Here is a 144,179-nt window from a genome sequence, read left to right as displayed (position 1 = left end):
GTTTTTAATCATTTAAAGGTTTTTTCAAAGTATCATTGTTTTTATTATTAAGCATCTCTTAATCATTTCTTTTTTTAAAAATTCTTTATAGATTTTTAATATTTCTGTGTCAAAGAGATACTTAGAAACCTATAGCGTTTTTGGCAGCTGTCGAAATCTTCCAAAGGACTTTCATGGGTAGGGCTTGTCCTGCACCCTCTCTCCCATCTCCTTATCCAACGTCACTCCATTCTTTGGCCCGAGGCAGCAAGTAAGATTGTCCTTCCATATTTGGCTGAGCAACAATCACAAGTGGTGAGTACAGGCAGTAACCTGCTGCAGTAAAATCCAGGCCTCTTATTCCATATCTTTCAATGACCTCCCAAAATTACATTGAAAGCCATATAAAGTAATTACAATGCTTTTATTGCTGATTAGGATCATCACCACAGGAGGGTGTACCAAATAAATTATTTTCCAGTGTAAATGGAATCAAGAGTCCAAAGTATCTTCTGCTTGTATATTTAAAGAATTGCCCAGCAATCAAATAATACTACTTCAGGTACTGATGCTCTTTGGTTACTGGCCAGCTCTACGTTTGTCAGGTATTTTACTTGTTATACAAGAAGGATCAAATAAATATGTGGGATTAACTTTAAAATCAAAAACATCTTGAAACTTCTCATGCAATTGAAACCCTGCCTACCGCCTGTCAGTAAACACAGCAATGTGATTAAAAGTCTTACATCTGATCTACATCTGGAGCATTGCACTTTAGTGCTCCAATATAATTCTGGTCCAACTAGTTGATCTCTCATGTGGTGATCAGTGTTTACTCAGTCATTATGAGCCAATCAAAAGTTACTTCAGTTTAGCAGACTACCAAACAAAACTCATTTCCATTCAATAACCTATTAATCAACAGCCAGAAAACATGTACGTAATTTTTAATTTAATCTTAACCATAAAACTTTTCATGCACTGTTGGAAAGCTAGCCAGTGAACTTTGAAAGTAAAAAAAAATGCAGGTGCTAAAATCTGAAATAAAAATGGAAAATGCTGGAAACACACTGTAGTTCAGACAGCATCTGTGGAAAGAGAAACAGAGTTAACATTTCAGATCAAAGAGCCTTAATTAGAATGTTTCCAGGTAACTACCTCTAAGAGTTTCTAGCACCAGTTATCAGGGCGTATCATACATTTAATGACCTGGATGTATAATAATGATGTATCAGGGCATTTCTGAAAATGAAATTGGTTGGGGCAGTGGGTGGGGGTTGGGGGAGGGAGGGGTGGAAAACTTTAAAGCTGGTTAAGGTTTTGCCTTGAAACATCAGACTGGATTATATGTTTGGATTTCGGGAGTGGGATGTAAATGAACAACTTTCTAAAGCTAAAAGCATCTTTTGTCATGAACTATTGAGAACCTCAGGCCAAATTTTCATCAGTTTGCCAAAAAGGAAGAATGACTTGCATTTATTTAGCAACTTTTATAACTTCAGGATGTCCCAGAGCATATTACAGCTGATGAATAACTTCCAAAGCATAGTTGCTATTGCAGTGTGAGAAAGTCAGCAAGCTAGCTGTGCACAGCAAATCTCACAACTAGTTATTAAATAAACAATGGCATCACCTGCTTTAGCAGTATTGGCCAGGACATCTGGGAGAATCCTGGTATTCCTTTTAAGAATTGTTCCATGGGATCCATCGCAACTACCCGAGAGGGAAGAAGTTGTTTCATTTTAACATCTCATCTGAACAACTGCACCTACAACAATGCAGCACTGCCTGGGTTGTGCACCAAACTGTCAGGCTGGATTATATGTTTGGGTTTCCAGAGAAGAATGTGAACTAACAATTTTCTGAGAGGCAAGAACCACAACAAACACCTAAAGCTACAAGTATCTTTTGTCATAAGTTGTTGAGAACCTCAGGCTAAACTTTTTATCATCCTTCTCTACCTTCTATTTTCTTGACAGCTCTGCTTCCTGCTGAGTGAAATTTCTTTGCTCCAATCTCTTAATAATAAATTCCAAATTTTCTTGGTTCTTTCTCCATGTTCTGAATGAGTCACAGATAGCTGCGTTGCAAAATCAGGAACATTGCTGCAGTCTTCTCTTGTGATTTCTGTTGAAAGAGCCTAACTTAAGAAGCACAATTAAGTTCCCAATTCTCATTACTGGGCTTCTATTTTTTTTACTTTTTAGATATCCTGTAGAGTTTTGCCTGTTTCAGGTGTACCTCTTACTTCATGGCTGATCACTGAACTCAGTCCAAAATTCCACTTTTACCTCATTTTCCTTTCAGTGGTCCTGGATTTACTTTTCTCTTTTTCTACTTCTTTTGCATTTATTCCACACAACAATCATTCCAAACTTATTATATGATCTAACAGATTTTATGTTTTCCTTATATTTGCTTTAAACTCCCTGATCAACCATTTCAAGCTTCATCCTCACATGCTTTGCTCAGCATCCAGCATTGCAACTTAAAACTGGAGCAGAGGGATGTTAATGCCCAGATTTTAGTCATACCTGGCAGATGCTCAAAATCAGTGTTAAATCCCTTGTATATTCAAATTTGGAACCCTGCAGAAATTAGTGATGAGTGGGGAAATCCCCCAGCTAGCTTGCCAATCAAAGGCATTTTAAAAATATTGTTTTCCTAAAATAATGAAAACCTCCTACGGAGCCAAGAGAAAGAAACGCTTGTAGGAATTGCGATTTGATTCTGTCTCTCCCCCCACCCCCTTGATACACCCTAGGATATGCACTCACAACCAATTCCACTTTATTTTTTATTTATTCAATCACAGGATGTGGACATTGCTGAGACAAAGCTAGCCTTCACTGTCCATACCTAATTGTCCCCAATTAAGAGCCCACCACACTATTTGCTCTGGAGTTACAGTGGCCAGATCAGGTTAGAATGACTGATTTCTCTTCCTGAAGGACATTGGTAAACCAAATGGGTTTTTATGAATATTCAATAATTTCCGGGTTAACATTACTGAAGCTGACATTTTTTTATAAAAGAAAGGAAATCCAAGCTTACTTAATTATTTGAAATTAAATCCTCCAGTGTGGGATTCAAACTCATGCCTCTCAACTAAGGCTTCAGAACTTGAAGCACTAGTCCAGCAACTATTGTACACACCTTTATTTACTTTGGGAGAATTAATACCAATACTGGACATAAACCAGCCTGTTTTTGATACTGGGAATGACAACCTTTCCCTTATAATCTGAATACAGTTCTTATAGGCTTACACATGAAAAAAGTTAATCTACAATTATTTTAATAATTATGATTATAGCTGATCATTTATACACCCTACTACAGGTCCAATTATAAAATATAACCCTTGCTTAACAATGTATATGGCATTTTCTAACTGTCCAGAATCTTCTATTAAGAAGAAAATCCTAAAAGACTTTGGGAAAATCAATAAATTATTTCCTAAATGCTTTATTGCACTTATTTATTCTTTTTAAGTGAGAACTTAGTCCATTCCTTGGTTCCCTTGTTTAGTCCTGCCTTTTCCTCCTAACTCCCTTTCAATTATAAAAGCTTGAACCTCTCACAGCTCTTTCTCCTCTCTGGGTGCTGCTGCAGCTACATGATGAGCTGTGAGGAGATGTCTGCCCTTAGTGTTCATGGCCAAGAGTACATAGTCCTCCCATAACTCTGCCACCATCCCTGCTCCCACTAAACTTGCCATCTCTTAGTCTCTTTTTCTGTAGATGGATATTCAACAAGTACAGTTACACAGCCTGGTCAGGTAGTAACTGTAGTTTCAAGCAGTTAATATTGTAAACAAGGACCCAAGGCCACAAGAATGTCAGGAAAAGGAGATGACCATATGACCCAATTAATGCCAAATTCATTTCATCATCCAGCACATCCATTAATCCTTTCTTCTACAGATTGACATCCAACAAATACACTGCTGAATCACATTTTTAACAACCAGATTAAGAAAAGATTTGTCCAACTTCTCTTACGTTTTTAACTTGTTTCCCTTGATATTTGACAGATATTTCTGGGTCGTCTGATAGGATCCACAGCCAAGATCCCATCCTTGAGACGCTGAAAAAGAGCCTTTTGATCTCTGAAAGAGAAAGGTGATGCATTTGTTTTGCCTGTTCTGATGACATGACCTGCTGAATGAGTTCTCGAAAAGTGTATGAAGGTATTCTTAAGGAATGTGCTGAGGTTAGTTCCCTCCTGATTCTGTTGTTGCAATGAACAAACTGATCAATGACTTTAGAGATTGCACACTTATACCTGTATAGCTCAGGTTCCACACCAATGTTTGCGCAATGGATACACAACTGAGCAGACTGATACCCAAGTACAATTCCTACTACAAGCCACTGGCAAAAATCATTTTATAAGGTTCAAGAGCTTTAGGGGACAAGAGAAAGGAAGTGGAAATAACTTAAGTAACTCCATTATTAGCCAGCATGGTCCTTATCAGAATCAGAATCAGGTTTATTATCACTGTCTTATATAACATAAAATTTGTTGTTTTGCAGCAGCAGTACAGTGCAAAGATATAAAATTACTAGAAATTACAAAATAAATAAATAGTGCAAAAAAAAGGAACAATGAGGTAGTGTTCATGGGTTCATGGACCGTTCAAAAATCTGATGGCGGAGGGGAAGAAGTTGTTACTGAATCGTTGAGTGTGGCTCTTCAGGACCCTGTACCTCCTCCCTGATGGTAGTAATGAGAAGAGGGTATGTCCCAGATGGTGAGGGTCCTAAATGATGGATGCTGCCTTCTTGAGGCACTGCCTCTTGAAGATGTCCTCGATGGTGGGAAGGGTTGCCCCATGGTGAAGCTGGCTGAGTCTACAAACTTCTGCAGCCTCTTGTGATCCTGTGCATTGGAATCTCCATACCAAGCTGTGATGCAACCAGTCAGAATGCTCTCCACAGTACATCTATAGAAATTTGCAAGCATCTTTGGTGACATACCAGATCTCCTTAAACTCCTAACAAAGTAGAGCCGCTGGAGTGCCTACTTTGTAATTGCATCACTGTGTTGGGCCCAGGACAGATCCTGGGAGATGTTGACACCCAGAAACTTAAAGCTGCTCACCCTTTCCACCACTGACCCCTCAATGAGGACTGGAGTGAGTTCTCCCGACTTCCCCTTCCTGAAGTCCACAATCAATTCCTTGGTCCTGCTGATGTTGAGTGAAAGGTTGTTGTTGTGACACCACTCAACCAGCCAATCTATCTCACTCCTGCTCGCCTCCTCATCGCCATCTGAGATTTTACCAACAACTGTGGTGTCATCTGCGAATTTATAAATGGCATTTGAGCTGTGCCTAGCCACACAGTCATGAGTGTAGAGAGAGTAGAGCAGTGGGCTAAGTATGCATCCTTAAGGTCCTTATGGCTTCCTGTGCCCTAAATTTCTGATTCTATATTTCTAACAGTGGTATAACTCACTTTAACAACATTGTTTCCCTTCCAATTTGACGTAATATCAGCTGTGGCCAGCACAGTGGCACAGCTAGCAGAACTGCTGCCTCACAACTCCAGTAACCTGGGTTCAATCCTGACCTCCAGTGCTATCAGTGTGGAGTTTGCACGTTCCCTCTTTGACTGCATGGGTTTCCCCAGGTGCTTCAGTTTCCTCCCACATGTGCCAGTTGGTAGGTTAATTGGCTGCCGTAAATTGTCAAGAGTGTGTTATTGAGTGGTAGAATCTGGGGGAGCTGATGGGAATGTTGGAGAAAAGGTAAAAGGTAAAATCAGAAAGAAAAGTGACTGGTCTGTGAGCCAAGATAGATTTGATGGGCCAAAATGGCTTCCTTGTATGTCATAAGGAAATATGGAAATCTCCGGAGGTTTATCTTCATAAAGTGTCACACTTGATGACAGCTCAGCATTAATTGTGTTCAGTTGCCACTAAGTCAGTCACAGCCAATACTTCAATTAATTCACAACTGTTGATTAGTTGAGTCATCCACAGGGAAGTAAATTGCAAATGTTCAAATTCACTGAGGAAATGGAAAAGAGGACGACATTTTGCAAATGAATGTGGCTTAAATAGTTTGCCAGTGAAAGGTAAAAGTTGGTAAGTGAAGCAGAGGTGGCACCAGTTATTATACCTGAATGACACAGATATAATTATTGGTGTAGAAGCACACAGGTGTGGAATTGGTCTTAGGATGTAATGCATCCGAACAATTCCTGGCCAGCAGCCTACTCTACAACCTGAGACTTTTTTTTACACAACATTGCATCTCTCTTTAAATGAGACTAAAATTAGACTGCTATTCAAAGTAATGTTAAGTAGGAATCCTCTGCAGAAGCTATGAGGACACAGTTCAAAGTGTTGTGTGGTAATTTTGCAGAATAGAACTGACAGTTCAAAGTTGGGCATCTCATAGGCAATGTGGACAGTCACCAGCAGCAGAGAAGTTACAGACTGAGGTAACCTCAGTGCTCAACATATGCCTCACTCTACCATTATTATCAAGCCAGGGGATTCACTCTGGTTCCAAAAGGAGTGCAGAAGGGTTTGCCAGGGGCAGAACCAGGCGTTACAATAACTTAGGTGCTCACTTATTGAAGTAGCAACACAGGAATACTACATGCTAAACAGCAAAAATGACATGCAATAGACAATGTTAAACAATCCCTCAGCCAACCAATCAGATCGAAGCTTTGCTGCCCTATCACATCTAGTTGTGAATGATGGACAATTACACAGCTAAGAGGAGGAGGGTGCTCCAAGAACATCCACATTCTCGGTGATGGTGGGGCCCAGCATATGAGCGCTAAAGGCAAGGCTGAAACATTTGCAACTATGTTCAGCCAGAAGTGCTGAGAGGATGATCCATCCTGGCTTCCTTCTGACATCCCATCATCATAGAAGCCAGTCTATAGCCAAATTGGTTCACCCTACAACGAAATGACTGAGAACACTGTTTATGGGACCAGCACAACATCCTAGCTGTAGGACTGATGACCTGAACTCCAGAGCAGGATGCACCTCTAGTTCCAGTGGAGGTACAACATTATAATCTACCTGACAATGTGGAGAATAGCCCAGCTATGTTCTGTTCACAAAAAGCAGAACATATCCAATCTAACCAATTGCAATCCAATTAGTATACTCTCAATCATTAGCAAAGTGATGGAAGCCGACATTGACTGTGCTATCAAGTTGCATTTACCAATAATCTGCTCACTGATGCCCAGCTCTGGTTTTGCCAGAATCATTCAGCTCCAGTTGGTTTAAATATGGACCAGAGAGTTGAATTGCAAAGCTGAGTTGTGAATGACTACCCATGACAATGGCAGCATTTAACCAAGTATAGCATCAAGGACCACTGATAAAACTGAAGTAAATGGGCAACTGAGGAAAAACACTCCAGTGGTTGTGGTTCTTGAAGATCAATCATGCTAGCCCCAGGGCATTACTACAGGAGTTCCTTAAGACAAAACTGGGCCCAGCCATATTCAGTTGCTTCATCTAAAACCATCCTTCCATCATGTGGTCAGAAACAGGGATAATTGCATAATGTTCACTTTCATTTGCAAATCCTCAGCAAATGAAGCCTTCCATGCCTGCATATAGCAAGACCTAAACAACATTCAGGAATGGACAGGTAAATTGCAAGCCACATCTGTGTCACAAATGTGCAAGGCAGTGACCATCTACAAAATGCACTGGAATTGCTTGCCTAGTCTACTTCAACAGCACCTCCCAAATGCATGACGTCTGTCATCAAGAGAGACATGGGCAGCAGGTTCATGGAAATAGCACCACCTGCAGATTCTCCTCCAAGTTGCACAGCACCCTGACTTGGAAATATATTGTAGTTCTTTCATTTTCACTGGGTCTGATTCCTGCAACTCCCCACTCAACAATAATCTGGAGTACCTGCACCAGAAGGTCTGTGGTGACCAAGGAAATAGCTCACTATCATCTTCTCAAGAGCACTTAGGGAGGGCAATAAATATTGGCTTGCCAATAGTGACTAGATCCTGAAAGATAAATATATTTTTATAAAAGTAGGGAGTTTGGTTTTGTAATCCTTTGGATCAGTGCTGAGTATGAATGACGCCTTGTGAGCTTTCATTATGAGGACATGTTAGTTAGTTCAATAACTGTGAATTAATGAACAACATTTATTAATTTATTAATTACTAAACAACATTAGAGCACATGATTGGGGTACTACAATGGCATGGATTGATGATTGGTTAACAAACAAAAAGAATGAGTAGGAAAAACAGGTTGGGGGGGCTGTGAGCATAGGCAACTGCATATAGATTGTGATGAGTATGCAGAGAGGCTTTGGAGTATATAGTCTAATTGAATGGCAAAATCATGGAAATAGAATATAATGCAGAAAAATTGGAAATCATCCACTCTGGTGGAAAGAAATAGAGAGACAGGGTACTTTTTTTAAGTGGTGAGAGATTAAGAGGTGTTGATGCTCAGAGGGACCTGCGTCTTGTATATGCAGGGCCAGTAGGCAATTAGGAAGGCAAATGGTATGTTGGTTTTTATTGCAAAAGCAACTGAGTTCAAGAGTAAAGATATCTTACTGCAGTTCTGTAGTGCCCTAGTAACACCACTCCTGGAACATTGTGTGCAGGTTGGATCTCCCTACCCGAGGAAGAAACCACCTATGATGGAGGAAGTGCAATGAAGGTCATCAGATTGATTCTTGGGAAAGGGAATTGTCCTTTGAGAAGAGATTAAGCAGACTGGCTCATACTCAGAAGCATGAGAGGTGACCTTATTGAAATATGCAACATTTTCAGGGTGTTTGACAGGGTAGGAGTATGAATGATGTTTCCCTTGGCTGTTGTGTTTAGAACTGGAGATGATAATTTCAAGATAAGGGGTGAGCCATTCAGGGCATCTTAAGAGAAGAAATTTCTTCCCTTGGAGAGTAAGGAATATTTGGACTTCTCTACCCAGGAGGGCAGTTGATGTTCAGTCACTGAGCATATTCACAAGAGAGATTGATGGACTTCAGAATGTTAAAGGAATCAAGGCGTCTGGGGTGTTAGTGCAGAAAAGGAGCACTATAGTAAAAGATAAGACATGATCTTATCAAATGGGGGAGAATGCAAAGGGTTCAAAAAGCTTCCTCTGCATCCATTTCTTATGAAAGGAACAGATTTGGTTAGCAAAGAATCTTTGTCTTTATTCTGAGTCGATTTGTGCCCTGATGTTCTCAAAGATAGGAACATGTTACTTACGTGACCAGGATGCTAACATGCTGCGGTCGATAGTCCACAGGTATTGTGATGTTTTTTTTGAACTTAGAAGTTTGCTACTGAACCACATGTTCAGTAGCAAAATCCACTCCCCGTAAATGAATACTTGGCTGTTACAGGCCTACATTAATATATCATTTCTATAGGTGCTTGAAGGAAACTCAAGAGATGAAGAAAAATCCATCGCTCTGCTTCTGGTTTACGTGATACATCAAATAGTCACCGAGAGTGCAATGATCAACACTCTGGCAGATGATAACTTAGATAAGCACAGATTAAACACATCAGCTATAAATAGGTAAGTAAATAGTGAAAGTGATGAATATCCAATTTACAGCAATGTACAGAACCCAACTATTCATTTTGGGATTATTTATTGCAATTCTTGCATGAGAACATTCCCCTAATTGGATTTGAAATAAGGCCCTTGACTCTATTCTTAGATTGTGGTTTGACTACCAGATGTCACAAAGTATCTTGCCTCAGTCCTTATGTGGGTATTATAAAGACTGTTGAATAATTTGTTTAAGATTAACTTTCTAAATATAAGTCCAATTAGATATAAAGAAAATATAAATACTTTTTTGATTGCTTTGGAATATTAAAATCCATTTGACACCAGAGAAAAATCTCAGGTTTTGAGAAATTGTAATTCACAAGCTACTATATTTAATTCTTCAGAGCATGAAAATATGGTCCAGAAGGGAAATGCCCAGTGAGTAGGAGCATCAGAGCAATTAGACAGAAAAAGACTGAAGCATATCTAGTTTACCTTCCACCTTTCTGGCAGGGGTGTGATACAATGGTTGCGCAGTTCTTTGTCAGCTGTTATTCAGTTGGTGTCACACTCACTTCTATACAACAATGGTGTGGATTCAGGTTCAAAGGATTTAGTATGAACATTTTGGCTGGAGATGGAGTGCTGCACTGGTTGAGGTGGTGACTTTCAGATGTTAAACTGATGCCCCCATTGCTCTCTCAAGGATGTTGAAAAATCTAAAAGCACCATTTTGAACATGAGGTGGGGAATTATCCCAGTGTCTTGGCCAAGATTTATCCCTCACTTATTGCTAAAATTGAATAGTAGGTCATTATCACATTGCTGTTGTGAGATCTTAAAGTGCACAAATTGGCTGTACATTTTGTTCATTACAACTGTACTTCATTGTTATGGAGTCATAGAGTTGTACAGCATAGAAACAGACCTTTTGGCCCATCATACCTATGCTGACCATCACACCTAAAAATACTAGTCCTACTTGTCTGCTTTAATTCCATATCCTTCTATGTCCTGCTCTTTCAAGTACCTGTCCAGTTATCTCTTAAATGATGATACTGCTCCTGCCTCCACCACCTCCTCTGGCAGCTCATTCCAGATAACAACTATTATGTGTGTGAAAAATTTACTGTTTAGATTCCCTTTAAACCTCCTCTCTCTCATCTTAAGCAAATGCCCTCTAGTTTTAGACACCTCTACCCTGGAAAACAGACTCGGGGCTATCTACCCTATCTATGCCTTTTATAATTTAATATACCTCTATCATGTCACCTCTCGGCTTTCTTTGATCCAGGGAAAACAGACCCAGCCTATCCAATCTCTCCTAATGACTCAAGCCCTCCAATTCATAGGCTGTCAAGAGTTTTAGAGCACAATAAAAGGTATTGCATGAATACAAGCATTTACTTATACTCAACCGCTATGAATTAGTCCATAATGGACCTGGACATATCATAAGCAAAAAATATACCCTTGGAGCAACACACAAAATGCTGGAGGAACTCAGTAGGTCAGACAGCATCTATGGAGGGAAATGGACAGTCGACATTTTGGCCCAAAATATTGACTGTACATTTCCTTCCATAGATGCTGCCTGACCCGCTGACTTCCTCCAGCATTTTGTGTGTTGTTCCAGATTTCCAGCATCTGCAGTCTCTCTTGTGTCTCCAAACATACCCTTGGAGAGCTTTCGAAATACAGGTTCAAAATCTCTCTATTCTCTCAAGGATACTAAACACACCTCTCATGCTGTGTCTCACATACTCACATACAAAATCTGAACAAGTTATTGTCTGTAAAATAAGTCAACCTCACCAGGAATGATTAAAAAACAATTGATTACTTTGCATATTATTTATTTCATTTCAGTTGTTGAAAACCATGAATACTTGAATCTATTTTCTTTTTAAATTGGGTTGAGACAGTAATAGTCTTCTTAACAGATTACATAGGTGCTATGATTAGCTGTTCCATTATTTTCCACATAGAAATGGCACTATTATGTAATCTAAGTCAGTATAACTTGTGGTTCCTAGAGAGTAATTAGTCTTGAACAGGAAGAAAGCAATGAAGTGCAAAATACCAGAATCCTTTGTAGTTACCCCCAGGGGAATGATTAAATCAACACAGTCCGATGAGCCTAAATTATTCAGTCAAGTTATTATTATTGCAACATCAACATATGACAAGGAATTCATTAATTGCATTGTAAATATATTATTAACAGCTTTGTAAATTCATTATAAATAAAAGTCTCCTGTCACATTTTGAATCATATTTAAATAGTTGTGAGTTATCTATCCTTTACGTTTTAAGGTGAAGATATGAAGTAACTAAACTTGATAAAATGCAATAAATTAACTAGAAAAGGCTTGAAATTTGGTCACTTACTCTATGTTTATCACACATTTTGCAATTGAATCATGCTGTGAAATTGATTGCAAAACACATTCACCACTTCCTAATGCATGTAGTACATGGTGTGATTTTGAATTGTATGTAAGTGTGATGGACCTGTGCATAAATGATGCTTGACAGGCAGCAGTGATGTCAATTGGACTGCAACTCGTTTGATGCCATTTCTGTAACATTGAAGCCTGAATATGTGATTACAAAAAGCATGAGCCATAGACAGGAAAACAGATGAAATCATAAGAGTCACTCCCTTGCAACCTGGAATGAATGTGGTACAGGTCCCCATGTAGCTCTGTTTTACAATGCATTTTAATGCACGGTATAATTCTCAATCAGGCCTGAAAAACCTTCATTTTTCAACTGAATACTGTGGAAGAATCTTGACTAGAAAAACTGCAGTGGTTCAAGAAGATAGCTCACTGCCACTTTCTCGAGTGTAACTGAGAATGGGCAGTAAATGCTGGCCTTACCAGCGATACCCAAATCCCAAAAATAGATTAAAAAATGCAGAAAAAAAGACTGGACATATTTTGTTTTAAAATCATAGGCAAACAGAATGACTGGAAATGTGTACACAGAAGCAGATCTTCTGAGTTCAGTTCAAATACTGAGAAAAGAAAGGGCATTGATCTCCAAGAAATAAAGATATTTAGAGCAAGTGCCCTGAAATGGAGGGGAACCAAGTAGCACCTCATCAATAAGTACTGAAGAGGTCCTTAATGAATGAAAAGCCAAATGATGTGAAAAGCCAGGCACAGTCCTTAGGCAGCAAATCCATAGCAGGATTGTTGTATCCTTACAGGCAGACATGGTAGTGTAGCAGTTAGCGTAGAGCTATTACAGCGCCAGTGACCCGGATTCAATTCCCACCATTGTCTGTAAGGAGTTTGTACGTTTTCCTTGTGTCTGCGTGGGTTTCCTCCAGGTGCTCCAGTTTCCTCCCACATTCCAAAGACGTACGGGTTAGGAAGTTGTGGGCATGCTATGTTGGCGCTGGAAGAGTGGCGACACTTGCTAGCTGCACCCAGAACACTCCACGCAAAAGATGCATTTCACTGTGAGTTTTGATATACATGTGACTAATAAAGATATCTTATCATATCTTAAATTGAACTAAGATAAGATATTTAAGATATTTATTTATTTGTCACGTACATCAAAACACACAATGAAATACGTCTTTTTGCATTACTGAGAATGTGCTGGGGGCAGCCCGCAAGTGTTGTCATGCTTCCGGCGCCAACATAGCATGCCCACAACTTCCTAACCCATACATCTTTGGAATGTGGGAGGAAACTAGAGCACCCGGAGGAAACCCACACAGACACAGAGAGAACGTACAAACTCCTTACAGACAGCGGAGGGAATTGAACCCGGGTCGCTGGCGCTGTAATAGCATTATGCTAACTGCTAAATGATAAATTGTGCCAGAGACCCAGGTTCAATCCTGACCTTGGGTTCTGCCAGTGTGGAGTTTGCATGTTCTCCCTGTGACTGCATGGGTTTCCTCTGGATGCTCTGGTTTCCTCCCATATTCCAAAGATGTGGGGGTTGGTAGGTTAATTCGCCACTGTAAATTGCCCCTAGTCTGTAGATTAGTGATGGAATCTGAGGGAAGTTGATGAGAATCTGGGGAAAATAAAAAAAATGGGATTAATGTAGGATTGGTGTTAATGGGCAGTTGATGGTCAGCATGGACTCAGCGAGCCGAAAGGTCTGTTTCCGTGCGTGTGTGACTCTCTGACTCTTCTGTGAAAAACGCCATTGCAAACCATACCAAGTTTGCAGGTGACACTAAAATAGGTGGTGTCATAGACAGTGAAGAGGAGATTCAAGTATTGCAGTGGGATCTTGATTGGCTGGGTAGGTGAGCTGAGGAATGGCAAAGGGAATTTAATTCAGATAAGTGCGAAGTGTTAAATTTTGGAAGGACAAATCAAGGTAGAACTTTTATGTTGAACGGAAGGGTCCTAGGTACTGTTGTAGAATAGAGGGACCTTGGAATACAGGTGCATAATTCCCTTAAGGTGGAGTTACAGGAAGGTAGGGCAGTGAAGGAGGCTTTTGGCATGCTGGCCTTCATCAGTCAGGGCATTGAATATAGAAGTTGGGAGGTTATGTTGTGACAGTACAAGACATTGCTGAGGCCATATTTGGAGTATTGTGTTCAGTTTTGGTTACCCTGTTTTGGGAAGGATGTGATTAAACTGGAAAGAGTGCAAAAAAGATTTACAAGGATGGTTCCAGGATTCGAGGGACTGAGTAATAGGGAGAGGTCTTTACTCCTTGGAGCATAGGAGACTAAAGGGTGATCTCATAGAGATATGTAAAATCATGAGGGGCATCGATAGGGTGAGCGGTCTTTTTTCCAGGGTTGGGGAATCAAAAACTAGGGGGCATAGTTTTAAAGTCAGAGGTGAAAGGTTTCATAAGAACCTGAGGGACAACATTTTTCCACAGCGAGTGGTAGATATATGGAACCAGCTGCCAGAAGAAGTGGATGAGGCAATTACATTAGATACATTTAAGAAGTATGTGGACAGGTACATCGATGATAAGAGTTGAATGTACATCTTGGTTGGCACGGACAAGTATGGGCCGAAGATCCTTTCTCCGTGCTGTATAACTCTATTACTCCAGCCAATAACAAAGTGCAAAAGGCTCAGAGTCGACATTCTTCTCTAAAAGGAGTAACATGCAGCTTATGGGTGAAATTGAAATGTGCAGAGACATTGAAGGCCTCAATTTACAAGTTTATTTTACTCTACATGATGGCATCTTGTCCCTCATCCCCTGACTCCTGCCTCTCTATTTCTCATTGGAACAATCCTAGAAAGACCAACAGTGATAAGTCATTAACTACTCAAACAAAAGGCTTGTCCCTGGCGTTATGTTTGTTCTTCATCAAGAGACAAACTTTGCGTGGGTTTAACATCTGAGCATTTTATTAACCAACAACAGACTGCTTGCTTTCCCTCTCTTTTTACAACCACTTCCTGTACCCCCATGCGACCCCTTGCATTGCCTACTGGGAACTGTAATTCTTTATTATAACTACATAATAACACATAATAACACATCTTACTCCTTTAAAGAAAAACAAACACAATACTTTGTCCTATAAACCTGCCAAGAACCCTTGTCCACTCAGCAGCTTTCTATCAATCTCTGAGGTGGTTTAATGGTCCTTTTTGGTCTGGTACTTGTTTTCGCAGGTGTGTTGCTTTTGTTTGCTGCATTACTATTGGTGTTTTCCTGGGAACTCTGGTCCACATGTTCATTTTCTCCATATGCTGGTCCCTTTGGTGTACTGACAGGGGACGTGACACAGCCATGGGTTGGAGCTTGTGGTCGTAGATCCACGCGGTTCCTCCTCAGAGGTATCCCTCACTCCGTCTGGATCTGGTATGACTGTGGATTTACTTCCTCCTGCACAACTCCTTGTATGGATCATGTGCCAGAATCATGATCTCGGATTTGCACTTGATCCCCAGGCTTCAGGACTGGTAGGCTTTTCACTGTCTTGTGATTCTGTTTCTGTTTTCCTTTCCCTTTCTCTTTAGACTGTTTGACTTTGTGTTCTCCTTCAGGTGTCAACAGGTTTTCATGTATTGGAAGGTTAGTGTGTATGCGTCGACCCATCAGCATTTGGGCTGGTGAGAGGCCGTTCTGCAGTGGCACACTTCTGTAAATCATTAGACTTCTATGGAAATCCTCTTGTCCATCTTGCGCTTTCTTTATGAGGCCCTTCACCATCTTAACTGAACTCTCTGCTAGGCCATTAGATTTTGGGTGATGTGGCCTTGAGGTTATATGTCAAAACCCCCAAACATTGGCAAAGGATTCAAATTAACAGCTCAAAAATTGTGGACCATTGTCTGATACTACGTCACATGGAACTCCATGCCTTGCAAACAAAGCTTTCAGGAATGTGATAACTGCTTTGCTGGACGTTGATTGCAGTGTCGCAACCTCTGGGTAATTGGAAAAGTAGTCTGTTGCAACAATATGGCTCTTCCCATTACAGTCAAACAAATCCACTCCAACTTTGAAATATGGTCTGTCTGGTACAGGATGTGGTGTAAGTGGTTCTGCTTGCTGCTTTGGTCTGTAAGTAAGGCATATTTCACATGAAGCAGTGGTCCATCTGATGTCTTGGTTCATTCTTGGCCAGTACATCACTTCATGTGCTCTATGTTTACATTTTTCCTCCCCAGGATGCCCTTCGTGTATCTTCTGGAGCATCTCCTTGTGTAGTGACACTGGAATCACAAACCTGTTCCCTTTGAAGACCATATCTTTCACTACTGACAGTTCAGCTCTGCATGCCCAATAATCCCGAATACACATTGGACAGTCATCCTTTGCTGCTGGCCATTCTTTCTGTATTGTATCATTGAGTACTTTCATTGTTTCATCTGCCTCTGTAGCTTTCCTACTCTGCTCTGTTCTATCTGGAGGTACTGGAAGAGAGGTGACAATCATGTCAACATGGGCCTGTATATCTGCATTAACCTGTTGGTCACTCTTTTCTGTCTTGTCAACTGTTCAAGACAGCGCATCAGCAGCAAACATATATTTTCCCGGTGTGTAGATCATCTTCACATCATACTTCTGCAGCCTTATTAACATGCGCTGTATCCTCATGGGACAGTCATTCAGTGGTTTGGACATAATTGAGACCAATGGTTTATGGTCTGTCTCCACTTCAATAGCTTGCCCATAGATGTACTGATGGAACCTTTCACATGCATATGTACTGGTGAGAAGCTCTTTCTCTATCTGTGCATAGTTGGCTTCCACACTTGTTAAACCCTTGATGCATAGGCCACAGGTTGCCATGTGCCATCATGCTGCTGCAGTAGAACTGATCCAAGGCCGTGCTGGGACGCATCAGCTGATAACCTGATACACCTTTCCGGATCATAAAACTTCAGCACGGGCTCTTCAGTTAAGACCCTCTTCAACGTCTGGAAACACTCTTCTTGCTCATGAGACCAAATCCATTCATTTTGTTGCTCAAGGAGTGACCTAAGTAGTGCTGACACTGTTGACAGTCAAGGGATGAATTTAGCCAGGTAAGTCACCATCCCTAAGAAATGCCTCACCTCTTCTTTGTTTTGGGGCCTCTCTATGTTTTCAATGGCTGACGTCTTTCTTGGGTCAGGCTTCACTCCCTCTTCAGATATGACATCTCCTATGAAGATCAGTGTCTTAACACCAAACTCACATTTCTCTTTATTTAATTTCAAATTGACGTTCCTTGTCACGTCAAGCACTTGTCTCAGTCGAGTATCATGTTCCTCCTTGGTGGACCCCCAGACAATGATGTCATCCATCATGGTCTCGACACCAGGTATGCCCTCAAGTATCATGTAGATGGTTTTATGGTAGACTTCTGGTGCGGACAGGGTTCCATATGGCAGCTGAAAATAGCAATATCTTCCCTGTGGTGTGTTAAAAGTACACAGTCTCGAACTTGCCTCATCAAGCTTCATCTGCCAAAACCCAGACGATGCGTTGAGCTGGCTAGACCATTTGGCACTTGAAAACCGGGACATGATCTCCTCCCATGTTGGCAACTTAAAATGCCTTCTCTTGATGGCTTTACTGAGATCTCTTGGGTCTAGACATATCTGCTATGCTCCATTTTTCTTTTGCACAATGACCAGTGAACTCACCCAATCTGTTGGTTCTTCAATTTTCTGTATGACATTCATCCATTTCATGAGTGCTAGTTCTTGTTTAAGTTTATCTGCAAGTTGAAACAGAACTTTCCTGCATACATGGACAACAGGAGCCACTGCCTCATCTATGTGAATTTTGTGTACACCAGGTAAGCATCCAAGCCCCTCAAGGACATCTGCATACTCTTCCATGAGTGTTGTGTGGTCATCTTTGGTATGTTAAGCAACTATGAAAACTCTTTTCACTAGGTTGAGCTTTTCACATGCACTCAGACCTAATATTGGCTGTACTCTCTTTTCTACAATCAGTAGCTGTGATTTTAAGTGCTGCACCTTGTGCTTAAAGGTCACCATACAGCCCCCTTTCACTGGAACTTTTTCTCCAGTGTAGCCTGTCACTTTTAACTTCACAGGGTAAATATTACTCTTTACTGTGAGAGTCTTATAATCATCCATGGATAACAGATTCACCTGAGCTCCGATGTAAAGCTTGAATGGAATTACTGTCTCAGTCACAGTTACTGGAACAATCCATTCTGTTTTACCAGCAGTCACAGTCTGTACAGAATCCACAAAGAATTCCTTCATTTCCTCATCAACTGTGTGCACCTTTCTCTTGTTAGCCCCAGCTTTGCAGCACCTTGCAAAGTGATTCTTCTTCCCACAGCTGTTTCAGGACTTCCCATAAGCAGGACACATCTTTGGAATGTGTCTACCTCCACATCTGCTGCATTTGCTGTTTGAGCCTTCCTCTTTGCTTTGCTGGTGCTTTCGGAAATGCCTTGTGTACTGCTTCTCTGTTTTCACAGCATGCACTGTTGTGTCTGCCCTGTGCACCTCCTTAGCTTGTGCTCGTGTGGTTTCTGCTGACCTACACATATTCACCGCCTTTTCCAGAGTCAAGTCTTTTTCATGGAACAGTCTTTCTCTGAGTCCATTATCTGGAATTCCACAAACTATTCTGTCTTTAACTAGTGAGTTTCTAAAATCTCCAAATTCACAAGACTTACTCAGTGTGTGAAGCTCAGCTAAGTATTGGTCGAAGCTAACACCTTGTTTCTGGTCACAGGAAAAAAAATGTATATCTCTCAAATGTGATGTTTTTACTTGGGATAAAATACTCCTCAAATTTTTTCATCAAAGTGCCCAGCTCAAAAGCTGTCTCATCAATTTGAAAGCTGTTATAGATGTCCAAAGCATCTTCGCCAATCACATGCAGAAAAATAGACGCTTTCAATTTTTCATCATTCCCTCCCACTCCACTAGCATCTAAATATATGTTGAATCACTGTTTGAAGCATTTCCAATTATGGGTTAGATTGCCAGTAAACTGCATAGGCGTGGGAGGACTTAGCTTATCCATAATGGGAACTCTTGGCCTCTCACCTGAATCTCTCTTGGCAAATCCGGTGACTGCTGAACTTCAGGAACAACGTGCTCCCTCGCCATGCCGGCCAGCATTTTCTCCGTCTTATTACAGCTTTTCTTTCGTACTCACTGAGTCTCTTTCTCAACTGCACGCAGTATTCATATACTCTCCCTGTTCAGACCTCACACCAACTTCTGACACCACGTTATGTTTGTTCTTTGTCAAGAGACAAACTTCATGTGGGTTTAACATCTGAACATTTTATTAACCAACAACAGACTGCTTGCTTTCTCTCTCTTTTTACAGCCACTTCCTGTTCCCCCATGTGACCCCTTGCATTGCCTACTGGGAACTGTAGTTCTTTATTATAACTATATAATAACACATAATAACACACCTGGGATGTGCCGTGATATATAGTGAGGTCTATTTTTATTGTCTCTATATTAGTTTTCTTCCGTGTGCTCTGTCAGTTTTTGTGCAGCCTCTTTCCAGTACCTGCCTATTAAGAATGAAACCTGACTTATATGTGCCCTGTCTTACACAGCAATGTAAATTTTGCAGATACAAAAAAAGCTTCTACCAAATAAAAAACTGGGACAGTAAGATTTACCAGGTGGGCTTGGCATAACTGGGCCATCTCTCAGCAAAACAGGACAATTTTGAAATGAGGTAATGGTGATGAAGGGAACAAGGCTGAAAATAAGCTCCACAAAGTATCAAAGGATCACTGGCTAGTAAAAATAAAAACAAAATAAGAATGAAACTAAAACAACAAAAAAATGACCTTCAAAATTTGTGAGTGTTTCTATATTTTGACAATTTTTCTACTGCCTTCTGGAAGGTGACCTGCCTGCTTGCTTAGTCTCCTTTGCAATAAGCAGCAGCAGTTTATTCAGTCATGGGCCAGTCACATTAAGATATTGCAATCAATTTCCACAGAAGGATTTGTAGAAAGACTTTATATTTAATAGCTGTATTTTGAAGCAAAATGTAGCAATATATGTTTAAGAAAGTACAGAAATGAAAGATGCTTAAAATGTTAATGAAAGTAGCTTTGATGTGTTCTTCCCAAAGACCATGTGTGATGAATAATTAATCAATGTGTCTCTGTGATTAATGAATGCTTGGTCCCCAGGAGATAGGGTGATCACTGGTTGCAAATGCTGTGAAGGCATTGTTTTCTCCAGACACATTTCTGAGCCCTTTCAGGACAATGGAAGATGTACATAATGGCCACCAGGTAAGAAATTGCAGAGAGTATTAGTTTATTTCTTCAGTCAGAGATGAAGTTGGTAGCAGGCTCACTGCTCAGAAGGATGCTTAGCAAAAATTTAAGCTTTCACTCCAGTGAGTACTGAACAAGTGCTGCAGTGTTGGATGTGCTGCTGTTCAAATGAGATGTTAAACAGAGGGTCTCTGAAGTCCAATAGTCAATATTTATCCCTCAACCAACAAAATAAAAACACACTATCCGGTTATAATTACTTTTCTTCCTGCAGGAGTTTGTTGTAACAAATATACATTGGTCTATATTTTCATTTATTGATATAATTTGATTACTTTTTTAACCTGAACTCTGAGAGGACACTCACCCAGCAACAGTTCTGATGTTCACTTCCTAACACTACTTCATTCACCTTTTGCCCATATTGGGGAAATTTTATATTGTTGATCTACACCTTTTGAGCCTTATTCCTCGATCTAGAAGAGCTTGTGATTATCCACCATCAATTAATTAAAAGCCAAGAATCATGCTGGCTTGTGATAAATAAACAAATGCTGAGGCCAGTATTACTATTTCAATATTTCTGTCTGCATGATGTGAATCTAGGATCAGCCATACTTGATGAAATCATTAAAAAAAGAGGGCATATTGCCTTAGAGGTTGCATTAAGAATTTTCAGAGGTGAGGTGACAGTGAGGCCCTTGAGAGCAAGCCAGCATTTGACCAAGTGTGGCATTAGGGAACCGTAGCAAGATTGAAATAAATGGGAATTAAGGGGGAAAAGAAGTTCTTCCGAGCAATGTCCTAAACCCAACCATATACAACTGCTTCATCAATGACTTTCCTTCCATCATAAGGTCAGAAATACAGATGTTTGCTGATGACTACATAACATTCAATTCTGTTCACAACTCCTCACCCCTGCCTGAATCTTGTCTATCACATGGGGCAGACATCGATAATGAAACTCACCATTGCCTTCACCACTGCCTGTGGTCAACTGAGGAAAAGTCTCTTGGAGATCAAGTCCACTGGCCTGGCACAATACATTGTCTGCTGAAATCTCTACCCTCTTATATGCTTCTGAGACCCGGATAACCTACTGCAGGCAGCTCAAGGCACTGGAAAGACACCTTGGCTGCTAATTAAGCTAGAAGTGAATATCACCACTGGCATCAAGATTCAGCAAACCCTGAGGATGACACCAAAATGCTGTCTCTGCAAAATCCTCCAGATTCACTGAAGGATAAGTGAACCAATGTCAGTGTCCTCTCCCAGCCCGAGATCCCCAGCACTGATGCTCTCTTTACACTCAGTCAACTCCATTGAGCCACCCTCAGGATTGGAATGCCTGACACCCATCTCTCGAAACAGCCACTCTATTGTCCAATAAAATTACCCGGCAGACAGAGTAAAAATAAACTATGGATGTGCTCATAGTTTCCTTAAAAATTGCAACGTTCCCGCTGATCCTTGGGAATTGTCAGCCCATGATTGCTCAAAGTGGAGGAGGAGCATTTGGGGTGTTATTGAGAACCTTGAGTCCATGCATCAGGCGCACACAGAAGCTCTGTGTAAACAGTGGAAGGAGCCTCACCGATTACCCACCCACCCTCTCTATCAGGTACTAACTGCTCCACTCTGATGAAGAGTCTGTGGTCCCCACATTGGCCCCATCAGGCACCTCAGAATCCACAGAACCAGAATGAAGCAAGTCACCCTCGATCCAAGGGACTGCCTAAGGAAAAGAAGACATGGTGCCTACATGTATCAGGTACTAGACAACACCCTCCATGGACTAAAACATGACTAATAACATCTGAACCATACAAGTGACAGGCAATGACCATCTCCAAGACAGAGTCTAACAACTTACCCTTGACACGACTCAACTATATCAATGTACTAGTGTGTGTCCAGCTCAAGAGCTCTCTCACTGTTTGTAGCCAGCTGTCAGCATCAAAACAGCAAGTGCCACTGACTGCGCTGCCCGATTAATTTGATTGGAACTGAGACAAACTGGTCTGCAATCATACTAAACCAGCATATGCAAGTAATTACAATGCAGGCAGCAGGTGCATCAGTGACATTGAATTAAAAAGGACATACTAACAGATCAGTTAAAATGCACAGCAGTAAATGGTTATGCATTAGAATCACATGCATTCAGGAGATGCATTTGAATGCAGCAACCTGTATGATTACTTGAGCATCAGTACTGAAGGAGAATGGGAATGTCTCACTGCAGTCAATAGAGCAGTCACTAAAATCTGCTATGTACAAAACTACAGAACAATTATCTATTCAATCTGATTTTTAAAAGTGCGTGTGTAGAGATAAGAATCACAGGCTAAATTTCAATAAATATCACAAATGCTGATGCTGAAAGGCAAACATTGAATCACAATTCTTTATCTACTGTTTCAATAGAGGCATGAACAAGTTTATTTTAACTGGATTCACATCTTTTAAGCCAGAAAGCAGAGGAATGTTAAGTCAATATGTTAAATGTTTGCTGATTACTATTGCTAAGATATCCTCCAGTTTTAAATGTGTGAAGTTGGCAATTCGGCATATGAGTTGACACCCAACATTTTTCTATCTAATTAACAATCTGTACCATTCTAGAGTTCCGCTGGCACGCAGTTTATATGCTAGCACATTATTTGCTTATATAAACATAAAGCATCAGAACCTGTAAAATGACTCAGGCGAGAATGACCCAGATTCCCTGCATGCGAAAAATGGTAAAAACAAAGATATGTTCTTTGAGTTTAAATGTGACTTTCAAAATGGAAATGCTGCCATAACCACATTGAAAAAATAGAATCATTCATCGTAATTTCAGATCACCCTGATTTGTATTGAATGAGGGTAGGGCTGCTTTGGAGGTGTGGGCTCCTGAAATTGTGGCCACATTGTGAAATATTAAAAGGACTATATTTGGCCAAAGTGTGGGAAAAAGGCAGCTGGCCATCAATTTTGAAAATCTCAGGTGCATAGCACTGCTGAGGAGAACACGCTAAAATTGCATGTGTCTGAGTTGCATTGATCTATGTAATGACTCTGAATAGGTTACCTCAACAATAACAGTCCAGTGGATTTGCAACACTCCCGGATGTCAGCCCTGATACCTGTGGATAGCTCAAACTCTAAATACATTTGTTTCTTTTGTATGTACCTGCCAGAAATCTGAATGGGTTAGCTGCTAGTTAATGATGTATGCCAACATGTCTGTGCCCTTTTGGTCTTGCTCAGGTAACAGCAGGGATGGGGAGGGAGATGGAGAAGTTAGCATGGGGTGTCGCAGCTACCAACAGAGTAATGTTTGCATTTGTATCTCATCGCATTAAAATACCTCATACACGATGACTTAATTCTGACTGTGACCACAGCTCAGTGTTAGTTTCATCACAGTTGTTCCACATACAATGAGGAGTTGCGTGAGTTTTTGGTGTTATTAGTTAAAGGAGAAATATTGACCAAAATACAGTGACTGTGTCTTTTTTCAAATAATGCCTAGAGATCTTTAATGTCCACCTGGAAGATTTAGTGAGCATATTCAATGTAGCACATCATTCCAGAGGATGGCATTCCCTCACTGCTGCTTTGGGTACTGAGCTCAAAGTTGTCATGGAGCTTCAATAAAAAGCCAAGAATGGTGTAACCATGTGCACGTACCTGATTAAATAGTCATATCATGGACAAGTTGGGGTGGTGAAAATGCAACTGTATCACATCGTAGGCCAAAGAAACTTGAATTGAGTTTGTTCCAATGTCTTTTAATTTAGCAAAGCAAGATGGAAGTTCATCCATTTTTGCTATTAGAAAGTGCACAATGTAACAACAGCTACATATTACACACCGCTTCCAAAATTCGGTAATATTGATGTCAATGTATCTGAATTTCCTAAATGGAATGCAACACTGCTGGACACAGAGAGATCCTTGGAATTGGTAGCTAACAGCAACCAAACCTGGGAAAGGAGACATCCACATCACAGAGATTGCTGGATTGTTGCAGGTGATTTTCTTCCAGGTCAGTGGCATGGACCATCATTTCATTGCCAATTCAGGACTGGTGTGAGGAGTTGGGGGGTGGCTGTTGTCAAAGCATTTCCATGAACAGAGTGTGTCACTATGAGCTGGATAGGCCAGCATGCCTTGCCAATTGTATTGGAGCTGGTTTCATGGAGCAGGTTGCCTCTGGAAGACTTGGTCCAGGTTAATGTAAACCTCGTGAGTAAGGAAGTGGTGAACATGAGCAGGTGGCCTCTCCCAGTAAACTCCAGGCCTTACTGATATTCCAGCTAACCTCTGCACACCATGATCTGACACCTATCAACCTTCCTTCATGCAAAGAAAGATAAGATATTTATTTATTAGTCACATGTACATTGAAACACACAGTGAAATGCATCTTTCTGCGTTACTGAGAATGTGCTGGGGGCAGCCCGCAAGTGTCTCCACTCTTCCGGCGCCAACATAGCATGCCCACAGCTCCTAACCTGTACGTCTTAGGAATGTGGGAAGAAGCCGAAGCATCCGAAGGAAACCCATGCAGACACGGGGAGAACGTACAAACTCCTTACAGACTGTGGCAGGAATTGAACCCAGGTTGCTGGCGCTGTAATAGCATCACGCTAACCACAGGGGTATGGAATTCTCTCCCAAACAATAGATGGTAGCCCAGTTGAAGAAAGAAATAGAAACAGATTAGGTCATTGGGGGATGGTCGTGCTCCCTCCAGTAGTGTTCAAATTTGCAACTCTACAACTGGATTGCAGAATAGATGTTATTGAAAACAATCAAGTACTTATTATAGAGCTTATGGTCAATTCAAGGATATTAATGCAATTGCAATCTACCAAGACTCTTAGATTACACGCAATTCATGACTGAGCAATTGTCCCATCCATGGGAAGCCTAACATTCCCCCTTCCCATTTACAAATATCCAATTATTTTTTAAAGTTTTCCATTGATTTTTTTTCTTTTGCATTTTTTTTGTCAGTGAGCTTTTCAACGTTATTGTATGCATAAGCAACTAACAGAGGTAGTGCTTTCAACAGAACATCCTTCATAGCTAAACAGCAGTTCCTGGTACAACAATGTATTGAGGTCATACCAGTCGGTGCACTCAGTACTCAGGCACAAATACACTTATAAACACTACACAACTTGCCCTTAATAAGGAAATAAATCTGTTCAAACCATCATTTGTTTGCATACATAAAATCACAATTAGTTTACTATTTACAAAAATGTACAGTTTGTAATTCACATTCACTTGACTTCTTGGTCTCCTTGTTCACTGAACTCTTCATTACAAGCTGCAGTTGACATTTATGAAATATCCACTCCAGACACTATTAATTCCAGTGGATCACTTCTCCAAATATTCTCTCACACGTGGTCTCATAAACTGTTCAGTAACTGTGGCTTCAACATTATTTATTATCTTCATAATTTTGAATATGGAGGGCAGGCACAGTAATGTAGCGGTTAGCATAACACTATTACAGCGCCAGCGACCCGGGTTCAATTCCCTCCGCTGTCTGTAAGGAGTTTGTACGTTCTCCCTGTGTCTGTGTGAGTTTCCTCCGGGTGCTCCGGTTTTCCTCCCACATTCCAAAGATGTATGGGTTAGGAATTTGTGGGCATGCTATGTTGGCGTCGGAAGCTTGGCGACACTTGTGGGCTTCCTCCAGAACATTCTATGCAAAAGATGCATTTCACTGTGTGTTTCGATGTACATGTGAATAATAAAGATGTCTTATTTACTCTGGTTCACCAGCTTCTTAATGTCACCCATATGTACTAAATTGTTCACATAAAACTTAACATAAAGGCTAATAACAAAATTTACAGTTATACAGTGTATTTGATACATTACTGGATTCCATTAATTCAGGCTCAACACTGGTTACTTCTTAAAGCTCTCCATCTTTGAGCCTTTGCTTTCTCATTACCTTGCATCCTGACTCCATTCTGATCTTTCTCTTTTCCTGCTATTGCATTTTAAGCCAAAAACTCATGTCCTCTGACATTTCCTTTCCCCTTAGGCTTTTAATTCTAGCATGTCATTGCAGTTTGGATGTGTTTTATTGGGCTGATATAAAGTCCATGCCTGCTGTGACATCTCTCATAGGATCTTCAGAGCTTTGGAACTGCCTCCACATTGCAAGTCAGTTCATTCTTAAAGGATCCGATGCAATAGGTTCAGTTCATTTAGCAGTTCTGTAAGTAGCAAGAATCTGCAGACACTAAACTTTTCCTCAAAACTCACAGAATCAACATTTTCACCTGCATCATCTTTGCTGCACCCAATCGATCACTGCACTGCAGCATCCCATGCTGAGACTTCTGCTTCACACTTGTGGTGAAACAGATGTTGTCCCAAAGTCTCAGTAAACTTGCTCTTTTATGCTATTCAGATAGATGCAGATGCTTCCACTGAACTCCCTGCCATTGAGGCTTTTAAGTAGTCTCATTGTTCCAAATGCCAAGTCACTGTCCAGGTGATGCTTTTGTCTTGAGCTGCTTCTGATGGGCTATCTTCCACAGGTCCTGGACTTACTGTGGAACTGTCTCCTGAGCAAACCTGCCTTGCATTTTTAAGTGCCAACTCCATTCTAGTGTGAATCTACCAACTCTCTAGAATGATAGCTCCACTGTATTAAAAAGTTTCATCTTAACTCTCTCATCAGCCAATCCATACACATCAATGCTCCTAAGGTTGCTGCCATTTACTATTATACTGTCCTCTTGCACTTGACCTTCCAAAGTGCAACACCTTACACTTGCCCGGATTAAACTCCATCTGCCATTTCTCTGACCATAGTCCAAGCTGGTCTATATCCTGCTGACAGCCTTTCTCACTAAGAAACCTGAGGAGCATTGATGTACAGAGGGATCTTGGGATGCAAGTCCATAGTTCCATGAAAGTGGCAACGTAAATAGACAGGATGGTAAAGAAGACATACGGCCTACTTCCTTTCGTCAGTCGGGGTGTTGAGTATAAGAGTCAGTAAGTCATGTAGCAGCTATATAAAACTTTGTTTAGGCCACTTTTGGAGTATTGTGTGCAGTTCTGGTCATTCATTACAGGAAGGATATGGAGGCTTTGGAGAGGGTGCAGAAGAGGTTCACCAGGATGTTGCCTGGATTAGAGTATTAGCTTTAAGGAGAGGTTGGACAAACATGGATTATTTTCTCAGGAGCATTGAGGGCTGAGGGGCAACTTGATAAAATTATGAGTGGCATAGATAGGGTGGATGGTATTTTCCCAGGGTGGAAATGCCAAATACTAGAGGGCATGGCTTTAAGATGAGAGGGGGGCAAGTTTAAAGGAGGCAAGTGTTTTACACAGAGAGTGGTGGGTGCCTGGAATGTGCTGCCAGGGGTGGTGGTGGAGGCAGCCACATGAACATGCAGAGAGTGGATGGATATAGACCAAGGGCAGACAGAGGGGATTCGTTTGGATTGGTTTAATGGTCAGCACAGGCATCATGAGATGAAGGGCCTGCTCCTGTACTATACTGTTCTATGATCTACCTTCTGTGCTCTACCCTAAATGATTCACAAGGCTTAATCTAAAAAGCCTGGAAATGACATCATTTTGCCAGAGTCTTTCATGTCACCACATATTTTCTAACAATTCCCTCTGACCCCACACCGACTCAAGAAAATCTGACAGCACCAGCTTAAAATGTCCTTTCAAGGATGTCACCATGTCCTCACACCTGGCCTCCTCTGGTCTGTGGGGCTACTCGACTCACCAACCCCTCCACAAGCAACAATATTGGATTCCTCATCTTGCTTATGGCTGTGTTCGTCTGTTTTGTGTCCTCCCTGGGACCTCAAGAATATTCCAAATGGCTGTATCCTCTCATATTTCTCCAGCTCGCCCATGTATCTGCCACAGTCATCACCTGCCATCTTCACTGCTGTATTTAGAGAATCCCATTCTCTACTTTCTTCACACCTGATCACTTTTCAGCTATTCCCTGTTTGCTGCTCAAGCAGCAACTTTCTAAACTTGATTCCAGTGTGATTTCTGTAAGGCTCTTTCATGCCGCTGTTTGTATAAGTAAATAACCTTCAGAGATTTCTTTTTTGAGGATAGTAACTTCAACTAAACAGCATCTTACAACCATATATCAAGACCATACCACCTGGTACACTCAATTCTTAAAGCTATATCTACACATATTCTACACCCTTGGACTATCTTTATTCCACTTGTGTATGCCTCTTTGTGTAAATAGAAATTCCTACCATCAATCCTAAAAGAATCTTTCTTCACTTTGTAACTATGCCTCCCAATACTTCACTTGCACTTTCATTTAAAGCAATATTCTAGGTCAATATTTTATCTAACTCTTAACAAGCATACAATAACCACACAATAAGGTTACCTGAACCTTTACTCAAAACCCATACCCTGGACACTGGGTTCAGCCTCTGTGCCACCTCCAGAACCTAATTCGTCCTCTTGTTTCTTGCCCAGAACTGGATGAGATATTCAAGGTCTAACCAAAAATTTGGCCATTCTCTTCTTGGGCAAATTCCACTGACATCTGACCTTTAGTATAGTGGACTGAACATAAAGATGATGGGTTCCAGCTAGCTGTCTAAAAAGAGAAAGAGCAAGCTCTCATTCAACGTAGAGTTTGCACAGTACGAGGAAATTCAATCCCCAGATTACCAGAAGTGGCTCAACTTTTGTGGTAGACTTCAAAGCCTCCTACTATCGCCCTCTAGAGGAAAGACAGTTTGAGAATTTGAATTTCTGCAACAGCAGAGCTGGGTTCATTTTAAAGCAGTTAACAATGGCACTGTATGTAGACTAACAAAGTCTACTTTCCAGGCTAATTTCATATATATGACTGAAACAGATGGATCTACCTCACCTTGTCTTACAGCGTACTTTCTGGTGCTATCTATTCAGCTGACCATTTCCAGCAGTAAGATATTAAGATATCTTTATTAGTCACATGTACATCGAAACACACAGTGAAATGCATCTTTTGTGTAGAATGTTCTGGGGGCAGCCCACAAGTGTCGCCAAGCTTCCGGCGCCAACATAGCATGCCCACAACTTCCTAACCTGTATGTCTTTGGAATGTGGGAGGAAACCAGAGCACGGAAGGAAACCCATGGAGACACAGGGAGAACTTACAAACTCATTACAGACAGCGGCGGGAATTGAACCCAGGTCACTGGCACTGTAATAGCGTTACCCTAACTGCTACACTACTTTATACAGTAATAAACAGTCCCCTTACAAATATGGCACCTCAAACTAAACATAGGCAATGTCATTTCTCATACTCTTAAAAACATTTATCATTTTGTTTTTCAAAGGCTTTCTGTTGATAATTTTTTTTTAACAACCCCCTTTTCTTTCTAGTAATTTCCTGTACAATGACAAACCTGTGGAGTGAATCACTTTTTTTTAATCAGGGACACTAAGCAGAAGTTTGTTCCAGGACAATAAGTGGATGCTGAGTAAAGCTTCCTTTACTGTGTTTATGGCTATGAGCTCAGAGGCGCAGACTGAGCCAACGTAATGTTCAAATTTCCCTCACCTGCCATGCTGTGGACTCTCAAGTGAATATGCCATTTCGTTGCCAATTTTACACTCCATGCTTGCACCACAGAGCAATGAAGAGATTTTAACCCTGCCAGTGTTCTTGTGAGGGTTGTAATTGAGGGTTGTGGGGAACTGGCACAGAAAAGGAGTTGAGGCCAGCATAGATCAGCCGTGATCACATTGAATAGTGGGACAGGCTTGAGAGGCCTAGTGGCCTACTCCTTGTGTCCTTGTGTTTTAGTCCCAGAAGTGAAATGCTAATGCCAACCAACAAATGTCACTCATGATGACACAAAACATTGTGACTCATTGCTACAGTTTGAAATTGAAATCTTTCCAACTGAAGCAATAACTTGTTTTTTCTCTTTACAGATGCAGATAGATCTGTGATATATTTCCATAATTAGAACATAGAACAGTACAGCACAGGAACAGGCCCTTCGGCCCATAATGTTGTGCTAAACTAATTAATCTAATGATGCCAATTACACCAGTCCCTTCTGCCTGCACATGGTCCATATCTCCCCATCCTCTGCATAGTTATGTGCCTATCTAACAGTCTCTTAAATGCATCTGTCATATCTGCATCCACCACCACCCCTGGCAGTGCATTCCAGGCACCCACAGCTCTCAGTGTAAAAAAATCTGCCCCGCATATCTCCTTTGAATTTTCTCCCTCTCACCTTAAGTACATGCCCTCTGGTATTAGACATCTTGACCCTGGGAAAAAGATATCGGCTGTCTACTCTTTCTATGCCTCTCGTAATTTTATAAACTATCAGGTCTCCCCTCAGCTTCTTCCGTTCCAGAGAAAACAACCCAAGTTTTTCCGACCTCTGCTTACAGCATCTGCCCTCTAGTCCAGGCAGCTTTCTGGTAAACCTCTTCTGCTAGGATTTCTTTTCATCTGTGCAATGATGTAGCAAAAACAATGAGAACCTATTAAAATTAAGCATAGCAGAACTGGTGCCAGTCAATCAGACACAATTAGGTCTCAACATCCTTGATTAAAGCAGGAATTTGTGGATTATAGAATGACTTCTGTACTTATTAGTTAGGTCATGTAGTTGGCTGAGAGCAAAAGCACATCAGCATTCCAAAAGCTATCAGTCATGTGAAGAAAATTACCTTAGATCTGAGCCCTGGGTAACTGCAGGATCCAAAGATGATTTACTTGGCAAATTAAACATTTTTAAAATCCATCTTTCATATTTGAATGCTGATTTGTCCTTGTGTTTTTGGAATAGAAAACTGAGTCCACTTGTCTGAGAAGGTGTTTTAGCAATAGTGTAAACATCAAATATTCTTTTAGCAGGATGACAGTACAGATATGTTATTCCATTCCAGTTGTTTTCACCCAAGGATACTTAATGACCTTCAGATGCAGGAAACTGAAATTAGGCCCTGTATCTAAGGAAAGATGTGTTGGCCCTGGAGATGGTCCAGAAGAGGTTCACAAGAATGATCCCAGGAATTAAAAGCTTAACATATGAGGAGTGTTTGATGTTTCTGGGCCTGTAATTGATGGAGTTCAGAAGGATGACGGGGAACCTCATTGAAACCTACCAGATACTAAAAGGCCCAGATTGAGTGGACATGGAGAGGATGTTTCCATTAGTAGGAGAGTCTTGGATCCGAGGGCACAGCCTCAGAACAAAGGGATGAGGAGGAATTTCTTCAGCCAGAGTGTGGTGACTCTGTGGAATTCGTTGCCACAGAGGGCAGTGGAGGCCAAGTCATTGGGTGTATTTAAAGCAGAGATTGATAGGTTCTTAATTGGTAAGGAGATTAAGGGTTATGGGGAGAAGGAGGGAGAATGGGGTTGAAAACAAAATCAGCCATGATTGAATGGCGGAGCAGACTTGATGGGCCAAATGGCCTAATTCTGCTCCTATATTTATGGTCTTATGAAATGCCCATTATTTCATCTGAGGTTTGTATTTTAGTTTGGAGATTTGATTGTATGATCTTACTGTGCATCCATGTACCAACCAGGGTCCACTTTCCTTGCTGAATGAGTGAACTGTACCCCTTTCAATGACTGGAGACACAGGAGACTGCAAATGCCGGAATCTGGAGCAAAAAACAAAATGCTGAAGGAACTGGTCAGGCAGCGTCTGTGGAGGGAAATGGACAGTCTATGACTCGGGTCGAGACCCTTCATCTGGATATCTGCTCTTTCAGTGTCTTCCTGGTTGCTATGCTGCCTCCCTCAGGAGCTCCCTGAAGCTGAGGACACTCCAACCTAGAGCCACAAGCTCCACTCTGCCTGTTGTGTCACTGGACACCTAAACCTGGTCAGTAATTCAAGCAATTTTAGCTAAACTTCTGATGTGATGGTTCTCTGTCTCTCTTGTACTGAAACCAACAGCAGCACAAAAGGGAACTTCAGCTTATTTAGGAGAGACTCTCCTGATTACAAAGTTAAAATCTATTTCTGAAAAATTGCCCAAACAATCTGTAATGGAAAGCTGCCTCATTTTTAAGGCCAGGCAGCATCTGTGGAGAAAAGCAGGTGGTCAATGTTTTGGGTCAGGACCCTTCTTCAGGACTGAAGATAGGAAAAGGGGAAGCCCAATATATAGGAGGGAAAAGCAGAGCAGTGATAGGTGGACAAAAGTGGGGAGGCGGGGTGGGCACAGGGAGGTGATAGGTAGATGCAGGTAAGAGATAGTGATAGGCAGGTGCGGGGGAGGAGGGGAGAGCAGATCCACCGGGGGATGGGTCAAAGGTAAGGAGAGAAAGGAAAAAAAAGAGAGATAGGCTAGGAAAGGGAAGAAGAGAAGAAGCATGGTGCATGGTTGGGAGGGGGGTGTTGTTGGGAAGGGGGTTGGGGATAACTTAAAGTGGGAGAATTCAATATTCATGCCATTAGGCTGCAAGGTTCCAAGACGGAAAATGAGGTGCTGTTCCTCCAGCTTGTGCTTGCATAATTCCTGCTGAGTTCCTCCAGCATCATAATGTTTTTCATCTAGATTCCGGCATCTGCAGTCCTTTGTGTGCCTAATTTTTAAGTCCACTCTCTAAATATTTTCAACTTTTCTGAACCCATTCCCCCTCCAAAAAGGAACAAGTCCACTGGCCCTCCAGTTGGACTTCTTACTTTGGCTTCTAACCCCTGCCTTGTTGGACCCTCTGCAGCTGAGACTGCCACTATAAAAATAGCCAGCCAAGATATGGGAAGATGTATGCAAGTTAAATACCAGTTTAAAAAGAAACACCGGGAAGTTAGTTGAGAATATCACTGGCCTCTTCAAGAAAAAAATCTCATTCTCTCTTTCTGCCAACATTTAGCAAATAAGCAAAACTCAAAAAAAGATGCTGGAAATCTGAAATAAAATCAGAAAATGCTGGAAATACACAGCAGGTCAGGCGGCATCTGTGGAGAGGGAAACAGAATCAATGTTTCAAGTTTTCTGAACAAAGGTCATCAGTCTGAAATGTTTCTCTTTCCACAGATGCTGCCTGACCTGCAGTAGGTGTAGACAAAGTGCAAAATAAAAACATTCTGTTTTTATCTCATACTTTGTGTTCGGCTATTGCATCCTGCACAACTTAGATATCATGATAGCAAAATCCTTGCCTGGAAAAGATTCACTAGGCTAATCCTGGGATAGGAGGATTGTCCTGCCACGAATGGCTACAGAAGTGCATTCTTTGGAGTTTAGAAGAATAAGGGGTGGTCTTATCAAAACATATAAGATCCTAAGGGGACATGAGAGGGTAGATGTTGAGATGTTTTCATTGGTTGGAGGGCTGTGAATGAGGAGGCATAGTTATAAAATATGGAGGCAGTTATTGAGAACTGGACATGGAAAATTCTTCTCACAGAGGCTGGTGAATCTTTGGAATTCTCTAACTCGGATCATTGTGGAGGCTTGATCATTGAAGGTATTTAAAGAGGAATTGGATAATGTTTTGAAAGATTGAGGAATTGAGGGCTATGGGGAACTGGCGCAGAAGAAGAGTTGAGGCCTGGGGCGGGTCAACCATGATTGCACAGAATGATGGGGCAAGTTTGAAGGGGTGGGTGCTCAACTCCTGCTGCTGTTTTCAGGAGGTGGAGCAGGAGAAATTGGAGGTGAAATCGTTAGAGGGGAGGAGGTGCAGCAATATTAACAACAGGTGCGGCAGGTGCCTCTGCGAGAGGACAATGCCATGCACTGTGGAAGGAACATCCACAGGTTGTGCTGTCAGGGCACACAGATTCTCTCAGATACAACGTCCTATGAGTTTTCATGAAACTTATGCCATCTGGAACCAAGGGATTGCACTCACCACACCCAGACTCAGTGCCAAAGGGTGCTTGGCAAGAAGTCAATAATGCTTGACCACCCCTGAGGGGAGTAAGTACATAACTGAATAGGAGGATCATTGAAGACCAAATGAATTAATTGGAAGTCTCACATTGATGTCATAGAGTCACAGAGTTACACAGCATGGAAACAGGCCCTTCAGCTCAACTTGTCCATGCCGATCAAGTTGTCTACTTGAGCTAGTCCCATTTCCCCACTTTTGGTCCATGTTGCTCGAAACCTTACCTATCCACGTACCTGTCCAAATGTCTTTTAAATGTTGTAATCGTACCTGCCTCTACCACTTCCTCTGGCAGCTTGTTCCATATACCAAACACCCTCTTTGCGAAAAAGTTGCACCTCATCAGGTCATGATACTGCCTTTGTTGTATTTGTCTGGGGGTCGCCACATGCACCTTCCACAATCTCCTGTCACCTTCTTCTGCATGATGCCCTCTGCAGTTCAATGGGCATAGGACCTCCCTGCAGGAGTGAGTCTCTGCCCAATAAGTCTATAAACCTGGGAGCACACTCTCTGCCATCCGCCTCTCTACTTTGTTCCTCCACCATCTGCCTCCTCACCCTTTCTCTCCTCGCCAGCCCCTTGGACACATTACTTGCAGCTGTGTGGTGTAGCTGATGGTTGACCGTCCCTTTAAGGACTGCATGTCGGTGAGATGGCGATGTGCCGGCAACTGTGTAAGACTATTCTGGCTGCAACAATCACTAGCTCACTCCCTTTATCACAAAGTGTTGCCTCATTAAAATGCTCCTGTGTTGCTCCACAAGTCCTGAGGTTGTAGCTTGAAATGACATGAGAAACACTTTGATGTGTTGACGAAGAAATGTGGCAAATATTCAGGGGATATTTGTGTGGAGTTCAGCATAGGCATGTTCCAATGAGACAGGGAAGTCACGATAGGATACAGGAAGTGTACAAAGGCTATAATAAATCTAGTTAAAAGGAAAAGAAAAGCTTACAAAAGGTTCAAGAGCTAGGTAATGTTAGAGACCTGGAAGAGTGTAAGGCTAACAGGAAGGAGCTTAAGAAAGACATTAGGAGAGCCAGAAGGGGACATGAGAAGGCCTTGGCGGGCAGGATTAAGGAAAACCCCAAGACATTCTACAAGTATGTGAAGAGCAAGAGGATAAGATGCGAAAGAATAGGGCCTATCAAGTGCAACAGTCGGAAAGTGTGTATGGATCCGGAAGAAATAGCAGAGGTACTTAATGAATACTTTACATCAGTATTCACTATGGAAAAAGATCTGAGTGATTGTAGTGAGGACTTTCAGCAGGCTGAAAAGATTGAGCATGTAGTTATTAAGAAAGGGGAGGTGCTGGAGCTTTTGGAAAGCATCAAGTTGGATAAGTCGCCGGGACCGGATGAGATGTACCCCAGGTTGCTGTGGGAGGCAAGGGAGGAGAGTGCGAAGCCTCTGACGATGATATTTGCATCATCAATGGAGACGGGAGAGGTTCCAGAGGATTGGAGGGTTGTGGATATTGTTCCCTTATTCAAGAAAGGGAGTAAAGATAGCCCAGGAAATTATAGACCAGTGAGTCTTACTTCAGTGGTTGTTAAGCTGATGGAGGAGATCCTGAGAGGCAGGATTTATGAACATTTGGAGAGGTATAATATGATTAGGAATAGTCAGCATGGCTTTGTCAAGGGCAGGTCCTGCCTTACAAGCCTGTTTGAATTTTTTGAGGATGTGACTAAGCACGTCGATGAAGGAAGAGCAGTAGATGTAGTGTATATGGATTTCAGCAAGGCATTTGATAAGGTACCTCATGCAAGGCTTATTGAGAAAGTAAGGAGGCATGGGATCCAAGGGGACATTGCATTTTGGATCCAGAACTGGCTGGCCCACGGAAGGCAAAGAGTGGTTGTTGAAGGGTCATATACTGCATGGAGATCGGTGACCAGTGGTGTACCTCAGGGATCTGGTCTGGGACCCTTACTCTTTGTGATTTTTATAAACGACCTGGATGAGGAAGTGGAGGAATGGGTTAGTAAGTTTGTGGATGATTCAAAGGTTGGACGTGTTGTGGATGGTATAGAGGGCTGTCAGAGGTTACAGCAGGACATAGATAGGATGCAAAATTGGGCTGAGAAGTGACAAATGGAGTTCAACCCAGATAAGTGTGAAGTGGTTCATTTTGGTAGGTCAAATATGATGGCAGAGTATAGTATTAATGGTAGGACTCTTGGCAGTGTGGAGGTTCAGAGGGATCTTGGGGTCCGAGTCCATAGGACACTCAAAGCAGCTGCACAGGTTGACTCTGTGGTTAAGAAGGCATATGGTGTATTGTCCTTCATCAATTGTGGAATTGAATTTAGGAGCCGAGAGGTAATGCTGCAGCTATATAGGACCCTGGTCAGACCCCATTTGGAATACTGTGCTCAGTTCTGGTCACCTCACTACAGGAAGGATGTGGAAGCCATAGAGAGGGTGCAGAGGAGATTTACAAGGATGCTGCCTGGATTGTGGAGCATGCCTTATGAAAGCAGGTTGAGGGAACTCAGCCTTTTCTCCCTGGAGCGACGGAGGATGAGGAGGGACCTGATAGAGGTATATAAGATGATGAGAGGCATTGATCATGTAGATAGTCCGAGGCTTTTTCCCAGGGCTGAAATGGTTGCCACAAGAGGACATAGGTTTAAGGTGCTGGGGAGTAGGTATAGAGGAAATGTTGGGGTAAGTTTTTTACTCAGAGAGTGGTGAGTGCATGGCATGGGCTGCTGGCAACGGTGGTGGAGGCGGATACGATAGGGTTTTTTTTTAGAGACTTTTGGATAGGTACATAGAGCTGAGAAAAATAGAGGGCTATGGGTAAGCCTAGTAATGTCTAAGGTAGGGACATGTTCGGCACAGCTTTGTGGGCCGAAGGGCCTGAATTGTGCTGTAGGTTTTCTATGTTTATATGCTCTAACAATGGTACTGATATTGATGTTGCTTTATTATTGTCACTTGTACCGAGATACAGTGAAAAGCTTGTCTTGCATATCCTGCGTACAGATCAATTCATTACAGAGTGCATTGAGGTAGTAGGTCACAAGATAAAGGAGCAGAAGTAGGCCATTCGGCCCATCGAGTCTGCTCCATGAGCTATACTAAACTATTCCTATCTAGCCCCAATTTCTGGCCTTTTCCCCATATCCCTTGATACCTTGACTAATTAGATACCTATCAATCTCCTCCTTAAATTCCCCCCATGATTGGGCCTCTGCAGCTGTATGTGACAAAGAATTCCATAAATTCACTACCCTCTGGCTAAAGAAATTTCTCCTCATTTCTGTTCTAAACGGGTACCCTCCAATTCTAAGACTGTGTCCTCTAGTCCTGGACTCAACCACCAAGGGAAACAGCTTGGCTACATCTACTCTGTCCAGTCCTTTCAACATTCCAAATGTTTCTATGAGGTCCCCTCTCATTCTCCTGTACTCCAGCGAGTACAGTCCAAGAACCGACAAACGCTCATCGTATGTAAGCCCTTTCATTCTGGGAATCATCCTTGTAAATCTCCTCTGAACCCTCTCCAACATTAGTACATCCTTCCTAAGATAAGGAGCTCAAAACAGCACACAGTATTCCAAATGAGGCCTCACCAGTGCCCGTAGAGCCTCATCAACACTTCCTTACTTTTATACGTTATACCTGTCGAAACGAATGTCAACATAGCATTCGCTTTTTTTTAACCGCTGATCTGACCTGGTGGTTAACCTTTGGGGTATCCTGTACGAGGACCCCCAAGTCCCTTTCCACTTCTGTACTTTGAATTTTCTCCCCATCTAGATAATAAACTGCCCGTTTATTTCTTCTTCCAAAGTGTACAACCGCACATTTCTCAACACTGAATCTCATCTGCCATTTCTCTGTCCATGCTCCTAAACCGTCTAAGTCTCTCTGCAACCTTCCTGTTTCTTCAATACTCCCTACTCCTCCACCTATCTTGGTGTCATCTGCAAACTTAGCCACAAAACCATTTACTCCATAATTTAAATCATCGATGTACAATGTAAAAAGAAGCGGCCCCAACACTGACCCTTGCAGAACACCACTGGTAACCGGCAGCCAACCAGAACAGGGTCCCTTTATTCCCACTCTTTGCTTTCTGCCTATCAGCCAATGCTCCACCCATTCTAATATCCTACCTGTAATTCCATGAGCTCTCATCTTATTAATCAGCCTCTTGTGTGGCACCTTGTCGAAGGCCTTTTGAAAGTCTAAATACACAACATCCACAGCCTCTCCCTTATCCACCCTTCCTGAGATTTCCTCAAAAAACTCCAATAGGTTGTTCAGGTAGGATCTTCCCTTCATGAAACCATGCTGGCTTGGACCTATCTTGCCTTGCACCTCTAGGTATTCCATAACTTCATCCTTGAGGATCGATTCCAATAACTTTCCAACCACCGGTGTCAGACTAATAGGTCTGTAATTTCCTTTATGCTGCCTCCCACCTTTCTTATACCGTGGAACTACATTTGCGACCCTTCTGTCCTCCGGAACCATGCCAGAGTCTATTGATACCTGGAAAATTATCACCATGCCTCTACGATCTCTAAAGCCACCTCCTTCAGAATCTGAGGGTGCACTTCATCCGGTCTGGGAGACTTATCTGTCTTCAGTCCATTTAGCTTCCCGAGCACCTTTTCTCTAGTAATCTTGACTGAACTCAGTTCTATCCCCTGAGACCCCTGACTATCAGGTATAGATGTCCTCCACAGTGAAGACCGATGCAAAATACTCATTTAGTTCCTCTGCCATCTCTTTGTTATCCATTATAATCTCTCCCGCACCGTTCTCAATTGGTCCTATATCTACCTGTGTCTCTCTTTTACTCTTCATATATTTAAAAATCTCTTAGTATCCTTTTGAATGTTATCTGCCAACTTCCTTTCATAATTCATCTTTTCTTTCCTAATGACCTTCTTAGATTCTTTCTGTAAGTTTTTAAAAAGTTTCCCCGTCTTCTGTTTTCCCACTAATTTTTGCTTCCTTGTATGCCTTCCCTTTTGCTTTTATTTTAGCCTTAACCTATATCGTTATCCACATTTGTGCCATTTTTCCATTCATAACTTTCTTTTTTCTTGGAATATATCTATCCTGCACTTTCCTTATTTCTTGTAGAAATTCCATCCATTTCTGCTCTGCCGTCCCTCCAACTAGCTTGCTTTTCTAATCACTTTGGGCCAGTTCCTCTCTCATGCCACTGTGATTTCCTTTATTCCACTGAAATATTGATACACCAGTTATCAGCTTCTCCTTTTCAAATCTGAAACTGAACTCCATCATATTGTGATCACTAGTTCCTAATGGTTCCTTTACCTTTAGTTCCCTAATCACCTCCGGTTTGTTACACAGCACCCAATCCAAAACAGCCAATCCCCTGGTGGGCTTATCAACAAGTTGCTCCAAAAAGCCATCCCGTAGACATTCCATAAACTCTCTCTCCTGAGATCCACTACCTTCCTGGCTTTCCCAACCCACCTTCATGTTAAAATTCCCCATAATTATCTTGACATTGTCTCTCTGACACACTTTTTCTATTTCTAACTGTAACTTATAGTCCACATCCCAGCTGCTGTTAGGGGGCCTATATATAACTGCTATTACTGTCCTTTTACCCTTGCCATTTCTTAACTCCACCATAAGGATTCCACTTCTTATGAACCTATTTCCCTTCTTTCTATTGATTTTACATCAATGGAGCCAATGAATTTCTAGGCCATGTTTTTTAAAGTACCATAAACAAAGAAAATGTATGAAATAATAAAAAGTGGAATTGATACAATACTAGGAAAATTGACATTTAAAGAGCAGTAATACTCCACTGCCTTTTTAAGAACTTAAATGTTTGGGGTGATTCATTTACAGCCAGATCAGAAAACACAATAGATTCTGACTCGAAGGGGCTGGACATCATGTTGGGCTTCAGTGAAGAGATTGAAATATGAAATTAATCCTTTTCACACTTAGAGAGACTGTAGGCCCCATTAAAAGATCACTGGTCTGGCAAGAATAATCTCCACTCATCCCACCACAATACCCCATTCCTTCAATCACCTGTTTCAGTTACAGCTCAATATCACTGCCAAAGTTAGTCAGAACATTTCCCAAATCCCTCTTTTATTTCTGCTTTTAAAGAAATTCTAGCTTTCAAGCAAGTCCTTGTCACAACTTTTTAGAAAGACTCAAGAGTGCTTCACAATGTTGAATTTCTGTTGAGACACACCTGTTTCAGATTGTGGGCATGAGTACAAACTGTTCCATGCACGTAAAGGGCAGTGAGTAGAGGGGTCTTGGTCTTCACTTGTGTATTTAATGCAGCTCCAGAGCAGAGACAATCCCAGGGTAAGAGAATGAAAATTAACCTCATCATATGTGTTGTATGTCCCTGCCCGTGGATGCCTCAGAAGGAGATAAGAAACTAATCTAACATATTTAGTGTTATGCTTTTGGTAAACAAGTGCCTCCACTTATTTCTTTGCCCCCTCCCCTGAAATTTAGTGGAAGATAAACATATTCGAAAATATCATATCAAATTCCACCACAATAGTTGGTAAATTTAAATTCAAATAATTAAACTCATCTGGTATTGAACCTGAGATTAAACTGACATAATATGATAGAAATTTAGTTTAATAAAGACTGCACAGAACCATTTAATAGTTTCATTGGTATGCACTTTTCTTGATAAATTAGATATTTTTCGATTTCAGAAACTATTAAGGTTTACCTGTGCTCCTAAGATTTGGACAACTTAAAGAGATTACCAAGACTAGCACAATCATTGGAACCTTCAATTTACTAGCTGGTCAAGCAGGATCTGAAGCAGATGTATTAGGTCTTGAACTGGTGTAAGTGTATGGAAGACACAAAAGCAGGTTGTTTTATTAGAAACCTAACTATGAATAAAATTTCCCAGTCCTTTACATTGTTTGAGCTAAATTGGTTGGATGTACTCAGTGGAATTAAGCAGAAACCTTACCCCTTCTATCATATTGCATTATAATCTGCATTGTCCTATTGAGAAAACCCCCCATTTTTTTCACATCCTTGTGTTTGTATTTCCTTGGGCCCTGCAGCATTGACGTTGTACCCCATCTAAACCCACAACATTATTCTTGTATCGCAGTACCAATACATTATGTACCTCTTGGGATCAAAAGCCTTTAAAATCCACTGGGCTTTTTTGAAAGATTTGTCTTCCTAACCCATGGTGCAATTTGAGCTTGCTGCCTAACCATTCAACCACTTGGTGGCAGCACTGAACCACACAACTTGTCAGCTGCCTGTCAGGGAAGTTGTTTTTTTCACTGGATGTAATGGAAAACTCCAGTGACAAAGCTGGGGAGATTTAGAATGATTCTGTTGTTGAATCCCATTAAACCTGGGTGAGGCACAAAAACAAGGTCTGTTTTGTGCTGATTTAGTAGTTCTGAGGGAGGCTTGTGCTGTTGGAGTGTGTGAAGCGACAGAAAGGAAGGTCCTAATTAAGATTTTGCTCTCAGCACTTTTGGTGCTGATCCAGGAAGCTGAATCAGCAGCACAAGCTGAGAGTGTGCATCAGAAACTGTCTCTCTCACTGTGATTTTCTAAGCCTCAAAATTAATGGATGGAAATTGATAGGAGGGGCCTTGTAGATAAGTTCCTAATTTATACTTCCAGCCTGGCTTGAGGAGCTCTGAAAGACGAAATGATCCTCAGCATTTCCATCAGCTGCAAAGCCACAAACTGAATTGGGCCTGTCTTAAATAGGCCCCATCATCGCTTAGGCTCACACATACAGAATGGCCACACGTGAAAGTTTCAATGAGACGGGAATCCAGCACAGTAGGTGAACTGATGCTCCTGCTCAACACATTTCATAGAATAGAATCATAGAGAGAGAAAAACAACACAGAAACAGGCCATTTGGCCTATCAAGTCCATACTAGCCATCAACCACCTATTTACCCTAACCCTATGTTAATCATATTTTTATTGTCCCCAAATTCTCATCAACTCCCCCCCTATTCTACACGCCTATACACTAGGGACAATTTATAGTGGCCAATTTGCCTACTGGTTATCATTTCTTTGGGATGGAAACCAGAGCACCCAGAGGAAACCCACGTGGTCACAGGGAGAACGTGCAAACTCCTCACAGGCAGTACCCACAGGTCAGGATTGAACCCGGCTCTCCGCCACTGTGAAGCAGCAGCTCCACCAGCTGCGCCACTATGTCACTGATCCAGGAAGCCGAATCAACAGTATAAGCTGGGAGTGTTTGGAAGCAGCTTTGCAATGTATTGTTTCTGAAAAGCTCTTACATCTCCTGCATGTCCCTCCCAGTTTGATGCGAGGGCTCTAAAACACACCACAGCCACAAAGGCCCTCTCTGCAGTGCCTGATTGGCAGACAATTTCCATACTGTTCTGAACAGGACCCTGCTGAACATAATACAGACCAGTTCACAATGAGATATGGGGGCAGAATTTCCCCCGAGCAGAGCATCGGCATTTAGTCAGACTTGTTCTTGAATGGTTTCAAATGCTTAAAAAAACTTAGCTCATTGCTGAAGGTACAGGGGAAATAGGGCAGCTGCGAGCTGAGTGAACAGGTTGTGTACCTCCTTAACCAACCAGAAAGAACAACTCAGAAATGAACTAGACTTAGAGAGAGATGTATGTCACACTGGGTTAATTCAAGGGGAAAGAGAGGTAATGAGGGAAAATAGATAAGAGTTTGAAAATATAATTTTGGTATATTTTAAGTCTCCAGTAATCTCATAAGCTGTCACTGATGTCATTTGGGAGAGGGCTGAAACAGCCCATTGAGAAATTACACTTTTAATAGTCAATTTTCAGTGCTATTAGCAGCAATGAACAATTGTCAAAGCATTAAACTTGCAACTGAAATAAGAAGACTTAACTTCCTGTGGCAGGTGCCCCCTTGTATCAGATCAGGAACTACACCTGTAACCCACTCCCATAACTCAGCTAAATTAGTAACTGCTCCTGTACTGAGTGATCTCACCCCACCACACAACTAATTATCAGTAACAGTCACCTATAGTGTGATCTGCACCCACCAACCCCTTCACCCAGCATCAGTAATAACCCCGTGTACCGAGTGATCTCAACCCATTGCTCATCTAACATCGGTAACTGATCTGCACTGAGCAATCCCATTCCACATCTCTAATATCAGTAAAGGCCCCTGTATACCTAGTGATCTCACCCCACCACACAGCTAACATCAGTAACAACCCCAACGGAGCTATCAAGCAGGACTCACTCACCAATGACCTGTTCATTGATGCCTAGTATGGGTTTTGCCACTTCAGAGCTCCTCACAGCCTCGTTCCAGACATGGACCAAAGAGCTGAGTTCCAGAGATGAAAGAAGAGTGACTGCCCTTGAGATCAAAATATCATTTGACCAAGTGTAACACCAAGACTGGTAAAATTGAAGTCAATGTAAGTCAGGGCAGTGGTTGGATCATACCGTGCACAAAGGAAGATTGTTGTGATTGTTGGAGGTCAATCATCCCATCGCAGATATTCTTCAGGGCAGTGTCCTGGGTCCCGTCATCTTCAGCTGCTTCATCAATGACCATCCTTCCATCAGGGGAGGTTCAATGATGACTCCTCAGTTCCATTCATCACTTCACAACTTATGCAGCTAAACCTAAATGACGTTCTGGCATGGGCTGATATGTGGAAAGTAACATTTGTGCCAGAAAAGTGAAAGGCAATGATCATCTCCAACAAAAGGAAGTATGAACACCTACCCTTGATATTCAATGGCATTCCCATCACTGAGTCCCCCACCTTCACCATGCCAAGGGTTACCACTGACCAGGAACTCAACTGGACCAACCACATAAATACCAAGGTTACAAGGGCAGGTCAGAGGCAGAATGTCTTGTGATCATACATCAAAGCCTTTCCACCATCTACAAGGCACGTGACAGGACCATGATGGAATACCCTTCACTTGCCTGGATAAAGTGCACCTCCAACACCTCAGAGGAATCTTGACACCATCCAGGATAAAGCAGCATGTAGCCATTAGCTCTAACACCAAGAAGAACAATGGCAGCAGGTGTATGACAACCATCCGCTGGTTTCCCTCCAAGTCACACACTATCCCAAAATGGAAATATATCCTGAAAACCCCTACCCAACAGCCTTAAGGGAGCACCATCAACAGAAGGACTACAGTGGTTCTAGAAGGCAGCTCACTGCCACCTTCTCAAGGACCAATTAAGATGGGCAATAAACACCAGCCTTGCCAGAAGTGCTCAGATCCTGAAAAATGAATATATGTTTTAAAAATCCATACCTTCCCCTCATCTACTGTCAGATATAGTACACTGAGTGATCTGCACCCACCCCACCTCTCCCACCGCCAACCCCTTGTACTGTAATCTCACCCCATTGCACAGCGAACATCAGTAGGAGTTCCCTTGTATTGAGAAACCTGCCTTCACCCCACTGCACATCTAACGTCAGAAGCAGCCCCCTGTTCTGAGTGATTGGCATCACACCGTCATTGGTACAAAAGCCTCAATGAAAGGACTTCATTTCTAGAGCACCTTTCACATCTCTTTCAGATTGCCCTAAGATGCATGACTATCAAATAATTACTGCTAAAGTGTGGTCACTGTCACCATGGAGGTGTGGCAGCCAGTGCATAAACAGCAACCTCCTGCTGAGTGTGACCCACTAACAACCAGATAGCATTGGGCAAGGGATACAAATTAGTCAGATGAATATTGATGAAATTATCCAGCTGGTGATGGGGGAATGGCCTTGCATTAGGTGTCACAATGGGTATCATAAGGATCATCCCTACCCAGCAATGTGGCCCGACTTCACAGCTGGAGACCACTGGATAGACCCTTGTCAAACCTTCCAGAGTACAATTGCCCAGTATTCCTAAGTCTGGTTAGCACAGCCAATTGTGAACTCTCATTACAATGGGTCATTCTCTCTTCTCCCCTCTCCCATCAGGTAGAAGATACAGGAGCCTGAAGGCACATACCACCAGGCTCAAGGACAGCTTCTATCCCACTGTGATAAGACTATTGAACGGTTCCCTTACATGGTGAGATGGACTATGACCTCACGATCTACCTTGTTGTGACCTTGCACCTTATTGCACTGCACTCTCTCTGTAGCTGTGACACTTTACTCTGTACTGTTATTGTTTACCTGTACTACATCAATGCACTCTGTACTAACTCAATGTAACTGCACTGTGTAATGAATTGACCTGTACGATCGGTATGCAGGACAAGTTTTTCACTGTACCTTGGTACAAGTGACAATAATAAACTAATACCTCCCCCTTCTTGTATCTGATCCAGATTGTGCCTCATTTGTTCCACCCTTCATAGCTCATTGACATGGCATAATTGCCCCTTCTGAGTTTTCTAGTGTCTTCCTGTTTTCTGTCAATTAGATGATTGACAGTTTTGGCATGAGCGTCCAGCAGGTCTATCCTGCTCAGTTGGATCTCTATTGTGCTCATGCTTGGCTGGTCACTCACCTCATAATAACCCATATTCCCACTTGTTCCAGCATTATTCATCTATTCCTGGTGTCCATGATTGTCCCTAGCTCGGAGTAAGTCCATTCCCAAGATCTTCCCATCGGGGTTCTCACATACCTACATCCTGTTCTGGCTATCCCTGTAATAAATAGAACTGTCACTGTAATAAATAGATCTGCTGAAAGCAGTTTGCAGAGTCACCATGCTCCAGCCCCATCTAGATGCCTATCCAGATGCATCACAGCTGGGTATGGCAACTGCTCTGCCCAAGACCACAAGAAAGTTGTGGACACAGCTCAGTCCATCACGAAAACCAGCCTCCCCTCCTTTGACTCTACCTACACTTCCCACTGCCTCAGGAAAGCAGCCAACATAGTCAAAGACCCCTCCCAACCTGGATGTTTTCTCTATTCCCCCCTTCCATCAGGCAGAAGATACAAAAGCTTGAAAACAGGCTCACCACCAGGCTCAAGGACAGCGTCTATCCTGCGGTTATAAGACTATTGAATGGACCTCTTGTACAATAAAGATGTAATCTTGACCTCACAATCTACCTTGTTGTGGCCCTGCTCTGTAGCTGTAACATTATAGTTTGCATTCTGTTATTGCCTTTCCCTTTGTATTACCTGGATGTACTGATGTTTTGAAATTATTTGCATGGATGGCATGCAAAGCAAAGTTTTTCACTGTACCTCAGTACATGTGACAATAATAAACCAAATACCACTGACCCCAGTACTGTCTGGCATTTTGGTTCTCACCAACTCAGTGATGTCTCGGTAATGGAGATTGTAGGATGTAGGCATCTCTCTTAACTTCAGCCAAAATACTTTATCTTGCCTAGCTATTAGGACGGGTGACTCGTCCAGTAGCTGTGGGGTGTTGGCTGAGGACAAGGAGTTGTTGTAATCTGCAACTGGGCTGGGGTGGTTCATTGAACTCACTGGTGGCACAGCAGTGGTGTATTGTATCTTCACAGGAGTGGTTTTGGCTCAAAAGCAGTGCATACAAAGAGGGTGAATGCCAATCCACCTCACCCTCATCATACGCCTCCTTAACCAGAGAGACCCAATCTATGTCATCATCAGTTGAGGCACTTGGTTCACTCTCTAGGGCTGGCAGAACTGTCCGTCCCAAATTCACTGCCGTCTGTTTCCTATTCTTTGCAGACCAAGGGGCTGGGTCCTGTGTAACTTTGCTTGTTGATTGCTTATTGTTGGTTGAAGAGAAAACGCGAGTTGCACTGCACCTTTGTAAGAGTATGTATTGGTCACTTAGCACAATGAATGTAAAGAAGGACATGTATTTCATGTATAAATTTTTATTAATAAAGTATAGTTTTGAAAAAAACATTCACTCATTTCCTTAATTCCACGGGCTCAGAGAACCAGACTCAGATTTTATCACCTTTATTCTTTTTCTACCACTCCTTCAGTTTTCCAACACAATTCAACTTATCAATAAGTTTCTAGTCAAGGTTGGCAAATGGCACACGAGGGATCCCTCCACTTCCCACTGGGGCTCTGCCATTTGCCTTTGGGTTGGAATAGCTGTTATTTGGGTCTATTCTCAGAGGTCCGCTTTCCAGTCTGATGCACCTTGTAGTCTACAATCACCCTGCTGACAAACAAACTTACGAAGGTTGGTTGAACCTTCTAGATTTGGGTACAGGGGCTGACCTGGTTCAGTCTAGAATTAAATGCAGAAGTGCAGGTGTACTCTCACATTGGGATGTCCTGGTGTCTGGGGGCTGTTCACTTCCCCCAGTAGCCTATCGACTGAGCCAAGTGAAAGGGGAGGTCAAATGATAAGAGAATCACACAACACCTAGATCTGTTCCCATCATTAAAAGCGTATTGTGGAGCAAGTCGTTGGATATCCTAAGCAACCTCCCCAGCGAACAAAAGGAAATCATACACTTCTTGTACATTTACTCCAGTCCATCCTGGCTGCTTACATACCAATCATGGTATTAATTGATTACATACATATCCAATCAAGTTAGTAACTAGGCATCACATGGGTGCATGAAATCTAGGCCTTTTCATGATGCTTACCAGACACCTTATCAATCATCCCCGGTCTTTCACAATGAATGCTGATACTTAGGGTTTCCTCACCATTATCCTGCCTTTGTACTGATTGATGTAAGAGGCATGTGGTCAAGGGCCACAGTTCCCCATTTTATAAAATAATACGTGGCTAAAGGGAGCTGCCTTCCCTATGGTCAATTCCAGCAATGTTTGTTGATCAAAGAAACATTGTGCAAAATAGTTGTAGCTGAATCAACAGGGTCACTATTAAGTAAATACTCCTAGACCAAGTAACAGATAAAGTCTGGCATTTTCTAACAATTAATGCAACAAAAAGACTGTCCTCGCAGAAGAGGCACAGAGAGATAAGACTGAACTCCAAAATGTCAAATACAGGAAACCCTCAAAGCAAAATAAACACATGCTATTTGTTTGCCAAAGAGAAGAACCATTCCTTTAGAGGAAGCAATACACTGTACACCAAGAAACCAAGGAAAAAAAAGTTCAGTAACCAAGTCGATTATTAAACAAGAGTTTGTGGTAACAGTATGAAATAAATAAGTAGTAACACAAGGAATTACAAAACATATAAATGTATACAGCAATATGTATAAACTTAAGTCTAGCATTAGTCATATCCCCATATACGTGCAAGATATGACAAATTTCCATCTTTGCTGAGAAAAAGGACAGCAAATTTTGTCCCAAAACTTAACTTGCTATATTAGCAAATCCAGCACTCCCATAAAAATGTAATCACAAAAATAGCTAGCTTGAGTATTTGCCCATGTCAATTTTTAAATGAGCAATTGGACAAACAATTGTCTTCATGCCCTCTGGCCGTAACTTCATAAAGCAAAGATAAGTACTGGTGCAGAAATTTGGTACAGGCGTTGTGATCTGCTTCAGTTGCCTGTTGTTGGCAATGCCCAACATTCAGCTCCAGATTATTTGGTTGTGCTTATAAATGATGGTTAATTCAATCCCACCTATCGCACAATTGGAAATTTCTACCCCAATGTCCTCAACATCATGGCAAAAGTAAGTATGTGGTATTAAGAGTGTCCTTCCTTGCTGGTCTCAGCTTCTCTCAGACAGGGTCCCAGATACTCCACAGTTTCCCCTATTACCCTTTCCATTCACTGAATATGAATGGGCATGATCCTGATTCTTCGCTTCTCCTTCCCTCCTTTCACTGCTGAGGAGTTGCACACTGGTGTATAGCCACCAGCAGATACTGCTCACAAGCACTTCAGATAGGCTTTGGTGCTAGCAATATGCTCACCAGCAGTCTGCAGCTTCTGCACTGATGGATGTGGTGAGAGGTAGTGAACAACTAATTCACTATTCTCACAGTTAAAAGTCACCTTACTCACCGCCTTCCCAAAGCTTGCACGGTGCACATAAGAACTGCATTTAACCGATCATTTTCCAGAAGGTGAAACATTCCCGCCATACAAATTTCATGTATTTCTGTAATCTCTCAGTTCAGCATGCTATGTTCTGCTTACGTTTATGCATAAACATTTACAAGATACATACATAATACATAAAAACTTGCATTCACTCAGTTCCATCATTTCTAGCAGAACTGACTACAGTTTCCATCAGGTGGCGTTTGCACTGGTTGATGTGAATGTGACTGCCGAGCCCACAAGGATTAGGGAGCAGGTACTGGAGAGATGACGTCGTTCAGCTTGCTCACTTCCATCTGCCAGTTGGGAAGCTTCTTAGCAGAGAGGTGTCGCCGAGCGTGCTTGGTCAAGTGGTCGCTCCGCATGAACCGCCGCTCGCACACAGGACACACGAATTTCTTTTCTCCCGTGTGTGTCCTGCGATGTCGGGAGAGCTCGTCTGAACGTGCAAATTTCCTGTCGCAATCTTCCCAATTGCAGCTGAAGGGTTTCTCACCTGTAACAGGATTCACGATGTTATTTACAGTACGTCTCAGGTACATCATGTTAAATCACAAAGTCAATCTTACCCTCAAACTAAAAAAAAATTACACACTTCAATACTATCCCATTTCAATTTAATTTGCTGTAATCCATAATTATCAGTTAATGAGACTGGAAAGTTCAGTTGGTTTAATCTCTCATTCTTTGGGAAAATGATTACATACATGGTAAATGAAGTTAAGCCAAGGATTGAGGAAAGGACAAAGGGACAAGGAGACAGCCTTTACCCGCAACCCACTGCAAAAAAGGCCCTATAGCCCTGGTACTTCCCCACAGGCAGCTAGCTGCCCAGCATTAGGCACTGGGAGATACACAGTCAGCAAAGTTTCAGGAGCTCCTCACTTGACTCAGCTCAATTCAACCTCCAGGAAACAAAACAACTGGATGGCAGACTACAAGCAGCCCTGAAAGTGCACATCCCATACCTGTGTGAGTCCTCATGTGGGCCTTCAGATGAGAGCTTTTGAAGTAGGTTTTCCCACAGCCTGGGTGATGACAGATGTGGCTGCGGTGTCGAGATACATCAATCTGGGCTTCTATCTTCTGGACAGGTGGCAGGATCCCTGGGGCAGGAGCAATGGGAGACAGTCTGGTGCCATTGAGGCTGGTGACCTGCGGCTTTGTGTGCTTGACTGCAGGCTGTGGCACGACAAACATCAGAGCGCCCTTTGAAACCGGAGTTCCCATGAAGACAAGAGGAGGAGGGCTCATGGCTGGGTGTTTGCCAGGAGTGTTGGGGATTACAGCAGTCATAACGGGGCTGCTTGCAGCGACCGGTAGCACTTGGCAGATGATGGGCAATGGAGGGACACTGGAAGAGGCTGGAGGTGAGAGCAGCACCGAATTTTGCCGAATCTGAGTGTTGACAGGAGGATGGGTCCTTGAAAGAAGAGCTTGTTCTGTAATGACTGTGGAATTCGTGGTTGGACCCAAGCTTTGGTTTTGTTTTTTATCTTCTTTTGGTCCTTTATTGGTTTCATTTACTAGTTTGATAGAAGAACTCAGTTCCTGTGATACACAGTTTCCCTTTTTACTGCCATTACTTCTCAATGCTTTCTCTTCACTTCCACCCTCAGGATCCATCCTGTGTGCTGTTTGCTGACCAGCAGATTCCTGGGCCATCCTAATCGGACAAGATCCATCCAAACAGGATAATACGTCAGCAGTGTGACGAATCACACTTGTGGCCTGGGACCGCTGTCTTGTGGCTACGTTGGTTGGATTTGGACTCCTTACATACGTTGCATTGGTGGACACTGACATCGATGTTGCCGTAACCCTGCTGGTTTGCCTGGGTAAAGGAACTCCCACTTTAGGTAGAGTGGAAGGAACTGGCATTATAGGATGAGCCATTTGAGATGCCTCAAAAGTAGGAGGACTATACGGTGGGGTTAAACACTAGAAACAGAGAAAACAAGAGTTGGAGTCCACCCATTCCCTTCAACACATTGTACATCTTATCTTTCACAGCAGTTTTCATATGAAAACATAACAGGGCAGCACTGAGGACATTCTGCATTCAATAATGCGGGCAGCCAGATGAGATATTAACTTGAGCCATTGCCCATCCATTCAGATGGACACTGAAAATTCTGGAGGCTACAAGCTGAGTCCTGACTTTCACCACTAAAATGTTACAAATTGCTCCTGGTTATTCATCTCCTTGCTGTTTGTGGGAGCTTGTTGTACACAATGATGGTGCCTTAGAGCAATTAACTGGCTGTGAAGCACTTGGGACTTTCTTATGATGCAAAAGATGCTTCAAGCAATCTAATCCCTCTTTCCCTGCCAAGCTTCTTTCCTCTCCTTTTCATCAATATCTGCATGTTGAATGCTGGGGAACTACAGCTTTACAGGAGCAGCAGCCTTGGACACCTCTGCCTAAGTCTTCATGCACAAGTCTAAATATTTGGGACATCCTGGTCAAGCCTGATCCTGATGTACCCACCTGTGGCTGTGCTGATTTTCTGATACCCTGGTACTGGAATAGAGGGTTATTATAACATTACTCAATGACAGTCTAGCTATTCTCTGGTTTGATGACTCAGCACATCCCACAGGTACTGAATTTACCCAATACACTATTGCAAAGCCCAATCTTCACCAGCGTTATCTACAATTCTTAATAGCTTTAACGGCTTCAAAAATTACTTACAAATAGGGGAAAAGTGTGGAAATCCTTAGAATTGGACGGTAAACTATCCTCGGATTCCTCAGATACATCGGAGGCTGGTGTCAGCGGTCTCAGCTCGGTGTACCTTCTGGGGTCTGACTTCCAGCTGCAGCTCATTGACACAAGTGCTTCAACTGCCTCAATGTCCCCTTGTTCCGTTCGGCTGCCCCAGCAACACTCATTGTCCCGGCACGTTCTGAAACCCACCTCCATCATTTCTTCCTGTTGAGAGAAAACACACGCAGGGTCCTGATTTAACTGAGGATGTAGACTAGTGGTTCCCTCTTCCTCCTAATATCTTACCCCAATAATACAGATAAATCACTGCTGAGATTTCACTAATTCATTCAGTATTTACTCATTTCACTACATCAAAACATCTTAATCAATGCAGCTTTTCTCTCCATCTCATCCTCCAGTTACTGAAACCAGCTGCCCACATCCTCCACCCTGCCTATTCAGCTACTTTTCCTTGTCCCCAAACTCACTAAAATTGTAATTGTTCCTTCCGCAAAGGCTTCTCTACAAAAATGAAAAAAAAAATCCAACACACCACCCACCATTGAGAAATAAACATGGTCTCCCTCTTTTCTCTCCAAATATCACCCACAGCAGACCTGTCTCCCTAAAATACATATAAGCACCTATTGTTCTACAAAATCCACCCAAGGTTATTCAGTCTTTAGCAGCAGCTCACACAATCACAGCCCCATCCCCCAATGCTCCAAATTGCCTTGACCAAAACCACCAAGATACCTTTGAGGTTGTGAATACCTCGTATTGAATGCAAAGAAAGTCATGTATTAATTGCATTGCATTTCCTGTATATACTTTTATGAATAAAGTATATTTTTAAAATTAAAAAAATACCTTGTATTATAAACAAAAAATGCTGGAAAACCTCAGCAGGTCAAGCAGCGTCTGTGGACTGTGGAATGCATGTTCCAAGTGTTGTCTGAATCATGCACCTGTGATGCTGCTGCAAGCAAGTTTTTCATTGTACCTGTACCTCACTGTACTTGTGCATATGACAATAAACTCAACTTGGCTTGGAAAAAGAAACAGTCAACACTTTGGCTCTGAGAAACATTGACTGTTTCTCTTTCCACAGATGAGCTTTTCCAGCATTTTCTGTTTGCATTGTAGATTTTCAGCATCTGTAGTTGTTTTGCATTATTCAATGCCTTGTATTATTCCTCCTCAAACTCTCAATTGAAACAAGCAGAGGTATGGATGAGTAATTCTCATGTGAACATTAGAATGATTAAAACCACAAACAAGGAGTTGAGGGCAGAGGGCAGGAGAGACCTCTTTACCACAGAATTATGAACCTTTGTAATTCATTTGCCCGAATTACATTTTATCTGTTGTAACTTCTAAGTATTACTCAATTTCTAGTATGCACACATTCCCGTTCTCCTATTTCATTCCTGTTCCCTGTTGCTGAGAATGGAATGAAATCTTGTGTCTTGGTCCATCAAGGGAACAGTCACATTTCATCACAATTCCTTTGCAATATTATCTGCCTTTCTCCTGATTTCATCCCCAGCACCAATGAAATGTTATTCATAGTGCAGTCATCTCTAGATTTAATTCCTTCGGGCCTCCAAGTGCCAGTTTATTAACTCACGCAAAGCTCTGCTTCCCATAGCCTGGCCCACTCTAGTTTGCTTACCCATCACTATCTTTCTCACTGGCTTCCACTGACCTTAGTGAATTAGACTTAAAATGCATGTATTCATAAATGACACATCTAAAATCCTTATATTTGTATATCACCTATGGTCCTGCCCTACTTTTGCTATGTTACTTTTGGTCTTCAGGTCTCTCACCCTGTTCTCCAGGGCTCCTTCCTGCCTTTGCTTCTATTCCCCTCACTTTTAAAATCCTCCTCAAAAATTGTTATTTGACTCATGATTTTGAACGTCTGCCAACTCTTCTGCTATCATTTAGTGTTCATTTCCCTTTTGTATGTTGCCTAAAGATTGCTCTGTTCGTATAATTATGCCATTGGAAATGCAGCATTTGTCCATGAATTTTAAGATGCGAACATTCTTCCTGTGGAATTTTACTTAGTTCAGATTACTTCTATCAGATCATCTCACCAGCCCCAGTCTAGGTTTGGGACAACAGAATTTTACTGTTGTACGTTTTTAATAGATCACAGATATGATCAACATGAAAAATTTCTGCAGCAACACTCATTACCAAAATCCACGTATTGTTCATATTGATTTTAAAAGTAAAATGATTTGTTCTAACTTAGTTTTACACAATGTGAGAGAAATAAAGACAGGGGATGTCTTCAGGTGAAGCTGCCTTTGGTGACGAGGAGCAATTAGATCAAGGATACAAAAGTATTTGAACCTCATTTTAGGATTATAGCAATTTTTAAATAATATTTTAAAGTTTATGTTATTTATAACTTAGTAATAAAGCCTATAGCACTGTGGAAAGCGGAGTTGGGTGAAGCACAGTAGTGCATGTTGAGAGGCTGAAATATACAAAACATTGCTAGGAATAAGGTATAATTCCACAGTGACAGGTTTACATAGCCACTCTATATTATAATTATAGGCATGGGAATTCATAGTGGTGGAAAATATGTTGTATTAGGAAGAGTGTATATTTCTGACATGTTACAAAATAATGATGAAATGAACCAGAAGAAGCAAATGAATGTTTTATTAATTTATATTTAGAAAGCATTACAGTATGCAAATCAATAGAACCACTGAATTACAACATACTTAAAGCTTCTCTATTGTAATTTAAATTTTATAAAGTGAATTGTTTTGCTCAAGATAGGATTATGTTACACTTTGAAGCTGATATGCCAGATTCCCTGCACACACCTCAGCAATGCTGAATGTACAATTTAAAAAAAGAACTTGTTACCCATAATTCTGCTTCATAAATTTCAAAATGATGAGACTGCCCTCCCTTTTCTATACTTAGAAACCTCACTGCCAGTTGGAAGCCAGTGAGCAGTACTCAGTGCATAAATCATGCATGCCTGTACAGACCTTGACTAATTCACAAACGAGTTGCTCGTGGAATTGCCCCAGATAGTGTTCAAATTTGGTTTGGTGTGACTCTCATACTTCTGGGAAAGCCACTGGTTGACTGCACATGGAGGTAAAAGTGACCAACTGATCAACAATATGTCTACTTCTGACCAATGAACTTTTCATTGGCAGCAATTTTAATTTTAATAAAAAGAAACCCTGAGGCAGAAAGTCAGTTGTTTTTAAGCCATAGGCAGCTTAAAAAAAGAAACCAATGACCTGAAGAAGTTAAATCCCTTTAATCTCAACCTTGGACAGAAGATATGCTTTGAAAATGGAAAATACATTTCACATTTATGAATATTTCTCAAATGATCCCCTGTTGTTTAATCATTGTCACATAGCAATAACACTTGATAACATTTTGACTCATTCTTAGGTCTCAGTGCTGTTAAGAAAGCCCACTTTTGGCATGTCCCAACTAAATCCCAACCCACTCTACAAGGAGACACCCAAATGCAGGAATATTAAAAGTTACAGTTAGAATGGAACCTAGCAATTGTACCCCTACATTGTTAATGCCTTCATGCTATGGGATGTTAAGTAATAGTGTGTAAAATATTTAGCTGCACAACCAGGAAAGGGAAGTACGTCAAAACAGCTAAACAGTATCAGCATCATCCCTGAATCAGAAAGTTGCAAATTAAAGTCTCATTCTAGGGAAGAATCTATGCTTCAGTGCAGAACTGAGAAAGTGCTGCATTACTGACAGTGCTGCCTTTTGGATGCAACACTAATCCAAGTCCAATTCCGTTCCCTCAGCTGGTTGTGAAAGGTGCTATGGCACTATACTGAAGTACAGCAGGGAAATCATCCAGTGTGTTGGCCACAAATGCTACATTACAACTGATTACACTTCAAAAGTACTCAGTTGAATGCAGGATGCTTTGGGATACTCTGAAGGAACGTTTAAAGGACTCCATGTTCCAGTCCTACTCAGGCAAAATCCCTCACCTTTGTTCCGACAACAATGAGGTGATTGCATTGATGCTGCTTCCTGCTCTCACCCTGAAATGGGAACATTTCAGGTATTTTACTGTCAAGTTCTATTATTTCCCATCTTCCTGGGGCCCAGATTTAACCCTTCCCTTCAGTGACCCCTCCCCCCTCTCTCTCTGATCCTGGGGAACAGATTGACAACCAGCATTCACTATAAATCCACACCACCCACAAATACACTACCATACACCCCTCCATCACCATCACACAACCTCCCAGCATTCTGAAGGGATGAGTTCCTGAATATTACACTGGCCCACTCCTTAATCATCCCTAACATCTCCTCCCCTTCCTACTGCACCAACCTATGCAAGCTCCTTTAACTTCCTCAGACCCTAAGATGTTCTTTCAAGGTGAACTGCCATTCATTTGCATTTCTGTCAAGTATTCAGTGCTTGTGATGCAGTCTTCTCTGCGTGTGGAAGACCAAATGCAGATTAGGTGGCCACTTTGTGGAAATTTCCATTCAGTCCGCGAGATGCTAGGATTCCATCCATTTCTTGGCTTCTTACACTGTTCTAATGAAACTCGATGCAAGCTAGAACAACCACAGCTCAGCTTTCAACTAGGCACGTAACAGATCCCACGCTGGTTCAGTAATTTCATATCATAATTCACTGCCCTCATTTCCCACCCCCCACCCCCCCAACAGCAGCTTTTGGCAAATTCCCGTTTACACTCTCTTTGCACTTGTCTTTTGTTTATTTGCCCTTTTTTGGCTCTGACCGACATCCCCTTTGTAGTTTAACCTCTCCTGCCCTCCCCACCACAGACCTTCCCTTTAGTCATTTCCTGCCCTCCCCTCCCTTCCTCTGACTCTGCATTGTTTAAAAACTACAAATCTTGCATCAGAACCTGGGGGAAAAAATTGCACTGAAACTAAACTGTTTCTCTCCCCACAATATTGCAAGCATATTCTCTTTAAAATCAGATAACACTATATCTTCTGACAACCACTTGAATTTATCTTGCGCCATCCGCATAGAAAATATCCCAAAACTGCTTTACATGTGGTGGTGGAAGAAAAAAATTAGTCAGGATAGGAAGATGCATGTTTTGTCCTTTCTGGCACAACATGACAGCAAAACTGGAGGGGGAGTGTTGGTGAAGGAAATCCATTCAGGAAGGGCTACAAGTAGGGCAAACACAGTACATTAGAGCATTAACATGGTAAGCTCTTGACCATTTGATAATTATAACCCAGTAAAGTTCATATTTGGGAAAAGGAAGAGGTTGACAAAGACATAAATGATGGGTTTCAGTATAAAGCCCGAGCAGAGATGGGTGAATGATTAGAAATAAAGCAATCTTGGTGATAAATAATGTGAGCAGTTATAAGCTCCACACTTCAGGAATGGTCAGGGAAGGAAATTGAGCACGTGGTGATCATTCAGGGTTGTGAAGGAGGCTATGTACAATGACTAGGTTATGTCTAGCTGGAGGAAATTGTGACTCATACATGTGTCAATATCAGGCACCTACTAACAGCACAGAAGCAGTTATGGGGTTGAGATCAGCACAGAGGCAATTAGAGAGTTGAGGTAAGCAATAGAGAAAAAAAACGTCTTTGGGGTACATGTAGAAAGTAGTTGTGTATGGCATCAATGGAACTACACAGAGATGAAAGAAGAGGAGGAGAAGGGGATTCCTTCCACCACCACCCCCCCCCCCCCCACCACCACCACCCCCACCCCAGAGAACAGTCCAAGACCAAGGACTGAGTAAACAATGCCAATGCTAAAGAAGCAGAGCCTGCAATCAGAGAGTTTGGAATTGTCCCAGGTAGTAACAGTGCACGGCCAACTGTGTCAGACAATGTAGCAATCAATGAGGGATAAGCAACTATGGCTAATGTGACGTGATGATACTTGTCACAAAATATTTATTGCTAAACATACAAGGTTTAAAAGTATCAAATTCACTTGGCCTGTACAAAATAAATAAATGATGGTTTTAATGTCTTGGCTTCATCCAAAATAATTTATATATCATTCAAATACATTTGTGCAGAAAGCTGATACAATATTTGTCACATTCACTTGTTAATCATAGAAAACTTGCAACTCAGAAGGAAGCCGTTTGGCCAATACATCTGTGCCGGTTGAAAAAGAGCAAGAGTGCCTAACCTTGCCCTCAGGGACTGGGTGTGTAGCTCTGCAGGCCACAGCATTTAGAGTACAGACTCAGCGAGCACATAAACAGGCTCTTCAGTACACCACATCCATGCCAGTCATCGAGTACTCATCTACACAAATCCCATCTGCCTTGTGGTTCAAGTGCTTGTGTAGATACTTCTTAAATGTTGTGGTAGTGTCTCAGGCAGTGCATTCTAGATTCCAACCACCCTCTGGTTGAAAAAAATCTTCCTCAGATCCCCAGTAAACCTCGTACCCCTCAACTTACATCCATGCCCTCTGCTAAGAGGAAAAGTTTCTCACCATCTCCCCTGTCCTGCATCATTTTATATACTTTTATCAAGTATCCCCCACACCTCCTCCACCACGAGGAAATCAAACCTATTCAGTCCATTCAGTGTCTCCTCACAACTGAAACGCTCCATCCCGGGCAACATTCTGGTTAATCTCCTCCATGCCCTCTCCAGTGCAGTCACACACTTTCTATAGCGTGGCACCCAGAACTGCACAATAATCCATGTGTGGCATAACCAACGTTTTATAAAATTGTGCCATGATCTCCCTGCTCACCTATGCCCTGGTTAATACACCTCTTCACCACCTTATCTAATGCTGCCACCTTCAGGGATCAGTAGGCTTGTATATCAAGGTCCTCCTGTTCCTCAGTCCCTCTTAGGTTCCAACCATTTATTGTACATCCTAGCCTTACTAGTCCCTCCAAAACGCATCAACTTAATTGCACATCCCAGCACATTATAAATGTGAAGATTTCTGCCTCTACTATCCTTTCAGGCAGTATGCTCCAGACTTCTAGCACCCTCTGGCCTCCCCACTAATCCTTTAACCATTTGCTTGAAATCTATGTCCCCTGGTTTTTGATTCTTTTGCCAAGTAAAATGGGTCCTTCCTGTTTTTTCTAGGCAATTCATAATTGTGTGCATCTCGATCTGTACAAATAAGATGGACTCTTGACCTTACAATCTACCCAGTCATGGCCTTGCACCTTATTGTCTGCCTGCATTACACTCTCTCTGTAACTGCAATACTATATTTTGCATTCTGTTATTGCTTTTCCCTTATACTACCTCAATGTACTGAAATGATCTGTATGGAGGGCTTGCAAAACAAAGCTTTTCACTGTACCTTGGTACATGTGACAGAAATAATAAACCACATAATTAGATCTCCCCTCAGCCTCCTCTGTTCCAGGGAGTTCTGTACTTCCCAGTTCTGTAAATCTCCTCTGCACCCTCTCCAGTACGAGTATATCTTTCCTGTCTCATGGTCATCAGTACTCTATGCAGTACTCAAGTTATGCTCCAATTGGTGCTACGGGTTCTAACATTATCTCCATGCTCTTACATTCCAAGTCTCAGTTAAAAAACAAAGCTTCCTACAGGAAGCAGAGTAACAGAAAACTCCCTGACCTACGGGCTGTTCCCAGCGACACATACTGAGACAAACATCAACTGCCGCAGGAAGTGTGTCAACTTGGTGAAAGATACAGAATAAAAACAGAAAATTCTGGAAATACACAGCAGGTCAGGCCGTATCTGTGAGAAGAGAAACGGTATCAACATTTCAGGTCGAAGACCCTTCAGCAGATTCTGCACTTTTTTTGATTTCCACTTATTAGGTGAAAGACACACTTTGGTTTGCCTGAAACATGTTGATCTTCCAGTGTAAGGAGATGTCGGCAAGTGAATGCTGCCGACTGGCACATTCCAAGGTGTAGGAATACCTGCTGAGAGATGCACAGAGGCTCGGTACTGTCACCACAAAGGTTTTGTGGAGAACAACCACAGTCCATGGTCCTGCTGTCACTGGGCATTGGGCACTGAACAAGTGGGTCCTGTGTAACAGCCTCTCAACACTTCATGAGTGTATTGTTTAAAGAGGAAACATGAAAGGTTAAAACATTGTATGATCCTGATGAAGGGTCTCAGCCCGAAACATCAACTGTTTATTTCCCTCCATAGATGCTGCCTGACCTGCTGAGTTCCTCCAGCACTTTTTGTGTATTGCTCCACATTCCAGCAGCTGCAGAATTTCTTGTGTCAAGCATTGTATTGGTATTGGTTTATTATTGTCACTTGAACCGAGTTACAGTGAAAAACTTGTCTTGCATACCGGTCGTACAGATCTATTCATTACACAATGCATTGACGTAGTACAGGGTAAAAACAATAATTGTAAGAGAATGTGTTGGCTTGTTGGCATAATTAATTAAAGATGTGTACTAATTTTATTGTATTTTCTGTATATATGTTTTAAGAATAAAGTGTATCTTAAAATGAAAATATAAAGAAATAAAGAAAAAAGCTTCTAAACCACCTTGTTAGCTCAGCCTGCTGTTTTTAAGGATCTGTGGTCATGCAGTCCGCACCTAGTACACTCTAATTTGTTGTGTGGAATATTTTGCCTTTTTAACCAGATATTTTGCCTTTTTCCACCTCCCGAAATACACGCCCTCACTGTTCTTCTCTCTTACCCCACAAACCTTCAGCGTTTTAGAGTCCTCATATCAGCTTTCTTTGCAGTGTTTATAATAATAATAAAGTCAGCGATTTCGCTCTTAGATCAGATTTATGTCAGTTAGAGCGAAGTGGTTTTATACAGGGGGGAAAAAGGAATGCAGATGTCCACGCAGGCAGTCTCCGGCGCTGTTCTCCTCACTCACCAGCAGGAACAGACCTGATGAGCCGAGCCCGGTCCCCGCCCACGGCGCTGCGTATGCGGGAGCGGCGGACTTGGCGCAGGCTCTACCCCATGTGAAGGCTGCGTGCTGAGCCGTGCGCGAACTTGAACCAGTCACCGCGGCAACCTTTCACCCACTTCCAGACAAGCTCCAACACAGCCTTTCCCCTCCCCCGTACTAACAGGCAGAAAATAGGCAGTGGCGTCACTTGCATCAGTGCAAAGGGTTCGCAGGGAAAACCCGGCACAGGACGGTGCAAACTATTGTACCAGGTTACAGGGGAGTAAAGCAAACTTCCCCTTATTAACTTGTAATTGTGTTTGAATCTGGCACCGACGTTCAATAATAGTGCATTCAATTTAAAGCAACCGCCGGTTTATTCCCAATGAAACTGGGTGGGGGAAGGAGAGATGAAATCACCAAGCAGCTTTTTAACGAATAGAAGCATATTGCTGTTCAGAAGCTTGTGTTAGCAATTACTGAAGCCCATTGCTGTTTCGTTAGAACGAAACATCTACCTAATGCTTCGCCACACGTATACAGAATAGACAAGCTTCCACCAACGTTAACAGCATTTAGTGGAAATCTGTTTGATTCAGCCAAGAAAAGCGGCACGATTCCAAGAAGGAAAGTACCGAATGGATTCACTGACGTATGGACGTCAATCCCTGGGCACATCACTAAACCGATCAAAGAAATCGGATGAGAAGGGCTGGAGACTCTTAAATGCACCCAGAAAAGAGAGATATAAGAAGGAGGGATACTCACACGCTGCCTGAGTCTTGGCTTTCAGCGACAAAACTCATGAATTGGACGCAAACGCACTCACAAAGGCAGCGCCGCTCCGACACTCTGTTGCCACTTTTGCAGCTGTTGACACCGGCTCATCAAGCCCCGCCCCGCCCAGCGCTCCATTCAGGTGGAGCGCGCGCGGGGGCGGGGCCACGGGCCCCGAGCGTCAGCCAATCAGACACAAAGGTGTGCTGCGCGGCGGCCAATGGCAGGGGGCGAGCTGCGTGATCAGCGGCTGGTCGCTGGCATGACCGGGTTCTGGGTACAGCGGTGATGCACGGTTCCCGGGCTCTGCCTGCGAGTGAGTGAGTGTAGCTCCTGGCAAAGCCCTGAGTCACACACTCGCACTTGGAGCACGTTGCGTGACTCATCAGTCACGATGCATCTCCGAAGCAAGCAAACAACCGAAGAAAAAGTCTGATTGAACATTTAGACGTGCAAGGAATCAGAACTTTTTTGGATTTTTTTAATTCAGTTGCATGTGATGGTGAAATCTGGCTCGGGAGAAAGAGAAAGTGCAAAGATTGTCGTAAAATTACACTGTGATCTAGGAGATAGGACACGAAGCTTTTTTGTTTGCGGCGCTACGTGACCAAGTCACTCATTTTTTCCAGAACGCAAAGCAACAGCTAATTGGACCACTCTGGAAATTCGACCAGGTTGTGAAGCGCCCTTGGGCCAGTCACAATCTACTCCACCCGGTTCCAAGCCTATCCAGTTCCCAGCTGTTGGCTCTCTGTTGCTCCCGAATCCCAAGACACATTCCTGGTCGTACTTCCCATTTTTTTGATGGAGTGATTTGCAAGAGTCAAAGGATGATGTGTAATTATGCTTCAGAAACGGAAGAGCTGATTGATAATCTTGTTGTCAAGGGATGTTTGTGGAGAGTGAACATAATATAGTATTTTACCTTTGGGTTTGACCAATGCAAAATTAAGGTCTTTAATCTAAACAGAGGAATCTATGAAAGGCGATTTGACGGTGGTTAGGAGAATACTTTAAAAAGTATGCCAGTGGACAGGCAATTTGAAGAAATAATGCACAAGTTGCAAATAAATATATATTCCTTTAAGGCACAAAACCCCAAAAGGAAAATTGATTTATCTATGACTGACCAGAGAAATTGAAGATGGTATTAAATCAAAAGAAGAGTCTTATAAATTTGCCAGAAATAGCAGTAAGCCTGAGTTTGGGAGCTTGCAGATTAATAGTTTAGTTCCTCTGCCATTTTGTAATCTCCACATCTCCGTTATAAATTCTCTTGTCTCTAACTGTAAGAGGCCCACATTTGGCCTCACTTTTTAAGTACTTATAAAAGATCTTACAGTCTACTTTTATGTTTCTTATCTCTACCTTCTACACACCAAACCTGCTAGACATAAAAGAGAGTCAAGGATCGAGTGAGAATGAGGAAATGAAGGAACGAAGTATTAGTTGAAAAATAGAACCAGAGTTCTGGTGAGCTTGAAGGCTGATGAACCCCAAATTTTTGAAAGAGATTGTTTTAGAAATAGTAAATACACTGGTTATCATCTTCCAAGGTTTTGTAGATTCTGGGATTGTTTCCATGGATTGAAGGGGAGCAAATGTAACCCTGCCTGTTTAAGAAAAGAGGAAGGGAGAAAACAGGGAACTAGTGACCTGTTAACAGTAGTAAGGAAAATGGTGGAATCTATAATGGAGCATCTGATAACAGAACATAATAGGATTGAGCAGAAACAGTATGGATGTATGAAGGGAAAATCACATTTGACTAATCTATTGGGAGTTCTTTGAGGATGGATTGACAGGCTGGATGCAAGAAGGATTGTCATCCTGATTGAAGTGTCCTGCATCAGGGGCCACAGGCTACAAATAGGGGGCAGGCCATGTAGGATTGAGATGAAGAGAAGTGTCTTCAATCAGAGGGTGTTGAACCTTTGGAATTCTCCCCTCTGAATGGCTGCGGAAACTTAGTCATTTTGTCAATTCAAAAGAAAGACTGATAGATTTCTGGGAATTAAGGGAATCAAGGAATTTTGGAAAAATGACACCGAGGTGGGAGATCAGCATGGCTTTGATGAATGGCAAAGCAGGCTTGAAGGACCAAAGGGCCCATTCTGTTCCTATTTCTTATGTTTTTATCCACTTAAAGAACTTCAATAGATTCATCAAATGTGATTTCTCTTTCATGGATCCATGTCAGCTCTGCTTAGTTATATCATTATTTTCCAAGTGTCTTGGACACCATATGCTCGATAGATTCCAGCATTTTGGCAACCACCAATGTCAGGTTATCAAGTCAATGGTTACCTGTTTTCTCTCTCCCTCCTTTCTGAAATAGTGTTTCCATGTAATTGGCAGGAACCATGCTAGAATCTCTAGAAATTTGGAAAATGATATCCAGAGTATCTCAATAGCCACCTCTTTCAAAACTTTGGAATGTAGGTCATTTATTGGATCTGATCATATACTAATCTCTAACCCCTGCTGAAGGGCCTGCTCTTTATACCCCTGTGTATAAGCCTGGTAATACATACTGCAGTGGCTACATGTAATGGACTTTATCTGCTTGTCTGCATGCACTGCTATCTGTCCCCTTACATATAGAAACTGCTCCTATCTCTCTGGGTGAATGCACTGCTATCTGTCCACCTCACTTTATTTACTATTCTTTATCGCCCTAGCTGAATGAACTACTCTCTCCTCATTGGCTACATGCATTGCTTTCTATTCCCTTTGCCTGCATTTAATAGTGTAGTCCTAGCTAAATGTTCTGTGCTCTGTCCCCCAGCTGCTTATACTGCTCTCTATCAACAGGCTTTATGGAGTCTGTCTCCATGTACGGCTGTCTATTCTCTGGGCTGTATGTACTGCTGTTTATTTCCGTGGCTGTAGCTACACCATTCTATCCAAAAGGCTGAATGGACAACTCTGAGTCCCTGGTGCATGTACTGCTCTCTGTTTCCCTGGCTGAATATTCCTTTCAATAATCCCATTCACATCACAGAAGTGCTAGGCAATGACTATATCCAACAAGGGAAAAGCCAGCTATCACCTCCTCTCATTCACCATCACTGAATCCCCCACTATCAATATCCTGGGGATTACCATTGACCAGAAACTGAACTGGAGTAGTCAGTTATACACAAAATGTGGCATAAGAGCAGGTCAGAGGCTAGGAATCCTGTGGCAAGTAACTCACCTCCCAACTCCCCAAAGCCTGTCCATCATCTACAAGGCTCAAGTCCAGAATGTGATGGAATACTTTCCACTTGCCTGGATGAGTACAGCTTCAACAACACTTAAGTAGCTGGTCACCATACAGGACGTGGTAGCTCACCTCAGAGGATCTATCCTGGGCCCAACACATTGAGGCAATCACGAAGAAGGCATGCCAGCTGCTCTACTTCATTAGGAGTTTGAGTAGATTTGGTATGTCAACAAAGACTCTTGCAAATTTCTGCAGATCTACAGTGGAGAGCATTCTGACTGGTTGCATCACTGCCTTGTATGGAGGCTCCAATGTGCAGGATTGAGAGAGGTTGCAGAGGCTTGTAGACTCAGCCAGCTCCATCACAGGCACAACCCTCCCCGCCATCGAGGACATCTTCAAGAGGCAGTGCCTCAAGAAGGCAGCATTCATCATTAAGGACCTTCGCGACCCAGGACATGCCCTCTTCACATTACCACCATCAGGGAGGAGTCACGGGAGCCTGAAGACCCACACTCGACCTTTTAGGAACAGCTTCTTCCCCTCTGCCATCAGATTTCTGAATGGTCCACAAACCCGTGAACACTACCTCATTATTCCTCTTTTGCACTATTTACTTATTTTTGTAACTTACATTAATTTTTATGTCTTTATGTCGTGTACTGTACTGCTGCTGCAAAACAACAAATTTCACGACATATGTCAGTGATAATAAACCTGATTCTGATTCTGTTTCTCACTTGATAGGCATCCCATCCACTACCATTCATTCACTCCACCACTGATGCACATAGCAGCAGTTTGTACCATCTACAGGATGTACTACAGCAACTCACAAAGACTCCTTGGACAGCACCTTCCAAACCCACAACCTCTACCAGCTAGAAGGACAAAGGCAGCAGAAGCATGGGAACACCACCACCTGGGAGTTGCTGTCCAAGCCACACACCATCCTGACTTGGAACTATATCGCTGTTCCTTCACTGTCACTGGGTCAAAATCCCGGAACTCTCTCCCTAACAGCATTGTGGGTTTGCCCACACCTCAAGGACTGCAGCGGTTCAAGAAGGCAGCTCACCACCATCTTCTCAAGGGCAACTAGGGATGGGCAATTAAATGCTGGCTCAGCCTGCAAAGCCCACATCCTTTGAATGAATATAAACAAAAGTCTGCATGTACTGCTGTCCATCCCTCTGGCTGTAGGCTGTGCTCTTTGGGGGATACATGGAACAATCTTTGTTTCAGTCCTACTCTGTCTCTGTCACCTTTACTCCAATGATGTGACATTCCATACAAGTGCCTCTGAAATGTCTGCTTCTTCCTGAAACATGGTCTCCCCTTTACCATAGTGGATGGAGCATTTGACTGCATCTCATTTATTTCTCACACCTCTGCTTCATCCCTTCTCCTACTGGACAGAGCAAGGAGAGAGCTCTCCTTGTTCTCACCTTCCACCCACCAGCCTCTGTATTCAATGGATTATCCTTTGCAATTTCTGCCAGCTCCATGAAGATTTCACCACCAGGCACATATTCCCCTTCCTTTCCCTTTCAGCCTTTCAAAGGGATCACTCGACCTGTGACTCCCTTGTCCACTCTTTCGTCGCCACCAACTACTCACCACCTTACGGCACTTACCCATGAAACTGCAGGAGGTGTAAAACCTGTCCTTTCACCTCTTCCCTTCCCACCATCCACTGACCCAAACATTGTTTCTAGGTGAAGCTTCGATTTATTTACACTTCTTCCAATCTAGTGCACTGCATTTACAATGTGGTCTCCTCTACATTGGAGAAACCAATCACAGAGTGGGTGACTGCTTTGCGGAGCACTTGTGTTCAGTCCACAGGGGTGACCCTGAGCTTCCAGTTGCCTGCTGCTTTAATTCCCCATCTTTGTCTCTGTGGACTCCAGTACTGTTACATTGCAGTTCAATGCCAGCTTGAGGAACAGCACCTCATCTTCCATCTGGGCATTTCTTGAACTTTAGATAGTTTTCACTTTCTTTTTGTTTGTATCAGAACTACCTGCCATCATCTTGGCTCAGCTTTTATTTTTTAATTTTGTTCTTTGTACAATCTGCCCTGTTGGGCATGTCCTACAACCTTTCGATAGCAGCACGTTACACAGACAAAGAAGCTTGGTCCGATTTTAACTGCCCCAAAGCTGCCACATCAGGTCATCTGGTCTCACCCTATCAGAGATATTCCCTTTGTTCCACCACCCTCCCTCCCCCATCTTCCCTGCTAGACTAAATTGCTTCTCTCTTTCCCAGTTCTGATAAAAGGTCTTGGACCTGAAACATTGACTGTTTCTCTTTCTAAGACTCTGCCTGACCTGCTGATTGTTTCTATCGTTTACAGTTTTTATTCCTCTCCCAGCTGCATGTACTGCTCTCTCTCTTTCCTTCTCTCTCTCAGGATAGGTTGAGCGATCTAGGGCTTTTCTCTTTGGAGAGAAGGAGGATGAGAGGTGACTTGATAGAGGTGTACAAGATGATAAGAGGCATAGATCGAGTGGACAGTCAGAAACTTTTCCCAGGGTGACAATGGCTAACACGAGGGGGCATAATTTTAAGGTGATTGGAGGAAGGTATAAGGGGGATATCAGAGGTAAGTATTTTACACAGAGAGTGGTGGGCGCATGGAATGCACTGCTGGCAGAGGTTGTAGAGGCAGATACATTAGGGATATTTGAGAGACTCGTAGATAGCCACATGATTGATAGAAAAATGGAGGCTATGTGGGAGGGAAGGGTTAGATTGATCTTAGAGCAGGATAAAATGTTGGCACAACATTGTGGGCTGAAGGGCCTGTACTGTGCTGTAATGTTCTATGTTCTCTCTCTCTCTTCTCTCTCTCTCTCTCCATACACCCCCTCCTTTCCCCACCTCCGCCACTGCATGTAATTGCCATGCTGCCCCTGCTGCATGTGCTCTAACCCCATAGCTCACTTACTGTCCACAATCCCACTAGCTGCCTGCACTGCTCGCTCACCCTCTGACTGCATGTACTGCTCACTATCACTCTGGCTGGATTTACACATCTCTATGCTCCTGGCTCCATCTACCACCCTCCATCACCCTGCTTCATTCCCCCCAGTTACATACAAAATTGTCAGTATCCACATCTAGATGTCTTGCTCTTTATTCCCCTGCTACATGTACTGCTTTCTTATTCCCTGATACAGCCCTCTCATTGTCTGCATACCCTGCTCTGTCCCACTGGCTGCATTGATAAAGATTAGTGAACACAGTTCTGGGACCCCTATTGTCAGAAGTGGAAGAAATTATAATCATCAATAAAGAAATGGCAGAACAAGTGAACACATACTTTGGTTCTGTCTTCACAAAAGAGACACGGATAATCTCGCAGATATGTTTGGAAACCAAGGGTCCAGAGAGAGGAAGCAACTGAAGGAAGTTGGTAATAGTAAAGAAAGAGTTTTTGGGAAATTAATGCAGCTGAAGGCTGACAAATCCCCAGGGCCTGATATTTTATATCCCTGAGTATAGAGGAAGTGACCCTGGAAATAGTTGTCATCTTCCAAAATCCTTTAGACTCTGGAGCAGTTTGCACAGGTTGGAGTTGGCAAATGTAACCCCACTGCTTAAAAAAGGAGGAAGGGGATAATAAAGAAATAATTACAGATTAATAAGCCAAACGTGAGTAGTGGGGAAAATGCTATAATCTGTTATAAAATACACAATATCAGAACATTTGGAAAGCATTAACAGGATTGGACAAAGTCAGCATGGGTTTATGAAAAGGAGATCACGTTTAACAAATCTACCAGAGTTTTTTGAAGATGCATCTAGTGGAATAGATAAGGGAGAGCCAGCGGATGTGGTGTGTTCACACTTCAAGAAGCTTTTGATGGGGGTTCCACTAAAGAGATTAGCATGCAAAATTAAAGCACGTGATATTGGACGTAATATACTGGCACAGTTCTTATTTTGCACCCCTGGAAGCAGAGGACATGTCCAGTATGACCTGCCAGGGATGTGTTCCTGCTATGGAATGAGCTGCCAGAGGAAATGGTTGAGGCAGGTACATTAACAACATTTAATAGGCACTTGGACATGTACATGGAGAGGAAGGGTTTAGATGGATATGGGCCAAACACAGGCAAATGGAACTAGCTTAGATGGGCATCTTGGTCGGTATAGACCAGTTGGGCTGAAGGGTCTGTTTCTGTGCTGTATGACTCTATGACTCTGTATTTTGCAACTCCTATAGCCTTATGTCCATGTTCTCACTGCTCCCATTCACTCACTGACCAGATAAGTATGTTTACAGTTTATCCCCATGGTCATTTTGGTTTTATCCTGTCAGAGAAATCCCCCTCCCTCAGTCTTCCTGCAATTTAACAAGCTTCTTCTGTCTCCTTCCTAGTTCTGACAAAGGCTCTTCAATCTGAAATGTTGACTCTGTTTCTCTTCCATAGATGCCGTCTGACCTGCTGAGTAGTTCCAGCATTTCCTGTTTTATTTCAGATTTCCAGCATCTGTAGTCTTTTTTTTGATTTTCACTGGTTTGAGAGTCGTTTGATATTCAGGAATCAATGGGTCTTCTTCCGATGGCAGACAGTGATTAGTGGAGTGCCTTAGGGATCAGTGCTTGGTCCCCTATTATTCATTATATATATGTGAATGACTTGGTTGAGAGAACTAAATGTTTCTAAGTTTGCAGAGGACACAAAGCTGGTGCTGGGGGCTGGGGGTGAGTAGCCATGAGAAGGTTGCAGAGATTACAATGTGATTTGAACAGTGTGGATGAGTGGACAAGGCATGGCTGATATAGTTTAACATGAATAAGTGTGAGGCTATCCACTTTGGTTCTAAAAACAAATTATTATCTAAACGACGATAGATTTGAAAAAAGGAAAGTACAACAAGACCTGGTTCAGGTGTACCAAGCAGATGGGAATGCAAATATTATGTTGGCCTTCATTGCAAGAGGATTTGAGTACAAGAGTAAGGATGTCTCGCTGGAACTATACAGGGCCCTGGAGAGGCCCAGGTGCAGTTTTGCGTGCAGTTTGATCACCTTATCTGAGGAAGGATGATCTTGCCACGGAGGGAGTGCAACAAAGGTTTACCAGACTGATTCCTAGGACGACAGGACGAACGTATGAGGAGAGATTGGGTAGCTTAGGTTATATTCACTGGAGTATAAAAGAATGAGAGGGGATCTCAAAGAAACCTAAACAAAAATTCTAACAGGGCTAGACAGACAAGATATAAGGGAGGATGTCCCTGATGGCTGGACACTCTGGTATCAGGGCTCACAGCCTCAACATACAGGACATGTCATTTAGCACTGAGATCAGGAGAAATTTCTTCACCCAGAGTTCTCTATTACTGAAGGCAACGGAGACCAAGTCATTGTACAATATGTATTTCTTAACGCTAAAGGGATCAGTGGCTATGGGGAAAGCTCACTGTAGTGGATAATCAGCCATAATTGTGTCGAGTGGTGGAGCAGGACTGAAGGTCCAAATGGCCTTCTCCTCTTCCTATTTCCTGTTGCTGTGTGCTGCCCTCAGACCACTAGTTCCGTGTACCACCTCCTGTCCCCTTGGCTGCATGTTCTGCTTTCTGTCCCAGTGGCTGCAGGTCCTACTTTGGAAGTGGGCAGATGAAGGAGGACAGGCTGGGTAGGTGATGGGGGGTGAGGGCAGGGTGTGAAGGATGGGTCAATCTGGATTGATGCAAAGTTAAAGATGAAGAAGTGTGTCTCTGAATCATCAGGGCCCGAGTAGGGGACTCCAATGCTGCTCTCAGCTCTGTGCTTCTCTGAGTCAATCACAGCAAGAGTGAGGCCATATTGACAACTGGTCCCAACTATCCTCTGTTCCCTTCACTGTCAGCTCTGGCTGCTGGGAATCTGGTTTGGAGGAGCAGGTGTATGGGGCAAGTTTGGCCGGAATGGATGGAAATAGGGAATGTGGGAGCAGTGCTCCCTCTCAATGGTGGGCAAGAAACTGGTCATCACGTTTTGCATGCAGTTTTGGTCTCCTATCTGTGGAAGGATGTTCTTGCCACGGAGGGAATGAACAAAGGTTTGCCAGACTGATCCCTAGGATAACAGGTCTGATATATGAGGAGAGATTGGGCCGCCTGGGCCTATATTCACTGGAATATAAAAGAATGTACTGATATCCTGGCGTTATTGTACCTGCTGCAAATGTGCCCACACTCTGCCATTGTTCCGTGATAGTCTCCTTTCTATTTAGAGATCCAGAATGGTTCATGTCCATGGGGTTGTGATGTATGGGCTTCCAGAAAAAAGGGGGAGGGAAGTTTACCCAATATAGCCCTCATCCTGATCGCCACCTTTGTGTGTGATGGCATCAAGCTGTGCCTGGAACCTGGGAACACAAAGTATCACTGCATGTTGAGGTTCCCCGTTGCCAGTGCCGCATCACTTGTCTCTTGTAGAAAAGTTTCTGCAGAAAACCACCATCGACTACGAGTCCATGAGGTAGTGGTCAGTACGGAATATCATGGAGGCTCTGTGGGAGAAGGAGATGGTGGATTCTGTAGGGTGGTTCCCTGAGCAGACTGTCAAAATCATTTGGCAGAACGTCTCATCACCAGAACTCACAAACAAACACGAAGACCTTGCTTGGCTGGCATTGAGATGGCTCCTCCGTACCAGACTCTTCATGCACAGTTGGAGCTTCAATCCCACTGCACGTTGCCATTGAGATAGACGTGGGGTGGATGAGACGATTGTCCACCTCTTCATTGACTGTGACTTTGCCAAGAAAATCTGGAGAGGATTCAGTGGTCTTTTGTTCACCTTTCCCATTTCCATCTGTCCATCACACTTAACTACCTGGAATTCTTCCCCCTTGGCCTACCCTTCCTATCCCCTCCCCCACCTGGCTCCATCTGCCCATCACCCCCCCACCTCATCTGCTTCCACCTATCACCTGTCTCATCCCTCCCCCTCACCACCTTATGCTGGCTATCTCCCCTTTTCATTCTCAGTCCTGATGCAGGGTCACGACCCAAATCGTCGACCATCCCTTTGCCTCCACAGATGCTGCTTGACCCGCTGAGTTCCTCCAGCAGTTTGTTTTTTGCTCTAGTGGTCCTTGTTGAGGTTCACCCGGGCAGCTGTGTGACAGAGGACTCAGTGATCTATGGGATGTTCCCAGGGACACATAATGATACAAACATCAACTGCTTCTGGAAGATCATCAACTTGGTGATGGATGCACTTTAGTCTGCCTGAAACATGTTCAACGTAAGGAGATGTCCGCAGGCAAATGTTACCAAGTGGCACATTCCAAAGTGCGGGAGTACGTGGTGAGGGACGCACTGAAATTCGGTGCAGCCACTGCAAAGGCTCTGTGGGGAATGACTACAGTCTAGGGTCCTCCCTCCACTAGGCCCATGTAACAGCCCCGCAAGCACTTCACAGATGCATTATTTAAGAAGGTAACATGAGAGAACATATTGAGTTGATTGTACAATGAGCATGGAGAAAGATAATGTCCTGATTGCACTTACTGTATATATTTTTGAATGAAGTATATTTTTGGAAAAAATATCTACTCACAAATCTAAAAACAAATCTGTGCTTCCATGTCAAAGTAACTAACTGTGTATGAAATATCTTTGTAACTTTTCTGAGATGCGTAACACATTTTATAAATTTGGATCCATTTATTTTTTCCTCCCATGTGATTCTGAGTATCTCTTGCCCTACTGTGATCTGTCTACAACCTTAACCACCACCTCGAAATTCTTCAGTCTGTGGCTTTAGTCTGACTTTGCTTGTATGGTGCTATAGATTTTAATTTCCAGGTGTCAAACATCTTAATATGCAGAAAATATGACTGGAAGCAGACACCTAAAGTATGCATGAAGGTAAAGTAAGAATGAACTGTTGCCTGCAATTTTTTCCACTGAAGTTATCTAGCACTGCCTCTTATTATTGTGCTATCTAATATCCCATTGTTCAATGACAATTCATCAAGGTGTTCTGAAACCTGGGAGCAATTTAATTGGGAAACTTTAGGAACTACAGATATTGGCCTCTCATTAATGTAGTAGGGATCTAAATATGTAAAATTTGTTGATCACTTTCATAAAGGTTGCTTAAAAAACCTGATATTGATCACACTGAAACTATTTTAAACAGCTGGTTGTGAAAATCACCCAAAAGGGTAATGGAAGCAGATTCAATAATAACTTCCAATCAGAATTATAGGCAAAAGTGACTTTATAGAGCTATATAGTTGTGTAGCACAGAAACAGGCCCTTCAGCCCACCATGTCCATGCCGATCTTTTCTGCCTATCTACATTAATCTCATTAGGTCCATATCCTTCTATGCCTTGTCTATTTGAGTGCCTGTCTAAATGTCTCTTAAACATAGTGATTGTACTTGACTCCACCACCTCCTCTGGCAGGAAGTCCCAGATATCAATCAATCCCTGTGTAAAAACAAAATTCCCCTCAAATCCCCTTTAAAAACTCCTTCCTCTCACCTTAAACCCATGCTGTCTTGTTTCTGCTACTTCTACCATGGGAAAAGGATTCTGACTAACTACCCTATCTATGCCTCTTATAATTTTATATACCTCCATCAGGTCATCCCTCAGGGTCCTTTGCTCTGAGGAAAACAAGCCCAGTCCATTCATTCTCTCACATAAATGAAGTCCTCCAATCCAGGCAACATCCTGCTGAATCTCCTCTGTACTCTCTCCAGAACAATCATATCCTTCCTATACTGTGACGACCAGAACTGCACACAATCCTCCAAAGCGAGGTTTAACCAATATTTTGTAAAGTTGCAACATAATGTCCCATCTTTTATATTCTGTGCCCCAATCTATGAAAGCAAGCATGCCATATGCCTTCTTTGCCACCCTATCTACCTGTGTTACTACTTTCACGGAACTATGATCTTGAACCCCAAGGTCCCTCTGTTTACCAACATTCCTTAGCGCCCTACCATTTACTATATATGTCCTACTCCTATTTGACTTCCCAAAATGCATCACCTTTTTGTTGTGATTAAGTTCCATCTACCAACACTCTGCCCATCTTTCCATCTGGCCTATATCATGCTCTGGCCTTAGACAACCTTCTTCACTCTCCACAACACCACTAACTTTCGTGTTATGTGCAAATCTACTAATCATACCTCTTACATTCACATCCAACTCATTAATGTGTATTACAAACAACAAGGGTTCCAGTATTCATCCCTGAGATATACCCCTGGTCATAGATTTCCAATCAGAAAAGCATCCTTCCACCATTACCCTCTGCCTCCTATCACCAAACCAATTTTGGAACCAATTAGCCAGCTTGCCTTGGATCCCATGTGTCTTAAACTTCTGGACCAGCCTACCACGTGGGACCTTGTCAAATGCCTTACTAAAGTTCACACAGATAAAGTTTACCGCCCTGCTTTTATCAGTCTTCTTAGTTACCTCCTCAAAAAACTCATATAAATTAGCGAGGCAGTATTTCCCCTGCACAAGCCATGCTGACTGTCTCTGATCAGTCCCTGCCTATCCAAATGTACATGAATCCTATCCATACGATTTTCTTCAATAATTTCCCTACCACTGACAAAAGGCTCATCAGCCTATAGAAACCCAGCTTATCTCTGCTGCCCTTCTTAAATAAAGGAAGACCTTTAGCTATCCTCAAGTTCTGGCACCTAACCTGTGGCTAATGAATCTGCAAAAATCTCTGTCAGGGCTTCAGTTATCTCTGCTCTTGCTTCCCAAAGCAACCTGGGATAGATCTCATTCAACCCTGGCGATTCATTAACCCTTATGCGTCCTAAGACATCTAACACCTCCTCCTTCTTGATAGTGACCTGCTCCAGATTAAAGGATCAGGGGCCAGGCCCGCTTACGGACCGACCACGAAGGTCGGTTCGTAAGTACGGGTGTTCGTAAGTCGGGCGTTCGTAAGTCAGGGACTTTCTGTACTCCAGATGCAGCCTAACCAGAGTTTTATAAAGCTGCAACATAACTTCTTGACTCTTGAACTCAGTGCCTTGACTAATAATGGCAAGCATGCCATATGCCTTCTTTACCACCCTATCAACCTGTGCGGCCACTTTCAGGGAGCTATTGACTTGGACCCCAAGATCCCTCTGTACATCAACACTGTTAAGGGCCTTGCCATAACAGTGTACTGTTCCTTTACATTTAATCTCCCAAAGTGCAACTCCTCAATACCAATATTAAATGGACAATTCATTTCCCCTCACAGATGCTATTCGACCCACTGAGTGCCTCCAGCAGATTGTTTATTGCTCCAGATTCTAGTATCTGTAGTCTCTTGTGTCTCCTCTTGTTTTTGGCTTATTCAGCTGGAAGAGGGAAGAAAGGAGGCAACAGATTAAACAAAATTCAATTGGAGAAGTGTCCACCATGCACTCTATAGTTTTAATTTAATTCATAATCAAATGAACAAAGTTAGAATTGCTGGAGATACTCAACAAACCAGGCAGCATTTGTGGAGAGGTAAACAAGCTAGCTTTGGAAATTGATAAATTTTCTTCATTATATTAGGCCAGTGTCAGAAGGAATATAATGTGGGGGATTATCTGCTTCTGGATTACTTTTTGCTTTAGTGGATTATCAATAGTATAGAAGAAATATAAAAACAATTACTGTATAAAGGGAATTTATACAGTATGGAGGAATGTGGGTGTTTTTGTATACATATAGAATTAAGACGAGTACAGCAAGCAATTGGGAAGGAACTGACATGTTGGGTTTATTGTAAGGAGGCAAGATATTAAGATTTGGGAAGTCCTCCTGGAGTAACAGTGGACTTTCTTCAGAAAACACCTGGAGTAATGTGCAGCATTTTGATCTCTTACCTAAGAAGACATGTACATGCCTCAGATGGAATGCAACAAGAGTTCACTAGATTGAGTTCCTGGTTGAGAGAACTGTTTGGGCTACACAGTGGCACAGCGAGTAGAGCATCTGCCTTACAGCTCCAGTGGGCCAGATTCAAGCCTGACCTCAGCTGCTGTCTATAAAGAGTTTGCATGTTCTCCCTCTGACAGCATGGATTTCCTTGAAGTGCTCCGATTTCCTCCTATATCCCGAAGACACTGGTGGGGTAATTAGTCACTATAAAATACCCCTAATGAGTAGCTGTGTCATAGCATCGGGGGTTGGGATTGTGGGGAGAATAAAATGAGATTAGAGGAAATTAGTATTTGATGGTCAGCACGGACGGTGGGCTGAAGAGCCTGTTTCTGCGTTGTATTATTATGAGAAAATAATACATATCCAGTCCTTTGAAGAGGGAATGGATGGAATGGGCTTACCTTCGTGAGTTTAGGTGAGTCAGTGGCAATCTTATTGAAAAATGTACAAAATTTCAGAAAGCTTGACTGGGCAGGTGATAAGACACTTCTAGTCCTGCCTGGAGAGTTTATAACTGGTGGTTTTAGTCTCAGAATAAGAGGGAGGCCAATTATCATTGAGATGAAGAGGAATTTCTTCACTCATAGGATTATGAAACTTTTGAATTTTCAGAGAGCTCTATATTCAAGACTGAAATTGATTCCCTATAATACAAAAGTCTATTTCAGACCCAGGGATAGGGTGGGAAATTGGTTAGATGAGTTAGCTGGTTAGCCATGATCTTTTTGTACAACGGAACTGACTCCAGGGCCAAATGGCCTACTGCACCTCCAACTGGTTATGTGACTGAGAAGAGACTAAACATTTGAATAAATATGAACTAAACAGAGAGAGCCAGTGTGGATTTGTGAAGGGTAGACGTAATCCAATGAAACTCACAGGATTTTTTGAAGGTTTACTAATGTGTTGGCTTTGTGGCACAACTAATAGAACTTCTGCCTCACAGCTCCAGCAACCTAGGTTCAATGCTCACCTAAGCTGCTGTTATCTATATGAACTTTCAGTCAGCTTTCACACAAAGGATCACTAAAATCAGAGAATATGAATTGCAGGCAAGCTATAAGAAATTTATTAAAAGATAAAAAATGGTATGGACGTTTAGCATATATGCATGCATATATGCAGTGGAGGCAATATACAAAAGGGAATTAAGCAATTGCATCACCAGTGGGTCAGATCAAAGCTCTGCAGTCCTAGCTCATCCAGTCATGCAAGGTAGTGGACAATTAAACTAATGGCAAAAAAGACATTTACTTACTGCAATTGCAAACACCTTCAGCTGACTGGATTCATTCCAAACGTTATCAAGAAATGGCAGAATGCATTGGATATGGAAGAGGTGTCTGTTGACAACTGAACAGTGGTCAGTTTCATTTGTTATTCCGCAAATAAAAAAGCAGTCTTTTCTGCATGCAGCTTATCTTCTGGACAACATTCAGGTTTGGGTTGATAAGTGGCAAGTAATATTCATATCACATAAGTGCCAGGCAATGACCATCTCCAACAATGGAGTCTAACCACCTCTCTTTGGCTTTAAGGATATTACCATTCCCAAATCCTGTAGCATCACATCCTTTGGGGGTCATTATTCTCAAAACGTTTAACTGGATCAGACACGAACTAGAGTTATAAGTGGAATCAGAGGCTGGACATTCTGTGCAGAATGACTCATCGTCTAACTCTCTGAAGCCTTGCCATTTACAAAGCAGATAAGGAGTATGATGGAATACTCTCTACTTGCCTGTGTAAGTCCAGCTCCAAACACATGAAAAGCTAGATATCATTAGGCACAAAGCAAATTTTCACTCCCTCTCCCGCTGCTGCTGCCCCATATCTACAGCCAGGATTTGCAAGTTGGATGTGCAAGTCCATGAAGCTCTGGTAGATGATCATTCAAATTTGTAACTCCATTGCCGAGAAAGGTAAGGGCAGTAGGCACATGGGAATTCCATCACTTGCAAGTTCCCCTCGAGTCATATGCCTTCTTAGTTTGGAAATATATTGTTGATCCTTTTTGGTTTCTGGGTAAGTGTCTTGGAATTTCAATCCCCACAATACTGGATGAGGACTTTTACCACAAAGATTTCAGCTAAACAAGAAGCCGGAAATACCTTCATCCCACAAAATGAATTAAAAATCACTGTTTGGCAAGATGTGATCCCTAGAGTCTGCACTGAGACTAGCTTTGCACTACATGTTTAAATGACTTATGACCCATAGTGAAGTAGAGAGCTATAGATATCTAAGTTTACTAACAAAACCCATTTAGGCAACAGAGTGAATACAGGTGGGAGTGTAGAATTGCGAAAGGGCATTGAAAGTATTTGAGTTCATGGAATTCAAAATCAGAAATAAGTAGCAAAATGGGTACCAAAGTGGTTTCCAGACAGAAGGGCTTGGAGGTATCTTTTTCTTTTATAATGACTGGCAAAAGGTCAGAATTGCTACTTGACAGGGAATGGTGCTGGGACCACTGTTCACAATTAGTTGGACTTGGAAACTGGAAACACAGTTCCTAACTTTACTGACAACACTAAATTCAGAGATTGGAATATTAAGAAAGTGAAAAAATACAAATTGCACAATCAAGTGTGAGCTGGTGGAAAGTGATAGGAAGACTAAGGAATCTTCATAATGCTTGGATAACAAGGCTCATAAGGGGGTGAAGGAGTATTGGTTCTAAGGGTACAGATACACTAAAGAAGCATTGTAAGCTGTGATCATTAAAAAGCTAATCAAAACTCCCAAGGTTCAATTTATGGAATAAAAGCAAAAAGCATAAAATTATTAAACATGGGGAGCTTTGATTAGACCATACAGGGAAGTGCAGTCACTGCACCGTAAGGATGGTACCAAAAAGATATATTTAACAGAAATAGCTGAATTGACTGGGATTCTTTTCTCTAGGAGACAAAAGTCTGAGGGGTGACTTGATGAAGATATTAAGGTGGTTTGGTAGGATAGTGAATGAGAGAATCTTTCCACTTAAAAGAAAATCCAAAAGGTAGATGCTATCAATACAAATTAGGGAATTCAGGAGAAACCACTCAATGAGTGGTTAGAATCACATGGAGTAGCTGATGCATATATCATTCAGAGGGAGCTGGACAAATATGTAGAATTTCAATATCAAGGGAGGGAATACAATGGGTAGAAGTTATACTACATTTCTGTGAAGGTCTATTTAGGTCCCATCTAGAATCAAGGCATATAATTGAAAATTTACAGTGTGTCAATCAGGAAGAACTTCACCTAAAGGGTAGTGCAAAGTTGAGCTCTGCTCCTCTTGTCCCCTAAGAACTGTTGAATGCAATATAAAAAACTGAAAATGCAGAAATACCAAGCAGGTCAGGAGGTATCTGTGGAGAGAGAAACAGAGTCATTTCAGGTTGAAGACCTTTTACCATCTTGTTTGGCTGCAGTCTTTATGAAGATTCTCCCCCAGAACTGGTAGGTATGGAATTCCAGGGTATTAACCTGGGAATAATAAAGGATCAACCACGTATTTTCAGGTCAGGTAGGAGTATGAATTGGAGAACCTGAAAGTTGTGGAGCTTCCCTCATGCCTCTGTTTTTCCAGGCAAGTTCCGATGACCTGAATTATTAACTTGTCTCTTCATGGATGCTGCCTGACCAATTGATTATTTCTAACACCTGCAGTACTTTGCTTCTGCATTGCTGTTGAGAGATTAGTTCAAGTGAGAACTTCAAAAGTGAGATTTTTGTTTGACAAGGATAAGTGCTATGAATGCAATCCTGGTATGTGCAGATCAGTCATGATGCAATTGATTAATAAAACAGACTTGGAGCAGTATAGCTTCTTCCTGTCCTTCCTAACTTGTCAGGGACACAGCAAGATAATGATTCACCTCAGTTGTGAGGTGGTGGTCTAATGTGTCTCACTTGGTTAAAGGAAGAATACAAGATACTATGTATTTATTGCACCAACAGGGGCAAGAGCACACTTCCTAGTTAGAACTGCTTCAAGCAAATATGATCAAGCATGATGTAAATATGTAAAGACTTCAGAGATTTGCATGCAGATTTACCAAAATAGTTCTAGAAATGAGTGACTTTAGTTACATGGAAAAACTGGAGGAGTTGGAATACAAGAACAGAGAACACTGCAAATACACAGCAAGTCAGGCAGCATCTGTGGAGAGAGAAAAACTGAGCTCACATTTCAAATCGATGATCCCATTCAAAGATCTTTTCCTTTCTCCACTGATGCTGCCTGATCTGCCAAGCATTTCCATTTCAGCTTTTAGAGATGCTGAGGTTGGTCTTATTGGAAGGAGGTTGCAAAGGGATCTGACAAAAAGCATTGAAAATCATGAAGGGTACAAGCAAAACTGTACCCATTGGTGAAAGGATTAAGAACTAGATACAGACTGAAGGTGATTGGCAAAAGAACCAAAAATGATGCAAGGAAAATTCTTTTTACAGTGAGGGGTTAGGGTCTGACATGCATCTACAGGGATTGTAGTGGAGTCAGTTCAATTGTACCATGCAAAAAGAGAGCAGTATGTATTTGAAGAGAGAACTTGTGGGGCTTTGGAGCAAGGGCCAGCAGGTGGGACTAGCTAGATTGCTCTGGACTGACCGTGTGGACTTGACAAGCTGAAATCAGCCTCTTTCCATGCCATAATCATTCACATTCTGTGAAAATGGCTTCATAATGTTCAGACACTATAACAAAGAAAACACCATGACTGTTTGGTCTGTTTGTTCAAAGGCCAATAGGGGCATACAATGCCAATCAGATGATACTCTGGCTATGGTACAGGACACTAAGCAATTCTTATCAAGGGGAAGGAAGTCACATTATTGATTCCAGAAGGGTCTTGTTCTAAATCATGAATATTTTGTTTCCAAGTGGCATCATGATTGAGCTAATACAAAAGATTGATAATGTGATAGAAATGCATGGTTCAGTATTTTCTGATCTGAAACATTGATATCTTGAGGTGGCACATACCACTGAAGAGCACAGGCTGCATCAAAAGCTTTGAAGAGCAAGTTAGGGAAGGAAGAGTTTCTCTACCTCCCAATCCCATTCCACACTGGACCTTTCCAGCTGGTTCACTGTAACATCATACTAGCATTACTTTGTACATGTGGGGGGGAAAAAAAACTGGTTATTTCAATATTACTGCGTGAAAGAAAGATTTTCTGGTCTGCAGTACAAGTATTGATCCAGCTATATCGCTCTTCACCATTGAACATGAAACATTTTGCAGATATAGTCTTGAAAATTTATCCTCACTGGACCCCTCCATAGAGTATTCTGGATTATTAGCAGTGATGAAGATATTCAATGATTTCATTAATTTGAACTATATTTCTACTATTTGTAGTTTCCATAATTAACTATATTCTCAAATAAACATTTTTATTTGTTTAGTCAATACAGAAAGTATAGTGGTTGAAGTTATATCTTTTGATGTGGTACAATTACATTTCAAAAGCATGCCTATAAGGGAAAGTTATCTGTTCTGCAATACATTATTTCCCTTATGCTATGTATATACAATTACATTTCTGATTGGAGGATAGTGTAGCTCAATTTCTGAAAACTATCTTTTACAATAAAAATTATTGAAAACAAGGCTTAAAGACTTGGAAAAGCCAGCTGCTTGCTGTGTTTCCCCAGATGACTAGTATATCACTGTCCAAGATTTGGCACAAGTTCCTTCCAGATCCCACCTTTCTTCTGCTGAATAGTTGAGAATATTCAGCCTTAAGTGCATCAATCAGGCAGATCCTTAAGGGAACAGACCTGGCCCAAAGAGAAAGGAGTTGCAATCTTTACATTCCAATTATTTTTGCTGCAAAAACTAGTGCCAATTCTTGTATGAGAGTTTCAAGTTTGAATCAGTTTTTTTTAAAATAAATGTGGGGCAGCTATAGATAGCTAGTGTGTAGAAGACCAGAATTTCTAGTATATCAAGGCTTGGATTTTTAGTGTGGAAAGGGTTAATATTTCAGATTTACTGAATGGATGTGAATGTGGTTAACAAAAAATATTTGTAAAGATAGCTACACAATTATAGCTTTTAAATATAGCACTAAAACCATTCAGATAAAGCAACAAGTCAAGTCAATCTACTGTCTTCAAAGGTAAACACTGAGGTGTTATGATGTGATAAGGTGTTATATTGATGCAAGTGCTTAAGAGAAACAAAAGCAGAACAGGTCAGCCACCTTGGATTCTTCTCTTCCATTTGTAGTTGTTTTACATTTATCCACTTCAAATAACAGAAGGAAAGAAAACTTGAGAAACTCATCATATCAGTAGCAAGGAAAATGTAGGGGCCTTAGGTAAATAATCATGTAGCATTTTGTATAGCAATATTTTAAACTAAACAGCAGATTTGCAGTTTAACTCATGATTTCTCATCCTTAACAAGCTCTGGTATGTTCTGATTTTGTTCACCTTAGTGCTCAATTAACAAAAAGCCAAAATGAAGCTATATAATTTTATTGGAAATCAATAACAGGGACAATAGATCATATAAAGTTTGCTGCAATTTTACATTTATTAAACTACAGAATGAAGCACATATTTTACACATCCTAAACATTTTACACATCAAATTGCTCTGGTTATTCTGTTAAATGGGCAAATGAAAACCTCAAGACATCTATAACAAGAATATCTGTATAAAAATTGTGAATATGTAAACTGTTTAAGCAGGGAACCCAGTGTCAGGTTTCCACCTCTTCCAAGTCATCCATTTTGTTGCATATTTTATTGTTGGTTTGTGGGGGAAGGGAAAGGGAGGGAGAAAGTAAAAAGTTACATCAACTCACAGGCTTCATTTCAGATGGTTAAAATGTTAATTTTTTTCCACATGACCACTTGTAGTTATTCTAGCTGATTTCTGCCTGGTCCCGATTAACTACATCAAGTGTTCAAGTTAAAATTTTAACAAAAAAAATTAAGAAAGCAGGATTGTTCCACTGGTTTCCTTCCATGTTGGAATGTCAACCAGACATGCGACTGAACAGAACTGCAATTCCGTAACTTAAGCACTGATGCCAGACAAACCAGTAGCTGGAAAGCCACCTTCCTGGCTCAGCTGAAAACAAGAAGGCACACATGAGGAGTTCTTCACAGATGTTTCCAACGTTAAACCAACTTCCTGCATCCAACACCTGAGACAAAAGAAAATCCATCAAAGATGAACATATAAAAAAGGAACACTTATCTGCCCTATTTCAGCAGAGTGATTGGTCATAATCATAAAGAAAAATCACTGCATTTATTTAACAAGTCTAGTTCTGAGTTACTCACCAATCACTTATTGACATCACACAGTAAACTGGCAGTTTCTGGAACTCATTAAAAGCAGATTGCTTCAATGTGTATGCTCCCATGTTTTCAAAGATGACCCAATCACCTACACTTAATTCAGGTAGGAGACAGTGTTCTACAACCTGATCAAGCCCATCACAGGATGGTCCCCACAGGCTACTGGCAAATACAGGCTCTCCTGAATTAGGTTTCTAATAGAAAAAAAAGTAAATATATCAGAATGATTTTTCAGCTATATTGGATTATTCCACATTTACCCAGAAAACATCAAACAGGTTTTCATGCTCAAAATAAGTAACTTACACCAAGAGTGTATACAAAGATATTTTTATTTACAACTAAGTTAGTGCTAAATTAATAGCTGCCTTGTATTATTTTCACTCCCAATGCAAGATATCTTAGTGTTACATTCTTCACCTGTCAGTACATTCATCTTAACAACTAGCTCTATCAGTTCAGATTTTGTATTAATGCTGGACAAAACTAAATTTACATTTAATGTACATGCTTTACTGAGCTTGATATTTTCACAAAATACACATCAATTACATGCTCTTTACAAAATCATTAACCCACCTTGTGAAGAATTGGAATGGCATTCACAGTTCCGTACAGACTGTTTGTAAAAGAGCCGTAAACACCATCACTTATGTAATACATGAAGAATGGCTCATCGTTCATAGAAGAAACTAAGGGATAAAGGAATCATGATTAATATTCAGTAGTCAATTTTTGTTATTTCTCATTTAGTATAATAAAGTAGTCACTGTAGAGAGCAAGTCAGTAGATATGTACATTATCCTTCCAATGAAGTCAAATTCAATCAAGATTGACAGGATGACAGGCCAACAATTTAGCGACTTTACGAAGGATAAGGTTTCAAATGAAAGATTAGGAAAAATCTCAGGACTTAGAGTATGAAGAAGAATTGTTATAGAGAAATACAAACATATGGATTAAAAACGTTAGCTTTGAGCCCTATTTCAACTATACCAAAAATGCACAATGAGTAAAAATTTAAAAATGAGGCCAGGAAGCACTTCTTTCAATATGACGAATATCAGACACCATCTTTTTGGTAGGGTAAGTGATGTAAATCATGAGATAAATAAATGGCATTAAGAAATTGTAGGGTTGCATGGAAAGATGAGCTAAATTAGCTAATTGGCCCCCTTTATCTGTAGTAATCTTTTGGAGTTTCTAGTAGGTTCAGTCTAGTTCCTTGAGAGTCAAAAAAAATCCACAGGATAAATCAATCCTATGATGTGAATCCTCTTTTAGAGAAACTTCAACAATGGGTGGTGGTGGTGGGGAAGAGAAATGGAAGTGAACTATTGAAGACAGGGAGAACTCATTTCAGTTGATAATAAAAGGATACTATTGGTAAAACAGAATTCTGTTCAAAAATTAATGCTACATCCAATCTTTATTTCATATCAATAAATTGAAAATGGGGTGATAAAAGCTATTTCTAGTATATCAAACCAAAAAGCACGTCATTAAAACATAAAGATAACTAATTATTAGACATCACAGTCAATGATTGGGACAGCATTACAAATATCCTATGAATATTGTATAGCATCTTATGAATGAATTGCATAAATGGAACAAACAGCATACTGTTCAACTAATAATGACACTCAGTAGAAACCCATGGGATTACCTTCAGACTGATCCTGTGAATCTCTCGCAATAGTTTTCTTAGCTACTATGTTAACTGCTAGAGTGAATGCAGAATTCACATAGTAGCTACCGGGTTCAGCAATAATTTTAGTATCACTTTCAGGGGGGAAGTAAATCTCAAGGAGTGGATTAATGGCATCAAAAACCTAGAATTGGAGAAAAATAAGTCATGGAAACTCATTCACTTTCACATCCTACATCAACACTTAAGCTTACTACATAATGCTCTACTAGTAAATCATTAAGAACAAACCCATCACTATTGATATATCATGAAATCATTACAATTTGGTTTGCATGCAAAGTTTCTGCAATCAGCAAACTAACACAGCCAAATTTTTTCAAAAGTTTATGTAGTTTATTACTTTATTCCTAATCTATGGGAAACATTAGGTAAGCCTCCAAAATATTTGGTGAGATGATATGTAGTCGTGGAGTAAACTTGTTATCAGGCTTTTACTAACAAGATTTTCCAACCAGAAATTATCAAGTGCACAAGAACAGTCCAAATGTTTTCCTAAACTTACTATTTGATCATGAGCAAAGATTGAGCTTGGGGAAGTTGCTTTTATATAAAAAAAAGTATATAGGACATTTTAATCCCAAAGTTGGAAGAAGTTAAAACAAAAAATCTTCACACCTTTTCAAGCTGTAATTCACCATCTGTTCCAGAAAATCCACCTCCAATGTCAAGCAGACTCATGTCAAAACCGAGCTCTTTCTTTAACAGAGAACATGAGGAATCAGGAAGTTATATTCAATTTTGTTTTAAAACAGTAATATTTATAAACTGCATTTCCTTTAAAATGATATGCAAAAGATAAAACTATGAATACACTATCTTAAAGGTTAAAAGTTTCGAACAAAATAGAAACTGAAAGGCATGGTTAAAGATGGGTTGCTAGGCAGTCAATTATAGTAATGGCCACAGACCATTGTTTTTAAATCTGACCCTTCAGAGCGGAGAGGCAGGAATGTCAATATGTCACACAGTACCACGTTTGCTATATTTCTGAAGTTTCTATCAAATTGCATCCAATTTCTGATAGATACCTTGAAATGAGGATAGATGACCAGTAAGCCATCAATTTACAATAACCAAATTCTGTAAACCAATAGCACTCTTATGAGTAGCACCCTCTACTGGATAAATTCTATATTGTAAACACATCATACTTCAGACTGTATGTTGTTAATATAATATGTTAAAGAACTCACAAATCAGCAGGAACTTACAGCCATATCAAAGATACATCGAGCATCAGATAAAGCGTGCAGGTAAGTCTCTACATTGCTGTTTGAGCTTGCAACATGAAACCTGTTGAAAATATTATAAATATATAATTTTTGAATTCAGTCACCTGGTATGTCATTTACTCATCTCTGCAAGGCCATCTTTAATCAGATTTAACAGTGAATAACCTAGATACCTCTTTTTTTTTTTTAGCCGACATGTAACATTTTCAACAAAACTCAACCCATTAAGTCATTAATGTGGCCTGGATAAATCTGGCCTCACCTTAGAGATATTTGTCCTATCTACTCCACTCCCATCCTCTGCGATTCAAAATGTGTTTTCTCACCTTCCCAAAAACAACAGTCTTTGGCCTGAAACTTTTCACTTCGCTTTGCTTCCCATAGATGCTGCCAGATCTGAGTGTTTCCAACACTCTGTTTTTATTTCACATTAACTTATTAATCTTAAGTCATTGTGATTTAATTATATCATAGGAATTAATGTTACCTAAAATCAACTTTGTGGGCTATCAGAGCAGCGTAGGATAAACCAAAATATAGCAGCATGTTAGATGGCCAAAGGAAATGCTAACATTTTATATTTAATATTTGTAGGAGTTTTGTTCAATAAATAAATGATTAAAGTTGTCACACTGTTTATGCCTTTGTTAGCAATGAAAAGACTAGAACCTCGTACCAAAGTAATTAGATATAAATGGTACTATGAAGCCAAAGAAGCCTCAGCAGCAACACCACATGTTATAAGGTGTCAAGAAATCTATATTTTCTTTATATCTGTCATCTGGGCATCACTGGCAATGTGCCAGCTTCTTGAACCACTGCAGTTCTTCTGGTGAAGGTACTCTTGCATCATTGCTGGGAAGGGAACTCCAGGATTTAGACCCAATGTAGAAGCAGCACTGGGGACTAGGAATTAGTGTAGGCCAGCAAGAACAGGTGATGGGCAAACTGAACCTTAAGTGCAACGTCGATACAATGAACTCCATACACTTTGAAGTTTTAAAGTGCTGCCTGCTGTTCCTACTTGGTACTTCAAATCTTACTGAGAATAGAGAGTAGAGATTTTTCTACTGCCCCTCCCCTTTAAGAAACACAAAACTCTTGGCGCTAATTTATGTTTCTTGTTCTTTTACAAAAAGCAAAGTGCTGGCAAAATAGTTGGCCCAGATTAAACTATAGAGACTGCATCACTGGAACTTTAAATCTGAAGACTGCAATTTGTGGCACGTGAGCATTTTATTAAGCTTCACCATGAAAGTAATTTGTTTGATTCAGAACTAAACAACTTATCAGCTCAACCAACGCCAAGATCAAAAAAGTCACGCAAAAAAAGCATCACAATTTATATGCTAGCTAAAGAATGTACTGCAACACAAGATGCAGACTTAATTAGACAATGTACAAGCTAAAAGGTTAGTGTTTGGATTAGATTCTCATTATTCGCTGGGATAGGGGAACAGACTCCTTGTGGATAAAAAATACTGCCATTGCCACTGCAGTAAAACTGCAATGATATACAGTGGTGCACCTCTACATGGATGCAACAGTTTTTCTACGAGTTTCAGACTACGTTGTCATTAAGCTGAAAAATACAAACATTCTGGATCTTGGCTCTGGTCACAAAATTACCTGCATTGCTGATCCTGTTTCCAGCCCAAACTCTGGACCCTGACTCTGGCTGCTAACCAGCCTATATCCCAACTATTGATATTGTACTACCAGCCAGCACAAAACATCAAATGCAATCTACCTTAGAGAGGAGAACAATGATTTGGTGTATAAGCTTCTCTATTTATTGCAATTTTATAACTAAAACTGCATGTGGTAAATTAATTTATGTATTTTCTGGCGTGAACCAAAAGAATAAAAGATTGTTTGAAATAGTCACATTATGTCAAACTACACTTTGAGTTATATCCCATTTTACCAAAACTAGAATTTTTTTTTGAGGAGGTCATCTGTCTAATTAATCAAAATGACTACTCCCACACCAGGCACCGAGTAAATGAACAAGCTATGGAGCTCCCCACCCTTATGAATGACAATTTGGTGTTTTCCAGTCTTAGTCACATTACTTTCTCTGAACTCACATTCCCAAATGCATCCTCCAATTTTTGTTATGGCAAGGATGATCAGACTGAAATGGGAGGGAAATAATGCAGTTTTAAAAAATTATTTTGTAATACAAAGGATGAAATTTCACTTATAGGAAGAGTGACTACCCAAAATTGAAAACTACATAACAAAGCATATATGCAGTACTCTAAAAGTCAATCTACAGACTAGAATCCACAGCAAACACATCTATATTTCTCCCTTCGCCAACCTACAAACTTGGAATGTTCATGTTCCTGGGACTGGAAGGGCAATTTACAACCCTTTAGCAGTCTTTTTCAAATTTCTAGTTCAGGAACTTCAAGAAACTGCAGAGATACTGATGGAAGACAGAAGCCAGAAAGATTCCCCAGTATTTCAAAATGAGCAATGAAAAACCATCTGGATTGCCACTTCTGTGAAACTCAGTGTTCATATTTCATAGATTTAAATTGCCGAGAAGTTTGCTGGGGCATTTTATGTTCTGCATGGAAAAACTAGAATTTTTGCACCTTGGGCAAGGTGCACAGATCAGAAGAACTGTATAAATCAGGAAAACTGTATAAATTTAATATAGTTTAAGATCTGATTTTAAATAAGCAAGCATAGCACATGGCTTAGTTTCACGATGTCTCCCCAGGATTTGGTATTATTGAATTTAAAATAAAACTGCTGCTCACCTTACACCAACCACCTGAATCCCTAGTTCTTTGGCAGATTCCAAAAGGTGTCTGCAGTCCTTCAATGTAGCTCCAAACTTCATACCCATCTCATTTTCTTCATTTGAATCAGCAGTTGCAATGTCTACCAAGAGCCTAAGAGAAGAGGAAGATGATTGGGGCACAGTTGGTTTACATCATCATATGTGTAGCTTGAAGACTGTCAGAAGTATGAAGATTATGTTGGCAGAAGCTCCCACTTCCAAGCTCTGAATGTGAACCTAAATAAAAACAAATCCTGCGCAGGAGAGAAAACTGATGATTAGGGCCTAGATGTGTAGCTACACGTAAAGGACAGGGAGGAGAATAAAAATGTAGCAAGCCAAGACTCAATTGTTTCATCAAAAGAGTTGACTGGATACTGTAACAAAAGACAATTTAAGAACAATAGTGCACTTAAGTCAGCCAATCAATTAAGTCTAACTCTAACATCAATAGCAAAATCTTGCTTACCAAGACAAACACTTGTTTATTATACTATTATTGATCTAACTACCCACATCATCTCACCCAGCATTAAAATTTTTCTATGTTATCTTGACTAAGATAGCAATATAATAGATCATTTGTATTTTGAAATTTGGGCACGAGGGAAAATATTCCACTCCGATCAGCTGCCCATATTCCAGATGGAAGGTACGAATGTGTAGTATGGGCAAGACTGAATCTACAATTTTCCATCAGCGCCAGGATAACAAGCCACTATATGTTGTGTAGGCTTGAGACAAGTAATTAATGCCAACTTTGATGGTAACTGCCCTCTGGTACCTCATCTTTGGAACTTTTCAGCACAACCTTTGGCTTAGAAAAAAAAACAGGCTCTTTCCTGTCATTTCTGCTACTGTTTATGCTTTGAATGTCATTGCAAAAATTTGACCCATCCCTTCTCATCGGTTTGCAATATTATAAAACTTTCCAAGCTAAAAACAATTAATATCTGTATATGCAATATTATTGAACATCCCACTATCCAATTCTGAAACATATCTGCTACAAACAGGCCACAGTTATACAGAAGTGTCAAGGACATCCCGTGAAACTAGCAAATATTATTGTACAGTAATTTTTAGCCATCTTGAAGTAATCTGAGCATTAATAGTACAATTTCCATGGAATACATTTAACTTTTAATTCACTTTCATAGGTATGAAGAGAATAAATTAAACTGGTGCTGTAAAACGTGCTTTCTGCTCCCTGAGTTTCTGCCACTTGAAGGCTGCTTTCACTTCGAGGAAACATGCATCCTGAGAGCGAGTGCCTTCAGGTGCCATTGGAGCAGCGAGGAGAGAGTTTGGCAAATAGTGCACTAGGATATTCAGATTTCCTGCATTCTGGCACCTGACAACATTTATACTGCTTGTAACCACTAACAAGATAAACTTGTCAAGTGCCCTTGTATAAATTAAGACAATCTCTCGGGTAGGGTGCTTCCTAAAAAAATTAACATCTAATTCAAGACTTTGTGAAAATTATTGCCAATCTTCCAGATATCACTTGTACAAATAAACCAGCCCCTTGGTAAAATAAAACACATTTATAACCAGTGCAGTTTAATCTTCCACTGATATTTTCCAAACAGAAACAGAGGTTTCAGTTTTAAAAATGTAAAGCTCAAGCCAAGATAACATGCGTTTTACCAAGATCTACAATGCTCTGCAAAACCTGAAATGATCTCATTCAGTAAGACCCATCAAAAAAAGTTTTAATGCAACTTTTTAATGTAAAATATCAATGTTCATATGTGAAATATTAACAAAAAGTGCAAAACATCTGCAAAAAAGATGTTATGTGGTAAATGTTGAGGATGTTGGATGTGTAAAGCATTATTTTGTAATGCTTAAATACTTTAAATTATAATTCTGATGGGGAAGATAGAGGGGACTTCTGGCGACGTGGCTCCTGAAGTTAAATCCATTTGTGCTTGTATTCAGAGCAGACAAATATTTTTAAAAAATTACCCAGTTTAAATTTAAAATATGGCAGTTTAACTCCTAAATTGGTAACTCCTTGAACAGTCAATGCTACGTGCATTAAAGTTTTTACAATGACATATGCTGCCCAATGGCAGTACAAGAAGGGAAAAGCATATTCTTGATTTTGTTAAAGAATGTGCTACTGAATATTTTAGTCAGCTTTACACACTTACTTGGCACTAGGATGGTTGCGTGCAATTTTCAGAAGTTCAGCCTCGTTATCACAGCTCATGACATTTATTCCTTTTTTGGCTGCATATTTAATCTGGGAGACCTGCTTGCATGGGTTTATGTAGATGATATTGTCAGATGTTACACCCAAGCTTTGCACAAGAGTTATTTCATTCTGTGTGAGGAAATATACAAGATCAGACTAAAGCGTTTCTATTTGATAATTAGCCACATGATTTAAATTAAGAATTTAAAGAACATTTCAGAACTATGAAATAAAAACAAGATTGTGAACTCAAACTATAGCAAGTCACCTTGTTTGCACAGGCAAAACCTGTTCCAAGAGCTGCCAGAACTTCAATTACAGATTGACTGCTGTTACACTTGACAGAGTAAAATGGTTTCACGTGCGTCATCACATTCTGCCATCGAATGTTCTTCTTCATAACATTCCCAAGATCAGCAACAAAAAAGGCATTCCTTTCGGTTTGCTAAAATTGATTACAAAGATATTAGTTTCTAAATGAACTCTGTGCTAATATAGCTTCAGTTATCTAAAACAATATTTTTGTTGAAGTTTTTTTAAGGAGCAATAGCTATAGAAAATAAAAGTTCTCCAAGACTTGATTAGTTAATATTCTAGAGAAACTCAGCCATAAATAGGACGGTCACAATTAAATTTGATTCCCAAATTGTGCTGAAATAGTTAGCTTTTGCAAGCTAACTGAATCCCATCTAGCAACCCTCCCAAAATGAGGATGTAAATGTCACATCATGGCAAAATCCTACTTAAATTGACTGCTGGGAGCATCTATAATTTCCAAAATTAATAAGGAAAAGGTTTACGTACAAGACTTCTAATTTAACTGTGCAATCAGTTCATTTTTTTGTATAGAATGCTATTATTTGACAGTGGTGTAAATCAGACATGGAGATCAGCTCGTCTGAAGCAGTGTTCCTAATTTTCTACCTGCTAAAAAAATGCACAAAGAATGGCATCTCTATACAATCATCTTTCTATCATGAGAGAGAAAATGCAAGCGAGAACAAAAGAGAAAGGAAGTTTGTTTAAAACCTCATCAATAAATGCTCAGGGGAAGCATAGTCAAATTACTAGTTCCAAACAAAAACTGGAATACGTCCTCAATTGAGTAGGGTACAAAATATTTAACAAGGACTTTTGAGTTCAAAAATTAAAGTAAACCCAAATCTACTTTTGAATGTAATTACTGCGCATACAAATGTGTTAAAAATAATAGCTCAAGTCATGGTAGCGTAGCGGTTAGCACAACACTATTACAGCGCCAGCAATCAGGGTTCAATTCCCGTCACCGTCTGTAAGGAGTTTGTGCGTTCTCCCGTGTCTGCGTGGGTTTCCTCCGGGTGTTCTGGTTTCCTCCCACATTCTAAAGACGTACGGGTCGGTTAATTTGGGGGTTTAAAATGGGCAGCGCGGACTTGTTGGGCTGGAAGGGCCTGTTACCACACTGTAAATAAAATTTAAATTTAAAAAATTTACATTATGCTTCCTTTTGTCAGCTGGTAATTAAACATTCTTAAAATAACAGCTAGTAACTTACATTCATTGGAAATGTCTGGATTTTGAGACAAATACAGGCAACACCGTGTTACGGCCATTTGGGTTCCAGAAGTTCTACCTTACACAATTCACCAACCACTGCACATAAATTTGAGCTATGGAATAAAATTCGCTCTTACAGAATTGATGTGGAAAAAGGAAAATAAATAAACACACAATTTCCTTTCGACTTGCAATACTTGACTCGTGTGTGGATGACACGGCTTCATATTACAGAAAAATTGTAATATGGATAGTTTTCTAGGAAAACTGCTCGCACCCCCACCCCATGGAAACATTTCCTCAGAAATGCAGCTGTGGAACAAATTAGAATGTATCAATTAAATGTGACATTATAATGTCTAGACTTATAAAACAAACTTTCAAGTTTTGACAACAGTTGCATAAAAACTTCAACACAGATACAACAAATGGATTTAAATGTTTCTTTTATGTAGCTCTATCTTTTCCCCCAATCGAACTATCATTTTTAGAAGGGAGCTGGAAGGGGTGATTATATGTTAGTAAAATGACAAATGCTGCACCGTGTTATTGGTGGGGGGGGGGGAAGAGGAGGAGGAGGAGGAGGAGGAGGAGGAGGAGGAGGAGGAGAAAAGAGATCAGGATTCCTAGAAAACGATTCATATGGTAATTTTCTGTAATGCGAATCTCTTTCCCATTGAATCCCATGTTTATACACAGAGGAGTTCCTACAGGATGATTTTCTTCTTGTATTAAGCCATTTTATTGGTGATGACCAAGTGACCCACTGCTGTTATTTAACTGCCGAGTCTAACATTAGACTTGGGACAAGGCTTGTGCGAGAGAAACAACAGATTTTGTCAGATTTTATTTTTAGTCACTCAATGCTATGGAGCAATAAGATTTGCATATGATGTCACTACGTCGATTGGGTTGACAGTCACAGCTGAGTCCCTCCTTTGGACTGGAAGGACGTGGCAAGAGCACGTGGACAGATGTCTTCAGAGTCCAGTGCTGCTGCACTCTTCATCTGTGAGGCTCGTGGATTAGGAAATAGAGATATCATGAAGAGGTATGGGATTTGAGGATTGGGGTTTATGGGAAAAGGTGGTGTAGGAGTTCGGGGGAGGGGTTAATGGGTTAAAGCACAGTGACTTAGTGGAAATGGAGTCAAGTCCGAGGGATTACTTTAAAGAGCTTGCCATGTCTACTGCGGCTCCCCATGATGCAGAGCATCAGGGAAAATTCCTTGCCGATAAACAGCTCAATAGCAATGCACTCAAACATCTGTACACATGTCCTTGTACTGGACAGGCTGTGGCAAAGGAAGGACTCAACCATAACGGCCAACTCAATTAACATAGTGACGTCATATCCAAATCTTTGTTGCCTCACAGTACTGAGTGTTTAAAAATAAAATGACAAAATTTGTTGTTTCTTTCATATTTTTTAAAATTTATTTCCGCCCAATATGAATTCTGTAAGAACAAATTTTATTCCGCATCTCAAATTTTTGTGTAGTGATTTGCGAATTCTGTAAGGGCGAATTTCTGTAACCCCAACAGTCCTAACGTGGGGGTCACCTGTAATTCAGCAGTGCATTTTGAAACGTTCTCTTTCTGGCAGTATACAAACTTTCCAATTCTCAAAGGAATGTTTTGAAAATATTGCTTCTACAAATAGGCATAACAACAGTATAGTTTATGTAGCATCAAGAATGGATGTCATCATTTCAAATCTGCTTCAGTAAACATAAGCAAAATATTATTAGATTCTATTTTTTCTTGAAATTTAAAACATCACCCATGCATTAAAATGCATAGAGTAAATCAAACTAAAGCCAAAGTCAAAATAATCTTTTCCTCTCTAATCCACTCCACTAAGTACCAGTTTACAGAACCATAAGCATGTTCACACTCACTCTTTGCTGGAGCAATCTAGAACCTTGATTTCCACGGATTCAAGTATTCATCCAACTTCCCCAACCACTCACTCTACAAAGCATTCCATGTTCCATACATTTCCTCCATTGTCTCCCCTCAATCAGTGATAACCTGAAAACTAACAACTCTTTTGACCCCTGAAACAGGGAACAGTCTTGGCAACTCACCTTACCCAAACCCCAGAGTTTATTTTAAAATGTCTTCTTCACATTTTCTGAGCCTCCCTTGATTCTGTAGAATAAGTCTCTCCTCATAGCTACAGTTCCTCACTATTATGGATCAAACATTACTTGCAGTTAAGGACAGAGAACATGATTAGCAACAAGCAGAAAATGATATGAGCACATATGGTGATTAATGGGCTTGTAACCCATTTAATCCACCTCTCTTGTCCTTTGGGATATTTGCAGAGGCCTTCTGACTTATAATTCACAGCCCCTCTACTCTTCCCTCACCACTGTGTTATCTGTAGTCCTAGTTCTCAAGACTCCAACACAATTAACATTCATGTGCAGGCTCTGGTGTTCTTATGCTGACTGCTACATTTAAACAGTTAGTTCTGAACTAATGACTGTTACCTCTGGTCAAGAATCCCACCATACATTGTGGAAAGGTTTCATTCACAAATGCTTATGTTTGTTATATTCACAGCTTCTTTATGGTGCAGAGTATATGGTTAAAACTGCACAATTATTAATTTTATACCCTATGCTCCAAAAGCCTAATTAACCCAGAATAAAGTGGTGGATATTGCTCATGGTCTGTGCAATCCTTCTGTCCACTTCCCCAGTGCCTCCCATATTGAACTATACTTAAAGTTACCTCTAGTGATATTTTTCCAAGGATCTTCCGATTGCTTTAAGAGGAGTAGGCCATTCAGATTTGAGATGGTGACTTTTCACTCATGCATTTGGTGACTTAAGGATTCTCTACCCTGGAGGGCCATGGAAGCAGTCATTTAGTTCATTCAAAATGAGATGAGATTTTGGAATATTAAGGGAATCAAGGGATAAGAGGATCATGTAGAAATCAGCCAGGATAATTGGCACAGCAGGCTTGAAGGTCCAAATGGCCTACTCCCGCTCCTACATCACCAAGATCTACATGTCTATTTGCTGAATAATGGATTTGTTTTGCAATGTTCAGTGAAGCAGATGTGTAATATTGACATCCATTCTGATTGTTGTAAGAACTGGCTCATGTATACAGTTGCCTTATTTTAGAAGTGATTTATTTTTAAAAGTTCTTGCGAGGATTGAACATTGCATACTGCCAGTAAAAGGAGTGTCTAAATCCACACTGACTAATATTTGTGGTATGCAAACTTAACTACTGCTTAATGTTTCACGCAAGTTTATTTCATTTGTATCCTTTATGACTTGGTAAACACTAATGGTGCTTATTAATGCTTTGCCCTTCTCCATTTGTGCTTTAAGGAATTGTATATTTCAACCATCCTATTCATTAATGGCTTTCAGTAACCCTGCATTGAGTGTATGCTTTCATTTGTTTTTCTCAAAATGTTTAAGTCACTCTGATTCACATTAAACTGCAAATGTTCCTTTTCTTTCCATTTAGCTAACATTAACCTTAATGTTTCTTTTTAAAAAGCAGACTCTATTCTTTACCAATGAACAAATTTCAAAATTGTACTCCATGATTAATAATTCATGAAGGCTGTTAATTCACTGCAACTGTTTGTGCAGGTGTTCATTTCTGCACTATAGAAGATAGCAATGATCCATAGTCTGGACAAAAACTTTTCCCAATACACAATTCAACAATACTGAAAGTCATACGCTCTTGGACCAGAGTACCCAGAACAGTGAAATACTCTTGCAAATGAGGATAGCGGGCTTCACAGAATTACTAGAAAGTCTAGTTTCACATATTTTAAGACTGACATAGTAAAACCTATCAAGCTAATCATTGCTATGTCATTGTGGTGATATAGTGAATGATAAAGTGTGTCACAAATGACCACTTACAGTGCAAGTGGTCATTCAGCCGACTATGTCTCTCTCTTTTAGACAGCAATCCAGTTGGCCCTATTCTCCTGCAATTTTCTTTCATTTAGTATATAGATTTTCTTTCATTTAGTATATATCTAAATCCTTTTAGAACATTACTATTGAAGCTGCTACCACCATTCTTTAAGATAATGGATTTTTGATCATGGGTCACTGCATTATAAAATACTCATTTTATTGGCTTGGATTTTATTTACCATTAATGAGTGGTTCTGTATCTGACAGTTGCTCTTCAGCTCACCTCCAACTTCCATGTGCAATGAAACTCAGAAGTCAGAGCTTTGGTGAAACTGGCTGCCCACTCTGCTGCTAGGCTCCTTAAATATACTAAGCAAATGGGCCTAACTTTATACTAGGGAAAGCTGGCAGGAAAAACATGACCCCATTTTCAGGGGTTATCGATTGTGTGAAAAGGCAAGTGCATGCAAGCAGATCACTTGTTTCACTTTATCTTAATATCTAGTTCTTTAAGGCACTTTATTTTTTTTTATTTCATAATTTTTACTTGAGCCTATTTAAGTTTTTAAAAATGTCCTTCAATGGACAGTTACTGAATAAACAGTTCAAACACTGGAGCAACCAATAGACCAAAGTGTTATGGGTGCAGGAGAGACTGTTTGCAGCCCACTCCATGTTGAAGTACATCTCTTTGGTAGAGAGGGTCAGCTCAGCTGGCCCTCTGTATCTGTAATGTGCTGGTTTAAGTGGGAGGCCAGTGCACAAGCCAAGTTCGTGCAGATGCCTGGATCCAGGATGATACATTTTCTTAAATTCTTGTCCTCTGTCACTAATCCATCTACTGACGGAAACAACTTTTCCTTATTTGGAAATAGAGGACCTTAAAAGTTCCCTTTAAAACATATCAATTATAACACCCCGTAGTTTTCTCTGCATTAGCTTCTCTAGTATCTACAAGCTGAAATCTCCTTTGGATCCTAATGGTAAACAAAAAGATTTAAAAATTCTATTTGCCCAAGGAGAATCAAAAATGTTAACCTACTTATGCATCACACTTAAAGAAAGGCAATATTGGCCTTGGAGGGTATGTAATGCAGATTTACCAGAATATTTCTATTTCAAAATTGAAAGTACCAGGAAAGATTACATAAACAATGGTTGAATTTTTGAAATTTTGGTGGTTAAGGGATGATAACCCCTGTTTTCAAGCTCTTAAGGGGAACTGACAAGGCTACAGAGGAATACCACACAGAACTAGGCCCCTCAGTCCACCAAGTCTGTGCCAATCAGCAGGCACCCATCCACATTAACCCAACACTTTTGTCTTATTCTCTACATTCCCATCAATTCTCACCCAGATTCTATCACTCATCCTCATACTGGAAGCAATTTACAGTGGCCAATTAACCTCCCAACCCATGTCTTTGAAAAGTGGTAGGAAACTGTAGCACCTGGAGGGAAACCCATGTGACCATTGGGAGAACATGGGAGCTCCAGACTGCACCTGAGGTCAGCTGAACCCAGGTCACTGGAGCTGTGAGGCAGCAGCTCTACCAGCTGTGCCAAATATAAAGTAGCTCAAGACCAACAAACAGCATATCACATAACATTTTTGTTGAGGGGGAGGAAGAATTGCATTCAATGTGCCTCACAACTCCATGGATTCAAGTTTGATCCTAATCTGGATTGCTGTCAGTGTGAAGTTTGCACATTGTGTGGGTTTCCACCATGTGTTGCAATTTCCTCCCACACCACAAAGGCCTAGATTAATTGGCAACTATAAATTACCTGTTAGTGTAAATAAGTGGCAAAAGAATCAAGTGGGAGCTTATAGGCAAGTGAGATAAAAATATGTTGCAGGGATGTAGCGAAATAAGCAGATTGGGAATGCACTGTTAAGCGGGCATGGACCCAATGGACTCCTTCTGCATACAGCCCCACGTGCAAAAGCTGCCAGGGTCGGCTAAACCCTCCCATTTGTTATAGAGGTAATTCAAACGTCTGCACTAAAATCTTAAAGCAGTCTTTACAATGTTGCCTGCAGCCCCTGCCAACCTGCATGCCTCGTTGCAGAGGACTGTTCTTGCTGACCCTCGACATCCAGGAACTGAACTTCAAGATTTGTGGAAATTAAGGCTCAAGTAATGTGCAGCTGTAGCCTCACCCCACACACGCCCCAATGGAAAACAAAACTGTCAGCCGAGATTTGTCTTCTGCAAAAGCCTACATTTGGTTTTTAAACAGTTTTTAAATTTCTCTGGCATTATGCTGGAAAACCCCAGCAAGATTGGGTCCCCAGATGCACTCATGAAGTTCAGCAATGGAAAGCTATAAGAAGTTCAATGCCACACATTACTTAGTAAGCCCAAGACGATGTTGGTCCACAAAATCTTAAACTACCTTCTAATGAAATGGTTGAATAGTTAGTTCTAAGAAAGATTCACCTCTAAGTAGTGTGAACAAGGCTTTTGCTGCATTTTTGGTGCTTCATCTAAGCAATAATCCATGCTTACAAAACTAAATAAGGCTAGTTCGTTATTTTGCACATTATAAAGTTAAGGCTAAAGGAAAAGAGCAACACATGTCTAAGTAATGTGTATTAATTGGCTACCATTTGATATTGTTTGAAAAGTTTTCAACTTGAAACGCCAAAGATGCACGAGAACAGAAACAGGCCACTCATCTCCTCAAACTGGAAGCTCAAGTCAACAAAATCTTGGGCGATCTGTAGCTTAACACTATCCACCTGTCCTCGCACTCTCTTATGTCATTCATTAATCCAGCAATTAGCAATATTAGATTTAAAATTAAATGGATATCTACAACTTTGAGAGATTGTTCCATATTTCTATTACTGCTCATGTGAAGAAATGTTTTCTGAATTCTCTCCTCAATAGTTTAAGTCTGGTTTTAAGTTTGGCTCATCTAGACCCTCTTCCCACCAATGGAAAGTTCTTTCCATCTTATGTCAATTGCTTCAAAAATATCAAAAAACTTAATCAAATGACTATTTAAACCATAATCCAGGAGAAACAAACTTCATTTATATAACTGCTCATCACTTGAACCTTATCAGTACAACACTGATGAATCGGCACCACCCCCGTCAATGTCCTTTTGGAAGTGTAGTGTGCGAACTGTGCACAGCAATTCATGAGAAATTCAACCAGGGCTTTGATGAATGCTCCATTAGCCTCAAGTGATTTTTTTTGTACCTAATTACCACATTTTCATGACCTGTCCAATGCAGATGGGTCCTAAATGTTTTTGGACTTCCTAGCTTTTCATCATAAAAATGCACAGGTCTATTATTTTTTTGATGCAAAATGAACGAACTTGCTCTTATCCATCTTGAAATCCATCACCCATAGTTCATCCCAATCAACATCTCTTCTTACTTTTATGCTCCCACCATTACTACTTGTTACATTTCCTATGTTTGTGCCATCACTAGATTTGGAAACAAGGTTCTCAATGATTGTGCTATCCAAGTAAATAAAAACACACAAATAACTAAAGATCAGATTGGATCTCACTGATCACTTAATTTTTTTTGTAAATCACCTACATAGGACCTTGTTATATAGCTCCAGGATGATCTTAGCCAGTAAGATTTTCTTTCTGAACATGGATGTGGGAAAATGTACAGGCAGTGAACATTACCCAGCAAAATCAGGCCCAATGACATAACATTTATAATTTCCCCAGTCGAGAAGGGATTAGAAGATTATGGTGAATACATGTTCAATTTTGTTACCCACTTCTTTTCCACTGATATTTTCATGTTTAAGTTTGCCATACTTATTCATTAAGTCCTTCTAACATGCTCTTCCTTTACCATGAAGATTGACACAGAAATCAAGAGACCTGCCATTTACTCATTTCCAATATTACTATGCGTCATTAAAGGGACAATATACTTGGCTACCCTTGACATCTATAGCAAATTTCTTCTTGTATTTAGTTTTTGCATTTCTTGAAAATGTTGTCTTCTTTTGCTGTTCCTGGATTTACACTATTCTTTGTCCTTTGAAATGCTGCATCACTTCTTTTGACAACATGGCAGTTTAAATTAAGTAGATCTTTTACTTTTAGAAGTAATAGCCTGGTTGTATTTAAGCTAATTTTTGTTTTAAATACCTCCCATTGTTCATCTGCAGTTTTACCCAATAACAACACTGACCAGTTTGCCGTCATCAATGGGGGTCACCTGGCACAATAAATCAATATCAAAGTATAGAAACTTAAATTTCTCCTTTTCAAGCCAAATCAAGTTTGGTCACAGTCATACAAATGAACACTGCTCTAAGCCTGCCTTATCATCATTTACTGCACGTTATGAGTATTCAATTGAATCCATTGGTAGCACTTTTATCTCACAGTTTGAATGTTGTTGGTCCCACCCCATGAGAGATATTATGTATAATTTACAATCTGAAACAGTCAATTGACCTGCCTGGCTTAAACCATTATTAATGCCTCTGATACTACTTCATTTAATCTTGGCAATATATCTTTCTATTCATTTCTCCCTTATTTATCCAATTACCCTTAAATGCACCCTTGCTCCTTTGCTTTAAGTGCCAAACTTAAAGCACACTCTATATAAAACTTGATCAGTTTCAATTTTAACAATACTACCTTAATCAATAAACAAATTCAAACCGCAAGTTTGGAAACTGCCTGTTCTCAGTTAGTGACCCAGTTAGAGCTATTAATATATTCTCTACATAGAACAACGCAGTTTTGCATAACATTGGCATTACATTCAAAATACATTACTTTTGCATGAACCTCACAAATGTTCATACTCTTACCTACATTCAGCTAGACAAAATTATAGTACAGAACTGTCAAAGATGTAAATATTTCATTCAATAGGGTGAAAGTTCCCTTTAGGAAGAATGTGGTCAAGGCAGACCTTTGGATTAGATATTGTGCTTGACACACTAGAGCAGGGGAACAGATTTTCCAAACTAGTAAATTATTTTGCATTATCACACATTAGTACTCAGAGGCTACAGATTTGCAGTAATTGGCAAATTACAGAGATACGGCAAGTTTTCTTTTCCCAACATAAAAAACTGATCCAAAATGCACTTCTGAAAAGGTGGTGAGAACATAGATATTAACTGTATAGGGGAATTGAATAGATATTCAAAGAGCAAATTTTGCAGCAATGTGGAGGAGCAGAATTGTGGGATCACAGGATAGCTCTACTCTTCTGTACCTATATTAAAATATTCTTACCTCAAGCATATGATCACGAATATGGTTGTCAATAACATCATTAAGTGTGGTTTTTTCTTCCAGAAGGTCAAAGGGGTAGCTTTCTTCAAGTTCAACAAATCCTTTCATTTTGGGTGATCCACAAAGCCAACACTCCTAAACCAAACACCAAGTGAAGGTCCTCACCGAGCCTTCAATATCGGGGTTTTTAAAATATGCAACAAACTGCAAAAGTAAACCAAATCTTCCATTACTAAGGATTTTGCGCCTTACCTTAAAAAAAGAGAGACTGTATCAAAAAACATTTCTAAAAACTTAAAGATACAGTATTAGCTATCCTGCACATGCATGTCACTGACACGCATTTCCTGTAACATTTGCCCCATAATTCTTCCGTTGTTCAAAATACATTTACTCATTTACCATGAGCAACATTAGTACAAGCTACTATTTGCAACCACGCCCACCACCTCCCCCCCACCCCCCAAGTATTGGTTTAGGTTCAGAAAGATATGTAGAACTTACTGTATGTTATTCACTGATATTTTACACGCATTGGATTAATGTTTTATTAATAGATTAATGACCATGTGCCAGGGTAAAGAATGTTGACAAAACAACTCTTCATAAGCATATTTGCAATTTACTTGCAAACGTCAACAGATGAAATCATAAAAAATGTTATTGACAGGAATACACATGTTCCTTACAACTTATAAAAGCCACAGAAAATTCAGACAAAATAAAATGTTTTTTTTAAATTGGTGTTTTTGGAGGCAGGAAGTAATATTTCCATTCATACTGACATTTTAGGTTTGACTGCAGATGGTGAAAATACATTAATGACAAGTTTTGACAGATGCAAGTCACAATTTTGTTAATTAATTAAAAGGTTTTCATTTGTCTATTAAGCTTCTCTGGGGAGTCCAACAAGAGATTAATTGCCTATAGTGATTCATTGAGCGGTTTCTATTTTTAAGGTTAGGCTTTAAAAATATCATAGTTGAAAAGCAAAAACAAAAACTGCAGATTGGAAATCTGAAATAAAAACAGAAAATGCTGGGAATGCACTGGTCAAGCAGCATCTGTGGAAAGTGAAAAGCAGAACTAATGTTTTAGGTTAACGAACTTTCATGACTCCCTGATGACTTGAAATGTTACTCTTGCTGAGTAATTACAGAAGTATTTTTATGTCCCCATCTATTTGGTATTGCTAGTTCCTACTGATCTCTCATCAACTCTGTCCATTTCAAATGTTCCATTTGCAGAACAACCTCAAACAATGACAAACTCTGTATTTATCGGTAGGTGGGGAAGAGAGAGAGAAAAAAAAATCAGAATCATGGACAACGTCTGACAAAGTAGGTGGCCATTTAGCCCATTCTGTCTTAGCTGGTTGAAAACAAGTTAACCAACCACATCCCACCTTCCGTAAGAAGTTAGTGGCCTGGCAGGTCACAACTCTTCCAAGTACATAAAAAACCATTTTACATCTAACAACAATTTCTGTCTCCCCACCCAGTCTTTCAGAGACCTACCACTTGGTGATAACATTTTCCTCTTCTCCTCTAACCCTTCTACTCATTATTTTACTAGCAAACCTTACAGCTAACAGAGGAAAGCATCCTACATACCATTATATTGACCAGTCCTACTACCTTATAGGATGGTTAGACTTGCACTCCAAGATTCATCTGTTCCTTCACACCACTCAATATTCACCCATTTATTGCATATTCATGTGCCTTGTTGAATCTTGGAAAATGTATTATCCCATAATTCCTACAATTCTTGGTGTTAAATTTGTTTTGACATTTTTCTGCCCAACTAACCAGATTGCATCTTCCCTTCCTGCAGCCCATAGCTTTCCTCAATGTCAATTTTATCATGCCTCCTACATTTAACTCTAGTGTCCAGTATTGAGCCCTGTGTAAACCCCACAGATAACAGTCTTTCAGTCACAAACACCCAGCAATCTTTGCTTGCTGCCACTGAACTGCATTTGGATTAAATTTGCCATTATCCCTTGGATCCCATGGGCCTTTACTTTTCTGACCAGGCTACCTTTGGGGCCTTGCCAAAGTCCATGTATAGTGCATCAAAAGCACTGCACTCATCAAAACAGAAAACGCTGGAAACACTCAGCATGTCATAAATCATCTATGTAGAGATAATAATATTTGAGGTGGAAGACCTGCCCTCATCAATCCTCCCCAAAAAATTTAAACAAGTTAGTCAGGACAATCTTCTTTTAAGAAATCGATGCTGATTATCCTCGATTAACCTGTGCCTTTCTAACTGAAGGTTTATCCTATCCTATAATTGTCCCATAATTTTTCTTTTCTTCCCTTTTTAAGCAACAGAACAACATTAGCAGTTCTCCCATCCTCTGGCACCATCCTAGTAGTCAGGAAGGATTGGAAGATTGTAGTTAGCTCTACAAATTTCACCCCAGCTTCTTTTAACAGTTTTATTTCACTGGGGCTGGCCATTCATTCATTTCCAAATCCTTTAAAACTCTTCTCTTAATTTGTTGATCCTACCCTATATTTCACACATGCTTCCTCAACTTCAAAACTGGTATCATCCCCTTCTTCTGTGAAGATAATCACAAAATATTAAGAACCTTATCCACATCATCTGCCTCCACACACACTTTTTATCGTCCTGAATATGCCCTGTTTTCATAGTTATCCTTTCTCTTCAGAATTATCTTTGAATTCTCATTGTTTTTACTTGATATTTTTCATACTTTCCTTTCTCCCCCATTAACTTCATTCCCAGGTTTTGTGCACTCCTAGGTTTTCTGCAGGTTCTTTGGCTCTCAATGACCAATGCCAGGTTTTTTTTTGCCTTATCTGACCCTCTATGCACTTCAATATCTGGGGGGGGGGTAGGGGGTATCCTTGATTTGGCAGTCTCACCCTACTTCTTTGTGAGAATGTGTTTACCCTGCCAGGAAAAAAAAATTAATAACCACAATTTGAAAAAACACAAGACATATTATACTGACTGCTTCAACCATGCAAGGATTCACTCACCAAATTCCACAATCCTGTTCACTTCAAGTTTAGTGGCACTTTATCACCAAGAATATAGATTTTTATTTAGCCTAGTTTTCAAATTTCTCCATGGCCTTGCCAAGCCCCATCACTTGAATCTTTGAGCTGTTCCTCCCTCGTTGTCCATTCATACTTCCAAACATTAGCCTCCCACTATCATCAAATACAGGATCTGCTGCATACTTTTCATCTTAATAAAATATTGTCAGGCATTTCCCTCTATTATTATGTGCAAATGTAAGACTTAACAAATGGGGATTTGATTTTTTCTTTCTATTACAAAAAAGGTTTGGAATGAGTTTCCTCCTTGTTGCTAAGTGTAGCATTGGACTAATGGAATGTGACAGAATGCAAATTTGCACTTTTTAGAAAGTATACATGCACACTCACTTGTTCAGTTTTTTTGGAACTGTTAAGTCGTTACAACAGAGCGTCTAGACCACAAATGCTTACTTTCAAAAACTGACTTAACAGTAACTTAGTTCTCAATTAATTTTGATGTGGCAATTTTGGGTACCATTCTAGCCATGGGTGAAATTCAAATTTGACTTAAGTCACAAAGAATGTGTCCCACCCAAAATATTATCTCGTCACATAACCCAATCTCTCACAGGCTCACCATCACTGAGCAACTTACTGTGAAAGAGAATTTGACTCTTGCCTCAAAGATAAATTGAAAAAATTATTTGGCGATATCAAGAAACTCACTACAACAAACTGTGAATTACAACATACAACACTAATTTATTCAACAAAACATCAGTTGCTTTCAATTTGGCCAAGTGCTCTGAAGAATGCAGTATGAAATGCTATTAAGACTGTTATCAGGTGACATAGTATTAATTTATTACATTATAGATAGCCACTTGCATGGCAGATTTTCAGTTCACATAGATCCACAACAACTCCTGATATTATTTACTTCTAATTTAGTATGCAAGTAAACCCTTTTCAGGTCAATCAATATGGTCAATGCAAAAAGAAAAAGGCATTTTTATTCAACTCTAGCAAAACTTACATGGACAAGTTGGGAGATGGAACACCACTACTATCAGCTGGGGTCCCAAGGAGGCTCGGCGTTAAAGTCGAACTGCTCTCTGTAGAGTGCTACTCCCAGACCTTCTGGATAATTGTTATACACCCGAACAGAAATTCTGCCCTGTAACAAGCAATTATAAAATATTAACACATGCAGACAGCCAAGCATAATGAAATTGGTTCAAAACACCTTATCATTATTCAAACTAGTATCCTAATTACAAACTCTAGGCATTACTTCTATGCTAAAAGAAAAGGTGCAAAATCAGGGAAAATGACCACATAGAGAATCATTGTAGTAACTTCCATCAGTTTATCTTTTTGATGTGTTGGTTAGCTCGAGACAAACAATTGCCTGCCATTTTCCCCAGACAGATAGTCTGCTAAACTCAATTGGACCAATTTCCACAGTTTTGGAGAAGATCATTTCACTTCCTAACCTGTCACCCAGGAAGTTGAAGGCACGATGCTATTTATTGGCAGGATATGCCAATTCATGTTCATGAATTATGCTGGGGTGTGAACTGTTCAACATACTGGCCATTCCCAGGTAACAAACAGGTTCTGTTTTTACAGACATGTCGATTGTCCGTAAACTGGAAAATACACGAAAATCACTCAATGTAGCAACCATACCTCCACAGTATTGTAATGAATGGCATCAAAAGCATACAAGACTGATAAAAGGGAATAATTACTAAAAGTGGAGAGTGGAAACTAGTTCTGCCACTTGTAAGAACGAATGTACATTCAAGGGACTTTTGAATTTAAGATTACAGGAGCTCATTCTTATGTAGGGGTGTCCATAAGTTGTGCATTCGTAACCCATGCACGGCCTGAACACGAGTGATCTGGAAAAAGTAAGGCACTTAAGTTAAAAGGAAGCATGAGTAATTTTCATCAAAACAAGAAAGGTACAAAGCAACATTTATAGAAAGGTTTAATGGGAAAAGCTGACAGATGGGAGTTCAGTGAGGGATCAAAGGAAAACAAACTGGAATATATTTTTCATGGTAAGAAACCAGGTGGTGAAGAACAATTGGGTTTACGAGCCAATCTACACACATTTCTGAAAAACTGCACACACAGAAAATAATCACTAAGGCCAACATGATCTTACTTTGGAAATTAGTAGAACCAATGTTGAAACAGTGCACCTGTTTTATTGACCAAGTTTCCAGCCTTGGTGGGACTATAAGTCATAAAATTCATGGTACAATTCTCATATTTGAACACCCACCTTCTAAATTTAGGCTTAAGAACTGCAATTTATGTTGAAATATTTCCATCCAAAATGTTCAAGTAAAAATAATTTTAGGATCCACAACAGAAAACATAGGTAACGTAGACTTCAGGTCTGCATTGAAGCATAACTAGGCTCATCTTATAGACCAACTGTGAATTTCCAACACGTTTTCATCTGAGTTTAATTAATAAGGAGTGCTAACACTAAGTCAAGATGACGTGATCGGTATACATCAAGACTGAATGCATAGCAGCATCCAAATTATTAGTTTAGATGTTGTTATACATTCAGTCTTAATGTGTACTAATCACAAGTCACTTTGACTTAGTGGTAGCACTTTTGCCTTAAATCATGAAGACTATATGTTCAACTACTGTATAATCTAGAGCTGACAAGCTCAGCAGTACCTAGAAAATTCTGAACTGTTGAAAGTACTGTTTACAACATGCAACATTAAGCCAAGGATCATTCTGCCAGTTGGTAAACTGTAAGAGACCCAATGTTCGAAGATCTGGGCAATTTTCGGTCATTTTCAAGTAGTATTCGATGGGCTCTAAAGCATTTTAGGAAAGCCTGCTGTATAGATGTCTTCTTCATTAGAAAAATGAGAACTTTACTGTTAGTAAAACCTAACAACTTTGTTGTGAACAGATTCATTATTTTGCAATCACACAGTCCACAAAGGTGACATAATGGTTCTTTGATTCACATTGCCAAAACTCTCAAACCATTCCTTTTTCCAAAACAAAAACACAACTGACTAGATCTAACTATTTCTTAGCTACCACTCTATCATAACTTTTATATAATATTAAGCCTTGCAACCCCTTTATATGAGTGCCACTCTCCTGCAAGAATCCCCATCCTTGATTTCCTTAACTTCCAAAAAATCTAGTTATCTCGATATTTAATATACTCAGCTTTCTTGCATGCGGAATTCTGGAGATTCAATGGTTGGCACCTTAGGACAGATAAATCCTGGTACAATCATCCCAGCTGGTGGAAAACAACAACCCCGTCAAGTCTTGTAAGAATTTATGTTGCAATATCACCACTTATTCTTCTAAACTCACATATAGGCCAGTCTGGTTCATCTCTCTTCATACGGCAGTATCATTACCTCTGGAATCAATACTCCATCTTTTTATTTCTTTCTACCCAAGTGGATGACCTCCAATTTTTCAACTTGTATTTCATTTGCCATGTTCTTACCCAGTTATTTGTGTCAGTACACTTGGATACATGACACTTGATTTGCTGATGCAAATCACTGATATAGACGGCGAACAGCTGTTGTCCCAGCGTTGACCTACTGTCTAAAGGCCAATGTACATCCCGCACAAATATTTTCTGCCCTTATTTCATAGCTCCACCTAAACCAACTCAAGATTTTCCAAGCAAGCTATTTCCTCTCTAATGCCTTTATCTCATTCTTATCTTCTATGCACAGAATCCAAAACCTTTTGCTATAATGCCATTGACTTTGAGGTACACATTCTCAATTTACAAAACTATTTTTTTGCTATAATGAATGGCCCACCACTCCTTACTCATTAAGTATTTTGTACATCCTCCATAGTGTTGTGTCATCATAAAAATTAGTGCTCTGGCTGTTATCGTGATTTATTACTATTTTGTGCATCCTTTACGATGACTTCAAAATATTCTAGCAATTATGAAGAGTGCGCTTCCACTAAGATATTACAGCAAACTAAGCTGAATATATTTTATAGGTGCAAGAAAGATGAATGTTCTGTGGACAATAGCAATTCATTAAATCATTGGCGGTGTGAACAACCCTAAATGCTGACAAAATAAAACTGCCTGCAGTGTCACCCCAGAAATGTGTTGAGATGTTACAATGGAAAAAAAAAGGATTAAGCGTGTGCTTGGGTGATCAGAACCAAATTGCACAAGCTTTATGATAATACACAAAAAAGGAAAATCAGTACAGCAAGACCTGAAAGAATGCGAGAAGGATGATGGATGTTCTGAAAGTGCTGATACTTTCAAGGCCAGCTGTGGCTGGTTCAAATTTCGTAAAAACACAAACCTGAATGTGGCTAATGAGAAGACAGCAAGTGCAGATACTGTGGTAGCAAAAATCTTTCATAAGGAGTTGAAACAAAATCAAAATGGAAGGTGAATACTCTTCTAAAACAAGTGCTAATGTGGATACAAGAGAAATCTTTTTGGAAATGCCCTCACGTACATTAATCTCAAGAGATACAAAAATTGTTCCAGGCTTTAAGACAGCCCCCGCCCCCAAAAAATCTCTCTTCTTCTCACAAATAATGCTGGGGTAACTGTAAGCTTAAGTCGTTTGTAGAATCAAGGGCTGTAAAGAGCTATTTCAAAGGCTTCTACTGCAATTGCACAGTGTTCCAACAAAGACCCTGGGTGACAGCACTGCTGTTTCAAGATTTCATGTTGTTTCCTCCCCTCTCCCCGCCAAACCATATCATACAAAGAATAAACTGGACAATAAAGCCTCACTCAATGTCCAAGACATAACTGGCAACATATGAGTAATGTTTTTGCTCATCATCAATTCATTGTTACAACCCAGAGATCAGGGTATTATTGCTACATTCCAGACTTACTCCCTGTTATGCATAATGAGGTATGCCATTTCAGAGTCAAGTGCCAATGACAATTTGCAAGAGGTACAATTTCAAGATAGCCAAAGTGTGCATCAGTGCACCTTGGGATGATATAATCCATACAACAGTGAATGCTGTACGGAAAATAGATAATCAGAATGTGTGCATGACTTCTGTGGGTTTACAAACCTTAAGAATCCCTGTAAGGTCAATGCCAAGGCTGGATTTGAAATAGAATAGGATGGTATGATAAGAGTTGCTGAAATCTCATACCAAAGAGTTTACAAATTAATCTGTTAAAACCTGAGCAGAGGTCACAAGAAAAAACAAGCCACCAAAACAGCTCACTGTGAAAAGGCTTTTGAAAGACTTTTCCCACATTGAACTAGTGAGAGCCACTTTTAAAAACAACAATCCCACAGGATTAAATGTGAGTGTATGATAGAAAATAAAGAACTTTTATGAAATGAAAGGGAGCTGTTTAGATTTCCAGTGATATTTTCTTCACGCTTCATATGTCACCCATGAAAAGTTATTTGAAGAACCCTCGCCATCAACACTGCAAATTCCATTAAACCGAAATTCCACTAAGGGTTCTGCCTCTTGCATCCTGCTGTCATCTTAACATGCAAAGCCACCAGTACTACAAGGAGAGTACCTTGTAAAAGTAATCAATTATTGATACCTTAGTTTAAAAAGTAATTATTAAATGTTTTATTTCAGATTCCTTTATTAATATATATGCTTAAATTGTTTTGACCAAAATTCCTGAGCTCTGGAACACAACCTGAGAGAAAAACCCTGTTGATTTGTGAAATTTCTCCTAATGGGCTACATTCCTGGAAATCATTTAATTAAAAAAAAATCAAAGAATTACTGTAATCTAGACTATTAATCTGAATGGATATAATCACAAATTGATCTACAAGCCAGAACAAGGTAGTTGAGAAACTGCATGGGAAGTATGGCTTTGTAAATAGAGGCATTGAATCAAAAAGACAAGGAAGCCATGCTAAACCTTTGCAAGTTATTGGTTGGGCCTTGGAGCGTTGTGCAGAGTTCTGGGAACCACACTTTGATGTCTTAAACAAGGAGATGACATGGAGGAGCTTTAACTGCACAGTAGTGTAGCTGTTAGTGTAACGCTATTACAGTGCCAGCGACCCAGGTTCAATTCCACCCACTGTCTGTAAGGAGTTTGCACATTCTCCCCGTGTCTGCGTGGGTTTCCTCCGGGTGATCTGGTTTCCTCCCACATTCCAAATGACGTATGGGTTAGGAAGTTGTGGGCATACTACACTGGTGCCGGAAGCGTGGCGACATTTGCGGGCTGCCCCCAGAACACACTGCGCAAAAAGATGCATTTCACTGTGTTTCGATGTACATGTGACTAATAAAGATATCTTACCAGGAATGAGGAACTCAAAAATATAACTATTGCTCTTAGGGCAAAGGGAGACCCATTACTAGCATTCAAACTAATAGCGCAAAACAATTTCCTTTGGCAAGTGGGCTGGGCTGGAGTCAGATTTAAAATCCAGCAAAGATTAGGGGAGAGTTTTTAAAATCTGGAACATCACCTTACAAAACAGCGAGTTATCATCACAGGCAGAGGAATACCATTACTGACAAGTCACATGCCATCCTGGATGTTTATTACCTTTCTTTCAGTATACCCCAGCTACCTACCACATTCAACTGTGGAATTTAGGAGAGGTTAAGGAAAGATGAGGATAATTGAGATGGAGGCAAAAATTAGGAAAGGAAGGGAAATTAGTAAAGAGACTGGAAGAAAGCAGTGAAGTTATCTCAGAGAGAAAGTTGACAAGTTACGACATGGGCAGTGTAAAGCAAGCATTTTAGAAGGCACCTGCATAATCTTCAGCCCTTCCACCACCTAAGAAATTCATTCCCTCCACCATTAACACTCTGTGGCTGCAATATAACCCCTTTTTTTTGGAAGCACTGTTGAAGCACTCTAGCAACTCACTAAGATATCTTTGACAACACCTTGCTAAACAATGACTTCCACCACATCAGTCAGAGGAATACTATTACTGACTGTTTTTTTAAAGGTGGAAAGGGCAGCAGAAATTTAGTAATGAGGGATGCATTGCAATTACCACCATTTGGGGTGTGCTGAATAATAAAAGGTTGTAGGAAGATTTCAGTAAGGAGGGAGCTGAAAAATAGAGGGAGCTGACTGCGAGGTCAAGGCATGAAGACAGAACCACAAAATTCATATTAAACCATGTTATTGTGCAGATTACATTGACAAAGTCATGCCTGAAAGGGGCCTTTTTCACATGAACAGATATCCCGGAGGGAACATAGACAGGAAAACTATTAGTTGAATCACTGGCAGAGTCTACAGGACCAGCAATGGGAAGATGGATTGCACAGGAATGAAAATGATACAGTATGATTAGCCTCCAGCAAGAGCACTGGTAGGCCAAGCTGAAATGAAAGTTGACGGGGATGTTGTGTACGAGAGTCCACAGGTACCTCAAAGGATCCTTTCAATCAGGTAGCCAGGCACGTTTCTAAACGAGAGTCAAGCACAAGAAACAGCAAGAGAGCAAAAAAGGTTGAATTTGAAGTGATGGGCAGCAGTATCAAAACATGTACAAGAATGACACTGAGAAATGCAGATTACTTTGATGTAAAAAAAAGCATACTAATCCTAATCTTTGGCACAAGTAAAAAGATGCTGACTAACTGCAATCAGAATAATCAGGTAAGGTTCACAATTGATTCTGCTATTTGCACAACTTTTCAACAGTCAGCAGCTTTTATTGCAGTCAAGCAAGTGCAAGATTCAGCTGTTGCATAGTTGACTATACAATCACCAGACAAAACACTACTTTATGGTCCATGAGTTAGGAAAAAATCAGCTCCTGAAAAGATTCCCATTTATTCTTATCCAAATGCCAATTATAGTGATCCTGACAGCTTGAAAGCATTTTTGCAAGAACACCAGAAAACGATGCAATTTTCCATAATTCAAATGACATTTGCGTACAAGTCTTTAGAGTCACACAGCACGGAAAACACGTTCATGCCATCCATGAAGCACCCATTTTCCCAGATCTACACTAATCCCATTTTATTTTCCCCACATTCCCATCAATTTCCTATCAGTCACCCTCACACTAGGGGCAACTTACAATCTCCAATTAACCTACCAACCCATGCATCTTTGGGATATGGGAGGAAACCCACAGAGTCACATGGAGAGTGTGCAAACTCCACCAGAGATCAGATTGAACCTGGGTGACTGTAGCTGTGACCCAGCAGCTCCACTAGCTGCATCACTGTGCAGACCAAATGCAAAGTGTACAAAGCCATAGTAAAATATTAAACTACAGCACTGCCATTCAGAATTAATTAGTATTAGACTATTTTCAGAATAAACATGTTTTACACTAAGCTAGCTTTTGAAGGGCAAATTGTAAATTACAAGGAATGTCTTCATAGAAGTTTATTTTGCAATTTCAATCCATATATATTTCCAATGGTGAAGGAAAGAAAACAAAAAAGAATCTGAGATAACACAAAGTACAATTAAGTCTAATTAAAATGAAACAAGCCCCAATTTTCAGGTTTCTTTGATTCATATGTGAACTGGACTAGTGAGAATCAAGGTTTATACTGCCTGGCTGGAAGTCAAGTTGGATAGTAAGTGTACTTTAAACTGCTAATTACATCTTATGCCTTCTTGATGCTACACACCCAATTTGCTCAAGAGTAAAGTCTATTTGACAAGCCTCAAACTCAGATTAGCTGCCATTTTTCTGTGCTATTAATGCAGCTTCAGGCCAGATATTTGTGGCACAGCTCATCCACTAATTTCTCCTTTCTTATTTGCCTGTTGCTTTTGAAATAAGTTTTCAGGCGTCTTCAATTTAGCAATTCTAAGTACGCTGATTGTCCATCTTTATCAAAGTCATCTTCAACCATTTGTGTGCATGAGGACAAGAGTAAACTATTTAGCCTCATATTTAAATTCAATAAGAACATGACTATCTATGACCTGCCACCCACATCCTTTAATACTTTTGGTTAACAAAAATCAATCATCTTCAGATTTAAAAACAGTAGACCAAGCTTCAAGGGCTGCAAATTTCTACCATCCTCTGCATGAAGATTTCTGAACTTCACTTCTGATATTCCTGGTTCTCTTTGTTCATACTACACCTCCTGGTCCTAGCCTATCTCCCCAGCAAGGGAAATAGTTTCTCTCTCCTTATTTTCTCAGTTCCCTTCAGTACATTAAAAAATTTTAATTCATTCTCTTTCTAAACCCTAACTCTTTTAACCCTTGGAGTCTAGGCTTCATTCTGCTAAATATTATATTTCACTCCAAGAATATTTTATTTCAAGGTGTTCTGTCCAGAAGTGCTCAAAATACTCTAGGTTTGGCTTATGACTTTGTAAAGGACGCCTACCCCCTTGTAATTCAGTCCTCTTAATGGGGGGCCAGCATTGCATTAAACTGCTTTGATCTTTTATATATACAGACCTGCCAAGTTCCTGGCTACCCAACCAAAGCCTGACACAAACAGACCTTGTGTTTGGTTTGGATCAGGCTTGAAATAAAAATGTTAAGTCCTTGGGCTCAAGTCAGTTTGAGGTAGCTCTTTATAAATAAAATTTAAATGTCTCTTTTTGACATTACATTACTGTGTGGCAGCAGTGTGTGTACAGTAAACAAGATAAGGGGTTCTGTGGACTTATGAGCTTGGAGGCAGCCTGGAGTTGGTAGACAGACATGGGCAGCAAATCAGGAGCTGAGGGCAATGCCATCAGTAAAGCCAAGAGAAAAATGTAAAACAAGTAGAACCTCAAACTGATGCAGCAGACCTTCGCTCAACAGTATAGCTTGACTATCCAACCTGACCCAGTGATGTGTGTCAGGTTCTGGTATCTATAAAACTAAACCCTCCAGGTTGGGTCAAGTTTTAATTTTATCCCCTAACAGATCTTTATGCCACCAAATTTAATGGGCTATAGATGTAGACCCTCCAATCTTTAGATCAGTATTTATTCTGTATTTTCACCATTTAGAAAATACTTGGGTCATATCCTTTAAGGTTCAAAGTAATGAACTCATACTTTGCTCACCAAAATCCATTTGCTTGATCTTTGTTTCTTAATGCTTCCATATATACTTATATTTTTGTGTCATTTGAAAACTTACAGGTGTAGGGCTATTTACCCCATTATTCAGGTAAGTACAAATAGGATGGATAGTTGCAGGCAGCATTGGCAACATCCTACCAATTTGAGTTTGTGTCAATTATCCCCACTCTAATTTCGAACCAAGGGGCATATATATTCTGCTCTGACTTATCACTGCAACATTAACACAATTGAAACGACACTTTTCCTTTGGAGTTGGGGTTCCTTTCGGCTTAATTGACATCTGCCAATTTAACATCCCCTTAATGAGTAAAGAAAAAAAAAGGCCTACTTCCCTGGAGGGGAGCTATGTTTCAATGAAGCAGGTGTGAGGTGTGGCAAGGAAAACAAGATGCCAAGTTTCATGCTTCTGCATCTTAAAATTTAAAAAAAATACGCAAGGTTACCCGGAACATTTACGAAAGCTCTGAGCGACTTGTTAATGCTGAAGATGAGCTCTGGTTGCTTTGCTGGCCAGACACTGTCTGCACACTCCTGCATGAGCTCTGGCGGCTTTGCTGGCCAGACACTGTCTGCACACTCCTGCATGCCCGGCTCCGTTGGTCCTGCCTCACTCTCTATCACTGCCACACGCGCAGCCGGCGCTATTGTCCACGCGCAACAATGGCACCAATCTGGCCCGTGCCGGTCCCAACCGGAACAGCCCCACCACCGGCTGTTGTTTCAAACCAAGAATAACAGGCGCACACTTTCCACTCGTATCGCACTGGCGCGCCTTTTTCAAAGCCAGAAGCGGATGGGCGGAGAGAAATTCAAACAAAACATACAATTAGGCTGTTCCAATTTACTGGAACAAAAACCTATTTTTATATAAACTATCCATGTGTTTATATTTGATTCCAACTAAGATTTTAGAAGTACTAATGTTTGGTAAGATTTCAATAAAAATGATATTGGGAACTTAAAAAAGTTGATGGGTGGGGGTGGAAATTATCTGTTTGTCTTTCCTTCCAAAGAAGATCTGGCTTCAATTGTTGGGAAATTTCTTATCGTCAAAACAATCAATCAGAGCAGGAAAAACCACCATTCAAAAATATTACAGCACGCCTCAAAGTTTCCATCATTCCCGTTATGCAGGAACCACGGCCGGACTGGTATTTACGTTGTTTTCCTCTCGGGGAAGGGGGTGCATTGACAGCAGCGGATGGGGAGCTCTGCAGAGGTTGCCAGCCCAGCTCCCGGGACTCGCCTTCACGGGAACAGGTGTTGCGGCAGACTCGCCCCAGACAAGAGGGCGGGCGGGCGGCCATCATTGCGCCACTCTGTTATTGTAACGCAGCTGGCGGCGGCGGCCCCTTTTCCGAGCCGTTATAAAAGAAACACCGGGGACAGTGGCGGGTCCCTTTGCGGGACGCATAATCGCGCCTTGTGACAGAAATGAGCAATGAAATGGAGACCAGCACCACTCCTCCTCCATCCAATTCATTCCGACTCGGGGAGACATTTCAAGAAGGCACAGCTCGCCATTCAGCGGAGGCAAATTTCGCGGCCCCGTCGCAACATTTCGATTTTAAAATAACGTTTTTTTTCAAAATATAAATTCCGTTTCCAACTGCCGCCAGCGGCGCGCTCCGGGAAACGCCGACCCCCGACGTCACGGCCCCGCTGACGTATTCTGATTGACAGCCCCGGCCAGCGATTCAGAGACGGCGGCCGCGCTTCAACGGGGCAGGGAAGGCGGGGAATGCCGCAATGGACACCGGGATTTCCAAGCTCGCCTTCAATGTGGGGGCACCGAAGGCTGAACAGCTGTCTGTCGACTCGCAGGCTCCTTCTACCCGAAGCAGCACCCTCGCCCCCCCGGCTTCCCGACGTAACAATATCCCTCTCACATCATACAAATGTCCACCCGCGATCCAGCGCCGCGAAGCTCTTTGTCAGGCCGACCCCATTCAGAAGGGACGGTTTACATACATTTTCAGAAACATGGCATCTTCGCCTTCATGAAATAAAAAAAACATCGAATGTACTTACGCGAGATAACGGCCCAAAAGATTTGGTAAAGCGTCTTCTCTTTTTAGGCGGAATTTTTAAAAAGTAATAGGGGGACGCACAAGAGAAAGACGACGACCGCCCTTTGCCATAAAAGCTTGTCCCGGCCGAAGAGGAAAGAGCGACGCACACAACCCAGCAGCGGCGACGGACAGCGTGTAAGAGAAGCAGCCGCCCGCTCAGCGCAAGCTTTTAAAGCCTCGGTCCGGTACCCGGATGCTGATGCCACCTCCTCCACAGCAAGGTCCTCGTTACCACAACAACCGCCTGGCGGTGCCGGTCAGCAGCTGGCTAACCTTGCCTGTGTTGGGCTCAGTGAAGGGCTGCTACTGACGACAGCATCTATAAATACGTCGGTATGTTTCAGTTGTGGCTTGAGTGCCGCGGTGTGTTCACACCAACCTGCGCAACAGACGGATGCGGCGGGGCGGGTTGGGTTTCCTGCTTTCGTGCCCGGGGGTAGAAACTGATATTCAAGGGTGAATCGGTTTTCTCGGGGAATAAGAATAAAATTTATTGTTTTTTTGTGTGTGGAATGTGCCTTGTCCGCCTGTTGTACATAATTGAGTTTCACTAAACGATGAATCAGTGTGGTGTGTTGGTGTTATATGTATATACAGGTTCTCCCCAGCTTATGCACGCCAGATTTATGTAGAGTCCGTATATACGGATGAATGGGAGATTGGTGGGATGGATTTGCTGGATGCTGTGGGGTTTACAGGCATCTTCTGCTGTGTGCGAAAACTTGGTTCGCTACACACCTCCAACTTGCGAACTGTTCGGGTTAGGAACGGGAATGGAACCCTGCTGTAACCTGGGGAGAATCTGTACCGTGTCCAACTCCAAGTGAAATGCAGGGAGTAGCGTCAACCACAATAAGTAGTCTTTTTTGACTTCACAAAAAGCATTTGATTCCGCTAATCGAGAGGAACCGTGGAACATGCTTCTTCTCAAATATGGTTTGCCACAGTTGGTTGGTCTACTTCAGGAAGTCATGCAAGCGGTGATCTTACCCAATGTGTCCATAGTAGACCCAATCCCAATGTAGACTGGCATTGAGCAAGACTATAATCATCACCCCAACATGTTTCTCAGTCCTGTTGCACTGCTGCACCCTACTTCCAAACGTCTGGAGTGGTACTACTCTATGGGACAAATGAGAAACTGTGCAATGAATGTCACCTCTCTTAAAGAACCAACGTCATTCCAGTCTACAGTATACACGTTTCGGGATTGAGCCCTAAGCCATCGGTGAAGCATAAGAGGGAATTTGCCTTGCTCTTAACATCTACAAAATAAAAACTTCCTACCAACTTTACCCTGGTATATAACATTGCCCTATGATGATAAAGGTTTATGATGAGACCATGGGAAATGTGGATCACTTCCCATTATCCCAGGAGCCAAAGGCAGACATTGGACATTAAATTCACTATTGCATCCACAGATGGCTGTCTGAGGAGAATTGTTTGGCCATTAAGATCTCAAACACTGCACAAAACTAAATCTACTTGGCAGCAGTGGCCACTACCTTCCCAAGGCTTCTGATACATGAATACTTACAGCAGACACCTCAAATAAGTGGTATTATTTCTCCAATACAGTCTCCATAAATCTCTCCAAATCCACTGGCAGGCTAAGTGAAACCATGTCAGTGTCCTCTCCTAGGCCAATATACTCAGCATTGGGCCCCTTAAATCCTCTCTAATGGCAGACTACATCAAGTGCATGTTTGATACCAGACTCCTGAAACAGGATCTATATTCTGAACTCTGTCCCAGCAAGATATTATTGGGTGAACAGAGGAATAGATTCAAGGATATTCTCAAAGCCTGCTTGAAACATAACATTCCTTAAAGCCCATGCACTCAAAATGGAGGTGGAGGAGGACTAATAATAGCATTGAGAACCTTGAATCTATTTGTCATGTGTGCACCACCTTCCAGAGTATCTATCCGTCCTCCCCATCGAGCACTTCCTGCCCTACCTAGGGCACAGTCTGTGATACCACATTGGCCCTCACTAGCCACCGTCAAACCTACAAAACGAGACTGAAAGCAAGTCGTCTTGATCCCAAGGAACTGCTTAAGATGTGTGTGTGTTTATGTTCTCATAGAAGTTGTTACTAATTACCTTAATCTGCATTTGATACATCTTAATTGGTTGGTCCTCTGTGAATTTTATAAACTTGGATTATGTAAATGACTTCTTAACAATGTTGCTCATTATGAGTACTAGTGAACCAGAACATTGAGATCTGGTTGTACTAATAATTTGGAACACTATGCCTTTTCTCTTAACACAAAAGGAGACATTGGTTGTTCAGTGCCATCAGTCCAAATGAATTGTACAAAAGCAACTCCCTTTTATATTTTGTTGCAATTAATGAAATCAAATCAAAAAGACAAATATTATGTATCAAGTTAAATATTATTCTTAGCATCCATGTGACACGTTCATGTTAACAAAATTCATAGAATCATAAAGGGAAACTCTGAACAATATACAAGGAACTAGATTTCAAAGAAGGTTGGCTTATTAACTGATGGCCTAAAAATTGATATTGATTGTGTTCCTTCTCAATATAGTTTCAGCGTTCCTGGTTAATGTTTTGATTTACAAGGTATTTGGTGTATCTACTCCAAATACTGTGCCCTACTGGAATGTTTTCTCCAAGAGCTATGCAGTGTTAGCCCTGCAGGTGCAGGTAATTTAAATATGCAAATTAATAATAGCTTTTGTTTGGCCTGCATTTTTGTTTTAGGTTTGTATCTCATTCCAGTCCCATTATGCTCCATTGCATTTTTGAGTGGGAGTCAAGTGATTGATATTTTAATATTGGCTCATTAAAAGTGTATTATTCACCAATAATTATTATTAAAGGTAATCTGCAGCTGAATTTAAGATATGTATGTTGCATTTTTAACTTTGATACCTGATGGATATTGTAGACTGGTGTCAAGCAAGTCTGCAATCTTTTTCACTGCAGTACTGCACTTCATCTCCAATAAGCTTCCTTCTGAAGGGGAAATGTCAATTTACACTTCTGCAATTTTTCAACTTTTCTTATCTACTCATCCAGTTGTATGTGGCCGACACAGCCCTTTCTTTCACCTGCAAAACTGTAACCTCCAGTGACCCCTGTAAATCCAGCTTTAACCCCTTTCTGCATCTCCTTTAAATACTGACCCTTGGAATAAAATCTATACCCAAAATAAAAAAAAGTGCTGGAAATACACAGCATGTCTGACAGCATTTGTCAAGACTAAGGCACATTAATGGGACAGGTCTTGTTAGATCCAGCTCACGCAAAGCTATCACTGCTCACCCACACTTGCCCAGACGGACGTAGAAGACCAATTACGTTGGCCTTGGGCGAGTTCTGTAAAGGCTTTGCCCCCAGATGATTGACAGAAGGTAGAGCTCTGCCACAGCTTTGCCTTGTGTCAAAACTGAAGGATTTTAACCACTTTAAATTGAAGTACCTCATTCATCAAGATAATTACAAATCTTAAATATAAAAGAAAACACAGAAATATTTCAAAATCTTGAAGTACAGGCATTTTGAACTACAGTGCGAGTTTTCATAATGCAAATTGGATAAAATGAGATACCTCCAGGAACACGATTTGCTTTGGTGGGTTGCCATTGGTTATAACGTGATCATGAACTAGGACCGTGAACTGTCCTGCAATTTATTTAGATTTTGTGCTTTTTTAAAAAATATCCTATTTCAATTTTGTCCTTTGTTAATGGGTGGCAAAGTTGATAAGAATGTATGTAAGAAGCGGTGTGCTAATGATAATAAAAAAAAACTTCCATTTGCCTCCTAATTCATTGGCCCAAAAATCCCCAATGAAAGAAATGAAGTCTCCAATCCTACACCAAGGTCTGACCTAGAGTAGGACTGGTAAAACAATTCACCAGTTTATTACTGGGAATCCTAGAAAGATTGGGTTGTGGAATGAAGTGGTATGGATCAAGACTTAGTGAAGTTTCCACTGCCTTCTGCTTAGCAAGGTTCATCCCATTATTTTGAGTATGTATCCCTTCATCAGAACCATGTACTTTCTCTTTATGTTGCTGACTAAATCCCTTTGTATTTTCAAAACGTTATGCTTTTACTTCTTTGTTCCTGTTGCCCACTGTAATCTCACTGCACTCTGTTGACAATGGGGTGAGTTCAGGTGTTCACTAATTTTTGTTTCCTTGTATTTTCCTTCTCCTTTCTCTGACAGCTTACTCCACTCTACAAAAGTTGTTAAATCATTACGGGCGTACAGTTTCTTAAGTAGTGGTCACTTTTTAACCCAATATAAACTCTTCTAACCAAATAAATAGCCATCTTTGTCAGTTTAAGAACTCCAAGACTTCAATTCTGAAATCATGCCAAGTGTTATTAATCATAAAATTAGAGAAAAATACAGCACAGCAGGAGGACCATTTTGCCCATTATGGGCAAAAATATCCTATTTAGTGTATTCCCATGTCCCTTCTCTTGGTATGTACCCTTGTAGATAATGGCACTTCTGTTGCAAATCCAGTTATATTTTTGATTGTATTGATCTTTTCTGCTTCCAAAATGCTTTTAGACAGTGAGTTCCAGATCCCCACTATATGTGGATAAAATATTTTTCTTCAACTCCCCTCTAATCTTTCCACCATTTACCTTAAATCTTGTACTTTAGTTATTGGCCCATCTACTAACTAAAATAGTTCCTTCCTATTTACCATGTCTAGACTTTTAATTTTATACAGCTCTATTAAGCCTCTCTTCCATCCCCTTCATTGCAACAAAAATAAGTCCAGCTGAGCCAACATGTAACTAAAATTCTTCAGCCCTATTAACATCCTCTTCAATCTCTATTTTGTTCTCTGTAATGGTGTCACATATTGTAGTTTAGCCGTGGCCTAAATAGTGCCTTGCCCACTTGCAGCATGACCTCCCTGCTTATGTACTTTATTACTTTCTTCTAGCACATTGTTCAGTATCTTGCCATGTCATCCCTGCTTTGTTTGCCCTCCCCAAATACGTTAGCTAACCTCACAGTTCTCTGGATTGAATTCCATTTGATACCTTTTTGCCCACTAGACCAGTCCTCTGATCATACAATTGTGTCATACAATTCTTTATTATTTATTACAATTCCAATTTTGGTATTACTTGCAAACTTCTTAATCATGGTTACTGTATACACAGACAAAATAAAAACACGGAACTGAACAGTGAACAATGCAGAAGCCTAATGTATGCAGCCTTCTAGTATAGGGTGACCACAGACTCTGGGGGTGGGGATAGGTGGTAGGGGTAGTTACGCAAATAATACAAAAATAAAGCTCACGAGCCAATCGTGGTAGGATCAGCTGATACGTATAGAGCAGGTTCTTGTAAAACTGGAGAAGAGAGTATTGGGGAAGTGGTTGAGGGAAGTCTAATTGACATTTCACTTCTCTTAAAGAGTACTCACTTCAGCTTGAGAGGTTTCAGTGTTTGTTTGATATGTTTCAGTTAATAAGAGTCTGTTCTACCAGGCCAATACAGAATTCATCACGGGTACAGTTTTCATTAATTAAAATAATTTTACTTTGTAGTAAAATGATATCTGTTCAAATCTATAGAAAATATATTTCAAAACTTCTCCTTCGGAATTTACTACTAAGTCTGCTAAACCCACCTTCCCAAATCTATGCATGGAAACCTATCACTAGCCCTTGTTCCTGGCTACAGTTTGCAAGCTGCGATCTACTTTCTCTTTAATGAAGTAAGCAAGATATTGTTGAGCCTGTTGGAAGACTTAATTCCTGTTCCCTTCACCAGGACTGTATTCAGGTAGTGCAGAAAGATCACTTTAGTCTTGGAGTGTATTTCCAACATCAGCCACCTGCAACTACCTGCTGGCCATTGCAGCTCCATAGATGTTGAGACCACAGGAAAGGGGGCAGTGGTGAAGATAATGGCAGTATGGATGAGAGGCTAGGCTAAGCCAAGCTGATTTTCACTTTTTCTTTGATCGTGATTGCTAATACTTGTCTCTCCAGAACAGGTGGGATGGTTGGTGACCCCTCTTTGGCTAAGAGGGACCTTCCAGACTGCCAGCAGATACACAATATGGTGACCACTGGATGCAGCTGATAACTTTTAGACAAACCTTTACCCATTAGTGCCTGGTTTTGTTCAACACACACACACACACACACACACACACACACACACACACACACACACACACTTGCTCACTACATAGCAAGCACACATGTGCACACATACACACGCACAAGTACCCATAACTTGATCAGGTGCTGGGATAAACCCATTAATATCTATCTATATGATCCTGCTATTATTGGGATGTCTGATTACCATCTTAGAATTACTAAAACTCCCCTTAATGGTTTTCATTTGTTTCTGTGACCAAGCCAATTTTGGATCCAACATGTCACTTTCCTTTGATTCCAATTCCCTGCCACGTAATTAAGTTAATCTATTTTTGAAGGTGCAGAGTAATAGGTATGCATTTATAATCACTTTTCCCCATCACCTTCAATGTACTGAGTTTTCTCCAGATCTATTCTTGGAATTAACAATTTGAATATCATAGTCTACTTGGCAATTGGAAGATCACAAAGTAATTATGAAAGAGGTTTGATTCATTTTAGTTCATTCATCCAGAATTAAACTAAAGTTTCCTCATTGCAGCATTCATTTGGTTCTTAAACAGGTCTGGGGTTTTTGCATGTAGTTTTCTTTCCAGGCATCCACACTATTATTTCTATGTGTTGGTTACAGTTTTGTAAAGAGCTTTCAGGAAAGGAGACCTAATTTTTTCATTTACTAATTTGCATCTTTGACTTCTTAAACTTGCGATTAAATTTAGAGTAATTGACATAATTTTACACACTTCCTTATGGCTTACTATCTTATTTATATGCCTCTATAACATTACCTTTCAGATACTTCCTTTTAAAGCTGAAAATACTCTATGGTCTTCAATTTGAGGTCGAGGTTGAACAGCTGTTCCATAGAAAATATAGCTGAGATAGGAAGTGCATGATCTGGAGAACAAGTGAGATGCTGCTGAAAGAGAATGGAAATGCCATTTACAGAAACAGATTTGGGCAGGCATAGTAGTGTAGTGGTTAGCGTAATGCTATTACAGCGCCAGCGACCTGGGTTCAATTCTGGCCACTGTCTGTAAGGAGTTTGTACATTCTCCCTGTGTCTGCATGGGTTTCCTCCAGGTGCTCCAGTTTCCTCCCACATTCCAAAGACATATGGGTTAGGAAGTTGTGGGCATGCTATGTTGGCACCGGAAGCATGGTGACACTTGCGGGCTGCCCCCAGAATACTCTGCGCAAAAGATGCATTTCATTGAGTGTTTCAATGTACATGTGACTAATAAAGATATCTTATCTTAAGGAACTTTCCTTGACCTCCATCCAACTGCTCATCTGCCCTGGCCATATCATTGATGAAAATCCACATCATTGTTTTTTCATTTTGAGACATAGAGCTGGTAATCATTGCTGACCTTGAAGAAACTTTCCACAATATTAAGTAAGCACTTTGTTGTGGATTTCTTCATTACCAATGTGATTTAGAATTGGAAGACTTCAGCAGAGGATCTGTGATGCCAACAACAGTGATGTCATCAATCAGACTGAGGAATTCTTGTATAGCAAGTCAGGAAAAATAAAGATTGGGATGAACAAACAATCTTGAAAACAAACTATCATAGACTTAATAAACACATTTTACTTTATTTCACTCCTCAGTTTTTACTTGTTATTCCAAAAGAATGCCAATTCATACTTATAAAGTTAGTTTCTCTGGACCAGAAATGTTGTTCATTAATTATGTCATACCAGATAGTTAATAAATCAACTACAGCTTATTCAGAGACACAAAAGACTACAAATGCTGGAATCTAGAGTAAAAAACAATTGTTGACATTTTGGGGCAAGACCCTGCATTTGGATGGTCTGAATGCAGAGTCTTGACCTGAAACATTGACAATTCCTTTCCCTCCACAGATGCTGCTCAACTTGCTGAGCTCCTCCAGCATTTTGTTTTTTGTTGCAGTTTATTCAGCAGGGCTTAGCATCTTTATTGCCTCTTATAGGGAAAATATTGCACAAAAAGTTGGAAGCTCATGTCAAATCACTGCTTCCATGTTGATGGCATCTGCAAAGACAGAGCAGTGCAGCCCATAGAGGATTAAGGTGTCACTGACAGTAGCTTCTACATTTTCATGTTTAATTGCACATGTGTAAATGTCAAAGGTACTGTTGGTTTTGCAGAATAATATAGTTAATCTTGACAGTTTTGCTGTCATACAATTTCAAATTCTGCACCACTAATAGGTTCAATATGTACATTGAGGACATCTAGCTATAACTTCACCTCCTTTGACTTATTCACTGCTTGTACTTTGTTATGTTACTTGTTTGATATCTGGCACTGAATGACAAGAAATATCCAATTAAATATCAGATAGATAAAAATCCATTTCCTTCAGACTCTGGTTCAAACTCAGTTGTCTCACCACAAACTCCATCATAGTACCAAACCACTGCCTGAGAATGAACTGCATTTTTGCAACTTTATTGACCTACTTGACCTCGAAATGAGCTACTAACACCATACCTTGACTCATCTCCGACCTTTCCCTTTGTGCTGCTGAAACCCATTGACCTCTGTTACAATGTCTTCCTGGGTCCATTCTGCACCCTATCTAGACATGTTCATTCAAATTACTCAACTTGTAACCTAGCTTGCATCATGTGCCATTTACCTATCGCCCCTGTGCTCATTGTTATACATTGGTTGCCATTGCAGTTCTTTTTTTCTTTGATTTATTCCTTGATTTATAAAAGGTATGTATTCCTGTTACGGACTAGGTTACTATTGGTGAATGTCCCTTTAAGATAGAGCAAAATGGTGTGTGTGTGTGTGTGTGTGTGTGTGTGTGTGTGTGTGTGTGTGTGTGTGTGTGTGTGTGTGTGTGTGTGTGTGTGTGTGTGTGTGTGTGTGTGTGGCGTGCTTACGTCAACATAAGATAAAGGACGGAATGATGTTGTTGAAGAAGTCAGTCAGAGTCAGAAGAGAGAGAGAGAAGAGAGCCAGAGACACCAGCCTGCTAGTTTCTCTATCGATGGATGAGAAACAATAACTGTGTCTGTCACTATAATCCACGTATGGAAGTTGGGAGTAATCCGGTGGAGTTCACTTTGCTGCTGACCTGTAGAGGGAAACAGGTATTTGTGTGGACGACCACGATTCGGATGCTTTTCAGGGTGAGGAAGTCACTACCGAGTAAACACTGAGGTGTCATTTGGGTTCCATCATGGAACATTTGGATTTCGTAATTACTCTCTATTTTCTCTCTATATCTACATTTTATCTTCAGACAACGGTGGTTGTTGAAGAAGCCTTTGCTCAAGTTTCACCTTATGGCTTGCTGAACTGAACTTTAATAACCATTCCTGGACTTAGAGTTTGGGACTTTGCCACACACACACAACGAGTTTAGTTTTGTGGTTAATGTTTAAGATTTTAACATTTTTATTTCTAACATTCTAACATTTTTACTTTTATTTTTCTTATTATCATAAGTAGTTATTAATAAAGTAGTTTTTAACACTTATCACATGACTCAGTGTGTTTCTTTTGTTGCTGGTTCGTAACAATTCCTGAAAATATTTAGTTAAGTGAAATTGCATAAATTAAAATGGCTGGGTGAAATGCATTATTGTCATTTTGGTACCATGTATTCCTATAGGCATATTGTTTGTTATAGTGAAAATTCAATGGTATTATAATGAAAATTTGTCAATTGAGCATTAGCATTCTTCTGATTATTTTTTAGAAACTTCTTGGCCTTTGTCTTAATTCCTCCATGGTCTTGCTGTTTCTTTATTGGAGGAGGATTTGGGCATTTGGTAAGGCCCATGGCAAGCTAAACCATGCCAGAATAGGCCTGATGGGCCAGCTGATATTTGTGTATTATGCCCATTTGTATGTAAGTATGTAACAATGGAAATATGGGCACATATAGAGGTTGTGGAATCTATCTTTGAGAGTAGAAAGTTTTTGTCTGAATGTTTGTGGAATCGAGCAGTGATCTTCAGAAGGAATGAAATTGAAAATGCTGGAATTACTCAACAGGTCAGGCAACATCTATGGAAAGAGAATCCTAGTTAATGACTTTTCAATGAATAAATGTGTTTTAAGATGTAGAGAAAGTTGGTGGGGGAAGAACTAAAAGGGAATGTCTGAGATTGTGTAAATTGAAGGAGATATTAAATGTCAAAATGATTATTAGTGTAAGGCAAAAGTGGCTGTTCATGGGACAAGTGAAGAAACAAAAGATCGTTCTCAAGGGGATGTAAATGGACAAGCAGAATCTACCTAGGTTTACAAAAGGCAAATACTGCATATACTGAAAATACAAAATAAAAAGAGAATTTTTTGGAAATGGTTATCATCTAATATTATTGAATTCATTAGCAAGCCTGGAAGGCTGTTATGCACCTAGTCAGAAGATAAGGTACTGTTTATCAAGCTTAATTGGATCAGTGTGTGAGACAAAAGCCCTGTGAGTTTAAAGTTAGGACAGGAAATAGAGCTCCTGTGAGTTTAAAGGGAATATGGGAGAGAGAGTCCCTGTAAGTCTAAAGGCAGCATGAGAGCCAGAACCACCACAGAGATGGGGACAGTGCCAGAGACAGAAGCCTTCTGGGTTTTGGGACAACAGATGTCTTGAGAGTTTAAAGGTTGCCATGATGGTTACTGAACTCACAATCAGTATTACGTCTGACCACGAAGAGACTGACTGTCCACACCAGGTAGCAGCAGGCAGCAGGCTGAGGGGTCAATAGCTAGAAAGTGGGGAAAGAAAGGGTGGAATAGAAGTTAGAGACAGGCAACTGGCACTCCTCCATATAAAGTTCAGGACCCAGAATGTTGGCAGCTTCATGGACTGTCCCAACATTGACTGACCTGTGCAGTGCTTTGCTGTCATAAACTGGGAACTCAGACACTTTGATATTGACATTGCCACCCTGAGTGTAACAGTAGATGGCCAACTCAAAGAACAACCTGGTGGGTACACCTTCTTTTGGAAGATCAAAATGGAAGAGAATCCATTGTCATCAACAAAGAGGGAATCTAGCATCTCACTTATTCCATAGGGGGAAGTCACTCTAACATGGAACCAACACTCTATGGTCATCAGTACGTATGCCCCAATCCTTGAAATACAGGAGTGTCCAAGGACAATATCAACTCTGACTTTGAGAAAGCCCCGTCCTGGATCGCAGAGGGAGAAAAACTGACTTACTGAGATGACTGATGCTAGGATTGGAAAAGATGCAATCTTCTGGCGAAATTGACAAGAAGGGAGAAGGGAAAGCTAACTCCAGTGGAGTGCTCTTTCTGGCAAAATGCTTGCAGCTTGGTCTTGTCATAATCAATACCTTGCTTTGTCAGCGACAAGCACAAAGCCAGGTACAGCCACCTGTTAGATAATCATCTGAATGAGAGACTGCAAGAGTGTCCGCATTGTCCATGCCATAAGTGGTACTTGGTACTATTGAACAGACCATCACCTAATCCAGTCTGTTATCTCTATCAATTTGGACCTAATGCAACAATTGCTGCAAGAAAATCAATGCTGACATCCTGAGGGCCTGCAAAGATAGCTATCCTCAGACTGTAGCTCACAGATAACCTGATAACTCACAACCAATAAGAGCAGCAAAGTATCCTTAGCATCAGGACTGTCCACCATAATTAGCACCAGTGAAAAGGCTCTTGGCTTCTCTGTCAGAAAATGCCAGGACTAGTTTGATTAAAGTGACCAGAAGATCTAGGAACTAATTACTTACAAATGCAATTTATTCTTGATTGCAAACTCCACTCCAAAGGGATAAGAAGAAGTTCTATAAGCCAAGGTCCAACAGAAAGCTTATGACCTAAAAAATGGATTGTGGATGTAAAGATGGTAGGAGGTCCAGCAGCTCACTGATAACTATGCTATCTGTGGATTCTTCAGTGGTGTCAAACTAAGACCCCACTCCACTGAGAGCCAATAACAGAGACAAACTTATCGGGTCAGAGATGCAGTCAGCGTCCACTTGCCAGAGCATTTTAAAATCTCCTCAACCATGACTCTGACCTTGATGTGAAAGCCCTTGGCTCCATTCTCATAATGATTTGGACAAGGGGATAGAAGGGTGGGTTGACAAATTTGCAGGCGACACAAAGGTTGGTGATGTTGTGGATGGTGTGGAGGATTGTCGAAGATTGCAGAGGGACATTGATAGGATGCAGAGCTGGGCTGAGAAGTGGCAGATGGAGTTCAATCCGGAGAAGTGTGTGGTGGTACAATTTGGAAGGAGAAACTCCCGGGCGGAGTACATAGTCAATGGCAGGATTCTGGGTAGTGTGGAGGAGCAGAGGGATCTGGGGGTTCATATCCACAAATCCCTGAAAGTTGCCTCACAGGTGGATAGGGTAGTTAAGAAGGCTTATGGGATGTTAACATTCATAAATCGTGGGATTGAGTTTAAGAGCCTCCAAGATAACTCCAAGATAAATACAGGGAGCAGTATCAATGTGGTCTTTTTTGACATCATAAGTTTTGGGTCTGTCGATAGAGGACCTTCCCTGCCTTAGCTGCCTGCACAAATTTGTCTCCATCTTATATCTGCTAATACAATGGCATGCAACATATGATCTTAACCACAACACACTCAATCTCAGTGCAGATTGGTATCAAGCAAGGCTGCATTAGTGCCCCAACACTTTTCTTAATCTTTCTTGCCAGAATGCTGTACCTCACCTGCAACAAACTTCCCGCTGGAATTTGGAACAAATGGGATACTGTTCAATCCATATTACTTGCACTCCAGAACAAAGGTAACCCCAACTTCACACATCAAGCTACTGTGTGCAGACCACACTAGTGTAAGTCCTGATGCAGGGTTTTGACCTGAAATGTCGACAGTTCCTTTCCCCCCACAGATGCAGCTTGACCTGCTGAGTTTCTCCAGTAGATTGTTTGTTGCTCTAAATTCCAGCATCTGCAGTCTCTTGTGTATCTAAGCTTAAAAGAGAATGGCCTTCCACTTAATATCGGCAAAACAAAGTTTCATTACCAACTTGCACCCGCTGTACAACACTCCCCTCTGACAAGAAAGGTCAATGATGAGGTCCTAGAAAACAACTTCCCACACTTCAGGAGTCACTTCCTATGAAGACAAAAATTAAGAATGAATTTAATCTCCATTGTTTTCAGTGCACCAGCACAGCACTGGGCTACCCAAGAAAAAGAGTGTTTGAAGATCAAGACTTCATATCTGGTACAATGCTTGCGATTAAGCAGATAGCAGTGGTCCCTGCCCTCTCGATTGCTTCTGCTTCTGTTCTTGATTGGAAACTCTACCATGGCATTAACATTACTTTCCTATGCTCTCTCCATAGCAACCTCCCCCCCCCCCCCCCCCAACTCCCTTGTAGTTTAAATGTCTGTCAATCTTCACCCTAAATATATTCAATGTCAATTCAGCTCTCTGGGACTGAAAATACCATAAATTCACAACCTGAGAAAAGAAAATCCTTCTCATCTGTGTCTTAAGTGGGCAAGCCCTCATTCTGAACGTATGACCCTAATTCTTGATATCCTCAATGATACCCTTATCATCCCTTCTTTTATATTCCATTTGCCTTGCACTGAAGACCAATATAATGAAGACCAACATTAGCATTGCTAATTACTTGCTGTATTTCCATGCTAATGCTCAGTGTTTCATTTATTGGAACCTCTAGATCCCTTTGTACTGTAGCATTTTGAAGTTCCACTCTGTTTAAGTAATAATTCACTTCCTCCTTCAAAACGGATTGCTTAACATATACCCCCATTATTCTCCATGTGTGCCTTTTCCTATCCACTGACTTATCAATAGAATCCATCCATCAAATGCCTTCTGGATATCCAAATACACTGCATTTACTCGTTTGCCTTTATCCATTCTATTTCTTACATACTCAAAGGAGCAAATTTATTAAGCATGGTTTCCCTTTCACAAAACCACATTGACTTTGCTTGATTATCTTGTGATTTGCTAAATACAGTTTCCTGCTTTCTGTCTTCCTCTCTTGAAAGCAATTTATTTGCTGATTTCCAATCCTCAAGGACCTCTCAGAATCCAGGATATTTTAGCAGGTTACAACCAATGCATCTACTCTTCTCTGTAGACATTTCCTTGGAGACCCCAGGATGCAGGTCATCGGGTCCAAGGGCCTTGTTGCTTTAGCTTCATTAATCTGCTTAGGACATTTGTTTGATTGTTTTATGTTCCTCCTTATCTATAACTTCTCGATTATCTATTATTAATGGGATGTTTTAAATGTTTTTTTTCTATTGTGAAGACTCATCCAAAATAATTATTTAGAATGTTTGCTATTTCTCTGTTTCCCTATAATTCCCCAACCTCATCCTCTAAGGGACCAAGGCTTACTTTAGCTTCTCTGTACCTTTTTATATACCTATTGAAGTTCTTATTGTCTGTTTGTATATGACTTCTCTGGTTTACTCACGTACTCCATATTTTTCCCTTTCCTCTTATTTTTTAAGTCATCATTTGCTGTTTTTTAAAAAAATCCCTATCCTGTATCTTCGCAACACTGAGTGCCTTTTCTTTCATCTTGATACCATCCTTAACTTCCTTAGTTAGCCATGTTGGTGCACCCTTCTCATACAGCTTACCTTTCCCACTGGAATACACCTTTACTGAGACCTCTGAAATATGTTCTTAAATGGCTGCCGCTGCTGATCTACCACCTTACCCTTTAATCTATTTCTGCAGTCCACTTTAGCTAACTCAATCCTCATACTATTCCAATTTCCTTTATTTAAATTTACATTTCCATTATTATTTTCCATTTGCTCTGTAGGTTATTTAGTGCTAATTTATTCCTTAAAAGTAAATGAATGAGAAGTTGAATAAGAAAATAATCCCTGCATGCACACATTCTTTCTTTGTTAGAGAAAATGCAAAACACTCATTTACCAAGGGAAATGGCAGGTTTGCCATATCCCATATGCTTCATTAATAATGCTCCTTGGCAGGGGCTCCCACCTCTGAATATTCATATATAGATATACACACAGGTCTCAAAAAAACTGCTGGATGGTCCCCTCCTCGCCTGGATCCACCTATTGCTTGCTGGCTCCTGCCTCCTGCCTCACCCCTCACTTCTTTATTTTGGCTATCCCAGTCCTGATGCAGGGTCTCAACCTGAAATGTTGACCATCCCTTTGCCTCCACAGATGCTGCCTGACCTGCTGAGTTCCTCCAGCAGCTTGTTATTTGCTCCAGAAACCAGCATCTGCAGTCTCTTGTGACACACCCAGGTCCCTTCATTCCACTAGACCATCTCCCTTGTTCTTTCTGCTAAAATGTTTCTCCTTACATTTCTCTGAATTAAATCTGATCTCCTGTTGTAACACATTCCCACAATAGTTACTGAAGTACATCCCTGCAATTCATTGACAACACACCAAAGTCCCTTAACACCTCCATTAAAAAGATGAACGCGATGGCACACAGATCCATGTACGAATACTCTTTACACTTAATTTATTTTGCATTAGGGTATGTCAATGAAGGAACTTAACCTGATTACTGACAATACAAGTTGTGAATCCAGTTTTTTTTAAATATATTGCACCTAAAGGCAAACAAAAATTCAATCTGGTTTGTTTAGGCCCAGTGTTGGAAAAATTTCTTTATTTCTGTGAGCGTAGTTGTCAGATACTCAACAAAATCCTGGTTACAAACCATGCAGAAAAAAATTGCTAAAACAGTTTTACCATCTACTTCCTGATATTATCACGCCCAGAAGCCAGTGTAAGCAGACCTTTCTGAAACTGTAAACCTACAGATTGTAGCAGTGCTGTCCCCTCGAGAAAGGGACACTTTATAAAGGAGTTTTGGTGTCGCTAGAATTTAGCGCTACTTAAACAGTTGAAGATGATTTTACATTGTATTTCTCCTTGATGTGACACGCCCAAAAACAATTTATCTACATTAAGTAAGAGAACTGGATTATTTGTCATATTGATACAATATGTTTCCCTCTACAAGATAACAAAATGATTGATAAGAGAATTGAGGCAATTTGTGAAACTTGTTTTTGGCTAAGTCAGTAACTTGAACAACATTTTACTCGCAAGTATAATTCACAAAACACCCGAGAAACATTATACTGGGAGTTTGCACTTGCCACACTCGGCACGATAGCGTAGCGGTTAGTGCGATGCTATTACAGTGCCAGCGATCAGTGTTCGATTCCCATCACTGTCTGTAAGGAGTTTGTACGTTCTCCCATGTCTGCGTGGGTTTCTGCCGGGTGCTCTGGTTTTCTCCCACATTCTAAAGACGTACGGGTAGGTTAGTTTGGGGTTTAAAGTGGGCAGCACAGACTCGTTGGGCCGGAAGGGCCTGTTACCACACTGTAAATAAAATTTAAAATTTAGAAAAAATGAATAAAGGAAGCAAATAGGCGCCACCTTGTGGACCTGTGTGGGATGAATTTTACTTCAGATCAATGTATCTGGTGTCAAAAACAAGCTGCTACCACAATGCTGTTAGGAAGGGAGTTCCAAGATTTAGACCCAGCAATAAAGAAGACAGGTGGTGTGTAACTTGAAGGGGAAAATGCAGGTAATTTGGGAAGTACTGTTAAAGTAGCCTCAGAGGTAACTGCAGTGAATTTTGTAGGTTGTATGTACTACAGCTACTGTGTGGTGATGGTGGAAAGAATGAACATTTGGGCTGGTACTATTCAAATGGGTTGTTTTGTCTTGGATGCTGCAGAACTTCTTGAGATGCTGGAGCTACACCCATCCATGCAAGTAGAAGGTGCTCTACCACACTCCTGACTTTTGCCTTGTAGATGGTGAAAAGTATTTTGGGTGTCAGTAGCTGAGTCACTTGCTACAGGATAGCAGCCTCTGACCTGCTCTTGTAACCATCATTTATCTGTAGCTAGTCTGGTTGAATTTTTCTCATCAGTGGTGGTCTGCAAGGATGTTAATAGTTGGGAAACCTGGTGATGGCAAAGCCATTGAATGTCAAGTGTCGGTGGTTACATGCTTTTTTGTTGGAGATGGTCATTGTCTGGCACTTTTATGATATGAACGTTGCTTGCCACTTATCAGCCCTGTTTGAACGTAGTTTTGGTAGTCCTACATGCAGGCATGGACTGCTTCATTTGCTGCGAAGAGTTGGAAATGGATTGAACATTGTATAATCATCAGGAAACCTCCCTACTTCTGACATTATGGTGAAAGGAAGGTCATTGATGAAGCGGTGAAGGTGCTTGGGCCTAGTAATGGCATGAGCAACTCTTGCAAAAGATCTCCACAATATTTGACAGATCTCCCTTCAATAAACCTGTGTTAACTCTCCCCAATCACAAAGTGCTTTAATAGGTGTTTTGTTACCACTAAGTATCCTATATACTAACTTTTTAACTATTCTTGATATAAGGCTAACCAGTCTTTATTGCATCTTTCCTTTCTCTCTCCTTTGTTGAACAGCAGGGTGACAGTAGATAACTTCCAATCCACAGGAAATGTTCTAAATCCTGGGGGATTTCAGGAAGATCAAAACCAATATATCCATCATCTTTGGCGTCACCTCCCTTAAAATTTTACAGTGTAAGCTTCCAGGTTCAGGGGGTTTATTAGCTTTTTGTACCTTTAATTTTTCCATTAGTTTTGCTTTACAATTTCTTTAAATCCCTTTCTCACTTGACCGCCTACCATTTCTCAATTGTTATTTGTGTCTTCTACTGTGATTTATACTGCAATATTCTTACTCCAAGTATAAAATTGCTTGTTTCCTCTATTTCTGGCAATATCTTTCTCAATCTCAAATAGAAGCTTTTGGGTCTTTTGCTAGTTAAGTCATATTCTGTCATCTCTATCAATTTCTTGGGAATCTTTAGTAGAATTCAAACATCCTCAGTCTTCTTTACCCTTTTGGCTCCTTCTTTAATTTAATACCACTTTTAATTTCTCTTTATGGCCAAGGTTGGACTACTTATCCCATGAGATTATATTCTTTAAGTGAATGTATGTAGTAAAACATCAACTGAATATTTGCCATTGTTTATCTCCCATAAAATATTTTAAACTGGTTTCTCCAATCCATCATGGTCCAAAAGTCCATCTTATCTACATAGTTTGGTTTGTTCAGATTTAAGACAATTAAATCATTATCAAACAATGTAATATTTTATGATATTTTGATTTCCTTCCTTGGAACCTCCTTTACTGTAAGAGTATAAATAAATCCTTAGAATTCTATGTCACATTTTAGTTTTAACATTGTTCCTTGTTTGCCCGGTTTCTTGACATCTAATTTGGATATTCATTTTCAATGCATTTCAACCATTTTTATTGCAGTTATTACTACATATTTGGTTTGTGCTTATTAAATTAATGTTAAAATTCTCTCAAGTTAACTATTATCATTGTCACATTTACCTCTAATTGTATACTTTGCATACTGCAGGACATGCCAACTGCAGTTGGTCGGTGTAAATTAAACCCATTAGTATTTTCTGTCTCATTTTTGATTCTTAGCAAATCAAACTGATTATACAGCCTGATTTTTCTGAACTAAAATCCTTCCTCTCCACTGTCTTTATGCAATCATTTATTATTTCTGCTGTTCACCCCCAATTCTTTGCCTAACTTTTCTAAAAGTCGACTATCCTAGAATATTTATATTTAATTTCCAACAATGGTTACCTTGGAGCAAGACTTCAATAATGTATATGAGGTCAAACCCATTTATTTCAATATGTACAATTAATTCATCTACCTTTTGCAAATACTCAATATATTCAGATATGATGTCTTTAACATTAAGCTTTATTTATATTTTCCTGGTGTCACTTAATCACAACTGTCCTATTAACTTTTCAAGTTCATTGTTCCTTCCTGAGCTCATTTTTACCTACATCGTGACTCCATTTTTCACCATTGACGCTTCACTGGTTTTAAAATCAAATCTTTCCAGAATTCTTTCAGCTCCAGACCATCAGTTTAAAGCCATATTTATTCCCCTAGTTATTTGATTCAGTAGGATTGGACCCAGTTGAATTTAAGTGGATCCTGACCCACCGGAATAGCTCCTTCTTCAGCATGGATCCAGTTCCCCATAAATTAAAACCTCCATCTGCCGCCACTGTTTCAGCTATACACTTAACTTTCTAAGCTTTTTGTTCCAATGTCTATTTGCGAGTGGTTCATAGAACATCCCAATGATTATTACCTCTCAAGTTCTGTTGATTTTAAAGTAAATCTTCAAACTGCCTTAGCTTAAATTCATTGCTAATTCTACCTACCCTGTTGGTATCTTAATGCTCCATGATATCTTTATGCTCCATGACAACTAGATCTTCTCCAGTCACATGCAAATATCCTTAACCCTGGCATCATGCAACTAACAAGACTCAGTGGCACAATGGTTATTACTCCTACTTTATTGCTCCAGAGACCAGAGATCAATCCTGACTTTAGCTGCAATGTAAAGTTTACACATTCACCCTGTTACTGCGTGGGGTTTCCTCCAACATCCTAAAGACATGCTGGTTGGCAGATTAATTAGCAACTGTACATTACCCTTAGTGTTAGGAGGGTGGCAGGAGAATGAGATTTGGGGAACAGTTGATGCGGATGTGAGGGGAAAAATGGGATTAGTGTAGATGGATGCCTGATGATCAATGTGGATGTGGTGGGCCGAAGGGCCAGCTTCTCTACTGTATGACTCTGACTCTGACAACCTTTGACACTTTAGCAGAGAACATTACACTGATTATACTATTCCTTGCCGCTACCACATACTCTACTTGAAGAGCAACTTTACTGATGCCATAGTTAGCTCGGGCAAACTATTCCTTTGTACCTTTGGATAAGGGCAATATCTGAAGCTCCTCTAGCACTGCACCTGGGTTCACCTTACTGGCAGTTACAACCTCCTGTTCCTGACCACTAGTATAACTGTACTATTGCTTAACCTAAAAGGACTGTCTTCTGGGTCAAAATGTCTTGATAATTCCTTACCTGTTGGTCTGCAGTGTCTGCACTATGGATGCCAGCTCAACAACTCTGAGATGAAGTTGTTTGAGATGCAAATATTCACTACAGATGTGGTTGTCTGCAATCAGGATGTTCATAAATTCCCACGTGCCAAAACTTTGGCACTCCAAGTGCACTGTCATTCCCATTAATGCTTGTTTTCTTTATTTAATTAATTAGAATATATGGATTTAACCAATTTAATTAAAATAAATGAAAAAACTAAATAATTATTTAATTTCTACAAGATGTGGATATCACTGGTATTTTTATTGCCTAGCCCAAATGGTCCTTGAACTAAAAACACAATCCAGTCCAGATGAAAGGTCTTGACCTGAAATACTGCCTCTCCATTTCCCTCCACAGATGCTGCCTGACCCACTAAATTCCTCCAGCAGTTTGTTTTTGCTCCAGATTCCAGCATTTGCAGTCTCTTGTGTCTACACAACTAAAAATATCTCAGATAGTTAGATCTGGAGTCACTTAGATCAGACTGGGACAAGGATGCCAGATTTCCTACCTGGAAGACATTTGTGAACCAGATGGTTCCCATTATTGGTGCTGATATTCATTCACTCACTTGAATTCTCCAGCTTCTCTTTGTGATTTAAACTTCTTGCTTCTGAATCATTGGTCCAGGACACTGCCTACTAGTCCATGAGCTTAACCACAATGCTACCACACTCATGTGAGTTAGTTTAAGATATGTGTAAATTAAATATTTACCTATAATCTAATCTTGCTATCATCCTTGTGGTGATGACATCACTTTGCCATTTCTGTCCACAAATTATCCTTTTGCTTCTTGCAAACTTTCATTCTTGCCTTTATCCACTCAGACTCTGTTTCACTCTTTACCAGTCACATGCTTTTCTAGTGCTTACATCACATACTTAAAAACAATGCTTACTATTTTGTATGATATGCTTATAGCTCTAAGGCCTCCTGTTCCACTTATATTGTAAAAAAATAAAACACGTGTTTGAAATCTCAAATCATTAATGGAAATCATTCCAATTATAATATTCAAGTATACAATGCAGAACTTAAATTGGCATTTAGATATGATAAGTTAATGTTTATAGAATTCCCAGTAAACTCCGTCACCAATGTTATGGTAAAAGCAAGAAGTACGCATTATCATTAGGCTTCAAAGTGAATAGTGAAGAAATGGGATATTTATTTATACAAGGCAGTTTATTAATTTCCTGTTCTATTATATTTAAGTAGTTAGTGATAAAATCAAAACAAAATCCAGATAAGTAAAATGAATATGAAATTTACTATGGGTAGGGTTTGAAATCTAGGGTTTGAATCAGAATCAGATTTATTATCACTGACTTATATGACATGAAATTTGTTGTTTTGCAGCAGCAGTAGAATATTAGAAGTAATTTTAATTCAGCAGTAATTCTGTTACATAATAATGTTTATTTTGCTAGCAATATACAAAGTACTCTGAAATAAGTTGCAAAAATTTGCAGTGAAAATGATTGATGTTGATTTAGATCATGAAACTCTAGATATTATTTGGTGTTTCAAAATAAAATAGTTTCCCATTTTAAATCTTTATTTGTTGCAGCTTCATCCAATTCAGTTAATTAAAACTGAAACAGCCCCCATCAAAGGAAATTTTAACAATCAGCATAGATGTAATTTGTCAAATCCTAGGTGATAGCTGGTATTGTGAAGGTCACAATCAACCAAGAACACAATGGCATGCCTGTGTTTTTTAAACTGGGGAAGCCTGGTTTACTTTTAACCCGAGGTTCTCAAACTATTTCTGCTGTGCCCCACTTCAAGTGACTTGCTTTTATGGTTTTCCCCTATTTTCCATTTTAATTACATAACATTGTTTAAAACAATCCATTTATGTAATTGTGCCCTCGAAGGGGGACAAACACCCCAGGCTTTAAAGAAGAACTTGAATTTATAAAGCATCTATAATATTGTACAAGAGCATTGTCAAAAAATAGTTGACACTTAACACATATGCAGGTAATAGTATTGGTGACCAAATACTTAGTCAAAAACATTAAGGAGCATTTTAAAGGAGGTTCATCAAGGGAATTTCAGAGTTGAAGTCAAGCTAGCTGAAGGAAAGGACGTCAGTGGTGGAAAGATAAGAATTGTGGATAAACAGGATGCCAAAATTGGTGGGAATCAGGGAGCTCTGAGGGATGAGGCCATGGAAGGGCTTGGGACACTGTCTAGTAACACTTCAGTTTAAAAGTCTCATCCTTCACTATAGATTACTAAATACAGGAATGATGAATTAATTGGACGGTGCAATCTTAGATAAGGATTAGCAGAATTTTGGAAGAGCTTGTGTTTACAAGATGGGAGATTGGTCAGAAGAGCATGGGGGAGGGTGTAAATCCAGAGGTAAGAAAGAAATGGATTGGACAGATGAGCATTGTTAAAAAGGTGGAAGTAAGTGGTCTTGCTGATTGAGGTTAAAATTCATCTCAGTGTCAAATAGGATGCCATTGTTGTAAACAATGGAATAATGTGAATGTGACACTTATGGAATCGCTTCTAAAATATGGAAAGATAATGGAGATCCAACTGAAAATGTATTATTAGCTCTATTTTTAAGAAGAAAGACAGTTCTTCAGCCTGAAGTAGAATTTACAGCAGAGAGACAATCGATTCAATAAAATAGTTTGTGCTGGTGTTGATGTTCTACAAGAAGTTCCTCTACTTTATCTAACTTTATCAGCACACCCTATTACCTTCTTCCCTTTGTAATGATCTAGCTTCCCCAAATGCTATTGATCCTATTCACTTCAACCACTCCATGAGGTATTACGTTCCACATTCTAATCATCCTTTGGATAAACAAATTTCTGTTAATTTCTATCATTTGTATTTCTTTCACTGAATATTGACCCTCATTTGGAATTTCATCAGGATAAAATACTGCTTTATCAAATGAAGACTTGTATTGACAATCTCTGGTCTTCAAATATGTTTTACTGGCTTTGCATTTTTACCAGTTCTGTGATGGAAAACCCACTGTATGATTCAAAACGTGTGGGAGTAAGGAGAGATTTTGGGTAGGTGGTGGTATGAAGTGAAGGAGTGTAAACAGCAGTGTTTGGCAAGAATTGTGAAGTGCAAAATGAGTAGTGGACCAAGGGAGACAAGGAGATAAATGTTCCTTTGTTCAAAAATTGGCTTCCATTATAGATTTCCTAACAGAAGCTGCTCTTTCAAGGCACAAATTTCTTAAAACTCTGGGATTTTTAAAAATATTTTGCATATTGTGCAATGATGATATTTTCCTGCTATTTCCTGTTTTTTTTTTCTTTTGTGTTCATTTAGTTTTTTTGCATTATTTTTATTTATTATAGTAAATTCCAATTGCAATTTGAGTTCTAAACTTGGCTTTATCTCTTTTAGATTTGCAACTAATGTAAGGTTATTTTATTCTGCTTTGACTGTTACAGTTGACAATAAAGAGAGAGACACGAGAGACTGCAAATGCTGGAATCTGGAGCAATACAAAAAGTGGTTGACAATAAAGTCTTGTGATCTTGTGGAAGTGACCTGGATGCATGGCCAATTTTGCTGTATTTTACCTACAGTTTGAAAGATAACCTCCACATCAGAATCAGAATTATTATCACTGATTTGTGTGACATGAAATTTGTTGTTTTGTGGTAGCAGTACAGTGCAAAGGTATAAAATTGCTATAAATTACAAAAATAAATAGTGCAAACAAAAAGGAATAACGAGGCAGTGTTAATGGGTTCATCGACCATTCAGAAATATGATGGCAGAGGGGAAGAAGCTGTTCCTGAATCATTGAGTGTGGATCTTCAGGCTCCTGTACCTCCTCCCTGATGGTAGTAACAGGAAGAGAGCATGTCCCAGATAGTGAGGGTCCTTAGTGATGGATACCCCCTTCTTGAAGCACGGCCTCTTGAAGATATCCTTGATAGTGGGGAGGGTTGTGCCTGGGCTGAGTCTATAACCCTCTGCAGCCTCTGTATTGGCGGCTCTATCCAAGGCTCTGATGCAACCAGTCAAAATGTTCTCCATCGTATATCAGGTACAGGCAAATTTGTTGTTTTGCAGCAGCAGTAGTGCAAGACATAAAAATTACTATAAATCACAAATATAAATAAATAATGCCAAAGAGGAATATATCTTATCCCTCAGAATCCTCTCCAGTAACTTACCTATCACAGATGTTAGACTTACTGGTCTATAGTTCCCAGGTTTTTCTTTGCCACCCTTCTTAAATAAAGGCACAACATTCGTTACCCTCCAGTCTACCAGCATCTCACTGGTGGCTAACGATGATGCAAATATCTCAGTCAGGGCTCCTGCAAATTTTTCTCTAGCCTCCCACAGTGTTCTTGGATATACCTGGTCAGGGCCTGAAGATTCATGATTTTTAAGACATCCAGTACCTCCTCTACTGTAATGCATACTATCCCCAAGACCTCCCCATTTATTTTTTCTAGTTCCGAAGTCTTCATGTCTCTCTCCACAGTAAAAACAGAGGAAAAATATTCAATAAGGACGTTGCCCATCTCCTGCAGCTCCACACAAAGATGTCCCCTTTGGTCTTTGAGGGGCCTTATTCTCTCTCCAGTTACTCTTTTTCCCTTAATATACTTATAAAATCTCTTTGGATTCTCCTTAATCCTCTCATGCCCCCCTTTTGCCCCCCTGATTTCCTTCTTGAGTACACTCCTGCATCCCCTATACTCCTCCAATGATTCACTTGATCCCAACTGCCTGTATCTGATCCATGCCTCCTTCTTTTTACTGGTCAGGGCCTCAATATCCCTCGTCATCAAAGGTTCCCTACTCTTACTAGCCTCACCTTTCACTCTAACAGGAACATGCAGATCTTGAGCTCTCACTATCTCACCTTTAAAAGCCTCCCACTTGCCTGTAGATCCTTTGCCTGCAAACAACCAACTCCAATCAACCTTTGCAAGCTCCTGTCTCATACTTTAAAAAGTCGCCTTGCCCCAATTTAGAACTTGAATCTGTGGACCAGTTCTGTCCTTTTCCATAACTAGCTTAAAGCCAATAGAACTACAGTCACTGCCCCCCCCCCCCCCCAAGTGCTCCCCCACTGTCACCTCAGTCACTTGGCCCACCCTATTACTCAAGAGTAGGTCGAGCTTTGCCCTCTCCCTAGTATATTGCTCTCTATATATTGCCTAAGGAAACTTTCCTAAATGCTCTTAACAAAGTCTACCCCATCTACGCCCTTAACAGTAAGGCAGTCCCAGCCAATGCTAAGAAAGTTAAGATCCCCTACTATGATAACCCAATTATTCTTACAACTCTGCACAATCTCCCTGCATATTTGTTCTTCTAATTCCCATTGACTATTTGGAGGCTTATAGTACATTCCCAACAAGGTGATCATCCCCTTCTCATTTCTCAGTTCCACCCATAAAGCCTCACTGGATGAAACTTCATTAATTTCATCTCTGACTACTGCTATGACCTTCCCCTTAATCAAAAATGCAACTCCCCCTCCTCTCTTTCCTCCACCTCTATCCCACCTGATGTACCTGTACCCTTGGACATTAAGCTGCCAGTCCTGTTCCTCCCTTAGCCATGTTTCTGTAAAAGCTATAATATCCCAGTCCCACGAAGCTATCCAAGCCCTAAATTCATCCGTCTTATCTTTCAGTCTTCTTGCATTGAAATAAATGCAATTTAATCCAAAAGGCTTTCCTTGCTCCCTGCCATTCTTGTCTGTGTCATGTCTATTCAACTTGCTGTCACTGACTTCTGCATTACTTTCCAGCCTCTTACTTGCCTCCCTGATGCTTGGGATCCTACCTGCCTGCCAAACTAGTTTAAACCCACCCTAGCAGTAATAGCAAATCTGCCTAGCAGGATATTGGTCCCCTTCAGTTCAGGTGCAACTCGTCCCTCTTGTACAGGCCTTATCCAAGGCCTTCTGGAAATTAAGTCCATCTACTGTTCCCCTTTTATCCACCTGGTCATTATATTCTCAAAGAACTTTAATAAATTTGTCAAGCACAATCTCTCTTTTGCAGAACTATCTTGTCTCTGCTTGACTGTATTAAAAATTTTCTAAATATCTGGCTGCTATTAACATAATAAAGAATAATGATTAGTTATTTCATCTTTGATTATTAACCCAAACCAACAATACATGTTAAACCAACTGGCCTCCAGTTCCTTGCCTTCTGTCTTCCTCCCTTTTTCAACAAAGCAGTCACATTGGCTGTTTTCTGATATTCTGGTACCCTCCTGGAATTTAGCAAGTTTTGAAAAATTTCAACAAATGGGTCCACTTTCTCTGCAACCACCTCCTTTAAAACCTCTGGGTACAGGCCATCGGATACTGGTGATTTATTTGCCTTTAGCCCCATGAGTTTATCTAGTAATTTATTGCCTTCTGATTCAGATTTTTACAAGTTATTTGAAATTAGCCCATCTGTAATGTTAGGGATATTTGCAAAGTCCTCCATGATCAACCTAATGCAAAACATTGTTAACATATCTGCCAATGGGTGAACAGAAGGTACATTAAATTTAATGCTGATAAATCCAAAAATTTACATTTTAGGAGGAGGAATAAGAGGTAATATAAACTAGAGAGTACAGTTCTAAAAGGGCTACAAGATCTGGGGTTATATGTACGTAGTTTGTTAAAAGTGCCAGCACAGATTGAGAAAATACTTAAAGAAGCATATAGGATCCTCGGCTTTATAAACTGGGGCACAGTCGAGTAACAGAGCATGGGAAGTCATGTTGAACATTTTGTTATGGACTTGGTGAATGTCCCTTTAAGATAGAGCATAGTGGTGTGTGTTTGTGTGTGGTGTGCTTACGTCAACAGAAGATAAAGGACGTAATGACGTTGTTGATGAAGTCAGTCAGAGGAGAGAGAGACACCAGCCTGCTAGTTTCTTTATCGATGGATGAGAAACAATAACTGTGTCTGTCACTACAATCCACGTATGGAAATTGGGAGTAATCCGGTGGAGTTCACTTTGTTGCTGACCTGTAGAGGGAAACAGGTATTTGTGTGGACGACCACGATTTGGACGATTTTCAGGGTGAGGAAGTCACTACCGAGTAAATACTGAGGTGTTGTTTGGGTTCCATTGTGGAACATTTGGATTTCGTAATTATGCTCCATGTTCTCTCTACACCTACATTTTATCTTCAGACAACGGTGGTTGTTGAAGAAGCCTTTGCCCATGTTTCACCTTATGGCTTGCTGGATAACCATTCCTGGTCTTGGAGTTTGGGACTTTGCCACACACACACACACACATACACACACACACACACAC

General features: G+C 40.6%; 2 protein-coding genes across 2 annotated transcripts; both read right to left on the bottom strand.

Annotated features, from left to right (window-relative positions):
* Positions 1-46,969: 46,969 nt before the first annotated feature.
* LOC127574196 (Krueppel-like factor 10) lies at positions 46,970-61,612 on the bottom strand. The gene is made up of 4 exons (XM_052022985.1): positions 61,491-61,612; positions 51,805-52,044; positions 50,075-51,047; positions 46,970-49,602 (listed from the first exon to the last, which is right to left on the bottom strand). The coding sequence occupies exons 2-4, from the start codon at positions 52,036-52,038 to the stop codon at positions 49,352-49,354; spliced, it is 1,458 nt and encodes a 485-aa protein (XP_051878945.1). The 5' UTR covers positions 52,039-52,044; positions 61,491-61,612; the 3' UTR covers positions 46,970-49,351.
* A 20,536-nt stretch (positions 61,613-82,148) lies between these two features.
* Positions 82,149-117,025, bottom strand: LOC127574587 (antizyme inhibitor 1-like). Its single transcript, XM_052023705.1, has 12 exons — positions 116,696-117,025; positions 105,651-105,791; positions 101,592-101,795; positions 91,164-91,340; positions 90,852-91,024; positions 88,667-88,801; positions 85,872-85,953; positions 85,276-85,356; positions 84,616-84,781; positions 83,526-83,638; positions 82,929-83,140; positions 82,149-82,789 (listed from the first exon to the last, which is right to left on the bottom strand). Exons 3-12 carry the CDS (start codon positions 101,697-101,699, stop codon positions 82,660-82,662), a joined length of 1,377 nt encoding a protein of 458 aa, XP_051879665.1. The 5' UTR covers positions 101,700-101,795; positions 105,651-105,791; positions 116,696-117,025; the 3' UTR covers positions 82,149-82,659.
* Positions 117,026-144,179: the final 27,154 nt, after the last annotated feature.

The sequence above is a fragment of the Pristis pectinata genome, chromosome 9 (assembly GCF_009764475.1).
Source record: "Pristis pectinata isolate sPriPec2 chromosome 9, sPriPec2.1.pri, whole genome shotgun sequence".
Taxonomy (NCBI): domain Eukaryota; kingdom Metazoa; phylum Chordata; class Chondrichthyes; order Rhinopristiformes; family Pristidae; genus Pristis; species Pristis pectinata.
This window is presented reverse-complemented; position numbering and strand designations above follow the sequence as displayed.

Coding starts and splice junctions, on each gene's coding strand:
- LOC127574196 (XM_052022985.1), bottom strand. CDS start 52,038: ATGATGGAGGTGGGTTTCAGAACGTGCCGGGACAATGAGTGTTGCTGG. Junction 51,048..51,804: donor TCCACACTTTTCCCCTATTT/GTAAGTAATTTT, acceptor CTCTGTTTCTAG/TGTTTAACCCCACCGTATAG. Junction 49,603..50,074: donor CCACATGAGGACTCACACAG/GTATGGGATGTG, acceptor ATCCTGTTACAG/GTGAGAAACCCTTCAGCTGC.
- LOC127574587 (XM_052023705.1), bottom strand. CDS start 101,699: ATGAAAGGATTTGTTGAACTTGAAGAAAGCTACCCCTTTGACCTTCTG. Junction 85,954..88,666: donor ATTCAGGTGGTTGGTGTAAG/GTGAGCAGCAGT, acceptor TATTTTCAACAG/GTTTCATGTTGCAAGCTCAA. Junction 82,790..82,928: donor GTGATGTCAATAAGTGATTG/GTGAGTAACTCA, acceptor CTTTTGTCTCAG/GTGTTGGATGCAGGAAGTTG.